The 144,179-nt window shown below is 40.7% G+C and overlaps 1 protein-coding gene across 1 annotated transcript; it reads right to left on the bottom strand.

The window, feature by feature from the left end:
• Positions 1 to 33,555: 33,555 nt before the first annotated feature.
• Positions 33,556 to 142,865, bottom strand: PLCL2 (phospholipase C like 2). The gene is made up of 7 exons (XM_087712826.1): positions 142,652 to 142,865; positions 141,480 to 141,998; positions 74,980 to 77,466; positions 72,971 to 73,174; positions 46,119 to 46,194; positions 40,130 to 40,239; positions 33,556 to 35,303 (listed from the first exon to the last, which is right to left on the bottom strand). The coding sequence occupies exons 2-7, from the start codon at positions 141,783 to 141,785 to the stop codon at positions 35,172 to 35,174; spliced, it is 3,315 nt and encodes a 1,104-aa protein (XP_087568952.1). The 5' UTR covers positions 141,786 to 141,998; positions 142,652 to 142,865; the 3' UTR covers positions 33,556 to 35,171.
• Between the last annotated feature and the right edge of the window lie 1,314 nt (positions 142,866 to 144,179).

The following is a 144,179-nucleotide window of genomic DNA, read 5'->3' as shown; positions in this document are numbered from 1 at the left end:
CACCCACGATCGCTCGCGCGGCTGCATTCTGGACCAGCTGAAGCCGCCAAATACTCTTCAAGGGCAGCCCCATGTAGAGCACATTGCAGTACTCCAGCCTAGAGGTCACAAGGGCACGAGTGACTGTTGTGAGAGCCTCCCGGTTCAGGTAGGGACACAACTGGTGCACCAGGCGAACCTGGGCAAATGCCCCCCTGGTCACAGCTGACAGATGATGTTCTAAAGTCAGCTGTGGGTCCAGGAGGACTCCCAAGTTGTGTACCCTATCTGAGGGGCGTAGTATTTGACCCCCCAGCCTGAGAGATGGAACACTTGGCCAATTAGTGGGAGGGAAGCACAGCAGCCACTCGGTCTTATCTGGATTGAGAACAAGCTTGTTAACCCCCATCCAGTCTCTAACAGCTTCAAGGCCCTGGCTCATCATGTCCATCGCTTCATTGAGTTGGCACGGGGCGGACAGATACAACTGTGTATCATCCACATACTGGTGGTATTTTATCCCGTGCCGTCGAATGATCTCGCCCAGCGGTTTCATGTAGATATTTAAAAGGGGGGACAGGACCGAACCCTGCGGCACCCCATATGTTAGGGGCCTAGGGGTCGATCTCTGCCCTCCGACTAACACCGACTGCGACCTCTCCGAGAGGTAAGAGAACCACCGTAAGACAGTGCCTCCCACCCCCACCTCCCGCAGTCGTCGCAGAAGGATACCATGGTCAATGGTATCGAAAGCCGCAGAGAGGTCAAGGAGTACCAGGATGGAGGCATGGCCTCCATCCCTGGCTCTCCAGAGATCATCGGTCAATGCGACCAAAGCGGTTTCTGTGCTGTAGCCAGGCCTGAAGCCTGACTGGAATGGATCAAGATAACTGGCTTCCTCCAAGGACCGCTGGAGCTGAAAGGCCACCACCTTCTCAACAACCTTTCCCACAAAGGGGAGGTTGGAGACTGGACGATAGTTGTTTAGAACGGCTGGATCCAAAGATGGTTTCTTCAGGAGGGGTCTCACCACCACCGCCTTTAAAGCGGGGGGAAAGACCCCCTCCCATAGGGAGGCGGCAACAACCGCCTGGATCCAGCCCCGTGTCACCTCCCTGCTGTTAACAACCAGCCAGGAGGGGCACGGGTCCAGCACGCATGGGGAGGCACCTACAGCTCTCATAGCCTTGTCCACGTCCTCAGGGGTAACAGCTTGAAAATCAATCCAGCGATGACCTACCAGATTATCCCTTAGTGCCTCGGCTGGTTCTGCAGGATTGGAGTCCAGGTCCGCCTGAAACCGAGCAATTTTATCCGCAAGGAATTGGACGTAATCCTCAGCCCTGCCCTGCAAAGGATCACCCGTATCCCTCCTATTTAGGAGGGATACGGGTGATCCTGAACAGGGCGGCTGGGTGCGACTCAGTGGAAGCAATCAGAGAGGCAATGTAAGTTCTTTTTGACGTCCTGATTGCCCGGATGTACTCTCTGATGCAGGATGTTAAAAGTGCTCGGTTCAATTCGGATTTACTGGACCTCCATTGGTGCTCTAGGCGTCTCCTTCGGCGCTTCATCTCCCGGAGTTCCTCAGTAAACCAAGGGGCCCTCCTGGATCCACTGCCTCGGAGCGGCCGTAAAGGCACAATCTGGTTAAGAGCCTCTGTCGCTGCTGAATTCCAAGCAGCAGCCAGAGTCTCCGCCGGACTGCGGGCGAGAATATCAGGAATAACCCCAAGCTCCGTCTGAAAACCCAATGGGTCCATAAGTCACCTGGGGCGGAACCACCTGATCGGTTCCTCCTCCCTACAGTGGGGGTTTGGTCTCCAAAAGTCAAACCTCAGTAGGTAGTGGTCTGACCATGACAGGGGTAAGATCTCACTACCCCTCAGACCAAGATCACAAGTCCACTGCTCCGAGAGAAATACGAGGTCGAGCATGTGACCCGCTGAGTGAGTTGAGCCCCGGATTACTTGGGTCAAGCCCATGGCTGTCATGGAAGCCATGAACTCCTGCGCTCCATCTGAGTGTTCACCGAGCGAAGGCAAATTGAAATCCCCCAGAACCATAAGCGTGGGGTACTCAATTGCCAGCTCGGCTACTGACTCGAGGAGCAAGGGGAGGGCTGCTGCAATGCTGTTGGGAGGCAGGTACGTTAACAGCAAGCCCACTTGACCCTTGGGGTCCAACTTCACCAGCAGGGACTCACACCCGACAAGCTCCGGAGCAGGGATCCTACGAGGCACTAGAGACTCTCGGATAACAATGGCCACACCCCCACCCCTTCCCTGAGCTCGCTTTTTCATGAACATGGGGCCGTTTTTTGCTTTAAAAAGGTCATGCATAGCCTTTAGGAGGCTTGAAGAGTGCACCTGGAGGCTGGGGGGTGATAAACGAGTAAAACATTGGTGTTTTTCACTTGTTTTTGCCCTCCCCAGCCCCCAGGAGAACTTTTGAGGCTTCCCAAACCCTCTGCACATCCATTTTTGTGAAGGGACGGGATTTCGGGAGGCCAAAAATGCTGTATTCAGTGTATCAGACACATCCAAATTTTCACCCTCTTTTTTGGGGGGAAAGGTACGTCTTATACTCTGAAAAATACGGTACATCTTTTTTTTTTTAAATATAATTTTTATTAAACATTATTACCTTTAAAAAACAGGGAGAAAAATACAGCGACATAAATACAACGACATAAGCAAAACAAATCATACATAACAATATAAAGTAAAACATACAGATACAAATGCCATTTTAAACATACAACCCCCCCTCCCCCCCGACAGTGACAGTCATTCACAGCCCAGTTTTTTCTTTCTTTCCTCATTATTAGGTCTCTAAGCCACATCTTCTCATTGCAAGATTCAGGGATCTATTACGGTACCTATGTTAACTTTCCCCATTTTAAGTCCCTGCTGTTCTCCTAGTCGCCCACATATACCATAGGTTCCAGCTAAGATAATGTTCTGTTTCTCCTTTGTCCCTCAGCCAACCCGTCATTCTGTCCATTTCTGCACATTCGTAGATCTTTTTAACTATTCCGACGGTATAGTGGTGGATTTCCAAAATTGTGCATAGGTTATTCTTGCGGCCACAATTATATGCAGGCTCAAATGCCATATTGAACTGCTTATGTTATCTGGTTTGATGCTTAGTAACAAGTTCTCAGGTCTCCATTCAATGTTTGCCCCGGTAACCTCTTTTAACCATTTTTTAATCCTTTTCCAATATTTCGTGGCCTCAGTACAGGACCACCAAATATGATAGAATGTGCCATCCTTTCTTCCACATTTCCAACACAATGGAGATAACCCAGGAAACATCTTGGCTAACCTCGTTGGGGGGAAGTGCCACCTATAAACCATCTTGTATATGTTTTCTTTGAATGCAGTAGATGTTGTAAGTTTAATGGTCTTACTCCATAGATCCCACCATTTGCCCATTTCAATTTCATAACCTAGGTTTCTCTCCCATACTATTAGAAGGCTTTTGTCCATCTCTTCATTAGTATCTTGGCAGGTCAAAAATTGGTAGATCTTCGATAACATTTTCTTGTCTCCACCAAACAAGATCTTATCTAGCCCCTGAGGGTTTGGGTAGATCCCGAAACGTGCCTTATCACTTTTAAACCTGTTTCTAACCTGTAAATATTCCCACCATTCCAAATTCCTTCCCTGTTGCTCTAATTCCATTTTTGTTTTCATGTTGCCATCTTCTGTCATGATATCTTTATATGTTATGTTTCTTGTCCAATTAAATAGACTCGGATGCGTTAAGGCCTCTAATGGTGCCAACCAACACGGAACCCTAAGATAATATTTTTTCCTCATTTTTTCCCAGACCCCCATCAAAATATTCCGAATATAATGTCCCATGAAGTACCTATGGGGGGTGTCTCTTTCTTGCCAGAGGGAGGCATGCCATCCCTGGGGGAGGTCATGTCCCTCTATAGCCAATAGGCGCCTTCTATTCAACATCACCCAATCTTTCACCCATGTCATGATTGCTGCGTTATAGTATGCTTCCCAGTTGGGTACTCTGAAGCCTCCCAGTTCTCTGCGTTTTTGCAAAATTTGGGCTTTGATTCGTGCTTTCTTGCCTTGCCATATAAACTGTGTCACTATTGTCTCCAAGGATTTAAAAAAAAAATTTGTCTAATTTAGTTGGTGCCGTTTGAAACAAAAACAAAATTTTTGGTAATACATATGTCTTGACTGTCGCAATCCTGCCCATCAGAGACAATTGTTTGCTACTCCAATTAGTCATATCTTTGGATACCTGTTGTAGCAATTTCATATAGTTATCTACCTTGATAGAGGAACATCTCTCCGTCAGCCAAATTCCCAAATATTGTACTTTGTGGACCATGTTGATCCCTAACAGGCTTTGTACTTCCCTTTTCTGGTTCAGAGTCATATTTTTAATTAACAGTTTTGTCTTCTCTTTGTTTATACGTAGCCCCGCTATCCTACCGTACTCCTCTATTTTACGTAAAAGTTGTATCCCAGACGCCATAGGGTCCTCCAGGATAAAAACAAGGTCATCGGCGAAAGCCTGGACCTTAAATTCCTGAGCTTTAGCTCGTAACCCTTTAATTTGTGTATCGCTTCTCACTATTCTAAGAAGGGGTTCTAATGTGAGGATAAACAGTAGGGGGGATAGCGGGCATCCTTGTCTTGTGCCTTTACCAATCACAATGTCACCCGCCTCTTCTCCGTTTACCAATATTGTCGCGGTTTGTCGTACATAAATTGCCCGAATTGCATTTAAGAAACTTTCTCCAAACTTCATGTTTTCTAGTTGTGACAACATAAAATTCCAATTTACCCGATCAAAAGCCTTTTGTGCGTCAAGAAACATAAAGGCCACTTGTTTATCTGGCCGAGCTTCATAATATTCTAAGGCATCCAAAATAATTCTGACATTGTCTTTCAAATGCCTTGACGGCAGGAAGCCGTTCTGATCAGGGTGTATAAATTTGTTAAGGAAAAATTTGAGTCTATCTGCCAATATAGCTGCAAAGATTTTATAATCCACATTCAAAAGTGAAATGGGCCTATAGTTTTTAATTTGGGTACGGTCAGCTCCAACTTTAGGCAAAAGGGTTATATAAGCCTCGGCCCATGATTTCGGTGCAATAGAATCCGTCAAGACAGCATTAAATATTGCTATCATCTCTTGTCCTAAAATTTCCAAAAAAGATTTATAGATTTCAACTGGCAAACCATCCATGCCAGGAGTTTTGTTGTTTCCCATATTTTTAACTGCCTTTTCTAGTTCCTCTAATGTTATCTTTTGGTTCAGTACCCCTTTTGCTTCATTTGAGATCTTGGGTAGATTTGCATTATCTAAAAATTCCTTAATTTGGACCTCAGAAACTTCTTCCCTACTATATAGTTGCTGAAAAAAGCCTTGGATAATTTCGTGTTTCTCCCCCTTGGTTTCTACTAATTCCCCTTTACTATTCTGCAGTTGAGCTATACGTCTGCTCTCTCTTTCTTTTCGAAGTCTATAAGAGAGCCAGCGACCCGGTTTGTTGGCATGCTCAAAAAAGTTTTGCTTAATCCCCCTAAGTTTTTGAGCGACATCCTCCTGGTCTAAAAGAGAGATCCCATGCTTAATTCTAGCCATTTCTTCTTTTTTCCTATCGTCTAGTGGGTTCTGTTGCAAGGCTTTTTCTACCACCTCCAGTTTAGTTACCCATTTTGCCCTCTCTTCTAATTTTTTCTTGTGGGTACCTATTGTATGTTTAATAGCTAGGCTTCTCATATAAGCCTTGGCCGTATCCCAAAGTATTTGTGGGGTTACTCCTTTCCTATTTTCTTCAAAAAAAAACCTCATTTCCCTTTTAAACATTTGCTGAAATTCTTGTTCTTTCACTATCTCTGTATTCATCATCCACCTTCTCTTCCTCCCCTGCCTTACTCCCTTCCACACCAATAAGAGTGGATTGTGATCGGCCCAGGTGTTGACCTCAATTGCTGCTTCTTTAATCAAGTCCCCAATTTCCGGTGTCAACCAGGCCATGTCGATCCTAGAACAGGATTGGTGTCTATGTGAAAAAAAGTAAATTGTTGTTTCTGTGGGTGGAGTTTACGCCATACATCCTTTAATTCATATTCCTCCCTCATGTCTTCAAAGGTTTTGGGGAGAACTCTCCTCCTTTCTCTTAATTTCCCCCCCTTTTGGATGTTTCCCGGGTTGTAATCCATTGTCCTATCTGCCACCGCATTATAGTCACCCACCACACAAATATGATCATAGCCTAACTCTGCAATTTTTAAATGCAACCTTCTAAAGAAGGTACTTTGGTTGTCATTCGGTGCGTATATGGCCACCAGCAAGATTTTATATCGACCAAATTTCAATTCGACCATTAAGATTCTACCCTCCCCATCCGTATACACCAATTTAGAATCGATATGGTCTTTAACATACAACACAATGCCCCTTTTCTTTTCATCTGCTAAGCTTGTATACATTATACCCAGCCGGGGGTAATACAACACATTTTGCTGGTGGTTCGCTATATGTACTTCTTGCAAGCATGTCAAATCACAATTCTTTTTCCGTAAAGCATTCAGTAATTTATTTCTCTTTCTTAGTGAATTCAAACCATTTATATTTAAGGAAATTAAGCGAAGTTCATCCGCCATGTTTATTTGTTTAAGGCTTTAGCTTTTGTTGTCTGCCTCGTTTGCGGTCTCTCATCTCTGCTTTGTTTCTCATTTCCCCCTTTCTCATCTCCCGGGACACTACTCTTTCGCTCTTCTCCTTGGCTCTTATTGTCCAGTTCTCCCTCGTTATTCTGAGTTCCCTTCTTCAACTGGCTTTCGATAAAGTCTTGCGCATCTTGCAATGATTCAATCCGAAACCTCTGGCCTTGCCAGAGAAAAGATAACCCTTCTGGGAAAAGCCACCTATACATCACCTGAAGTTTCCTCAGTTGTGTTGTTAGATCCTGATATTTCTGCCTCCTTTCCCTCACTCTTCTTGGTATCTGTTTTAGTACTATGACCATCTCCCCCGCATACATGGTATTCTGATCACGTGCCTTCTGGTAAATTTCTTCCCTCAGGGATCGCTTAGTAAACCTCACGTGCACTTCACATGGCAGTTTCTGTCTCCTAGTATAAGAAGTATAGACTCTATATACGTCATCGATGTCACTCTGTATCAACAATTTATCTCTCTGGTCGATCCCTGCTATCATCTCCACCATGATTTCTTTCAGTTTCTCCCCTCTTTCCTCTGGGATATTTTGAAATCTGAGAAAGAAGGCTGACTTTTCTAATTCCAACATAGCAATCTCATCCTCCAACCTTCTGTTAGTATGTAGCTGCCTCATTTCCCACCTCGCCATATTCTCTTCACTTTCCTTCATTTTTACTCCTAACTCTTGAATTTGACCCTCCTGTTTCTCCATTTTTGCCCAAATCTCCTTTTGCTGTAAATTCAACTGTTTCAGTTCACCCCTCATGTCTCCCATTTCATTTTTTATATCGGCCAGGGATTTTTCGGTGATCTCTTGATTCCTAGCAATACTATTTTGTATCGATAGCAAAGTTGTCTGTATATTTTGCAATGTGGGTGCCTTCTCTACCCCTGCCATATTGTCTAAAGTTCTGTGTGTTGTTGGAGGAGTTGAAGATGGGGACGGCTGAGTAGGTAATGTCGAGGTTTTTTTTCCCACCTTTGCCCAGCTCATATCAATTAAGTTAAGAATATCCCACTGCTTCATAAGCTATCTGCTACCAGTTTGAGCAATGTTCCAACTTATTTTGCTGCTATCTATACAGAAAAATATATATAAATATAGTCCCATAGAAAGGTCTAAAAAAGGTACAGGAAGGGGCTCATATCAGGAAGAGAGGAAGGAGGGGGAGGCAAATACATCAACACAAAAAGAAAAAAAAGAAAAAACAGACCTCAAAGAGAAGAGAATAAAAAAGAAAAAAGGTTCAAGTATCCAACGCCAGTTCCAAAAGGAGAAAAGAGAAAACAATGCACACGGTGGATATAATATTGACTGTCTCACGTGGAGCCTCAGCGCAAAAGTTTTCCAAAGGTCTTAGTAGCAAGCAGGGCAGGTTCGCTGGTTACTCAGCACAAAAGTTTTCCACAGGTCTTGATAGCAAGTTAAGCAGATTCACTGAGTACTGTCAGCTATGCCTCTGGGTAGAAAAAAAAAGCTTCCCTCTTCTCTGTTTCCACCAACCTAAGCCGCCTTCAACGACTCTTTATAATGTAAATCCGTCTTCAATTGTTAGTTCATTTACTCCTGTTTGTCTTAATTGCCGCTAAAAGTCCCATCAAAGAGGGGGAAAAAAAGATTGCCAGAGATGCAGTAACCAAATAGTAAGTCCAACTTACACTTCAGAAAAGTTAGGGCGTCCAGATTCGCTCCAAAAATCCTACGCCAGACAAAAATGCTGTATCATGGCTGGGACAGCTCACGCGTCCCTCTCCAGGAGTCTGGGATCAATGCAGAGCCTCTGTTTAGCCGAGGAGATTGCACTTCCCCCCACCTGCAGAGAAGCACCTCTATTCTTCGCTGAGTCCCCCCAAGACAGCGAACGGCAGCTCTCTATGCCGCCAGACCCCCTGATTGTCAGCAAGGCTTCGGAGCAATCTCCAAGCCTGCCGCCATAGCCAATGACGTCACCGGAAGCCTCAAAAATACGGTACATCTTGATAAACTAGAAAAATGTGGGAAAGACACCAAATGGATTTGTAAGATTCTGTCTTAGGCTCAGTACTCTTCAATATCTTCATAAATGACTTTGACGAGGGAATACAAGGTGAACTCATCAAATTTGCAGATGATACTAAGTTGGCCAAGAAGACAAGCTCAGGATCCAAAAAGATCTTGACAGACTTGAATAATGGGTCCAATCCAATAACATGAAATTTAATGTGGAGAAAAGTGAAGTTTTATACCTAGGCAGGAAAAACCAAAAGCACAAGTAGCCAAAACTGGACTCAAAACAATAACTGTGAGAGAGACCTTGGAGTTCTAATGAATGATCACTTAAATATCATACCATACCAGCAGGTGCAGTAGCAGCCAAAAAAAGCTAATGCCATCCTTGGTTGCATAAACAGAGGCATACAATCAAAATTGTGTGAAGTATTAGTACCACTGTATAAATCCTTAGTAAGACCACACCTGGAATACTGCATCCAGTTTTGGTCATCACATTACAAAAAAGATGTTGACATTTTGGAAAAAGTGCAAAGAGCAACTAAGATGATTAAGAGCCTGGAGACAAAAACATATGAAGAACAGTTGCAAGAATTGGATATGGCAAGTCCAAAGAAAAGAAGAACTAGGGGGGACATGATATCAGTACTCCAGTATTTGAGGGGCTGTCACAAAGAAGAGGCCAACTTATTGTCCAAAGCACCAGAAGGCAAGATAAGAAACAATACATGGAAAATACTCAAGGAAAGAAGCAACCTGGAATTAAGGAGAAACTTCCTAATAGTTAGGACAATTAACCAATGGAACAGCTTGCCTTCAGAGGTTATACATGCTTCATCACTGGAGGTTTTTAACAAAAAACTAGATGGCCACCTGTCTGAAATGGTACAGGTTCTCTTGCTTGAGCAGATGGTTGGACTAAGGTCCCTTTCCAAGAAGAGCAGCTGCTATGCTGTAGACAATACATTAAAATATTATTATACAGTTCTGACTACCCAATAAAACAGCAAACTCTCAATTTGGATGACCAATGAATAAAGCTTTTGATAGATGAGATGGAGTTTCTGTAAGCAGCAGCCACATTGTGAATCTGCCACCCAGCCGTAGCCCAAACCTATTGCAATACATGGCTGGGAGACACTAACCCACCCTTTCATAAACCTGGATGAATACCCTCTGCAATACATACCAGGAAGTGTGTTCATCCAGTCTACATAGGTGTCTGCCAATTGATCTGGTATTAAGAGCTTTGGGTTGAAGGAACTGCAGTAGTGGTGGGATTCATTTTTTTTTACTACCGGTTCTGTGGGTGTGGCTCTGTGGGCAGGGTGTAGTTTTGTGGGCATGACTTTGTGAGTGTGGCAGGGTAAGGATACTTCCCCATTCCCTCCCCACTCTACTAACCTGCTTTCCAGCTCCGTTCTCCTGTTCAGGGCAACAAAAGAAAGATCTGTTGGGAGGCTGAGAGGCAGTGGGGGCGGGGCCAGCCTATTTGCCGGTTCTCCAAACTACTCAAAATTTCTACTACCAATTCTCCAGAACCTGTCAGAACTGGCTGACTACCACCTCTGGTCTGCAGTTGTTGTTTTCTAGACCTCCTTGATCATCCTGCAGTGTGAAAGGGAATAAGGGCAACCAAAATTTTCTGCTCTACGATAATTTTGAATCAGCTCATAAACAAAGAGAAATGTGTCAGGATTTCAAGAAATTTCTCTGGGTTTTGAGAATATGTCATGTTTAAATTTTTCACCCAGGTTTTCTAGCCCAGGGATAAATGCAATGCAGAGAAGGAGGGTACAAATGAAAATTGTTTTTATCTTGCCTTTGTTCAGCAGCAGCAGTGATAATAAAACCCAGGATTTTATTTCCTGTTAGGAAATGGGGACTAGGGAAGAATAAAAGTAAAGTCTATAAATATTATTGTATAATTATATAGGGTTAGTATCTATATTAACCACAACAAAGTTCCAAAGCATTTTATGATAGTCATATGGAGTCATTAGTTACTAGAAATAGATGAGCTTTATATGAAAAGTAATAGTGCACCTAAATGCATAATTTGTTTATTTCTTTAAATGATTTTAAACAAAATGACTCTGGGCAGCATGTTATTGCAATAAAATCCAGAGTTTCCATAACACAGGTGGTCTAAAATCGAAAAAACATTAAAATATGGAATATTTTGGGCCATTTGGATGGAAAACTTAGAAGTCACCTGCAGTCATGGATTTGTTGGAGTGAATCAATAAAAATAGATAAACAAGCATGATTTGGATAAATGGAAATGAAAAGGAAACTCACATGGAAATTAAAGCAATTCAAACAAGTGAAAAACACAATAAACAAAATATCATAGAAGATACCTAAAACAATGTGTATATAAATAAAGTTAAAGGGTTTATCACATGTTGTTATGTTAATTTGGCCAATTGCCTTGAGGTCTGTTTAGTTTTTGAATATGCAATTTTATTGTACATCATACTGCTTTACAAACAATGCAGATGAGCTGGCCAGGAGACAAATTGATCAAGTAAGCACTATCATTACACAAAGTCAACATTACAGCAATGTTAAAATCAGCAGTTCTTCCAGTTCACTTGTAGCTTATACTTTCCAAAGCAAAATATGTACTAATTCCATGTCTCTTTGATTGCTAGCTGTGTGTTGACTATGTTGTTCTACTTATAATAAATAGTATATTGCATGAAATTGAGCGTAACAATTGCCTTGATGTGCTGCTTCAGTGCAAACCCATAGAGATGCCAATATAAATGTGCTTGCTTTCTGTGATATAGTTATTGATATTCACTAACTGGCATTTATTATTATTTATTAATAAAATTTATAGGCTGCCCAATCCCAAAGGACTCCAGGCGGCTTACAAAAAGAAGAGGAAAAAGAAATAATAAAAAAATAAAAAGACAGATTTAAAATCGCAACACATGCACTCGTTCTGATCAGGGCTGGACCTCAACAGTGAGGTCAACAGCCCCAGGCCTGCCGGAATAGCCAGGTTTTGACAGCTTTTCTGAAGGCCATGAGAGTGGGTAAGGTCCGGATCTCTGGGGGTAGCTCATTCCAAAGGGTCGGAGCAACCACAGAGAAGGCTCTCCTCCGGGGAGCCGCCAGCCGACATTGTCTGGCTGACGGCATCTGAAGGAGGCCCACCCTGTGGGATCTCACCAGCCGCTGGGAGGTATGTGGCAGTAGGCGGTCTCGCAGGTACATTAGTCCTAAGCCATGTAGGGCTTTAAAGGTAATAACCAACACCTTGAATTGCGTCCGGAGGCCAATAGGTAGCCAGTGCAGCTCGCGGAGGATAGTTGTAACCCAATATCACTCCCGTGGCTGCATTCTGGACTAGTTGCAGTCTCCGAACACTTTTCAAGGGTAGCCCCATGTAGAGCGCGTTGCAGTAATCCAGCCTTGAGGTGACAAGGGCGTGAGTAACGGTTTGAAGTGCCTCCCGATCCAAATAGGGCCGCAATTGATGCACCACGCGAATCTGGGCAAAGTTCCCCCTGGTCACAGCTGACAGATGGTGTTCCAGTGTCAGCTGTGGAGCCAGGAGGACCCCCAAATTGCGGGCCTTCTCTGAGGGGTGTAAGTTTTCATCCCCCAGGATTAAGGATGGACTGTCTGGGCTGTCCTTCGGAGGCAGCATCCACAGCCACTCAGTCTTGTCAGAATTTAGTGCAAGTTTGTTCACTCCCATCCAGATCCTGACAGCTTCCAGGCATCGGCACATCATGTCTGCCGCTACACTGAGCTGGCATGGGGCAGAGAGATACAATTGCGTATCATCCGCATATTGATGGTACTTAACCCCGTGCTGTTGAATGATCTCACCCAGAGGCTTCATGTAGATGTTAAATAGGAGGGGGGAAAAGACCGAACCCTGTGGCACACCACATTTAAGGGGCCTAGGGGTTGACCTTTGCCCCCCGACCAACACCGACTGTGACCTGTCAGAGAGGTAAGAGGAGAACCACTGTAAAACGGTGCCTCTCACTTCCACCTCTTCCAGCCGTCGCAGAAGGATACCATGGTCGATGGTATCAAAGGCCACTGAGAGGTCAAGAAGCACCAGGATAGAGGAATGTCCTCTATCCCTAGCCCGCCAGAGATCATCGGTCAGCGTGACCAAAGCAGTTTCCATGCTGTACCCAGACCTGAAACCAGACTGAAAGAAGTCTAGATAATCCGCTTCATTCAAGGTCCATCGGAGTTGAAGCACCACCACCTTCTCAACAACCTTCCCCAGAAAAGGAAGGTTGGAGACAGGACGATAGTTCTTGAGAATAGCTGGGTCCAGAGAAGGCTTCTTGAGGAGGGGTCTCACCACTGCTTCCTTTAATGGACGTGGGAAACACCCCTCCTGCAAAGATGCATTCGTAATCGTCTGGAGCCAGCCTCGTGTTACCTCTCTGCTAGTCGAAACCATCCAGGAGGGGCATGGGTCCAGTAAACAGGTGGAGGCACTCATCGCTCCAATGGCCTTCTCCACTTCCTCAGGGGTGACAAACTTGAACTCATCCCAGCAAATCTGACCAAGACTCTCCCTCGGCATCTCCGCTGGTACTGCCCAAGTGGAGTCCAGGTCTGCCTGAATCTGAGTGATTTTATCCAACAGAAACTGAACAAACTCCTCAGCTCTTCCCTGCAGGGGTTCCCCCGCCTCCTCACCTTTCAGGAGGGAGCGGGTCACCCTAAACAGGGTGGCTGGGTGAGATTCCGCGGACGCAATAAGAGCAGAAAAATGTATACATTTTGCCGCTCGTATCGCCACTAAATAAGTCCTGATAAAGGCTCTTAATAGTGCTCGGTCAGATTCAGAGTTACTAGCCCTCCAGCGTCGCTCTAGGCATCTCTTTTGGTGCTTCATCTCCCGGAGTTCCTCGGTAAACCAAGGTGCCCTCCTGGATCCACTGCCACGGAGAGGCCTCAAAGGCGCAATCCGATCCAGTGCCTCAGCCGCCGCAACATTCCAGGCAGCGACCAAGGACTCTTGTCGGATTGTGGACAAGGGAGTCAAGTATCTTTCCAAGCTCCGTCTGAAATCCCTCCGGGTCCATCAGGTGCCTGGGGCGGAACCACTTAATCAGCTCCACCTCCCTGCGATGGGCGAGTAGCATCCTAAAGTCAAGCCTCAGCAAGGAGTGATCTGACCATGACAAGGGCGAGGTCTCTATTCCCCTTAATTTAAGATCACGTCTCCACTGTCCCGAGAGAAATACAAGGTCGAGTGTGTGTCCCGCTCTATGAGTTGGACCCTGAACTACTTGGGTCAAGTCCATGGTTGTCATGGAAGCCATGAACTCCTGAGCCCCGTCAGAGTGTTCACCCAGAGATGGCAGATTGAAGTCCCCCAGTACCATTAGTCTGGGGAACTCCACCGCCAACCCAGCTACTGTCTCTAGGAGTGCAGGCAGGGCTGTTGTGACGCAGCTGGGAGGTAGGTACATCAAGAATAAGCCCAATTGAAACCCTAGGTCCAACTTCAAGAGGAGAGACTCACACCCCACAATCTCTGGGGCAGGGATCCTACGAGGACTGGGAGTACAGCCGGGTGCCTCCTCCACTGAGTGCTATTGCAGAAGTGATAGGGGGCCCATCCTAGAATCCCGTTCTAGAATGATTGAGACTGATAGCCTTCCGGAGAGAGCGGAGGCTTCAGGAGGGAAACGGGGTCTACGGTTGCGGGAGTGGGCCGGACCATTACGGTCACGAGGGGGAAGGGCAGGTATGGCGGGAACTTCAGGGCTAGCCATTACCGGGGAAGGAGGGTTCGCTACGTCGCAGCGATCCCTCCTTCTGGCCCTGTTAGTTCCACTCCAAGGCCAGATGGCAAGAGTGGTCAGGGCACTGATCTCAGGCTGTTGTTGCTAAATGCCAGGTCTGTGGTTCACAAGACTCCCCTCGTCCGGGACCTAATATTAGATTAGGGGGCAGACCTGGCATGTATTACTGAAACCTGGCTGGGCCCAGAGGGAGGAGTCCCCCTCACTGAAATGTGCCCAGAAGGATTTCAGGTGCTTCATCAGCCACGACCCCAGTAAAGGGGTGGGGGAGTGGCTATCATCATCCAAGGGTCATTAGTCCCTCGTAGGATCCCTGCTCCGGAGCTTGTCCGGTGTGAGTCCTTATTGGTGAAGTTGGACCTTGAGGGTCAAGTGGGCTTGTTGCTAACGTACCTTCCTCCCAACAGCGTTACAACAGTCCTCCCCTCGCTCCTCGAGTCAGTAGCCGAGCTAGCGGTAGAGTTCCCCAGGCTTATGGTCCTGGGGGACTTCAATCTGCCTTTGCTTGGGGGACACTCTAATGGGGTGCAGGAGTTCATGGCTTCCATGACAGCCATGGACTTGACCCAAGTAATCCATGGTCCGACTCACTCAGCGGGGCACACACTCGACCTCGTATTCCTCTCGGAGCAGTGGAGTCGTGATCTAGATTTGAGGGGCATTAAGATCTTGCCCTTGTCATGGTCTGATCACTTCCTACTGAGGCTTGACTTTCGGAGACCAATCCCCCACTGTAGGGAGGAGGAACCGATTAGGTGGTTCTGTCCCAGGCGCCTGATGGACCCTATGGGATTTCAGACGGCGCTTGGAGAAATACCTGACACTCTCGTCCACAATCCAATAGAGTCCTTAGTCGCTGCTTGGAATACAGCGGCGGCGGGGGCTCTAAACCGGATTGTACCTTTACGGCCTCTCCGAGGTAGTGGATCCAGGAGAACTCCTTGGTTCACTGAGGAACTCCGTGAGATGAAGCAGCAAAAGAGACACCTAGAGCACCGCTGGAGGGCCAGTAACTCCAAGTCAGACCGAGCACTGATGAGAGCCTTTATCAGGACCTATCTTGTGGCAATACGGGCAGCGAAATCTGCACATTTTGCTGCTCTTATTGCATCCACTGAATCGCGCCCAGCCTCCTTGTTTAGAATAGCCCGCTCCCTCTTGAAAGGGAGGAATGCAAAGTAGGGCTGAGGAATTTGTTCAGTTTCTAATGGATAAAGTTGCTCGGATTCAGACAGATCTGGACTCCAATTGCACGGTAACAGCCGAGGTACCGGGGAAGGTCTTGAGCGAATTTTATGGAGAGTTTCAACTTGTCACTCCTGAGGAAGTGGACAAGGCCATGGGAGCGGTGAGTGCCTCCACATGTATACTGGATCCGTGCCCCTCCTGGCTGGTCTCGACCAGCAGGGAGATGACACGTGGCTGGATCAAGATGATAGTTAACACCTCTCTCCGGGAGGGGTCCTTCTTGCACCTCCTAAAGGAAGCAGTGGTGAGACCCCTCCTGAAGAAACCTTCTCTGGACCCAGCCATTTTGAGCAACTATCGTCCAATCTCTAACCTTCCCTTTGTGGGGAAGGTTGTTGAAAAAGTGGTGGCCTTTCAACTCCGACGGTCCTTGGATGAAACCGATTATCTGGATCCCTTTCAGTCTGGTTTCAGGCCTGGTTACAGCACGGAAACTGCTTTGGTCGCGCTGATCGATGATCTCTGGCGAGCCAGGGATAGAGGTCACTCCTCTATCCTTGTGCTCCTTGACCTCTCAGCAGCCTTCGATACTATCGACCATGGTATCCTTCTGCAATGGTTGCGGGAGGTGGGAGTGGGAGGCACCGTTCTTCGGTGGTTCTCCTCCTACCTCTCAGACAGGTCGCAGTCGGTGTTGGTTGGAGGGCAGAGATCGACCCCCAGGCCCCTCAATTATGGGGTGCCACAGCGTTCGGTCCTGTCCCCCCTCCTATTTAACATCTACATGAAGCCGCTGGGTGAGATCATACACTGGCATGGGATTAAATATCACTAATATGCGGATGATATACAGCTGTTTCTGTCCGCCCCGTGCCAACTCATTGAAGCGGTAGAAGTGATGTGCCAGTGCCTGGAGGCTGACAGGGTCTGGATGGGAACGAACAAGCTGGCGCTCAATCCCGACAAGACCGAGTGGCTATTGATGCTCCCTCCCAAAGATGGTCCAGCTATTCCATCTCTCAGCCTGGGGGGTGAAATTATACGCCCCTCAGAGAGGGCCCACAATTTGGGAGTCCTCCTGGATCTGCAGCTGACTTTAGAATATCATTTGTCGGCTGTGACCAGGGGCACTTTTGCCCAGGTTCGCCTGGTGCAACAATTGCGGCCCTACCTCAACCGGGAGGCCCTTTGGATAGTCAGTCATGCCCTTGTCACCTCAAGACTGGCCTACTGTAACGCGCTCTACATGGGGCTGCCCTTGAAGAGTGTTCGAAGACTTCAGCTTGTCCAGAACGCAGCCGCACGAGCAATTGTGCATGCACCTCGGTACACCCACGTTACACCTATCCTCTGCGAGCTGCACTGGCTGCCCATTGGTCTCCGGACACGCTACAAGGTGCTAGTCATTACTTTTAAAGCCCTACATGGTATTGGACCTGGGTACTTGAGAGACCGCCTCCTGCCAGTCACCTCCCAAAGACCTATCAGATCCCACAGATTAGGCCTCCTCCGAATTCCATCTGCCGGCCAATGTCGGCTGGCGACTCCTCAGGGGAGGGCCTTCTCTGTGGCTGCTCCAGCCCTCTGGAACGATCTCCCTGTGGAGATCCGGACCCTCACTACCCTTCCGGCCTTCCACAAAGCAGTTAAGACCTGGCTGTTCCGGCAGGCCTGAGGCTGCTGAACTATCCAGCCCCATTCGAGGTTATGGCTGTTGTAGAATTTTAAATTGTTGTTTTTTATTTTTTGTATCACCTCCCTTTTTATTGTTAGCCGCCCTGAGTCTCTCAGGAATAGGGCGGCATACAAACTTAATAAATTGATAACTGATAAATTGATTGAGGAGCTAATGACCTTCGGTTAATAACTGCTACTCCCCCACCCCCTCTCTGATGTCGTGTTTGGTGGAGCACCTGGAACCCATCTGGGGACATTTCTGAGTGGGGGAGTCCTCCCTCTTGGCCCAGCCAGGTTTCAGTTATACATGCCAGGTCTGCCTCCTCGTCTAATATTAAGTCCCGGATGAGGGGAGCTTTATTTACCACAGACCTGGCCTTTAGCAACAGCAACCTGAGACCAGGGCCCTGATCTCTTCTGCCACCAGGTCCTTGAGTTGAGCCTGAGGGGCCAGAACAAGGAATTGCTGTGATGTAGCAAGTCCTTCTTCCTCAGTAATGGCTAGCCCTACAGCTCCAGTCGTATCTGCCCCTCCCAGTCATAACCGAAATGCTCTGACCCCACCCATCCCCATAGACCCTCCCCCCTCACCCATGGCCCCCATTCTTCCCGGCAGGCTGCGCGCACCATTCATTCCAGGACAGGAGGCGAATCTGGGCCCCCATCCACTTCTGCTTCTGCACTCAGTGGAGGGGGCTCCAGGTTGCACTCCCAGTCCTATCATATGGACCAAGCAGACACTCTCCTCATACACACCCCACAATAATCATTAAAATACAATACAATGATATAATAAATTAAATTAAGTTAAAAAGTGGGCACATTCTCTCTCCCATTCATACATTCATACACTCAGCAAACAGGCTAAAGACACAGTTCTTAAATCCGCAAGGGCGGTTGGTGCAAGTTCGAAGTGGCTGGGACCGGTAGCAGTTTGGGAGGGAGGGGTTCCTCGCTCTCACTCTCGCTCTTCTCTCCTGCGGGGCCCGGAAGAATATAAAAAGTCCGAAATTCTGGGGGGGTTGGGGAGGTTGGGGCCAGTTGGGGGGGGGCAGGTTCCCTGTCCACGTCTTCCTCATCCCGCGTCCTCTCCTTCTGCAAGGGCCGTGTGTCACAGGGCAAAATGCAATGCTACCGGCATGGCAAAAGATCTCCATGGCCACTGCAGCAGCCGGAGAGGCGAGCAAAGGAATCCCTCATGGCAGCATTGTCCGAGAGGTCAAAGTGGAGGAGAAGAAGAGGAAGAGGCCACGTCTGGAACAAGGAGCGGTGGTGGCGGAGGAAGACGGTCACTCGATCTCCGGGCACACCGGCTCCCCGCATACAAAGCTATGATTGGTTAACTGTAATCCTTAGTAAATAGAGGCTGAGGGAGAATCAGGAGAGAAAATAACCTTTGGTCAAAATGTCAAAATGGTGGTCACAATGGTGCAATTGAAATTCCAGCTAGTTGCACATGCAATATATATAAAAACCATCCACAGCTTCAACTGTTCCATTGTAGCTCCCATTTTGACTTTTTTGACCACTCTCTGCAGACCAATTATCCTGAGAGAATTGCCAAGATAACCACCTCTGAACTCTTTTAGAGCAGGCAGGTGTGTAGTTGGATGGCCAGTATTCAAAGCCTAACAAACTGAGGGGAGTGGAGATTGATGAGGAAAACCAAGCTGAAGATTAGAGGACCAAACATTGACCAACTCTTTACCCCACTGGGCAGGATGAAGAGCCAAAAGACCTCACCATATATCATGTATGGACTGAGAATAAAGGTTTGTTTGCATCACTACTCTTGACTTTGAAAGATCCCAGTAAAAGGATTTATGTATTCAGTTGACTTTTATTCACTGTGTTCCAAGAGTCATGTTGAAAAACCATAGCGCAACCTAAGCAATGTCAATTCTCCTTCAGCAAAAAGGAACCCCATTCTCTGATCAGCCATTGATTGTTCCCCTTGATTTAATCCCATTTTTAACTGTCAAAACATATTCACTCATTTATTCTGTGATTTGGATTGATAGTGTTAATCCAGTGTTATTCTTATAGAAATTAGAAGGAAATTGTATATAACTTGCAAATAATTTGCTAGATGATGGCAGCTGGAGTGGTAGTCATACTTTGTCTGTGCAGCATGATAACCTTGGAAAGAAGGTTGCAGTTATGGTCTGGTATAAGCAAACCTTTTGACTAAGTAAGATGAAGACATCATTTATGCATACTAAACCAGAAAGTGCATTGCTTAGATTTAATTTAGAACATTGTGGAAATGCTGTCACTATGGTTTGTAAACCATGATTTATGACAGGAGTCATGCAGAAAAGCCACAAGGAGTAAACCTTTGGGCCACTGGTCATATTCTACCTTAAGTTGCATATTGAATCAAAACGGCAACAATGAATTTAGCTGGTTGGTTGCATGATCTCCTTGGAAAAAGGTAATGGATATAATGTGGATTTATACATGGCAGGATCTAGATGAAGTATTTCCTATACTGAACATATGTATGTACAAGTACAGTGATTTATGGCAGCCTGGTCAAGGCTGAGTTAGAAAGGGACAGGAAATGGTAAGTTATGGTTCACAAGATGTTTGTCATTAGTGATAAAAAATAGCATTCTTCATGGCTTGCATTTAATTCATTAATATTTCAATATGCAAAAGGTCTCCATTGCTTGCAAATTTTTATTCCCCAATTAATTTTGCTTTTCTGGATGCTCTCCTAATAGAGGATGAATCTAAATTGAATCATACTATTAAATGGCATTTTAAAACTGTATTGAAATAGCACAGGGAGTTCATAAAGCCCCATTAACTTTATGCTATTTCTCAGAAAACACTCTGTCCCATTAATCCTTCCTTCCCCCACCCCATTCCACCAAGGCTCCTCATCCCGATTCTCTCAAATGTTCTATGACATTTAAGTGTCTCATATGGAAAGTTATTCCTTCCTCATATGATAACCTCCTTATCTGAGGTAAGAAGGAAAATCACGTTCAGAGAAACCAGGAATGAGAACACAAATATACATTAGCATTATTGTATTATACATTAATATACATTAGCATTATTGTATGAGGATAAGGCAATGGTTTTCCTTAATGACACCATAAAAGTATCAGCCATCCAATTGCAAGCACTTCCCCAATGCTACAATATTTATGCTATGAGGACCTTGATATTTGCTGTGCAAGTATTTCATGGTGAACTAATGCCTATAAATTTATTTATTCATTTATATTTCACCTTTATTTTTATAAATAATTCAAGGCAGTGCATATATCAATATTTCCTCTCCTATTTTTTCTACAGCAACCCTCTGGGCTGGGCTGGGCTGACTAAAAACGACTGGTTTAAAATCACCCAGCTGGCTTTCATGCTTAAGGGAGAACTAGAACTCAGTCTCCTAGTTTCTAATCTATATAGCCTTATTCACTGGGCACAAGTGGTTCACTATGGCATTTCATATCTATGATCTATTTTCCCTGTGTTCACATAAGTCTCCATGTTGACCTTGACTCTGAGTGGCTATATGGACATGTTTGTGTTTGCAACTGTATAACAGTCCCTTGCCGTGGTTTTCATTCAGAATTCAATATTTTATGTATGTATTATTATTCTTAATTTACAATTCTTAAATGTATACTGATTTTCCTTTTTTCAGGTAGCTCTCCAAATGAAAGCCTCAATCTGTTTTCAATCATTTGTGTTATGTTCTTAGATGCAATCTTAGAAAATCCCTCCCCAAAATAATGGAAAATTGATGGGGGGGGACTTTTGCTGAACACAGTGGTTGAATGTCTCTTTGTTAAAAGGACAAGTCCAGAAGTATTTCCCAGATTTGTGGAAACAGGATTAAGAAAAAAGGAACTTTGGAGACCAACGAAAATTGAAGAATGATCCAGCAGAGAAGGGACAAAGGTTTGGAAGGCAATCAATAGCAACTCAAGTTATAAAGGCAGAAAGAGACTTTATGATTTTGCAGAAACCCTAAACATGTGTTTATTATGTAGTTTATGCTCTCTCCTTAAATTGCATTCCAGTTTGACTCCCTGTTTGACCCTGAGCAAGCTATGAATAAAATACTATTAAAAAGGACCCAAGGATGACCTCTCAAGCTCAAGCTAGTTCCAAAATCCTCTCAGTCTCCTCTAAACAAGATAAAAAAGGTATTTGCATCAATTATTTTTGCCAAGTCCTTCTGACACTTAATAAGCAAATCCTTACATTTTCTGACTCCTCATTTGGGGCCAGAAGGAATGCCTTTCATGACACCAAACAGAGCACTAAAATATATTCTTTGCAATTCTACAATATAGCCTTTTTAATGTATAGTTGTTTTTGCATTTTTAGTTTAATGTTATGCATTCTTTCTTAAACGTAGTCTTTAAAAAACTTTTCACCATTCCCTCTTTTTCATTTGCTGTATCTTTCATAGCTTTCTTAAAACAAGATAATTGAAAGAATTAATAACAGAACTGATTGTATTTAAGTCAAGGAGGAACAGTTGTTGATCCTTTTTAATGAAACATACTTTTGGGCTGCAGCCTAAGTTTCTTAACTTCAATTTACTCCTTTGTGGATAATAATTAATATTTGACTATTGAATGATGAAAAGATGGAAAAACTTTCACCTACACAATTAATAATAAATGGAACTTATGTTGAGTAAAGATAGCCTGCTATAAAAATGGAGGCTCTTTAACACTTGTATTATTGCCAATATTGCTTGCTTAAAATCATAGATCTACAATCATAGTTCTATAACTGGAAAGAAAGGGTGATTGGTTAGCTAGAGAAATAGAAACAAGTCGATGAAACAAGATGATGCTATAAAGCAGGGGTGTCAAACTTGCATCATCATGGTGTCGTCATGAGACATATCCTCTTTTTCTCTTTTCTCCTCTAAACCGGGCATGGGTGTGGCCAATGCATGACACATCTGGCCTGTGGGCCTTGAGTTTGACACCCCTGCTTTAAAGAAAAGGCTAAATCCTGGAGCCTGTACACATGGGAATTGCATTGCTTGAATTTGTCATGGCCTGCTGCTTCAGAAATTTTCTATCTATGGCCAATTATTATATTCCAGAATCTCCTCCCTTCAACTCAGAAAAGCTATTTAATTTTTTCCCGTCTTCTGACACCTTACTGACACCCACTTCTCCAAGAGAGAATCTGAGATTGACTTCTTTTAATTTGCTAAATTCCCCTCAAAAATAAACAAAGAGACACTGAAACATTCAGAACAGAAGAGTTAAGAACTCTTCCCAAATGAGCATCTTCCCCCGTGCCATGTGCTCCTGTGACCTGAGGCTGCTCTGGGTTGCATGTGGCCTTATTATTATTTTTTGAAACATGCTCCATTTGTGTGCAATTTTTGCTACACAAGACACACCTTATTTTTGCTTGGCCTTCATAGACTCTGCAAGTTATGTGAGAACAAGGTATACTAGAATAGCTTTTGGGTGTTGGTGAATACTGCCATGTCACCCAAAATGTTGTGGCCTGTCATCTTGGATCATAGATCTACCATCACTAATCTAAACTCTGTATGCTCCATTCAAGTAATTATTTCATGAAATTGCCCCTTATTCTTGAAAAAGGCTTGCTGCCTTGTCTCTTTGAATTAATATCTCTGTAGAGTATTAATTGCTTCTTCTCTGATAACCTAGTGTTTTCGGTTTCTAATATTGTTCCAGAAATTATATTGATTGGTTAATTATTAGTGAATTATTGATTTATTGCTTTAATCCATTTATTATCATAACATAATGCTTAGATTTCTGGGACTCATGGTCCCTATTTAATGTTAAATAATCCATAGCAATGTTCCTCAACCTTAGCAACTTTAAGATATGTGGACTTCAATTCCCAAAATTCTCCAGCCAGCTTGGATTTGAAGATTGAAAAACACGGATCCATAGCATTAAAATTTTGATAGAACTGAGGCTATTAGGGTTTCCAAGATTATAATACGTTTATGTTTTAGGGTTCCATCCAGAACTTTGATACAGGGAGGAAAAAATTACAAGGCACATGGATGTATTTAAATAAATAGACTCATTCTCATGGGTATTTCCTCTGTTGTAAAACATATTCATAGAATTGCGGTATGCATGATGAACAATTGCTTTTTATTTATCATTCATCTAATTTGTTTAATTTGAAGCTGTCCCTATAAAGTGAAAAAGTCACAATCTATATTTCTATCCTAAGGACTATAATTTTACACAACCCAGTATCTATAATGCAGAAAATTGTTTAATTAAAACAGTTAGCTTATCCTTATTATAAAATCGTAGGATTAAAATAAGACTTTGGGGTTTACTACTCCAACTTTCTATTTAGTGCAGGAATCCTCATACCATTCTTGCAAATAGCTGTCCTGTCTTCTATTCATAACCTCCAATGATAGCGCACCAACAAGTTCAGAAATTTTTTCATTGCTTCATAGGTCTCATGTAAAAAAAATGTAGATGGTTCATCAGATTATATTAAACAATGCCCCTTATGTTCCATCTTGAGGAAGAAAAAGAGAAGAATTTGAAATAGCTATAGTTGTGCAAAATATATAAAACCTTTCTGAATCTCTGAACTATCAGAGATGTGACTCAGGTAAGGTATAACTTGAGGATATTTTAATGTATTAATTGTTTCAAATCAGACAAATCAAAACATACTGGAGGCTCCTTTAATTATGACTTATGAACTCCTTCCAGCAATATAATTACATGCTGCTGTTTTCTACCAAGTTTCCTCGAAAATACAACCTACTCCAAAAACAAGCTCTAGCCTGATTTTCCCCATTAACATTTTTATTGAGTTATAAAGTAAAGTAACATACAAAATACAAAGTAAATAGGAGAGCAGTGGGGGAGGGAAAGGGGAAGGATAGGTGAGGAAAGTTAACAGAAAAGAAAAAGAAGCATTGACGTCCGATTCTCACTGTTACAGTAAAATAAAACATTAACATCAAATCACAACTTTATGCTTTTTCATAATAATATAAACAAGACATTTCTATAAAGATCTATCAGTCGGATCAGTAAAACCCAAAATCAAAGTTTCATTCTTCTCCACTTCAAGTTCAGAAGAGGTCTCCATGTGGAAACAAAAGTACTTATGTTCTATTCTTAAATCAAAGTGGTCAATTGTGCCATTTCAGCCAACCCCATCCATTTCTTTAACCATTCATCCATAGTAGGAATCGAAGTGTCCTTCCATTTTTGTGCATACAATTAGTCTTGCTGCTGTCAACATTTACAGTAAAGAAGTTCCAATTTTTTTCCTCTAGTATTTTTTCCATTAAACTGAAAGGGAAAAGTTCTGGTTCCATTTGTATCTCCATTTTGAAAAAAAAGTATTAAAATATGAATCATACTCCAATATTTTTGTTTTATCACATGCCCACCATAGATAATAAAAGGTCCCCTTTTTAGTTTTACACTTCCAGCATTCATTTGACAAATCTTTACACACCTTAAATAATTTATCTGGTGTTACATACCAACGATGCATCATCTTTTTCTTTTTGATTGTAATTTAATGTGATTTTTAAACCCTTTATACACATATTTTCCCATTGTTCAAGCATCACCCTAATCCTAACCCTAGCCTGATTTTTATGCCTGCCCCTAATATAAATCCCAAAATAATCCCCACCCACCATCTGGTTATATGACGTGGGGCAAGGCACAGGCATAAAAATCAAGCTAGGACAGAGTTCAGGGATTGGAGCTGCCCCATGCCCCGCAACTGCTTACCTTAGGACCACCACAGCCAGATCTCATATGCCCCAATACCTGTTGCACCGCTGCCTGACAACTTCTGCAGCCGCTTTCAGCCATTCACCACCAGGCACCTCATGGCTTGTTGCACTAGTGATGCCACTTGTGGCAGAATGCCACAAGGCTCGTTGCATTGGTGCCACCATTTGTGGCAGGAGGTCACGTGGCATGTCAATGCAACTGCTTGCATATGCAATAACACATGCCACACAACCTCCTACTATGAGTGGTGGCACTGCCACAAGCTTCACAGCATCCTGCCGCGAGTGGTGGCACCAGTGTCAGAAGCCATGAGATGTCTGGCTGTGAGCAGCCATAAGGGACCACAGAAGTCAGGCAGCAACATGACAGGTCTCTGGGTGTGGGAGACATGGCTATGGTGGTCCTAGGTAAATGGGTAAGACATTATTTTGGGGCCGAAAATAAGACTGGTCTTATTTTCAGGGAAACATGGTAACCGGATGGCCTTGATGCAAATAATTATGGCAAATGATATCCTGATAAATTGATAGCTAACATCTTAACTGATTAAGTAAAATTGATTTTACTTCCATCTGATATATTAAACATATACGTAACACTTCAAATTAAGGAATTAGAACAGGTGTCCCCATTTTTTTTCATTCTGCAAATCGGCAGTGGAGGGCAATAGTTTCACACATGTAAACTTAATCCCACAATGCGCAAATGTAGCTTTGCATACTTACCCACTGGTTTGGTGGCCCGGTTCCCAACTGGCTGTGGCCCAAAAACAAGCTGTGACTCAAGGGTTCAGAACCCCTAAATTAAAAAGTAAATATTGCTAAATGGATGGTTACACCCAGATGATCTCAAACAGCTATGTGGTTGGGCGGAATGAGACCTTGTTAAAATTCAGAAGGGAGATCATTAGAATAATCAGGGCTGTACCAATCCAGGAAGTCAAAAATATTTTGGAAAAAAGCAAGAGCATACCACTTTTTTCCTATTATCAAGAAAATGGCAAAAGTCTTCTGGGAACTCACCAGCAGTTGACCTCAACTCCAAAACAGTTTGACCTTTTTAAGGAAGAGAAAAAAATATTTTTCTACAATCAAGGTGCATCTAATTGCCATCAAAAAACATATATGTAATGTTGCATGATGCAAAGCTGGAACAGAATATGAGATAGGGCCATTTCATTTTTTTCATAATGGTCTAGATATAAACTATTATTCAAAAGCAAGACCACCTGGAAAGGAAGAAAGCTGGGGTAGAAGTGGTGATGGACGCACTCTTACTGTGGTGTATCCTCCAGAGAAACCAAAACTGACCATTGGCACAGAAAGCCTGAGGGACTGAAATGTGTTTGAAAATTAGTAGGTCGGATTGGTAGTTAGGTTGTTGGTTTGAGCTCCGAGCTTGGCAATTTGGTTGCAAAGGTTTCGTTGCCATTCGATGAGACATCATCAGTGCGTTTTGAATTTTGCTTGCCTGTTAGCACAGAGGTTTTTAAATACCTTTTTATGAGATGCAAATTAATCTGAATGTTGTTTGTTTGGATATTTTTGATCATGGTCTGATTTTGGACTGTTTAATTGGCTGGCTCATGTTGCCGGACTGTAGTTAAATACCATCTTTGTGATGCAGATTAGGATTAGAGTTGTTATCTGGGTGCTTCCGAGTCATGGTCTGGTTTCGGCTTGTTTGATAGCTTGAGTGGCTGGCTGTTGTTACTGAGATGTGATCCGATTTCTTGTGAGTTGATGGGTTATAATTTTGTTATGGTGTAGTGGGGTGTCTGTTCATTTTAAGAATCGTGGTTGATGCAGTTTTTTCGTTCTCAGCGATTGGTAGACAGAGTTGATGTCAATGTGTCTGTTTATTAATTTATTGGTTGAAAACCAGGCTTCAAGGAATTCTCTTTCTCTCCTTGATTTCACCTGGGTTACAACTATGGTTCAGGGTAGATCAAATTTGTAATCTTCTGAATCTTCGTGGACTGACAGGAGGGATAGTGAGTCATGTATTTTGATAGCCAGAAAATGTTCATTCTGTCTGGTTGTCAGCTTTCTTCCTGTTTGTCCAATACAGTTCTTTTCGCAGCTGCTGCACTGAATTTGGTGTAGGGCGCCTGATCTTTGGTTTGTTTCTGTCTGCCCTTTCAATTTTGATAGGGTCTATCTGAGAGTTGAGGTTAGTTTGTGGGATACTATGAGGTCATGTTGGCATAGTACTCTTGCTGTCATTTCTGAAACATTCTGTATATAGAGGATTATGATTCGTCTGATTGTTGTTCTTCCTGTTATAGCTGTTGTATTACTTTGAGTATTTGTATTGTTTGTATGTAGGCATCTCTGGATGAAGTTTCATGGGTATCAGTTTCCTCAAAGACTTTGTATAGGTGTTTTTGTTCTGCTGATCTGACCTCCCTGGTATTACAATGAGATTCTGCTATCCCAAACAGTGTTCTGATGCAGCTTTGCTTATGGCATTTTGAGTTGTTGCTGTGGAAGTTGAGGATTTGATTTGTATGTGTTGCCCTCCTGTACACAGATGCTAGAAGTTGGACATTGGTGGTTCTGATTACAAGGATGCCCAGAAATGGTAGTTGTCATTCTCACTTTCTATTGTAAATTGGATATCTGTGAAGACATGATTATTTGGTAAGTTTAATTGATCTGATTGTGCTTGATTATCACAAAGGTTATAATCAAGCGCGATCAAGTCGATCAAACTTGCACTTGATTATCACAAAGGTAGGGGCTACGGTGGCTCACATGGTAAGATGCTGAGCTTGCACTTCACTGAATTTGGCAGTTCAGCAGTTTCCATGAGTGAATAAACCACGTATGGATAGGAAAGAAGCCTCCCTCGATTGTCTATGGCTTCCAGGCATCCCACAGGTAAAAATAACACCACTCGAAAAAAATCCTTTCACAAAGGCAGTCAGCCGCTTTGGTGATTCCTGGCTAACACATGCCATACGCTAAAAAAAAATCACAAAGGTGTCGTCAATGTAGTGTACCCATAGCTTGGGGTTTATCTGTGGAAGTACAATTTCTTTCATCTTTTGCATGATAACCTCTGTTACTAGCCAAGATATAGGAGAGCCCCTAGGCAATCCCTTCAGTTGTTCATAGATCTCTCTGTCAAATTTGAACTAGGTAATCAAGCATAGTTGGATGAATTTACATACACTTTTTGTTGTGAGTAGATCTCTTGGTGGCTATGCATTGTCCAGTAGTTTTTTGATTGGGTCAATTATTAGTTTCAGATCTACTGATTTGACCTTGTCCAGGAATTGTGTGGCATCGTTTATGGAGTATTGGGAATCACTGATGATGCAATTTATGCATTTCAAACATTACTTTTGCAAGATTTTAAGTGGGTGTGCCAGGGAGTGAGACAGTCAGTCTGAGTGGGGTGTTTTCTTTATGCACTTTTGGAGGTCCATAGAACTGAACTGTTTAAGTCAGTCGCTTTCATTCTCTGATATTCTTCTTTGGTGAATTGATTTGATTCTTGCAACTTTTTAAGAGTTTTGTTGATCTTTATTGGTCAGCTTCCCAGTTGGTTAAGCTGTCTATAGGTGGATGTATTGTGTGGACTTGCCTGGCCTTTTGTATGTAGTCAGCCTTGTCTAGTAAGACTGCCATACGATATTTGTCGACTGGTAGGATGACAATATTGTTATCAATTTTGATGGATTTCATTGCCTGTTGTTTCTGTTTTGTAAAGATGCTGGAGTTTTGTTTGCATCTCAGCATCGAGACAAAAGTTGACATATTTATTGTTGCACTTCTTCGCTGAGGTCTTTCAATTTTAAGGTGTTTTCGAGGCTTGCTAGGAATTCCGTGTTTGATGCATCTTTGTGGTTGAAGTTCAGTCTCTTTATCAGGACTTCTTGTTACATATCTTTGAGTTGTCAGTTGGATAGGTTCTTGATCCAGGTTTGTTCGTTGTGAATGTTGTTAGCCATTAGTCTGGATAGCTTACTTTGTGGGGCAGTGTGCTTCTTTTCTTTTGTATTTGTGTATTTGTATTTGTTCTGTGCTCGATTGCTGTGTTCAAACTTTGAATAAGTTGAGGGACCTTTGTTGAAGAATTTAAATTAAAAACATTTAAATGTATTTTAAATTTAAAGACAATAATCATGAGGTACGGGGTGTAATATGTTACAGAGTAAAGCTTCACTTTAATATCATCCCAATTTACCAGGATGACTTTGAATTCCATCTAGGACTCATGGATTTTCTTTACATGTAAAAGAGGCAAGAAGCTGTTCTGCTTGAAAATATCTCTTTCCTAGAAAAAAAAAGATACAAGTAAACCAAGAGCAGAAGTCATTCTGTTAAGGTTTAGAAAAGGGAAACAACCTGACCTAATTAACTTTGGGTACAGGGATGTTTTATGATTGGCCCAATCCAACCTGTGGCTGTTGTTTGATGAGTAAGCATACATCTAGAATCACACTCAGCAAATTGTACAATCCAGGGTGATTATATAAATTTCATAAAGCAGCATTGATTAAACCAGGGGTAGTCAACCTTTTTATACCTACCGCCCACTTTTGTATCTCTGTTAGTAGTAAAATTTTCTAACCGCCCACCGGTTCCACAGTAATAGTGATTTATAAAGTAGGGAAGTAACTTTACTTTATAAAATTTATAAAGCAGAGTTACAGCAAACCCCTACCGCCCATCATGAAAGCTGGAATGCCCACTAGTGGGCGGTAAGTACCAGGTTGACTACCACTGGATTAAACCATCAATGATTTAGCAATCTAACATGACATTTGCAAGATGGCATGTGAGCATGCTAAATTCACCAGACATGTTGGCATTTTGTAAGAAAAATAATTTTGAGGGAGAAACAGAAGTATTGTTTTGGAAGTGATCACACGTCTTAGCATTTGCATGCAGTATCACCGAGCCCTCATGCAGCAAAAGGACATATATTAGCTACGCAAATTATGTTATATTTGAACTTCTTAATATTTCTCTTAAATACCTTTATTACTAAACTTTTAAGGAAGGAAATAATAATTTATCTACATGGTCAATTAAGCAAATACCTAGGTATTTTCATAGGACTGCTAATGTTATTTACATTTTCTTATAACTAAAGACTTCTAATACCATGCTTCTAATTGTGGATATTGTTTCAGATGCAACTGCTTCATAGTTCAGAAAGAGCATTTCCTGGTGTTAATGAGTTGAGCCTCAAACAGCTTGAGAATACAGCAGACCTAACTTTTTGAAAAAGCGAGATCAGTTCCTTTGCTTTTCACATGATATCCCTTTTCAGGAAACTATTAGTATTCTACTTGCTTTCAGTAGAGAAACATGGTTATTTATCCCATATTGTGAAAACTAGGACTATAATGTCTTGTATTAATTAATCAAAAATTCTGCAGGACTCTGTTCAAAATCCATCCAGAATCTTGTAAGTTTACTTAAATGCTGGAGATATTTGCAGAAAATGTGGTTTTTGAGCTTTTGTTCTCATCATACAATGTGGCAGGTAGAGAATGCTCAGATACTGAATTATTCTGGATTATTTAGCTTTTTAGGGGTGCGTCTGGAGGAAATATAATTTAGTTGCTGGTCTGTGGCTTTTAAAGTAACTCTTGGGAAATCTCTGCTTTGCCATGCCTCCTCCCATTTTTACAATTGTTATGATGTCTGCACTTCCTTTGTTGTTGCAGCTATATCTCACTCCCATTTTCAGAGACCTTAACCTTCTAAAATTGTTTTTAATGGCTGCTTCGGCCAATGAAAAAAGGCTCAATAACATAAAGACTGCTACTATGCATTTTTTAGAATATTTTAAAGCTCTCTCAAAAGCCTTTGTGGTTATTCTCAACAATAGACTTTCAACTGCTGATCTACAAATATCATGTAATTCAAAAGGCCCTGCACTTGGAATTGCACCACTAAAGGAAATGATTACATTATATTCTTCACATGCTCTTAGCCAAGTAATTTCTGTCCTGAAGAAATCAAAACCAACTAAGTACTGGAGTTTTTTTGGTAGTGATATTCAGATTGGCTTAAGCTCTTCATAATTATTAAAAGAATCTGAAAAAGTATAGCATTACAAACAAAGTGCCATGCTTAAAAGGAAAAGTACAGGTAGCCCTCAAGTTATGACCATTTGCCCAATCATTGTTATGCTGATGCTGAACAAATGGTACTTATACATAGTCTCAAAATTGCAACTGTTCAGAACATCCCTTCCCCAGTCATGATAGAAAATGGCAACCCAATTAGACTTAGAAATGCAGGGGCACTTGAACTCATTTTGGATGAGTTCAAGTGCCCCTGGATCATGAGATGGGTGTATTATAAATTTGCTGAACAATTCTCCCATCTATTTTCCTTCCACGTCTGTCCTTTGGCCTTCCTGCACTGCAATGCCTCCATCATTGCCATGTTCTTGCTCCTACTGCTGACTAAGCATGCGCAGCATGGCCCTTAATGAGGCAGCTGTTGGTCACCCAAAATTTTCTGAGGTTACTCAGTTATTTCCTTACAAGACATGGGGAAGAAGACTTCACGTGGCCAGCAGTTGCATCATGAAAGGCCAGGCATAACTTATCAGCAGCAGGAATAAGAAGAGGCAAGTCAGATCGCCTGAAAGTGTAAGGCGGTGAGAGTGATTGCATCTGGGCTGCTTCACACTGCAGCTCAAAAGCTTCTTACAGTTCAACAGCATGGCAAGCGACCCCGGAGCCATGTACTTTTGGTGCTGCTTGCTTACCTATTAGGAAAGTGCAGGACCAAAAGGGTAGAATTTGGGGGAAGGGGAAGATAGAGAGTTTGGGAAGTTGAATATGAGGCAGTCCCTTTCCTTGGAAGAACTAAAGCTCAGAACTGGGAAAGAATAAGCTGTGAATTGCTTAGATTGGGGTGGGTCTTCAGCTAAAGACTGATGGGATTTGAATAATGACAGCAATAAGTCGTGTCAAGATTGCTATGTGCAATGTAGTCAAGCTTTATGATCACATCACTTAACAAACATTTCAATCAACATAATAATTTAAAGGCTACCTTTATAAAGCAATTTATTTAAAGCGACAGATTGGGTTGTCTCTACTGGAAATAAATATTGCATTTGCTTTAGCAGTAAATCAATATTGAAATAAACCCTTTTTTTTCACTGAAACTGAGTTGTAAAGAGCAGAATACTTTAATAGAAGGTGCCAGCTGATAAACCTACATACTGTATTTTTCGGACTATAAGACGCACCAGTGTATAAACGCACCAAGATTTCAAAGAGGTAAGTAAGAGAAAAGAGTTTTTTGTCCCCCACCCCCCAGCCCCCAGGAGCACTCTGCAGGCTTCACCCGGGCTTGGGGAGGGCAAAAATGTCTCATTTTTGCAAAGAATGGACCGTTTTTCACCAAAATGGGGGCATTTTTCCCTTCCTCCAACCCTGCTGAAGCCTGCAGAGTTCTTCTGGGGGGTAGGGGAAGGAAAAAACACCCCAATTTTTGCAAAAAATGGCCCGTTTTTCACAAAAAATGGGCTGCGGGGGTGGGGCTTTGGGGGGCCAAAAATGGCTGTACTCGGTGTACAAGACGCACCAACACTTCCATGCTCTTTTTCAGGAAGATGCATTTTATACTCCGAAAAATACGGTATAATGAATTACACTAAGATCATCTTTTACTTTGGTAGCTCCCAGTCATCTTTATATTATTTAGGACAGTAAAGCAGTCTAAAAAATAATAATGACCACCTCCATTTGCTGCTCCACTTAAGTTGACTTCTTGTTGTTTGAAGATTTTCATAGAACAAATGGATACTTGCACACTCATAAACAAATATCAGCATGTTCAAAGGGCCTCCCTGTATTACAGTTTAAATTTCCTGTCTTGTGCTGTGATTAGCTTAGGGAGTTAACAGCAACCTATATACAATTGGGGAAAATGTACGAAGCTCAATGGCTTTTCACTTATTCCATTTCTTTTTTGCGTCACCAAATCTTTGGATTACTTTGTATGAATTAAGTTTCAAAATCTCCTTTGTGGAAAAAGATAAAAACTTAGCTGAGGACATTCTTTCAGAAAATAATCTAGAGAATAGAAACCAACTGCATTTTCAACAAGTTCGACACTAGCAAGTATCCCATTCTCTTCTAGAGCCTGTGGTCTTTTTTTATAGTTTTCGAGAGAAACAACGTATAGTTTGGTTATAGTTTATGTCCAGAGATAGTAATAGGAATGTGTACAAGTAGATAACAATACACAATAGAATCAAACTTGATATTTAACACTAATTAATGGACTGCTTGTATGATTCCTTAATTAGTATACCTTTATTACCTACAATGACCTGTGAGGTAAGTTGGACTGAGAGTAAGTGATTAGCCCACCGTCATCCAGTAAGCTTTCATGGCTAAGATGGCTCTTGAACTCAGTTCTAGTTTTCTAGTCAGGCGCCTTAATCATTAAACCAAATGTTTTTTTCCACCTAGGGGCAAGCTAGAGGTACACTGATTGTGTAAAGAACAAAGGATTAATAGTTAAGATGTAGCATTATGAATAAGGAGTCTCTCTTATAAATAGGGATCAAAATGGTTGGGATAATGTCACGAAATTATACTAAGAGCCGCGGTGGTGCAGTGGTTAGAATGCTATTCTGCAGGCTACTTCTGCTGACTGATGGCTGCCTACAATTTGCCAGTTCAGATCTCACCGGGCTCAGGACTGACTCAGCCTTCCATTCTTCCAAAGTCGGTAAAATGAGGACCCAGATTGTTGGGGGCATTATGCTGACTCTGTAAATCACTTACAGAGGATTGTAAAGCACTGTGAAGCGGTAAGCAAGTCTAAGTGCTATAGTGCTATACTGTTTGAACAAAATGTTAAAAACTGTTTAAATCTCTAACATTTTAATTAAATGTGCTTCAATTAAATTGCAGTTTATTATTTTGAAGCACATATAATTGCTTATAGCATAAACTTTCAGAAGGCAGATCTTCGGTTTGTATCTTCATATTACATTGAGTATGAACTTCTTAAAATAAATCACAGCAATATGTTTGTGTTAAAAGTACTAAATAGCTATTCTAATGGACCCAGAGGTTAAAACTTTATTAAAACCCGAGACCAGCAAGGAATCAGATTAGGCAACTAATACGGGTACTGTATCATAAAACATTTTAATGTGAATACCTCACATCCACAAAATAATAAGAAAAACTATTTACAAAATTTTGTTTACAATTTGGTCACTTTTATATTAGCTTTAGACATCTACAGATGTTCTTGGGTGGAAACAGGTATGTGCCTTACTCGGGCATTTAATGGCAGATTAATTGCATGTTTTTATATGCAATGGCTCTCCCTTAGTGCACTATGCCGAAGTAAGCATGTTGTGTTTACATTCCCCTTTTATTTATGGCTCAACAACAAAAGAAACCCCAAACAATAGCACTTTCCTACCTGAACACTGCCAAGTTTCTTAATCACACAATTCTGTAAAATGTCTTCAGTTACACAATTCAGTAAAATGTGTACCCTTCCATAGTTTTCCTATCCAATTTTTAAAAATCATGTATCAGCAATGGTTTAATTGTCCAAACTACCCTAAACCAAGGAAAGTATATACAACATAACTAGATTTCACCCCCCCCCCCCCCCGGATCAAGGCACTTTTCTGAGCAATGACAAAAGTTCCTTTCCCTTGCCATTATAACAAATTTAGAAACCCAATTTGTTTCTCTTTTAATAACAATAGTATTTTCTGCATATAATTCTTGAATTATGGCATTTAACATGTATAAAGGATGCTTTAGCCAGCAATATTATTACCATGAAAAAAATTCAATTGCCTTCATCTATAGAGTTGCTACATACATTCACAGTTTTCAGAAATTGTAATTAGTTTCTCCAGTTGTGCTTTTAAAACTCTAGGATTCCTCCCTCCCCCTCCCACAAAAAATAGTAAGTGCAAAGAAAAATGTCTTGTGCAACTACAACAGTTACAGAGTTATAAACTCCAAAGGAATGAGAATTTTTGTCATTCTCAGTTTCTTTCTCTTATCTATTCAGGTGTTGCTTCTAAGCTTCGTCAAGGCTTTGAAGATTCAACATTTGCAGATGATACTGGTTTATTCAATCCACATGAAACAGCAGCATCGTGGATTTGCTTTAGGTTCTCCAATGCCTCATTTTTAGCATACTTGAGAAGATCAGCTTGGCCCTGTTAAGAACAAAAGGAGTTTCATTTATCAATATTAAGTCCACTCTTCAGCCTTGATTTATCCTACAATAGCCCCCCACCCCTTCACAAAGATGAAAAACAGATCACTTTCAGCTAAAACCCTTGAAGATAATACGGCTGGACTGCTCTGTATCCAAGTGGTCAAATACATATTTTAAAAAGACAAGAATCTTTCCCACCAAACAACTTTTGGCAAAAGCAAACTTTTGTATTTTGAGTGGAATCCAAGAACCCATGGAAACCATGAGAAATTTATTATTGCTCGTGATCCAGCAATTATAATTATCATACACTGTACATCTTGTTTTTTCAATGATGAAATTAAAACAATGTGTATTCAACTGAGAATTCCAAAGTGCCCAGAGTCATTTTTCAGAAACACAGACCTGGACAGTCACCCACCAAAGCATACCACACATCTGAAAGCTTTTGAATACTGTATTCTCAACTGTTCTGTCTAGAATCTCACATATCTCATATATTAGGGAAAATCTCATATATTGGGAAAATTCAGCTTGCATATCATATATATAATTAATGGACCAAAATCATACCTCTAAGAAAATAAATATATTTGAAGACTGGAATGATTGACTTTACTTAACAATTGCTAAAAATGATTAAGTTCTGCAAAGTTTCTGAAATGGAGAAGGTAGAAAATGTAACCTGTCTTGAGAGACACAGTTAGGACAATGTAATCAATCACAGAAACTCCTAAGAATAATAAAAACCAATGACATTTTGATCAATAGATATTTATAGAAATTTTTTAAAAATACTTTTTCCTGAGTCAAATAATTGGATAATTAAAATGGAAAAATCAGAATCACAGGAAGTTATATTTGGCAGTTTTAGTTTGTTATGTAAGAGATATTTATCAATAGAACTTTTACTTTAATTGCGTTCCTTAATTTGTCAAAATAAAACTGCTTTGTTTTATTTTCCCATAAAACAAAGAATGTTAATTTAAAACACTGTAAAATAAATAAATTATATACTTTATCAGAATCATTTCCATAAAATTCAGTAATGCATTATTTATTTATTTTACTTCATTGCTGCAGTCATAAATCAAATTTGCATTTGCTGAAATTAACCTGGTGAATTGCATTTTGAATTTAATCTGCAAAGCATTGCAATCTAACTATTAAATACAGTGAACAAAAACATCGTTATTCCATCTGAGACTTGTTCACTTCTATTATTAGTAAACCAAGTTATTTCAAAATGCTGGGGAATTAGCAAATAATTGGCTATACAATTTTAGATTGATATGGGACAACAGCTGGTAGCTCACTTTCAAAGCAGAATAATTTATCTTGACCAATAATATACCAAATATTGCCACAGTTCAGAAATATCTTGAAATAAGTGATGCCTAAAATTTGGACTATGGAAATAATATGTCATTCTGCTCCTTAAATTCTTTCATGTACCCATGATACAAATTCTCAGTAAGATTGAAAGATACTGGCTTTAACACAGAAGATGGAGATGGCTGCAACTGATAGTAATATTGGATTTGAAGATGCTAAATGGATATATGTTTTTTTTAAGACACAGCATTTTATCATTGTAGTAGCTCAGGAAAAACAACCAGTGACCCAGTGCATTGGTATGCATGCATATGCTGTATATTCATTCCTGATTCAATACAGAATAGCCGGTTGTAGTGAAGGAGTTTGCCTAAGAAGAAAGCAAGCATATTAGATAAACTGAGTTTGCACAAGTAAAATAAAAACCACTGCTTTTGGCACATAGGAAAAGATAGTCAGAGATAGACTTCTTGGTGAACTGGAAAGAGGAGATATGGTTAGGGGCTTCTATTTGTGCATTAGTCTGACTAGACTATGGCAAACTTCTTTCCAGATCAGAAAGAAATATTTTAAGTATTACATGATCCATGGTCACAAAGAAATATTTTACGTGTTACACAGTCCACGTTTGCTGGTAAACAATCTTTTTCTTTACCAAATTTCTTATAATTGTAGTTCCTGACACTCTTGCATAGGAGAATGAAATGTCCTACTTAGTCAATATAAGGAAGATCTTGTAGATCAGTTAAGAATATGAATCTAAATGTACCTTTCCATAGGTATTCTAGAGCATGCTACACACTATTATCAGCCAAGCCATTTTTTTCTTTTGAAGACACCAACATTAACAACTTTCATGTTTTACAATGCACTTTTCATAGACAAGTCTGCACTTGTGAATATTTTCTGCAAAAAATGATTTTGAAATTGCTCACAAGAGTTAAATCAAAACTCTTCAGAACTAGCCATAATCATGAATAGACTGTAAATATTAAATACATTACTTGTAGTTTAAGAACTACTAAATGAATCAATATATAAAAGTACAATTTATGATCTACCTATTCCCAGTAGTTTAACTTAATTTTAATAAATGTTAATACTAGTATTAATAAATTTTTAAATTATTTTTTAAATTCTATCACAGGTATGCAAAACCATAATTTTGTCTAATTTTATCTAACATTTCTAAGCAATTAGATTTGAATCATCGATAATTATGACACAAGCAGAACAAATTCTGTGTTGGTTTATACAGCTTCTATGGGCCTGTTTTGCTTTCAATTTCCAAATGAATGGCTTTCAGTTGTCTGTGTTGACCCAGCAAAACAAAAAGCTACCAGGAAAGAAAGAGTTCATTAATCAGTAAAATGACAAAATAAACCAAATTTCATCAATTATGTTTTGTTCCCTACAGGAAACAGAATCATATTCAGAATCTTTTAAAACACTATTTCTATGGGCTATGTTGGAACAAAATTCAAAACGTTAAGTGTTTCATTATAGGAAACAATGCTTCCTGCTCCTTCACTTTTTACAAAAATGGGAATTTCTGCAGAGTGCTCCCACTAGTTAATCTACAGAGAAAGTGACCAAGGAATGATTTAAATATTCTAAATTCCAATTGCAAGCAACAAAAGCAACAGCTAAGCAAACTTTTTGCAGTCTTCTGCAAAATCACATCACTCAATTAATAGCAATGTATTATTTTGAACAAAATTTATAAACAGCACAACTATAAAAATGCACTTTGCTAGTTACTAGCTTCTCTACAATTGGCAGCCTATCTACAAAGCTCAACAGACAAGCAAAAAGAATATAATTGTTTATTGACCAATGTATTTTCTAAATCTTAATGACCTGAAGGATATAACTGCACTGGAAGTTAATTGTGGAATACTAAAACACTCAAAATAATACTCCATTATTGTCCTAAAATCAAAACAAAATGCTTTATCATCAAATGTTTGAGCTTAGAACATTTCAAGCTCAGAACATTTTGCACATCCCTCCAATCCAAAAATTGAATACCACCATGTCTCTTTCAAATTGATCATATTGCAGTATCAATGAGCATGTGCTTATAAAACATGCAGCAATCTTAGAACTATTTAGGAAGTTCCCATTTCTACTTAGCAGATCCCATATTATAGGAAACAAAAACTTAAGTATAGATGGATTGTAAATATCGAGGAAAAATTATTCAAATTAAGCTAGTTTATCATTACAAACAATATAATATGTACAAAGTAAATTACGTGTACTAACCATTCTCAAAAGCTCTGCAACAGTAGCAGAATAATCTTGAAAAAAGGTTAAAATGGAAGTATTTTTTAAAAACTGAAATAAGGTTATATGGTGGAATAGAAAGATAAACAGCATGAAATGTTATATTTTAAAAATAGATTCCACTATTCAACGCATAGATGCCTTCGGAAACAAATGAAATTTTTGTCCATAAAAATATACTGAATTAGATGATAAATGCAGAGAAGCAGCTGCACTAATTTTGTCACACTTATTTCCTTTTGAGTGAATCAAAGTCACTCCAGATGACAAATGGGAACAATTTTGCATTATAATCGTATGTTTCAATTTTTATTTTAAAAAAGCTCACTTTACAGTATGATTTTATATTCAGCCAGAACTTACAAGGAAAAAAGTCCTATAGTTAAGCAGATAGAGAAGCATGAAGCAAGCATATTCCACCACTAAATAAGAAAATCTGTTAATATTTTAACTTCTGTGATTAAATCATTAAAATCTTTTGATGATTTTTGCTAAAGACTGAAAAAGTACTTAATTTCTCTCTTAACTCTGTTACTGTTAATGCAGCAGCTGTTACTTCTACTTTTTTAAATGTAAGATAGCTTTGCAGTACCTTATCACTTCTCAGAAAAGTTAGTCTTCATCCTTCCCGGCTTCTATTAAATGGAAGCTTTCATTATAAAGGGCTCCCTATTGAAATCACTTTGTATTTTTATTTATTTATTTTCTTTTTAATCCCATATTTATTACTTTATAAATAACACAAGGCAGCAAAGATGCATAATACTTCTTCCCCTTCCTATTTTCTTTCACAGCCCTGCAAGATGGGTTGGGCCAAGATAGCCACCTTTCAGAAATGCATGACTGAGGAGAATTGCTTCTCATCCCTCCTTGCAGGAATATATCACTTAAACAGGCAGATACTTTCCCATTATGTTAATTATGCTCAAGTCATTATTTCCTTTATCTCAATCCTTTTCTTCCTCAAAATATTTTCAAAAGTCACCTCAAATATTCAAAAAATATTCAATTGATGCTACTACACATACCACACCTACTGTTATTTACATAATAGTAATATTCTGTAAATTTCTGCATCAATTGTTCTTTTGAAACATCAAATTATCTCGATAGAATATTTGACATGCTATTCTTTTATTTTAGTAACAAATTAAAGGGAATAATTTATGATAGAAAAAAACTTCAATAAACAAATGTTACCTTTAAAATGGTAATATTCCAGGTAAAACTCTCCACTGCTTTTTGTAGTTTTCTCTCTTTCAATCCTTCCTTTGCTCCTATATTTTGTAAGTTCTCATGGAACTCCATTGCTGGGGAATAAGACATATTTAAACCTTCTTATTCAACTTTCAATGCTTTTACTATAAGATTTTTTTTTGTGCTAAAAAGGAAACACACTTATTAATTTCCTATCAATCGATGGCTTATCAAAATTAGAAAATATATTAAAAACAGGAATAAAATCAAATTATGCTATTATTCTAAATATACTAAAATAATTTGTTTTTAATGTTTTATATATAAAGGGATCTCAGCATGTTTTCTTAGTTCAGAAACTAGAAACACCGCAAAAGAATTCATATTCAGTTAATCCTTGGTTGACTACTACCTCAATCAGTGACCATTTGCAAAATCATTTTTGGAACATTGCAGTATTTACAACAAAATGTCTTGGCCTGAGAAGAAAAGCATTGGGCAGTTCTAATCAGTTTCTGATAGCAAGATGAGTAGTAGGAGGGTTCTAATCAATTAAGATCGCAGACCTCAGCTTGTGAATTTTCAGTTAGCACTGTTTAGGAAAGCATTCCACTGCAGAGGAAAGCAGCTCTGGAAGAGATGGTTTGTTTAACCAATATCTTTGCCCAGCAGCAACTAGTGACTTCATAATGTCTCCCTCTGTTATATGTTTGCGTAGCAATTATTTTGCTTAACATCAAAGTCCCTGGAAGGTATTACAGATTAAATGAGGAGAGGGTGTATACAGTTCTCTCCAGGAGGCTCTCCGACAAGACTACTTTTAAAGTAAAATGATAATATTTTATCTTTAATTGCATTTAAGGCATTGCGTCTTTGCATTGAAATTAGTGGCTCTATATTGGTAGTAGCCACAGGGCCCCATATCACTTAACTGGAGACCTCAGCCCCTGTTAACTTCTTAGCCAAATTTAGCCCAGTATGTGGATCTAGTTCTAGCTGCCCAGTATGATAAAGAACTATTCTTGGAGTCTCAAGAACTCCAAGTCAGCTTGAAATATTGAATTTGTGTCCGAAATCATACAGTAGTCTCTTCACCTGCAGAAAAAATACACACAATTCTCTGCCTGAGTTGCCCTTCTAAGAACAAAGAAGATAGATTGCTTAATACATACTGAAAAAAGTAACTGAGTTTCAGCTAAGAATGTTTTATTTGTATAGGCTATGTTGATGGAAGACAGAATTCTCAACGTATTGAGTATATGGTAGCAATAACAAAGTAATACAGAATAATAATACATCCAACTTGCCCCCTTATCCATTCTTCTATGACAAAAAAGTAAAATGTGATTTGATTTTATCATGCTATATTTTGAAATGCCAATCAATGTTGCTTATATTACTAAAGAAAACAATTGATACAAATCTTAAAAAAAATTTGCTTGTGCAAAGCAAAATGATAGTGAATATGCTTTCCATTTCAGCACCAGGCTATGTACAGAGCTCATATATATTTGGATTTTATAAGTTGAGAGCATCAAGAGAGAAAAACTAAATAAGTCTCCATCTTTTACAATACTACCATAGATCAGTTTATTAATGAAAATCATGTCTTAACCACAGCATAGAATCATCCTATAGCCTTAGCAATCTTTTTTATCTAAAAAAAGCATATATTAAATTAAAAAATAGTAATACCGCCAAATGAAATATAACTTTTAATACACAATAAAATGTGTTTTCTATAGAAACTATTCATTGTTATGCGATTTCATGTACATTCAGAAATAGGCAGATGGGCACACGCATGCAGGTCACATGTACAGGGCGGGGCATAACCTTTTCCTAGGGGGTCACAGCAAGATCGACAGCAGTTTACAACTTCCGCGACACCTCATTTTAAAGCCCATAAAAAACTGAATTGAATGAGCTATTAAATGTTAAATTTGCTTTAAGAATGGCTGGAAAATTCGATTCGGAAATGCAAATGCGACTCAGCAATTGTTAAAGGAAAACAATGTCGAATTTTGGGGCAATGACGTCTGGCCGGGAAATTCGCCAGATCTCAATCCGGCAGAGAACATTGGGGCCATAATTAAGGATTAAGGATGAAGTGGAAGCTCTGATGATTCAGGAGCAAGGTCAAAATCGATATTCGGTTGAAACTTTGAGAATGAATTTGGAAACTGTGTTGAAAAATCTGGAAAATCGAACGGAACTGTTTGAAGATTTGTTGTGTTCTTATCCACCTCGTTTGAATGCTGTTCGAAGGGCTAATGGTGGTCATACTGACTATTAAATCGTGTCAATAAACTCAGTTTTTGATGGGCTTTCGAATGGTGTATGAATTATTTGTGTTGTTATTACAAGTGTTGCTGTGACCCCCTAGGAAAAGGTTATGCCCCGCCCTGTATTTCTGGGGACAATCTTTACTATATGCATAGAAAGGTTGGGCAGCCTTTTGTCCAGCAAACAGTTAACCAGAGCCTTTACAAAAAACTGTTGTCATTTAGCTGTAGCTACTGAATGGAGGTTTTGAGTGATAACAAAAGTAAGTTCAGCAGCGATTGATATGTGTGAATTAATCCTTCAAATATGGAAAATGAAAATAGCATTCATTTGCCTCTTTTTCACTGACATATATGTGTCGACTGCTAGCAAAAACACAGAAATTCTTACTATACAATACAGAGTTATAATCTGTATTAGATTAAATATACTGTTGCAGAGTTAAATGTTTGGGTTAAATTAAATTTGGTATTACATAATTCTTAAAAAACTAGTAAAATTACATGTGTGTAATCATGCATGCTAAAATGTAGCCTGTTAAGAAATAAATACATCTCGACATGCAACCACAACAGAGCCCAAAATTTATGTTGCTAAACAAGACATTTATTAAGTGTTTTGCCCCATGATCTTTCTTGCCATAGTGGTTAAGTGAATCACTGCAGTTGTTAAGTTAATGATACAGTTGTTACTTGAATCTGGTTAACCCATTGATTTTCCTTATCAGAAAATCACAAAAGGTTATCACATGAACCTGGGACACTGCAAGTCATAAATATGACACAGTTGCCAACATTTGAATTTTGATTACGGAGATCCTACAATGGTCGTAAGTTACTTTTTTCAGTGATATTTTAATTTTGAACAGTCACTAAATGAACTGTTATAAGTCAAGGACTATCTGCACAAGAGAAAGTGAAAATAACAAAGGAATACTTAATTTATATTTTATCAATTAAATTTAAATCTTATAAAACCTGGTACAATTGAAAAACATGTTTATTTTTAATAATAGTTGCTGAAAGAGTATCAAGCTTCATGTTATTTACTTTTTTATTTGTGACATCCTATTTGTGGAACACTTCTATATAATTTGCTGTGTCAGGTTTCTATATTTCTTCTATTTTATCTAGATAGTTACATATTTAGTTATATTTATTTTACTGTAGTATTTATTCTGTATTGTAGTATTTTATTATTGTTTAACTGCTCTGATAATTGATTTCTAAGACATAGTTCAGAACCAATCAATCAATTAATCTATCAATCAATCAAAAGTAAGTTGTTTGGCTAATTGTTTGCTAATGAAATATGATTCATTTCAAAGTAGCATATCTGTAATTACCTTTACAAAGAAGTACTCAATGGTTCTTAAGGGGACCTTGGGCACAGCTATTATACTACAAGGAGATGTACAACTCTCAGAGTTCCCCTTGTATTTACTGTGGCAAAATATGCAAAGTGAGATAAATAACTACAAAGGTTCTTTCTAGAGGATTTCATGATACTTCTAAAATCAATTCATTGATTATTTTAATGTGCTTTTATCATAACTCCAAGGCATAATTATTATGTAAAACTAACCATTTATTTAAAATGGGAAGGATGTCTGGCATAATAAACAATATGTAGAAATATTTAAGATTCCAGTATGTTTTTACTACTTGGTTCAATGGCACAAACACACCAACCTGAAGCAATTAATGGCAAAGAGCAAAAATTACAAAAATTACATATGAAGAGAACACGTTTGCTTTCTTGCTGTTTTTACAAAAGAAAAATGTTATATTATAGTCAGAACAAGTGTAAATGAAGACTATAATTTAATAATCCGATTTGAAGTTCCCTTCCAAACAAAATTTAGTATTAAGGTCTAATTTAGATACAATATTTTGGTTTCAGATACCAAATAGAATAAACCATCATTAAGAATGCAGTATAAATGTTTAAACAAATTCCAAAGTTATTACATAACTTGAAACAGATGAGTCACAACATATGTGCTTAAAGAGGAAACATGAGTATTACAAATGTGTGAATTTTTTACTATGCACTATTGAAAATGCCTTTTCATAATGTAGCTGGCAAAGACCTAATGTCTTTATATATGACTCATTTTTTCTGTAATTTTGTATAATTACATACATATTCTCAGCTATGCCAGAAATAGGTTGAAAAAATATTTTTTCATTGAAGGGACACAATGGAACATAGAAAACATGTCCATACAACAAAATTTAACCAATGATCCAAAGAAAATGCATTTTCCTGATTATAAACATTGAAAAATAATTGCCATTTTACTTATTGTTTCTTATTAGTGGAATTCTATATGAGCTACAAAACTGGTAATTTATGCTGTTACTCACTGTAATGTTCTGCATACAAAAATAGCCAAAGAGCGAAGAGATACTTTCTTAAAGAAATATGATGTGTATATTAGTAGTGTTTATCCAACAACTATTTCAGAGTATCATCTACTGTCTTTCTCATACAACAAAAGGTTATTCAAATATTAGCATTATTTCTATAGCAGAAAATCCTACTACAACACAAACAGCAAAATGCCTTGATAGTTTACACAATTGTTGTCGTCCCCCCCAAGTTTGTGTAATTGTACAGTGACTTACTGTAAATCTGGGTTGCATATTAAGCTAGGCCCTAAAATGTTCTCACCTTCTTAAAATTATTTCTTATAAGAAAAAAGGAAAAACAAAAGCAAATGGTTAAAATGAAATCTAACAAACTTCAAAGTCATACTGCCAATTGCTTTTTTCCTGAATGAACCGTTCATCATTGTTTCTTACACATTAATGACTATTATCTATATCTTATGCAATTTCTTAATTGTGTATCACAAATCAATATTTCAAAGAAAATATCCCTTTCTTTTCTATAAATTTATCAATAGCAGTAATAAGACAATAACTTAAAGATAAACTACAGGTAGTCCTTCACTTGCAATCACAATTGAACCCAACATTTTGGTTGCTAAGTGAGACAGTTGTTAATTGAGTTTTGCCACATTGTACAACCTTTTTTGTCACAAATGTTAAGTGAATCACTGCAGTTTCTAAGTTAATAACACAATTAAGTGTATCTGGCTTCTTCACTGAGTCTGCTTGTCAGAAGTTTCACATGACTCCAGGTCACTGCAACATCATAAATAAAACTGTCAATTGCCAAGTGGCTAAATTTTGATCATGTAACCATGGCGATGCTGCAAATGTTGTAAATATGAAAACTGTTATAAGTCACTTTTTTCAATGCCATTGAAAATTTGAATAGTCACTAAATGAACTGTTGTAATCTGAGGACTATCTGTATGACCATATATGACAGCAAATATGGTGGAGAAATGTTACATAATGTTAAAGGATTAATATAAAAGAATGAATCTGGATTGTTCCAAGAGTTTCAACATTAAAGAATCTAACAAATGAGTGTATTGCTACAATATTCCATACAAATCATTCTTTCATATGAACCAAATTCATAGTTGAAAATATCATGATACATTGTGCAGTGTATACAAATTCTTTACACTGTACAGTTCTTCAGCTTAGTAGAATATATAACATAATAGAATATATAAACCACCCAGGGTAGCCCCACAGAGAGAAGGGTGGCTAATAAATTTAACAAAATAAAAATAAATAAAATATGTAGCAGAATAATTGCATGCAATGCAAAATAATATCCTTACCTGCTTTTTGGCACTGGACTATTTTATCATATACAGTATCTGCATTTTCTGTCAGAATCTTTATCATATTAATCATCTGCAAAAACAAAGTTAGAGTTTGTCAAAACTGAAGTGTAAATATAAAAATCGACATTAACCCATTAAAACCAGCCATTTTATCCCCCCTACTATTTAACATCTACATGAAACCGCTGGGTGAGATCATTCGGAGGCACGGGATAAAATACCACCAATATGCGGACGATACGCAATTGTATCTGTCCGCCCCGTGCCAACTCAATGAAGCGGTGGACGTGATGAACCAGGGTCTGGAGGCCGTTAAGAACTGGATGAGTGCTAACAAACTGGTACTCAACCCGGATAAGACCGAGTGGCTGTTGTGCTTCCCCCCCAATAATTTGGCTAATACACCAACGCTTAGGCTGGGGGGTCAAATTTTATACCCCTCAGATAGGGTCCGCAACTTAGGAGTCCTCCTGGATCCACAGCTGACTTTTGATCACCAGCTGTCAGCTGTGACCAGGGGGGCATTTGCCCAGGTTCGCCTGGTCCGCCAGTTGCGGCCCTACCTAGACCGGGGGGCTCTCACAACAGTCACTCGAGCCCTTGTGATCTCTAGACTGGAATACTGCAATGGGCTCTACATGGGGTTGCCCTTGAAGTGCATCCGGCGACTACAGCTAGTCCAAAATGCAGCCGCGCGAGTGATAGTGGGCGCACCGCGGTTCGCCCATGTTACATCTGTCCTCCGCGAGCTGCACTGGCTACCTGTTGGTCTCCGGGTGCGCTTCAGGATATTGATGACCACCTTTAAAGCACTCCATGGTAGTGGATCTGGGTACTTGAGAGACCGCCTTCTGCCGATTACCTCCCTAAATCGACCAATCAGATCGCACAGACTGGGCCTCCTCCGAATTCCATCTGCCAGTCACTGCCGACTGGCGACCACACGGAGGAGGGCCTTTTCTGTTGCTGCCCCGACCCTGTGGAACGAGCTCCCCATGGAGATCCGTACCCTCACCACTATCCAGACCTTCCGCGCAGCCCTCAAGATCTGGCTCTCCCAGCAGGCCTGGGGATAGGCTTCCAATTACCCGCCCGAGTGTTTGATTGCTGAATGAAAGTTGTGTTTTATCATTTTTTCTTTTGTTCACATATTGTTTTGTTTTGACCTTGCACCCCCCCTCCCCTGTGGTTGTAAGCCGCCCTGAGTCCCCTCAGGGAAAAGGGCGGCATATAAATCCCAATAAACCTTCAAACCTTGGCAACAGATCTCTAGCATATGTACAGCTAAAGATGCAAATATTAAATGTTGGTATATATAATGATACTGTATATGCCATTGAAAAACGACTGCACCTTAAACAGGTTTACATAGATTAAGGAGAGGAGGAAAGGATGAATTTGATTTTTTTAAATTCTTTGAAGTAGCTAATTTTATATAATTTGATTCTTTTTGCCCCATTTATCTTAAATCTAAAAAATGTTGATGTGCTTTTTTGTTTAAAACATTCATATATTCATTTCTATGTCCCAAAAATTGAAAATCCATATGATTCTATCATAATTAATATCATAACAAAAAGTGTTGTTTTATTTTTAATTATCTATAGTTATTTATTTTTTAGTATATCTGCTTGTGCAAAACATTGAGTTATGCCCCTTATATCACTGCCACAGATTCAATTAAAAAATTCAGGAAGCAACAAAAACACAGAAAAGTTTTTGAAATGTTTTAAAACATTTAATGAATGAAAGAAAAGTAAGTATCGAAAGAATCCTATATGTAATCAATTTTAACATAGACCTATTGAACCATCAGAGTTAACAACTAGTTTTGTGAATCAGCTCTAAAGATTCACTGTAGTAATAATCGTTATCAAAAAGTTACTACTAATATTTTGAACTTCAAATCTGAAAATAAATTACAACCACATTTTCTAAAATAACCCAAACTGAACTACTTAAAATAACTGTCGGCATTTTTCTCTTAAAATGTTGTATGTACATATTTTTCACAGTCTCATTTTCGAGGCTACTGGAGCAAAATAAAAGTGCTTTTTTTCTGAATGTTGTGCCCTTGGAATTAATTTTCTATTCATTTTCACTCTATCTAAGTTATCTTAACTGTCAGTATACGCAGGTTATATCTTTCACAAAAAAAATCTCTCAAGGTGTATGTATTTTTTGATATCAACAATTGGAATTTCAAAACTTGGTTTTAGCTGTGCGGGTATAACTTTCTGCACATTAGAAAAATATCCCATTTAAGAAGACTGTTCTTGAGTGGAGAATGACGTTGGCTTACTTGAACAATCATTCTCTAGGTGCTGCGGAAGAGTATAAGCATGGGTTAAATTCTGTCTATCTGTCTGAGTTGATTTTCTTAGATACGTTTCCTGCTCCTAATTGAGGTCTAGTTTAAAAATGAAGGTGTGATCCTGTAGAGGATGTGTCATGGTGTGACTTCCAGTAGCTTGTCGAACTCTGGACTGTGTTGCAGAACCCTGGGTGGGGTTGGACTCTTCCACAGTACCGAGAGAACAACCGTTCAGGTAAGCCAACGATAATTCTCCTGTGTGCTGCTTGGAGAGTTCAAGCATGAGACATATCCAAGCTATGATGCACCGGGGTGGGAAGGTCTGTCCAGGGTTTGTGGCTTGGCAACTACCCTTTGTAATACCCTTCTCCCAAACGAACCCTTGGCTGCAGCAAAGAATCAATCCTATAAAAGGGAGTTGGGGACGACCATGTCGCCGCCCTGCATATTTCTTTGATGGACACTTACTTTGCCCAGGCAGCTGTAGTTGCAGTGCTCCTGGTGGAATGTGCCATTATATGAGCAGGAGCTGCCCTTGCCCGATGTTCATAGGCCAGGTTGATACAGGTGCGCAACTAACACCCGATGATAGAGAAAGACACCTTTCAGCTCATGGATTCTGGTTGAAATGATACAAAGAAAAACACTGATCGTTGGAAGGAGGCCGTTCATTTTATGCAGCTGCATACTGTGCGACAGACATCTAATTTATGCCAAGACCTTTCTCTACGGATGAGAGCAAAAAATTGAAAGGATTACCTCCTCCTGCACGCTATGAAAATAGGAGTTGATTTTTGGAAGAAATGTGGGGTCTAAATGAAGGATGACCCGATCAGTGTGGAGGAGGCACAAATCTTATCTGACCGACAGTTCTGCAAGCTCCGATATTCTCCTTGCAGATGTAATAGTAATGAAGAAGGCAGTCTTTAATGTCAGGTGTCGAAGGCTAGCTGAAGGCTTGAAGGGAGCCGAAGTCAGGGCCTGTAATACAATGGTAATATCCCAAGTAAGGTATCGATGGAAGACAGGTAGATGGAGATTAGAGGCGCCCGTTAGAAACCTCCGAACCTGAACATTCTGGGCAAGGGAACTAGAGGAGTCTCTTGACAAGATGGTGGCAGGGCTGCGACAGGATGCAGAAGGGTATTGGGAGCTAATACCTTGTTCAGACCCTCTTGTAAGAAGTCCAAAAGATGTGGAATGGGCACTGAGGTGGCCTCGATGTTAGTCATCTGGCACCAGGAAGAGAAAGTGACCCAAGTAGCATTATATATTCGAATAGTCGAGGGGTTCCTGGACACTTGGATGGTTTGGATGACCTTGCCAGAGAAGCTGTTCTTCCTCAGGAAATACCCCTCAAGTGCCAGATGGCCAACTGGAGCCACTGGGAATCTGGATGAATGATGGTCCCCTAACTGAGAGAGATCTGGTCCTGAGGTATTCTCCAAGGCCTGCTCACAGAGATACTGACAAGATCCATGTACCAAGATCTCCTAGGCCAGTGAGTTGCCACCAGCAGTAGTTCCGCACCATCTGTCAGGAGCTTTTGGAGAACCTAAGGAATGAGAGGGAGGGGTAAGAAGGCATAAAGAAAGCCCAGGAAACAGTGGCATCGCAGGGTGTCAGTCCCTCCGCCCGTGGAGAGTGGTAGCGGGAGAAGAACCTTTGGAGCTGAGCGTTATCTAGACTGGCAAAGAGGTTGACTGCTGGAAGGCTGAACCTCCATGTCATCTGGCGGAAAATGGTCGGATGTAGATGCCACTCCAAGTTGTCTATGGTTGTCCAGGTCAACGAATCTGCTGTCATGTTGTCCACTTCTGAGATGTGATCCGCCTTTATTGACACCAGATGATGTTCTGCCCACCTCCCGAGTGACTCTGCCTCTGCCATGTGAGCCTTGGAACGAGTTCCGCCCTGGTGGTTGATGTGGGCTTTTGTCGCAATGTTGTCTATGAGCAACAAGACATGTTGGCCCACAATGTCCCTCCTGAAGTGGCAGAGGGCGAGACTGGTAGCCCTCAACTCCAGCCAGTTGATGTTGTGGCCGAGTTCCTCCAATGACCACTTAAGCTGTGTTACTTGTGCCTGTAGATGGGCACCCCAGCCATACAGGCTGGCACCTGATGTAATGACAAGGAGGTTGGGTTCCCTGAAGAGACAGCCTTTCATAATGGCTTGGGGCTGCCACCACCTGAGGGACCTTAGGACTTTCGGGGGGAAGCTTGACTTTCCTCATGGAGTTACTGACGTACCACCGCTAGATGAGTAGGAGGAACCACTGAAGTTCCCTTGCATGTAGCCATGCCCAGGGGACCATTTGGATACACAATATCATTTTTCTCAACAGTTGAAAAAGAGTCGCTATGGGAAGTGATATTGGGGTTCAGGCTTGTTGTATCAGGGCCCTGAGGCTGTGCAAGTGGTCTGGTGAGAGAAAGACTCTGCAACTCTCCATGTCAATGACTGGGCCGAGATGGAGGATCTTGGTGGTTGGCTCCAGGTGGCTCTTTTTAGATTTAGATTTAGATTTTATTAACATTTGTAGGCCGCCCTTTTCCCTGAGGGGACTCAGGGCGGCTCACATAAAATCAGGGAGGGGGAACACAAACAATGACATAGACACATATAATAAAAGTAATAAGCAACATACATTCATCATTCGGGAGGGGCGGCTATCCTTGTCCCCAGGCCTGACGGGCTAGCCAGTTCTTAAGGGCTATGCGGAAGGCCTGGACGGTGGAGAGGGTACGAATCTCCACGGGGAGCTCGTTCCAAAGGGTCGGGGCTACTACTGAGAAGGCCCTCCTCCTTGTAGTTGCCAGCCGGCACTGGCTGGCCGATGGAATACGGAGGAGGCCCAATCTATGAGATCGAATTGGTCGCAGGGAGGTAATTGGCAGAAGGCGGTCTCTCAAGTACCCAGATCCACTACCATGCAGGGCTTTATGGGTGACTAATAGCACCTCGAAGCGCATCCGGAGATCGACAGGTAGCCAGCGCAGCTCGCGGAGGATAGGTGTTATGTGGGTGAACCGAGGTGCACCCACAATCGCTCGCGCGGCCGCGTTCTGTACTAGCTGAAGTCGCCGGATGCTCTTCAAGGGCAGCCCCATGTAGAGCACATTGCAGTATTCCAGCCTAGAGGTCACAAGGGCCCGAGTGACTGTTGTGAGAGCCTCCCGATTCAGGTAGGGTCGCAACTGGCGCACCAGGCGAACCTGGGCGAATGCCCCCCTGGTCACAGCCGTCAGGTGGTGGTCAAACGATAGCTGTGGATCCAGGAGGACTCCCAAGTTGCGAACCCTCTCTGAGGGGTATAGAATTTGACCCCCCAGCCTGAGTGATGGAATATTGATCGAATCTTTGGGAGGAAAACACAACAGCCACTCGGTCTTTTCTGGGTTGAGCACAAGCTTGTTTACCCTCATCCAGTCCATAACGGCCTCAAGGCCTCGGTTCATCACGTCTGCCGCTTCATTGAGTTGGCACGGGGCGGACAGATACAACTGGGTATCGTCCGCATATTGATGGTATCTGATCCCGTGCCTGCGGATGATCTCTCCCAGCGGTTTCATGTAGATGTTGAATAGTAGGGGGGATAAGACCGAGCCCTGAGGCACCCCATATGTTAGGGGCCTAGGGGACGATCTCTGCCCCCCCACTAACACCGACTGCGACCTGTCCGAGAGGTAGGAGGAGAACCACCGCAACACGGTGCCTCCCACTCCCACCTCCCGCAGTCGTCGCAGAAGGATACCATGGTCGATGGTATCGAAAGCCGCTGAGAGGTCAAGGAGGACCAGGATGGAGGAATGTCCTCCATCTCTGGCTCTCCAGAGATCATCGGTCAATGCGACCAAAGCGGTTTCTGTGCTGTAACCGGGTCTGAAGCCTGACTGGAAGGGGTCGAGATAGTTTGCTTCCTCCAAGGACCGTTGGAGCTGGAAGGCCACCACCTTCTCAACAACCTTCCCAAGGAAGGGAAGGTTGGAGACTGGGCGATAGTTATTAAGAACAGCTGGATCCAGAGATGGCTTCTTTAGGAGGGGTCTCACCACCGCCGCTTTCAGTGCGGCGGGGAAGTTCCCCTCCCGAAGAGAGGCGGTAACAACCGCCTGGATCCAGCCTCGTGTCACCTCACTGCTGTTAGTAACCAGCCATGAGGGACACGGGTCCAGTACGCAGGTGGAGGCACTTACAGCCCTCATGGCCTTGTCCACATCCCCGGGGGTAACATCCTGAAACTCAACCCAGAGATGTTCTACTTGATCCTCCTGTGCCTCGGCTGGAACTGCGGGGATGGAGTCCAAGTCCGACCGAAACCGAGCAATTTTGTCCGCTAAGAATTGGGCATAGTCCTCAGCTCTGCCCTGCAAGTGTTCCCCCGCTTCCCTTTTATTCAGTAGGGAGCGGGTTATCTTAAACAGGGCGGCTGGGCGGGACTCAGCGGACGCAACCAAGGTGGCTATGTGAGATCTTTTCGCTGCCCTAAGTGCCCTGGTGTATTCCTTGGTGCAGGTGGTTACCATTGCTCGGTTTGATTCGGACTTATCGGACCTCCATCGGTGCTCTAGGCATCTCCTCCGGCGCTTCATCTCCCGGAGTTCCTCAGTGAACCAAGGAGGTCTCCGGGATCCGCCGCCTCGGAGGGGCCGTAGTGGCGCAATCCGGTCGAGGGCCTCCGATGCTGCCGAGTGCCAAGCAGCAACCAGAGTCTCTACCGGACTGTGGGCGAAAGTATCAGGAATGACCCCAAGCTCCGTCTGGAACCTTAACGGTTCCATAAGTCGCCTGGGGCGGAACCACCTGGTCGGTTCCTCCTCCCTACAGTGGGGGTTTGGTCTCCGGAAGTCGAGCCTCAGTAGGCAGTGGTCTGACCACGACAGGGGTATGATGTCGTTACCCCTCAGACCAAGATCACAAATCCACTGCTCCGAGAGGAATACGAGGTCGAGCATGTGACCCGCCGAATGGGTTGGGCCCCGAATTACTTGGGTCAAGCCCATGGCTGTCATGGAAGCCATGAACTCCTGCGCCCCATCAGAGTTTTCACCGAGCGACGGCAAATTAAAGTCCCCCAGGACCATCAACCTAGGGAACTCAATTGCCAGCTCGGCTACCGACTCGAGGAGCGAGGGGAGGGCTGCTGCAACGCTGTTGGGAGGCAGGTACGTTAACAGCAGACCCACTTGACCCTTGAGGTCCAACTTTATCAGCAGAGACTCACACCCGACAAGCTCCGGAGCAGGGACCCTACGAGGAACTAACGACTCCTGGATAACAGCGGCCACACCCCCACCCCTTCCCTGGGCTCTCGGCTGGTGTAGCACCTGAAATCCTTCTGGGCACAGCTCTACAAGGGGGACTCCTCCCTCTGGGCCCAGCCAGGTTTCAGTAATACATGCCAGGTCTGCCCTCTCGTCTAAAATTAAGTCCCGGACGAGAGGAGCTTTGTGTACCACAGACCTGGCATTTAGCGACAGCAGCCTGAGTCCAGGGTCCTGATTACTTGCGCCATCTGGTCTCGGAGTGGGACTCATAGGGCCGGAAGGAGGGATCTCTGTAATGTAGCGAACCCTCCTTCCCCGGTAATGGCCTGCCCTAAAGTCCCCGCCGTATCTGCCCCTCCCTGTTACGACCGTAATACCCCGACCCTCTCCCGTGTCTCTGGTCCCCTCAACCACCCCCATGGCCCCCGCATCTCCCGGCAGGTCCTCCGAATCATACATACCCATGCACTCCCCCAGACAATCCCCACGTAAGAGTTAAAAACACAAAAATTTACAACAATATAATAATAAAAAGTGGGACATTCATTCATCTCATACGTATCTCATGCATATCCCATACAAAGAGAGAAGAGAAAGATGAAAGAAAAGAAAGAAACTAAAATAGTTGCGCAGTGGATTAAAATTTCAGGTGCGAGCTCAGATGGCAAAATTGGCTCTTAATGTTCAGAGTTAAAGTGGCTAGGGACCAGTTATAGTTCAGATGGAATATACGGGGGAGTGTCTTATAGCCCCTCTCTTCTTTTGCAAATTTGTTGGTCAAAAGGTCCTGCGGGGGTTCAGTGCGAACATACAATACTGCCGTCGTCTGTCCACCCGCAGCCCAAGTCCAAAATTTCCTTCTGGGGGTAAAACCAGTATAATAGTGATGGTAACAGTCAGGGCTAAGAAAGACAGGATCACAGGCCCTAAATATATGGGTGAGGGAAGTCAGACAGTCAAAGTCCAGAGTGGCAGGAAACCAATGTTGGTAGAAAAGGTAGCGTTGAAACCAATGTTGATGGAAAAGGCAGCGTTGGAGAAGATGGTAAAGATGGTATAGATGGTATTGGGATAGAAGCTCCAAAGGGGCTAAGATGGAGTCTCTTAACAACAACGGGCGGCAATGATCGTACCAACCAGGACTAGATCGTGAGTCCAATGTCCAATGTCCAGTAGCCGTGAGTAAGGAACCATATGGTAAAGTCCCGTATAAGTAAGAGCGAACTGAAGGCCAGGGAGAAAAGGAGAGGCCGTGCTGTAAAAAAGGCCTAGGGGGTAGATTAAGGGGTTGTGGTAATGGCCGCAAGGCCAGCTGCCAGGTCTTATACCGCCCCATATCAAACCAACTACCCCTCTATAAAGTCAGCAACAGAGTCTAAAGAGATTCCAAGGAAAACAGGGCCAAAGATGTCGAAAAACGCCAAAAACATCCAGTAATATAATCCACCAGAGTAGAAAGGGAGAGGGGGCCCCTAAAGAGACTACAGCAGCCGGGAGAAAACCAGCTGCCTTGCCTCCTCCAGCATCGTTCGAATCACCCACCTCCTTTGAATAACAATAGTCCTCCGGAGACAACTAAGCGCCAGGGTCCTCCCAATCAGCAAAGGAAATAGGGCTAAAGCTAGGACCATAAAAGATCGTAAAACGCTGGTCCAAAGCTGCTTGTGGGTGACTAAAACGCCTAAGGCTTAAAAACGCAGAAGCAAAGCCTTTAGCGCAGCGCCGCCTTTCCGCCAGCCTAAACGAGCGCTGCAAAGCACACTCCGGGCTGCCGCGTGGGACAGAGGACGTTTGGGAGCGTCGACCCTCCGAAAGATTGTTTGTTCAGCTCCCCAGGATCTCGCTCCGTTGCAGGGACCCTGTTTTGTAAGGCTCCGATCCAGAACGGCGGTTTATTTCGGCCTTTTTTTTGCTCCACCGGACGGAGCAAAGGAAACCAGCGGCCATCCTGCCTCGCACATGCGCAAATTCCCTCCGGTTCACCGAGAACCCTTGGCATTGTAAGGTGATTTGGAAGTCTCGGTGAGCCTGGACTGTGGACAATGAGTGAATAAGTATGTTGTCCAGATAACATTGGAGTCTGATTGGATGAACATGAAGGTGGGCTGCTATGGCAGCTAGAAGCTTTCTGAAGGTCCTGGGTGTGGAGGAGAGACCAAAAGGAAGAGTCTTGTACTGGTAGTGCTTGCTGTCATAATGGAATCTGAGGTACCTCCTGTGTGACCAGCGGATGGGGACATGCAGGTACGCTTCTTTCAGATTTATTGATGTCAACAGATCTCTCTGTCTGATGCAGCCCAGGATCGTCTGGAGGGATTGCATTTTGAAGTGTTTGTAGGTCAGATGTAGATTGAGGTTTTTTAGATCTAAGATGGCCCTCCACTCCCCCCTGAGCTCTTTGAGACAAGAAATAGGATTAAGTAGAATCCCCTCCTTTCCTGCTCTACAGGAATGTTTATGGCGTTTGGGTCTAGCAGGTGTAGGATCTAGAGTCAGTCCCTGCCTGACCGTGTTGAGGACCCACAAGTCCGTGGTGATGATCTGCTCCCATTGGCTACCGTATAGCTGCAGACGCCCACCAATGGGAGGAATGCAACAGTGGGCATTTATTCCTTCAATAAGGTCGATTATTGCCCCCGCAAGTGCTGATGATTGGCTGGCTGCTGCCTACCCCGATCCCTGATTGACAACCTATCCTGGGCATGATCATTTGATGATCCTACCTGGGGGTAGGATCTCTGATAGGAGGACCCACTGGCCGGAGGGTCCGGTGCCCAAAAAGGCTACCTTTGGGAGAAGTTAGAGCTTTTCTGTTCGGGCCTTCTGTGGGTAAATGGCAGGACCTTACGCTTGTCCTTCATCTTGATCAGAACCTTATCTAAAGATTAGATAATTATCTAAGGATAATTATCTAAGGAACAGGAACCAGATCTTGAATAGTGGCCTTTTCTTGGAAGAGACCTTCCCTGGGATGCTGGGACCCAGTGTTACCCTGAGTTCCCTGGGCAGGTAGAGGCCCTGGCCTAGTGCAAGATGGATTTGAAAAGAGAGGGCTTGAACAGACCTGCAAATGCACGCTTGTCAGGAAGGAGGTCCTCATCCTCCGATAAATCCTGGTCCTCCAAGGCCTCCTCCTCCCAAACGGATTCTTCCATGGCTATGGATGTACCAGGAGACCTTGATCCTTGGGTTGCTCCCTGTTCTCGGGGACTTGAGTCTGGCAAGCCTGCGGTGGCCTGCATGGGCATCGCGCTCTATGCTGAATGCCTTCAGCAATGCCCTTGGATATCGCCTGGGCAATGACTTGGCACATTTTTGCGGATAAGTCTGGGCCCTGATCTTCCCTATGTCTGGCCCTTGCCTGTGCACACCTGTTCGTGTGTCGACAACACAGGCCACTCCTCTTCTGGGAGGGAGTAATCAAAAGGCTCCAAATCCTATGTATGGAGGAGCTTGGGGAAGGGGAATCTCATGAGGCATCTAGAGATAGGTCCAGTGACTCCTCCCCCCCAAGGGAAGGTATGGGGTCCCTGGGTAGGAAGGTTGGGGGGGATACTCAGAAACCTAAACAGGAGACTATCCTGGACTTGAGAGGTACTAGGTTGTTGGGCCTGCTGAGCAGAGATGGCCAGCCTTTGAGCTTTATTGAAGGCCTTGTCCAAGGCCTTTTGTCTCCTCTGCTCCTCCTTGTTTGGACCCTGAGCCTCCTTGATGCCCTGGGGATCTTTCCCCTTGGTGCCCTCCTTGCCTCCTTGCAAGGGGGATCTGGCCTGCTCCGCTTTGTGGGAGGCCCTGTCTGTTCTCCCTCCTCCACTAAGCCTCAATCTGCCGTAGTTGATGAACCTATGTGCCTCTCTGCAGTCGTTGAGCAGATGCTGGTACAGGGCAGTGAGGAGGTGTTAGTTATAGTGGTAGAAGAGCACATGGCACAGACTGACTAACCCCACTGTACCCATAGATCCGACTCCTTGGAGTATGACCCATGGGCCAAAAACTCTGAAGCCGCCTGCTGCTTAGTCTTGGTGATGGTTGGGGAGGCCTTGCCAGTGTCCCGAACAAAGCCCAACACCCTCCAGTGGTGATCTGCAGTGGAGAAGGCTGCAGCAGCAAGATCCGGTCCCGGAAAGAAAACATGCCAAAAAAAATGGCAACCAAAATGGCTGCTGCACACATTGGGACAATCAAGGGACTGTCGGGTGCAGGGGACCCTCCATGTGGCCTCCGGTGCTCGAGGAACAGTCTTTTGACAATTGCGGGAGAAGGAAGCCTCCTAGCTCCTCCAGTGCTCGCCAGCAGCCGCTGGGCGAACCCCCTGTGGAAACCTTCACTGCAAGCATTGCGGGAAGGCTCCAAGTCCTGACAGCCTTCTCTGACGGGAAAAAAAATGAAACTTTTTCTAAGAAGCTAGCTAACTAAAATAGTAAGGTAAATAACTAGACAAAAAAAAACAACCTTTGCTAATTATATGGAGAGTCCCAGTCTATTTGCTCAAGAACTGAGGAGCTTCCCAAAAACGATCCTTACTGGGTTAGACTGAGTTTTTAAACTGGATCTCAATGAGAAGCAGGACGCATGTCTAAGAAAATCAACTCAGTTCCTTGGGCAGATAGACTGAATTTAACCCATGCTTGGTATCTCCATGCAGCGCACAGGAAAATACTCTTTTTACCTGGATTTTGGATGGAAAAGAAGAGGATTTCCTTCTTCCCCAAAACCAAGCTTTCAAATTAATTATTTCAGTTTCCCCTTAATATCAGGAATCAAGCATTTGGAATGTTTGATGCTAGTACAATCAAAACACTTGAGTAATCAAGAATAGATTTTTTAAAATCATAAATAAAGTCAGCAAAGGAGGTATTTGGAGAAATTAACTAATTGAAGGAACAGGGTATCCATGCAATATGATGAGCCATGTAAACAGATTAGATAATCAGAATATTTGCAAGAATAAAGATGCAAAATGCTAGAAAGCAGCACAGAAAAGAAATAAATAAATAAAAGAAATTAATTGCCCGTAACGGCTATGCTCTTATCTTATGGGGTTCAGTTCTCTTTTGAGTTTTTGGCATTGAACAGAAACCTACTCCTAAAATGATTGTTTTTTAGGACTTCTAGACAATGACCAAAAGTTAATAGCCAGTCTTTTTAGTCCACTGTTTTTTCTTAAGAAAAAGAACTGCACATTAATCTTTCCACATTAATTGTGCAACACATGTATGACATGCCATTATGAAAGTTTCCTGTGCAAGCATGACATGGACTTTAATAATTCAAGGATAGACTTTCTTTATAATGCCAATTTTTATATGATGGCGCATTTCCCTGCAGTGATTTACAACATGAATCCATTATTTATATCAAAAAATATGATTGGTGGTATACTGTGATAGTTCAAAGATTTTCCTAAACTATTTAACTGCTATAGCAAATTATTTAAAATTGACCTTTTCCACCTTCTGTTAATTTTGGTAGAATTGTCTTACTCAAAAAATTATCTTGAGTACCAGTATCTCTGGTATTTTAAACATGCCACAGATTTTATTTCTCCCACTTAAAGGAGGAATCTGACAGATATATTCTTCTTATGTAAAAGAACAAGTTTTGAAAAATTCATAAAATACTGGCATTTAAAGATATTCATCTCTTTTACAATAGTTCCTGTACATTTCTTTGGCATCAAAATGTATGCCATTCAAGTTGTGATATTTTAGTAGCTAAATCTAATGTTCAAAACTGACTTTCTTTTGTCTCAACATACTCTTAATGTAGTTTTTGTTATGTAAATTCATTTACCTTAGAAAAAGGACCTGAATTCAACTACATTATTGCTTCTGTCACCAGGCTTATGCAGAACAGATTTGATTGTAACAAATTCATTTTAATTTTGCCTTGATTTTAATTTTAAATATAAAAAAATAAAAACTGCCAGTGAAATTCCTTTATTGCTGCAAGTCACCTTGAAAGTTGTATGGATAGAAAGCAAAGTTCAATCAATAACAACAAATCATAATTGAAAATAAATAAAAAGCTTTCAAGGTTATTGGTTTCTTTTTTTAATCTTATTTAAGTCATCTCTTCTTTATGTCTGGGTTGAATAATATTTTGAAGAATTTAAAGAAAAAAGAAAAAGCTTTTTATTTTTATATCCTATTGAATTCTTTGTGATTTCAATCCTAATTCAAACCAATTTTGATTCCGATTGTTTTCCATTTCAATTAATTTCTTCATTGTCCCCGTCTTTTCTGTTAAAATTGTCTTACATATTATATATGCAAGGGAAAAATAAGGACAAGATCGGGAAAACTAGAGATTAGTCTTTGATTGCAGTTAAAATAAACTACTGAGACAGAGAGAGTTCCACAAGACTAGTTATTAACAACATTAGATAGTGATAAGGATATGTATCAGAATCCCCACTGATATTAATATGTCCAGATACAATATGACAAACTGTCTGTCTTACCCAGCTAAATGTTATAAAAATTCTTTTTATCTTAATAGAAAATTCAAATACCGAAAACCAAAACATTACTTCAGATTTACTTCCAAATAACTATGGATGGCTAAAGCCTAAAGCTTTGCTTAGACCCATATTTTCAGGTAGGGGAAAAGATAAACGAGTATGATGGAGAGCAAGGTATAAAATTGACTGTACTATTGGAGCAGCCTGGCAAACAGTTATTTTGTTCACACCAATTACAGCAACCATTTTGAAGGCACAGTCATCCAGTGAATGTGAAAGCCACAACCAATTCCATGGCAGTCATTTTATGACAGAATTCATGAAACATGCTAAAATTCCAAAGGTGTTCAATGATTAAAAATAGCTGTCTGTCTCCCAAACACATTATCCCCAAAATGTGATGAATATATCCTTATGCAGGTTTATAATAGCAATCATCTATTCATTTTCTCCTGAAAAATCATTTTATTTTTACAATATCCTAATCAGTGGTGGGTTGCAGGCAGTATGCCCCAGTACGGGTGTACCGGTGCCTGCCTGGAGCACCGGGTTCCGTCCGGAGGGCCCACCCGCCCAATCTGTCTTTATATTCTTTGCTGCTTCTGCGCACAGTACGTACAGCACCTGTGCAATGCTCCATCCAGCAGCTGCAGCATTGTGGAGGCTCGTGGAGGCGTCACTGGACAGTAAGACACATGCGATCCGGAACCCACCACTGATCATAATGTAGCAGTATGTTCTGGGATTGGTAAAGGACAGGTCTCCTCTTAACAGTTAAAAGCTTTCAATATCAATTTTAGTACAGAGCAGAAGAAGAAAAAACAAAAATCAATAGTAACCTCATTACAAGACAGCTTAGATTAGGCCCAGACTGTCCAAGACAATTCATAATGAAGCAGAATCAATATCTCTATTGCTTTAAGTATTGTTCAAAATTGCCAATATTTCTGGATGTTATTTATACAGCACTAGTTGTGATTATACTACTGTTGGCAAAGATTAAAATAGTAAATTTATTGTAATTTTCACTTAATCTAAAATGTGTATCATTTAAAAAAACATGCATCACATCATATCATGAAAATGCTAATATAGTAAACCAGAACTTCAGAATTTATTTCAAGTACTAAAAATAACAAATAAATAATAAATGTGGGAAATAAAATTTAAAATAAAAATAAATGGTAAACTATAAGGTAATTAAGCTACATTTTCAGACAAATTATTGGGTTCTTAAGCCTAGGAACATTTACTGTTTGTATATTAAAGTTGACCCTCTGTTTCAGACAACTTTTTGTTCTTCCTTTAAAACCTCTTTTTGTTTGAAACAGACTTAGTCTGGACAGCTGTTTAAACAGTATTCAAACTTAGAACTGCCTCCAATCTTTCAAATAGAGGACTGTTTTCTATAAAGGAGGAACTGTCATTCCTAGACTACATAGAACTTGACACACTCAAAAATTCAGTGTTTAAAAAATATGCAAGTAAGTAGCAGAAATGTATAGAACTCATATGAGAACTAAAGTAATTATTTGAAGTATGTACAGTTCAAATGAAAATAAAAGCAGTTTTCCTTTTACGTTTTGTTACCACTTTTCAATTGCTATACCAAAAAATTAAAAAAACAGGTCAGGCATGCTGCAGTAACATAATTCAAACTATTTATCTTATAAAATTTGTACTAAAAACATAACACAATTTTTTCACAATTTCTACAAGTATATCAAATTACAGTAGTATTTCTTTTATGAAAGTTAATGGATTTTCAAGGTAATGCATTACTATAGATTGCAAAAAACAACATAACTGTGTTCCTCTATTAGCAGTTCTTTACTTATGACCACAATTGGAATGACCATTGGCTTACCTGAAGGGCCGTGGTAGTAGCGGCGCTGCTTGTAGAATGTGCGGTAATATGCCAAGGCACCGGTCTGGATTGCAGGATGTGAGTGGAGACAATGCAGACACGTAGCCAACGTCCGACGGAAGAGGAAGATACTTTGCAGCCTTGGGATACAGGTTGAAAAGACACGAATAGTGACTCAGAATGCCTGAATGCTGCAGTGCGCTTGATGTACCTACGCAACATTCGACGAACATTGAGCATGTGCCATCTCTTTCCCCTCGGATGTCTGGGATGCTGACAGAAATCTGGAAGCATAACCTCCTGGGCCCGGTGAAACCAGGAATTGATTTTGGGAATAAAAGCCGGATCCAGCCGGAGGACTCCCCTGTCAGGATGTATCAGACACAAGTCCTCCTGAACTGACAGGGCTGCCAACTCCCAGATACATTGTACAGAAGCGATGGCAATTAAGAAGACAGTCTTAAATATCATATGTTTCAGACTGGAAGACCGAAGAGGTTCAAACGGTGGTCCTATCAGAGCCTGTAACACGATCTCGAGGTCCCATGATCGGTATTGATGGATGACTGGAGGCCTCAGGTTGGTGGCACCCTGCAGGAAACTATGGATGATGGAATGATGGCCAAGTGATGAGTGACTGTCAGGTGTCAGGATCGTGGACAAGGCAGTTACCTGACACCTGAGAGTATTAGGCGCCAGGGTCCTGGTCCAGCCCATCCTGCAAATAGTCCCAAACCTGAGGAACAGTGGCCGCTGTCGGCATCACCTTGTGCACCATTTTTCAAAGGACCTCCAGGGTAGTCATATATCCTGGTTGTGGTAGATCATCTGGGTGTTTGAATGGTCTGGATGACCTTGGTGGAGAGTCGGCTCCTGCTCAAGAGGTCCCTCTTAAGTGCCAGACAGCTAGTTGCAGCCACTGGGGCTCCGGATGTTGTAGAGCCCCCTGGCTGAGAGAGACCTCCCGTTGGGGAATCCACCACGGTGGGTTGGTGGACAGACTCACCAGGTCATCGAACCAGGTCCTCCTGGGCCAGAAGAGAGCCATGAGAAGGACATCCACGCCCTCCGCCAGAATCTTCTGAATAACTCTGGGTAGAAGCGGAAGTGGAGGAAAGGCATACAGAAGTCCCTTCGGCCAGGGACAATGCAGGGCGTTGACCCCTTCTGCTTGCGGGGAGTGAAATCATGTGTAGAACCTGGGAAGGTGAATGTTCTCTGGGGTGGCAAATAGATTGACCAGAGGCCGGCTGAACTTCTGCGACAGCTGATGAAACAAGTCTGGAGGCAGGGACCACACTGAGTGATTGACAGTGGTGCAGCTCAACCAATCCGCTTGGATGTTGCTTACCCCAGAGATGTGCTCTGCTTGAATCAAGCACAGGTGTCTTTCTGCACACTTTCCCAGAGATACTGCCTCCGCCATCAGGGACTTGGACCGGGTGCCCCCTGGCGGTTTATGTGTGCCTTGGTAGCTATATTGTCCGTGAGAATCATCAGGTGATGGTCCTGAATACGGCTTCAAAAATGTCTGAGAGCCAGTCTTGCTGCCTGCAGCTCTAGCCAGTTGATGTTGTGTGTCAACTCTGTTGCCAACCACCTGCCTTGAGCTATTTGGTTGTGGCTGTGAGCCCCCCCCCCCTGCTGAAAAGGCTGGTATCCATCATGATGGTGAGACGGTCCGGCTCTTTGAAGAGGGTGCCCTTCGCCAGGACAGATGAGAGCCACCACTAGACTAAGCGACACACCCAAGGAGGGACCGGAATCAGCGCTGGAGAGTTGCTGTTGTTGGTACGCTGGGGTCGTAAGAGATGCCACTGGAGCTGCCAAGAATGATGCCTCGCCCATGGCACAATAGACAGACAGGAAATCTTCTTGCCTAGAAGCTGGGACAGCTGCACAATGGAGGTTTGACAAGATTGTCGTACCTGTGTCACTAGGGTCCAGATGCTCACCATCCAGTCCAGAGACAGGGAGACCTGACAGGACAGTGTCTATGATGGCGCTGAGATGATGCAATCTGGTGATCGGCTCGAGATGGCTTTTTTCCAAATTGACGGAGAACCGTGGTCTTGCAGAATTTCCATTGTGTACTGTAGGTTTTGCATCGCCTGTTGGTAGGACGGCAACTGGATGAGCACGTCGTCTAGGTAGGCTTGTAGTCTCGCCGGGTAGGTACAGCACCCTGTACTGGAGAGCTGGCCTGCGTAAAAGAACCTCAAAAAGTTGCAGTGAGCCTTGCAAATTGGGATGTGCCGGCATGCCTCCTTGAGATCTATGGAAGTTATTAGATCTCCTGGCCTGATGCAGCCTAGAACTGATTGGAGGGTCTGCATTTTGAACCTATTGTATGCTAGGTGGTAGTTTAGCTTTTTTACATCCAAAATGCCCCTCCTCCCGGAGTTCTTTGGGACAAGTAACAGGATGGAATAACCCTGTACCCTCCTCATCGGGCGGAACCGGTTCTATGTCCCTGATTTACCACACATGAAGGATCTCCTGTTCCATGAGAGCCTTCTTGACTGGGCGGGTGGGGCTTGTGCACTGGATGAAATGACCGGGAGGGGGCAAAATGAATTCTAGAGTCAGCCTCAGGCAGATCGTTTGCAGGACCCATTGGTCTGACATGATTCTCTCCCACTGGGCGTGGAACATTTGAAGACGCCCTCCAATGGGAACCGTCCGTTGATGGTCACTTATAACGCCGGAAAGGTCTGGAACCCAACCCCCCCGTGAAATGGGCACTTGTAGTTCTGTTGACGGCCTCTGTCCCGAAAGGACCGATGGTTGTGGGCCCTATCCGTACCCTGGGAATAGGGGTGCTGGGAGCCTGAGGTAAAAGGTTGTTTTGAGGAACGAAAGGACTGCCTCCTATAAAAATTGGAACCCTTACGCTCTGACTTCTTAATGACCGAAGGCATGACCTTTTTCTTGTTGTTCTCTACAAGGACAGGGCCCAAGGCCTCACCAAAGAGCTTGTCCCCCTTGAAGGGGGTAGAAGTGAGCTTCCACTTGAACCTCATGTCCACATTCTAGTGTCTAAGCCAAAGGAGGTGATGGATGGTGACATTGGAGGCCAAGGCCCTAGATCCAAACTTTGTGGCGTTCAACGTGGCATCAGCTGTGTATTCCTTAGCTGCAATGATCTTGTTGACCTCCTGTCTAAGCTTGGTGTCCCCAGCCGGAAGTTTGGTGAGTAATTGCCTCAGCCAGAGAAGAGAGGCTCTGGAGAGAAAGGAAGTTGAGGCGGACGTCTTAATCGTGTTTTGTGGAAGGCCTTCTCCGCCCTCTTGTCCTCCGCCTTGAGCCTTTCAAGGAGATCAGGGGGAAGGACAAGAGGACATGAGCGAAGTTGCTCATGGCAACTTCAAGAAGTCCTCCAAACTAGCAACCACAGTGTAAAGCTTCCCATCACTATCACTGGGGGTGGCAAGGGTGCCAGGCTGCACCCACTGCTTCTGCGCTACATTTAGGAACAATTTTGGAATGGGTACTATTTCATGCGGTTGAACTGCTCCTCAGAAAGGCCTCACTGAGTCTGTGGAATCTGAAACTGTCTATTTGGGGGCCAAAAAACCAAACCGAGTCGAGGCTTTAGCCTTACCCAAAATAGTCTTGAAATTGGCATGTTTCAACATGTCGGCAAACACGGGCTTGTCAGGGACTGTTCCCTTATCCCCTGAAAACTTGTATTCCTGACCTGGAAGAATGTCCTCTTCCCAATCCAATTCCCCCTTCTCCAGCAAGGAATGGGGAGACATTGGCCTCTGAGACTGGTCTGCCCTTCACAGGTCAGGTGGACCTGGGTTAGGCTGAGATCTCTGTGCTCGCTTGGCCTTGCGCTGCATGCCAGCCTCAATGCTTTGAGAGATGTCCCTGGCAATGATCTCCTGCATCTCTGTGGATATCTCGGGCCCCTGATCCTCCGCGGGGTGGGCCCTCTTTGGCGGTGGGGGTAAGGCCTGTTCAGGGGCTAAGGGACCCGCAGGAATGACCTCCTCCTCCACCTCTAGATGGCAACCAAAAAGGTCAGCATGCTCAATCACCAAGGCCCCGGGGGAACTGACTGTGACCAAGGAAGTCACAGGGGAAAACTCCTGTTCCTCATCCTCACTGTCTGAAATAGAAGAAGCATGCCTGGCCTGATCTACCAGAGAGACCTCCCTGGCTGGCTCCCGGGGGAGGCCTGTGGCTTGACTGTGGGCCCTGGAAATTTGTTTTTCTAGCACCTTAAGGCATCCCTGTCTTGAGCCAGGGCCTGCTTCCTGCCTTGCCTTGGAGATTGCTCGGTGGCCTTAAGGGCCTCCCTAGCTGCCCTGCCAGCCTGCCTGGTAGAGAGGCCCGGCTGCTCAGAGACCCTGGGATCTTGTTCAGCCATCTCTCTCTCAGATGGGGTCCTGCGAATGATTGGGTAGACTGGGGACTGAAGCACTCACCACCTGCTACCACAGCAAACAAGAGGCTGAAGTGCTCCCACAATGGAGACACTGAGACCACAGGTTTGGAGCAAGGTTGATAGACTGAAGACCAAAGGTAAGAAAAAAAAAAACAATGCGAGCGGAACTGCTCCCAGCACCAGTGCAGATGAAGATCTGAGGGGGTATGATAAGAGAGGCTAATCCCCCCTTTTGCCACTTGATCTATTAGTCCAGCTAAGGAGCAGACCAGCCGAAAGGATCCGGACAGGAAGACTCCCTGATGTAATATGCGCAGAGCAGGCTATCTATTACAAAAGCGTGCCAAACAATAAGAAAAAAATGGCTGCCGCTGCAAGAAAAAATGATTCCGAATCTCCTTTGTGCCAAAAAATGCTTCAAAATGTCCACGACACCAAATTCAAGATTCAAAATGGCCACTGGAAAAAAAGAGAGGCTCCAAAATGGCCGCCGGCAGTCCAGGAACTCAAAGAAACTCCAATGCTAGTTGCGAGAGGCTCTGAATTGCCACCGGCTGAGGCTGCCGCCTCAAAAACAGTTGATTCTGAATGCAGCGGAGCTGCAGCTATCGCGGGGGGCTCTGCAGACTGCCCGTGCGCTCCTTGCCTCTAATAGCCTGCCGGACAGTAGCAGGAGCCCAAGCAACCTCAGGACACTTGAAACCGTAGCGGTGAGATAAGGAAGAACAATAAACAAGGAAAAAACCTCACCAAGCCTGCTCTCTGGGGGAAGAAAAAAAGATAAAAGGTTACAGTAAAAAAACGAAAGAGAGTTCAAGCAATCTGCCTATAAAATGAAAATGCACCACTGGGCTTTGACTGAATTGAAAAAACTAGCAGTCAAGGCAATATCAGAGGCGTGGCTAAAGTTTCAATTCAGTCCTGGGCAGATTGGCTGAGTTTAACCCATGCTTGGACTCTCCAAGCAGCGTACAGGAAAATTGGAATTTCTATTATATGTCATTGTGGCAATAAATCATAATAAATTTCTGACAATTTTTATAGCAGTTGTTAAGCAAACCACAGAAATGTTAAGCAAATTGCAGAATTAAAGCAAATCCAGCTTTCTCATGGGCGCTTTTGATGGAAATTGGCAAATAAAAGATCACAAATCCCAATCATGTGGACTATGCATGCATAAAATGAATGAAATGCAGTGCCCAAATTGCTGGGTGATAAAACAATCGTATGAATTACAGGTCATAAATAACTTTTTCTGAGATGATTGTAACTTTGAATTGTTGTTAAACAAACATTTGTAATTCAAAGACTATTTGTAGTTTAATTTATATCTCACTTTCTTATCTAAAAAGACCTCAAGATAACATGATCAGTAACCAAAATCAGTCTGAACTTTTTATTACTAAAAACCAAGCACAAAATTGCATGCATATTTTGAGTAAGATATATTCTCAATTGCACATTGTTTATAAATGGATTATTTACACTTGATTGTTACCTCATTCCAAAATTTTCATCTATAAACCATATATGCATTTTAGAAATATAAATCTTCATTCTTTAAGAATGCTTTTTTCCCTCTAAACCAGGGGTGTCAAGACCTGTGATGAGGCCGAATCCGGCCCATGTAGCCATCCTGGTATAAGGGTCTGGCCCGCATCACTTTGGTACAGCCCATGCCATCTCGGCACACATGCCTACAGGCCTAGTTCTCCTTCGTCATATGCATAGTAACTAACGTAGTCTATGGGACTATGGTAAAAAAATAGTTCAGACCTTTCAATCTCGTAAGATCCATTTTTTTTCGTGAGTAGTTGGAAGGTCTGAACTATTTTTTTTACCGTAGTCCCAAAGACTACTTGTAGTTGCTTTGCACATGGTGGCGGCGAAAGGAGCTGGAAAGGTTAGTGAAGGGATGTAGCTGCCCTGGGGTGGCAGGGATGAGGGTTTGGCTTGCCTGCTTGAAGGGCCCTCGTGTAAGCCAGGGCGTAGTGGGGCAGCTCTGCGTCCCCTGCCTTGCTTCGTCCTCCACCTTGCTTTATTCTTCTCCACTTCATCTCCTTGCTCGCTGATGTAACCTAGCAGGAGGCTGAGCAACGCACTGTGCAGCAGCCATAAAGCAAGGCAATAGGGTGCAGAGCTGCCCCCATACCCACTTATCTGAGTGCCCCGCCAGCCAGGCACTGAAGCACCACAACTGTAGCCGCAGTGAGAGACAGAGAGAAAGAGTTCTACAACTTCTGTTTCTCTGTGTGTATGAGGGAGAGGGGGAAAGAGAGAGATCTGAGAGTTCAGCTGAGGTACTCAAGCTGCTGGCAAAGGCAGCAGGAACCACCAGAGCAGCCGCTTTTCTCCTTGTCCTCCCCACTTAAGCAGTGGCAGGCTCTGCAGGTCAGCAGGGCCTCTCTTCCATGGTGCGGCAAACTCCAGTTTCAATTGGGGCATTCAAGCTGATGGCAGTGGCAGTCACTTTGCAGCCATGACTGCCCCCTTCCCAACCTGCCAGCCACGCAGCCCGCCTGACTGCTTCCTGCTTGGCCAGCCGGCTGGCACAAAGCCTCACTGTTTTTCTCCTCGTTGTCACCTTCCTCACCCAAGTGGAAGCTGGCTCCATGAGGCAGGGTCTCATTCCTGCCCCGGCACAGCAAACTCCGGTGGGCTGGACTTCATTCAGTGTTCAAACAATGCCATCTGTGGCTCTGGTGTGCTGCTCGCTTGCATGTGCCAGCCTTTCTTCAGTGCCTGGATAGTGGGGCACTCAGGTAAGCTGGTGCAGGGTGTGGGGGAAGATCCGCAACCCCCACCACCTTGCTTCGTGCTCCCTTCCCCATCGCCTTGCTGCTCAGGTAGTTCCTGCCACCTGTGCCACTGCCTGCAGTTTGGGTGCCATGGCTGAAGTATGGAGATCTCTCTCTCTCCCTCTCTCTCTCTCTCTCTAACACACACACACACACACACACACACACATTGCATTGGATTGCCCTCTTGCTCTTTCTCTGTCTCACCCCATTGGCATGAAAGAATGCTCCGTGGGACAATGAGGTCTCATTAAGTGATTAAATGGAAAATAGGGAGGTTTTGTTGGGGGGGGGGGAGACAAACACTTTTTACCTTGAGAATGAAAGTTTCTGGGTCCCTGACTCTCTGCAGAAGAGGATGGGTGCCTGAATACCAATAGTGTCCATTCTCAGCACAAAAGCATTTCCAAGTCAACTCTCTTCTCCCTTCCTCAAAGGCAGAGAAACAAGGAGAGGAGACAGATTTTTGCAAGGTAAGTGAGTTCTTGTGGCAGGAAGGGAGGGAGAAACAGGAGGCATTTTAGTGGGACGGGGAGGTCTTGAGGACCTGTTCTATCACTAACCCCTCCCAATGGCCTTCCTCACCCTGAGATACATCATTTGCAGTTAACAAATGGCACATTGGTATTCTTGAATTGTTAAGTTTTTAGGAAACTATCCCCTCCTTGTGTGTTGCAAACAGGACAAAGCAAGTGGAGATAAATATTTTCCTTTCCTTCAGATTTACAGTCTGAATTAGACCATGGCAGAGTCCCTGCAGGAGAGCCCTTGTAAGGATTATGTATTAATAGAAAAGTAAGTAACTTACCTCTGTTCTTAAACGCTAAAGCTGTTGGACATAAAAAACAGGGGAGCTCTGATCAACTATCAGAGCCATCATTTTGCTGTACTGTTGTCTGCGGAGGCTCCCACAAAATGAAAGCACGGAATGAGCTGAGCCTATAAGTGGCCACAAACTACTAGCAAAAGTGGCATTTGATCATAAGATGAGGATGCATCAAGAAATGTTTGCCCTTTTGCATTTGAGCATCCAAGAAGGGCAGGAAAGAAAAAGAAAAAAAGAGGGGAATAAAGCAAGGAAGGAAAAAGAAGGGAAGGAAAGAAGTTATGAGAGAGAGTGAGGGTCTGAGGTAAATCATGCCTTAGCACTTGGCCACCAGCAGCTCTGCTGCCTTTTGCCATCCACTTTGACTCCTCCTTCTGACCTCTCCCATCCTATCACTGAGGATCCTTTTGTTACAAAGCCAGGTCTCCTCATAAGGAGATGGAGTGAGCTTCCCTCTGACCCGCACATTGCCTTCACACACACACCATGAGCACCTGGCCAAGGAGAGTGAGCACAGCAGCAGTGGGAGCTGGCCATGCATACCATGGCCACACCTAACAAAGCCACGTCCACCCAGCCCCCCCCCAAAGTAAACCACAATCCTGATGCAGCTGTCAATGAAATTGAGTTTGACATCCCTGCTCTACACCTTGTCTCTATCCATCTCATAGGGTTGTAGTGGTAAGACAAACAGTAGTGAACACTACATATGCAATTCTATTTGAAGATAGGATAGCAATCTAACAAATAAATAAAATACCCCAATGTAAATCCAATTGTTTGTTTCAATAATATATACAAAATTTGTAAGACAAATTCTATAACTCCCTGTAGAAAAATTAAGTAATATAATGCAATGTAATTCCATACCATCTAGAGATATTTTAATTAACTAAAATGTTCATAACTAGCAGTAATAATCTTTCATCCACCTTTCATCTACAATTCAACATGTATTTCCATTCTATTATTGCATAACTGCCTGTAGTATTTTTTAAAGTTATCATTGTTACATGATTTTTATTTTATTGTTTACTTAAAAGTCTTAAAAGATTTCTGAAATTGAGTTTTCTACTTACTCCCCCTTTAAAGATGTGGTAAGTCTAATGCTCACTTTATCCCTTGCAATTATTTGCTTTCATTTTTAGTGTGGTACTTTGATTAAAAAATGTTTAATATTTCTTTGTGTTCCACATTATGCCACTGCTTTATGAACTACACTAGTTACCAGTTTGCTTTCAGGTGCAATTCAAGGTGTTATCAACTTCAAATCTCTGCATGGCATGGGTCAGGCAACTTGAGGAACTCTCTCACCCTGATGGAATTGGCCCACCCTAGCCACGCTGGCAGAGGGTTCTATGCCAGATCCCATTAGTCATGGAATTTTGGCTCACAGTAACTGAAGAAGAGTCTTTTCTATCATGGCTTCAGAACTCTGATACACCTTATCCCCTGAGATGAGGTTGGCTCCTATTCTGACATTTTGTAAATGCCTTAAGACCTGGCTTAAGACCTGGTTGGCTTGGGGACCCAACAGGGAGCTTCATACTGGAGGTAGTTGACTAATTAAAACTTAACTACCCCTCTCCCAAAGTCAAATTCCCTCCTTGCCATCTTGTGGTTAATGATTTTATCTGCTGTAGATTGTTGTTTTTTATGATTGATGATTTTATCATATTCTAATATTTTTATGTTGTAAGCACACAGAGTTGTTGGACGAGTTTCATAATTTATGGTTTAAATTTCTACTCTCCCCAAAAAACAAACATTCTAAGCAACATACTTTAAAATTTTAATTTAAAGTTCTACTATTAAGTTTATAGTCATGAATGCTGGTAGTTATTCCTATATCTTTACAGAAAATGGGCATCAGATCAAATGGGGAATTCTGGGGGTCGAAGTCTACACATCTTAAAGTTGCCAAGATTTACAACATATTGAAATACAGTACAGAATCTTTCTTAATTACCCAGAGCCTACATATCTACACATCTGAAAAGTTGGAAAATGATCTTTATGCCCATCTTTAGTGCTTATAACTTGTTCAGTGGTTAATGGAATTATTCTGTAAATTTTACTTTTCACAAGAAATGGCAGTTGTGTGTCACAAACCGAGAAGGAAGCAAAACTTGAGAAATTGTAATTGGTGCTGTTTCTTTCTGATTTACTAAATAACAATTCTATTTAGACTCAATCACATTTACAGCACTTTTCTTACACTTAAGGCCACACTTATTTCAGCAATGATTTCAGTAAGTATGAAATGTTTACATAAAAAAACTCAACCATTTTAAAAAGTCATTTTTGTGGAAATTCTATTCTATTAATATAGAATGAATATAGATTTTAAAATATTTTTTAAACATGGAAAATATATTCTAATCTGTAAAAAGTTACTAGAAATGAAACTGAATTTTAGCTACAAATTTCAATATAGAATGTGATTTTTAGTTCAGAACTTATCATAACATATTAAAGTCTAAAAAGCAAATTAATTTTCCATTTGTTTATTGAACTACAAAATTATAATCAGTATTACATGAGTATAAATGGAGCAAAATTACTAAACCAAATCAACAGCCAATGCGCAGGTAAGATATATGTAAGCATGTATCCAATAAAGTTTGTTTAATTACAATAACAGGTTTACTTGAGATTACTATACTAATCTCAAACACCTAGACATGTTTAGCAAGAATCCAAATAATCATAGAGAGCACCAAAGAGAAATTTTGTGCCTTAATTAATCTCCAGAAATAATTCCTCCATGTTCACAGTGGTAATTTTCCAAACAGTAGATGGGGGTTGAAGAAGAATTACAGAACAGTAGACTTATATATTTGTATATCTATATATATGTAGACTTAAATATATAACTCTTTCAAACTGAGAAAAAATGGTAGATTACTTACTGTTTCATATGCTGTGATAATTTTTTTTAAAACTTCTGGAACAATCCCTTGCAATTCCATTGTGGGATACTGATCATTGAGATTTATCACAACCAAGGTTGTATTATCAGATTTCACTAAGCGGCTAGACACTGCCAGAATACATTGTATAAGATTTGCTACAGGAGCAAGCCCACACAACTCTTTGAATGAAACTACTGCATTCTATTTGGGAGAGAGAAGGGGGGGGGGGGAGAGAGAAAAATATGAAGTGATATTGTACTGGTCAATTAATAGTTTATAATGTAGAAGTTATAACAGTTAAAGTATTAAGTAATACATAGATAGGCCTAACTACTTTTCCTAGGCAAACAATGAGCTATGTGTATTTGTAGCATTTATAACAAATACTCGATATGATAAATACATTTTGAAATGTTGCCAAGAAACCAATTCTTTTCACTTGTAATTCACAAGAATAGCTTGCTTTCTTATGCAGAAAAATACTGAGGTATCCATGTTGTAATTTTACATTATGGCCACCATTTCAAAACCTTCTATGTTGAAAGTTTATAATATTTGTCATGCAACCTTTTTATTTTTGGAGGTTTAAATAACTGTGGGTCATTCACTTAATTACTGAGGTTTTCTTTTAAAAAGGTCAATAATTACTTATTTTGCCATGAAAAATTTGAGAGATGTTTTGATCTTGTTGAATCTCAGCTCCACTTCAAACTCTGATTTCTAATTAAAGACAGTAGTGAAATAATGATTGCTATTTTATTATATAACTGAATTTAAAAACATTAAAACTTAAGCTAAGGCAGCTAAATTAGCCTTTGTCTAAACATAGGCTAAACATGCTCAACATCCTCTCCACAAGTAATTTTCCACCAAATATAACATCTAAGTTCTTCCAAGCATTTCATTAATGTATGTTTTTGTATAGGTGGATGGGTAATTAAGGGAAGGAAATGCAATGATACAAATGCAAGAAAAGTGAAGGAAGAAAATGACTCCCACAGTACTATTTAGTACTAAACACAACTCCTGATATTTATATACATTGCAAATCATTGCTAAAAATAGAAAACTGCCATTTAATAAAGAAGCCTTTAAAGAAAAACAATCCATCATTTTAGACTTGAAATTACTGTACTAAACAGACTGCTGACATAAGGAAATAGGTTCATTTACTTGATTGACATAAGTTTACATGGTGTTTGGATTCATCAGCTATTTTAATTGCCTGTGCCAGTTTTCTTTAGGAAAATTGCCCAAGGATACTATCTGGCAACAATTTTTATACTGAAGGACTGACATTTAATTATTGACTGAATGTTAAGTTACAATCAAAAGCTTGTTCTCACCACTATGTATTCCAAGTTTAGTTAAGTGCTATTGAAGAGGCACTTATTTTTATCCACATAAAAATATTCAATCTTAAAATAAAAATAACCTGCCCACATTTAATTTTCTTGTGTATGCTATTTATTTGATTTTTATTCCACCTGTATAAAATACTTATTATTTTATAAGTAATTAACATGATGAATATACCTAATACTCCTTATTCCTATTTTCTTCACAACTACAACTGTGAGGTGGGTTGATCTGAAAAAATATTGCCTGGCCCAAAGTTATCCTATCAAGAAATTTATCAGGTAAAACCTAAATATTCCTTTATAAACTATTATTATTTCTAGAAACTAATATTCGGTTTAGATTCTGGATTCATAATTAATTAAGTATATATGCAAAAATATTGTCTATGAGCCTTGGGGGCACAATGGAGTGTAGTACTGCAGACTACTTCTGCTGACTACCAGCTGACTCCAATTTGGTAGTTCAAATCTCACCAAGATCAAAGTTGACTCAGCCTTCCATCCGAGGTGGGTAAAATAAGAACCCAAATTGTTGGGAGCAATATACTGACTCTCTAAACTGCTTAGAGGGAGTTGTAAAGCACTGTAAAATGGTATATAAGTCTAAGAGCTATTGCTTTTGCTATGAAAGATGCAAAGTCATACCTGCATATTTTCTCTCAAATCTGTGGCATCACGTATGGGCTGAAGAGCATTCTTGAAAACTTCATCAATACTTTTAATCCACAAAGTCCTCATAGAAGCATATTCTCTGGATTTCTTGCTTTTTCTAACAGAAAGTCCCCGTTTATGAGGTTTCCCTCCACCTCTTCGATTAGTAATAGCAACATGAACAAACAAGAAAGCATATGCTAGAGCATCTCCTGTTAGAGACTGAAGTGGGACATGACGATAACCTGGTTGTAAACATTCAAAAGGAATTGTGTATTGCCCAATGAATTCATCTCCAATGTAATCATCATCTAACACAACAAAGCGTACCATAGCAAGTTCAGGTAGGTTAATCTGAAATTCAAAACTCTCATCAAAAATAGGATTGTCTCCATTTTGGTGGATGGTTTTTGTTCTTTGTTCTGCACAATCTGCTGGAATCCCATGGATTTCTACATACACATAAGGATCTACTACATCACCTTTGGCACCTGAACATTTTGGCTTTGGAAAATTTTGCCCACTAATAATCTTAACATGAAGAAGCTGAGGTGATACACCAGGCACTGAGTCCTTTGTATTTGCGCTAAAGAAAGAAACTTCCTCCCGCATGATAGCAGGTCGCAACACATAGCCACAATTGCCATTTTGTCGAAACCAGCCAATGTTAAGATCCATCATTAATCCAGGTGTCTGAAAGTTCATTGCCACAATTTGACAGCCGCATTTCCAAAAATCCTGTGGGTTCATATTACTAGAATCAATCCTCATAGGGCTTGGGAAAACCCTTGCAAGAAAGCGTTTATTATAATTCACAAAGTCTCCAGGATGTTCATTGGCATATTTGGTAGCGAGCACTTCATTAAAAGAACAAAATTCCCAGTACTTCTGAAGTTGAAATGAAACTTGAAAATCTTTGAACTGAACTGATTTACATATGCTTACCAGTTCTGATAGTTCTTTACAAAGCTGAAACCGTTTCACTGGCACAACATTCTGTGTTTCCACTGCATCTTTTCCCATTCTCTGTGACATTTCTGCGCCTTCATCTTCATCTGTAACATCTCCCTCTAGCCCAGAGCAATTAGATGATAACTTCTTGGCTTTAATTAGTATTTTTCCTTTAAGATATTCAGGAGATGGCAGGTAAGATTCCTCTGTATTCGGAGGATTCGTATACAGTTTATCCTCCAGGATTTTCTTCATATGCTGGACCATCACATTCTGTTGCTTGAGAGAACAATGATTTTCCAAACATAAAATAAGAGGATATTCGGAAGCGAAAAATGCATATGTGTTAATTATGTCAATTACACTTCGGAAAACAATTTGTGAAGTCATTGTGTGACCTGTATAAATTACAGGCTCATTGTCAGGACCGTCCCACACATCCAACTCAACACTGCGGCATCCCATTTTTAGAGCACGAATATAACCGCTGATATCAGATGGTCCTCGAAACTGATCTTCTATTAAGTATGTGTTATGAGAAGAATTTATGAAATAATGAGATAAAGGCTGTTTCATGTCCTGGCACACCTTTTTATGCTCTGGATCAAATATATGACATTCTGGGGAAGTAAGATAATTTGTAAAACCATCTATGGAGAGCCAGCCTCTTTCTTGACCTTCTTTAGATGGTTCGTATTTGTGAATAATATCAAGGCTAGTCTTATCTGTGACATGAGGCATACCCTGTTCTGCTTCTAAAAACATCATAAGGTCTTTTGTATCAAGAAATTCTTTATTACTAGAAAACTGAACTAGTAAGAAATATATTTCAGGACGAGTGCAAAGCTCATGGAAAACTTCAATAAATTCATTTTTCGTGATTTCTGTATCAGATTTGTCTTTTGAACGCTGCAGTTCTTTGAATTTTAATTCAATTTTATTTGTTTTTAAACCAGGATTTAAATTTTTTATAAACTGCACAGCTTTGTCCAAGGATATCCACCCGACATGATCTATATCTGTTTCACTAAACATTTTGGAGACCCATGAGGTGCGCATTTTATCTTGCCTACTTTCTAGCATGTCCAGTGTATGTTTTCCATAAGATATCAAGTACCTTAGGCCAGTAACCCAAATATTTGCAACATCTGCAGTGTTTGCAACTAGATCCAGAGATTCATAATTGTCTCCATAAATAATAGAAAATGCACAATCTTCTGAAATTTGGTCAGAAATTCCATTGCTACGAAAAATGTCTGTATTTTTCCCTATTCTCACTTCTTTGACTGATTTGATATCAATTTTTGCTTTTTCAGAATCCTTCTTTGAAGGTTCCCATCTTAGTGACTGCATATCTGCATCTAAAAGAAAATATCGATGGTATATCCTAGAGTTGGACCGAACTTTTCTGAGTTCTGAACCTTCAACCATAGCATTGATACAGTCACTTGCACTACTTATTTTCTTCTCAGTAGGCATGCTGCTAAATGAGACAGTTTTTTTCCGTTCCCTTTTTTGTTTTGTGCCATCCTGGAAATAGAGAAGAAAAAAATATAAAATTACATGGTATGGGAAGATTATAGAATAAGGGGACAACCTACAGTAGGGTAGATGAATTCAATTACAGTAGCAATTAGGACACTATTGGAAGATTCAAAAGATCAGGTTACAGATAGATAATAACAACTTGATGGCATGTAATCAATCAATCAATCAAACAAACAATCAAAATAGTATTATCCATGGATAATCAAATCAGCAACATCTTCCCATATGCTAAATCAGGTAAAATGTCCTACTAATATCCTACTAATGTAATGTCCTAAAATGATAATAGAATGAAGAAAGAGTAATTATAATCTTCAAGAGTAAAAATAATTTCTGGTAATGGAACTGAAAATAGGTGTTCTTCTCAAGTTGCAAATAAGACAGAAGTAAAAAGAGGTTAAAAAAACCCTACGTAATAAAATGGAGCAATTTCCTGACCTTTCCCGAGAGCAAATATGGAAACAAGACAGAGAAGCCTTGTGTAAGTTTGAGCTAATCACTGTATAGCAGTACAAGTATATCACAGTGTACCACTATGCATACCAATATAATAATTGAGAGTCAGTTTGGTGTAATGCTATCCTAGAAACCAGGAAACTGAGTTCTTAGCCTGACCATAGGCTTGAAGGTGAATTGAGTAACTTTGGGTCAATTACTGTCTTTAAACTCAATCTACCTCAAAATGCTATTGTGGGGCATACAGGAGATAGGACTATTAGGCATGTCCACCAACTTCAGTTGACCAAATTTATAAAAAAGGCAGGAAAAACCTTCTTCATCAACCTATGAAGAAATAGTGAGTATATATTAAAAATGCATTGTAGAGACAGTTTTGTGTGGTGATTAAAATGTCAGATTAGTAACAAGGAGATTGTGACTCGGATCCTCCTTGAAACAACAAAGTTGTTTGTGTGACCTGTCACTCAGTCTCAGCCCAACCCACTTCCGAATTTTGTCTCATATAGACAATAACATTAAAAACTGTTTCAAGCTACAAAAATAAAGAAGAGTAGAACTGTTTATGAAGTAAATATTACATTTGGATATCCTGGTGTACAAAGAACATGGGAAAATGAGTTATTCTGGAAAAAGTGAGACTAGAGAAACAGGATAATAAAATAGTAAATTCAGTTGACAAACAGACTAAAATCTGTTTCCATTCTGAACCCCCAGTAATATATCTTATCTTATCTTATCTACCTACCTACCTACCTACCTAACCTAATTACCTACCTATTGTACAGCTGTTCATATCACAAAACAATAGTAATGCTTAGTAAGATGCATGTTTACATATTACATGTTTTACAAGAAAATTAAGATGAATAGTATTACTATTTCAAGAAATATTTTTCCACTCTTATTTATACTTTAATATTAAGCACTACATTTATAGAATAATAATTGTTACTCAATAATAATTGTTCAAAGACATTCATGGAAGTAATTCTCAACAACAAAACCACACAAGGATTAAGAAGAATATGATTTGAAATGACAACATAGTACAAATGACAATAAGAGATGTAGAATATCAGACTAAATATTTGAAACAATAACAAATAGAATTGTTGTTGGTCTTACCTGAGACACCCGTTCTCTGGGCAGGTGGAGATAGAATCCAGGAATGGGTTAACTCCATCTGTTATCCTATCAGACTGAGTCTGCAAACTTTCCTGCCTCCTTTGGTAGCTCCACCCAGTTTTTGACGAAGGCGTTGCTGCAGATTGACATGTGCTGAGTGAAAAGTCTCTCCTTGCTGACACCAGACTGGACCTCCTGGGGGTGGGGGCTGGATGCTATCTCCACCTGCCCAGACAATCAGGTAAGACCAACGCCTATTCTCCATTGTTGGTGGAGATAGAATCCAGGAATGGGACATACCAAAGTCTGTCCTGTCCTCATGAATGAGTCATAGTCCGGACCGAAGTCTCCTGGCGCATGTGAACCTGTTGTAAAACCTGCCTGCCAAATGTCATGTCTGCCAACGTGTAGCTGTCTATATTGTAATGGCAGATAAATGGGGACGGAGAGGCCCAGGTAGTGGCCTAACAAAACTCTTCCAGCAAAGCCTACGTTACCCATGCCACTGAAATGGCTGCACTCCTGGTGAAGTGAGCCATGATACGCCTTGGAGACGACTGAGACTGCAGTTCAAAGGTTTTTGCAATGCAGCCCGTATCCAATACCCCAAAGAGGAAGGAATTGCTTTGTGTCCCATGGACGCTGGCTGAAAGGAAACGAAGAGTGCTTCTGTGCAATGCAATGAAGATGTCTGACTGATGTGGATGCAAATCGCCCTTCTGACATCTAATGTTTGCCACTGTCATTCGAGGTAATGAAACGGTGCCAGGTAAAAGTTTGGTAGTATCAACTCTTGGGCCTGGTGCAACCTGGTGTTGACACCTTTAGAACAAATAAAGGGTCAAGTCGTAAGACAACTCTGTCAGAATGGAACACGCACAAATCCTGCCTTACCGACAAGGCTGCCAATTTTGATACCTGCCTGGCTGATGTGATTGCCACCAAGAATGCCACTTTCAGAGAAAAGTAGCGGAGCCAGGTGGCCGTCAAGGATTTGAAAGTGGCCTCTGTGAGGGAATACAGTACTTTGGTCAAGTACCATGTTGGATATTGGTGAATGATCGGAGGTTGGAGATTGGTGGTCCCTCTCAGTAATCGTTGAATCAAAGGATAGTGTGAGTGATTTGTAGGTGAGAACTGAAGAGAGGGCTGCTACCTGTCTCCAGAGGGTGTTAGGAGACAGGCCGCTGTCCAGGCCCTCTTGCAGGAATTTCAACCTGATGGATGGGGGCCTTCAAAGGAATAATGTTCTTGTCTGTGCACCAGCGGCAAAAGGCCCTCCAGGTAGCATCGTAAATGCGGTTAGTCGGTGGGTGCTTCAACACCTGTATTGTCCCGATGACACTAGGGGATTGTCTGTCCACACTCAGGACCTGCCACGCAATCTCCAGGCAATAAATATGAGCCACTTAGGGTCCAGGTGGAAAAAGGGACTCTTAGCCAAGTGAAATTCGGAAGACACGGATCCTCCAGTGGGATGCTACTCATTATATCCACAAACCAGGGCTGATAAATAAGGTGCCAGAAGCTGAAATTCCCTCCTCCAGCATCCTCCGGATGACTCACTGAATTAGAGGAAGAGGAGGGAACACATACCAAAGCCCAGCGGGCCACAGGCAGTTTAGCACATCTGTTCCTTCTGCACTTGGAACTGTGTACCTTGAGACGAAGTATGGTACCTATCTGTTGTCCTTGGTGGCAAAGAGATCACTGGCATTCCATACCACTGGTAAGTTCCCAGAAGAGGTCCGGGTGCAGTGTCCAGTCCACGTGGTCTGAGTGCAGTTGAGCCAGTCATCCAGAATGTTCCTCACCCCTGAATTGTTTAGCCTTATGGACAGTAGGTGGGCTTCTGCCAAGAGGCTGAGAAGCTCTGCTTCCCGCATGAGGGACCTGGAGTGAGATCCCCCCTGGCAGTTGATATGGGCCTTCGCGGTCATGTTATATGTGAGGACCAGGATGTGCCTGTTGGTTACGCCCTTCTTGGAAATGCACCAGAGCCAGCCGGACAGCCTGTAGTCCCAGCCAGTTGATGTGCTTGAGATCTGACAGGGACCACTGGTCCTCAGCCATCCCTGACTGAAGGTGGGCGCCCCAGCTGAACAGACTGCCATCCATGGTCAATGTTAGGCGGTCTGGCTCTCTGAACCGTGAGTCCTTGGAGATGGCCGGGGACAACCACCACCTCAGGGACTTGGTTACCTCTGGAGGTACCTGCACAGTGGTCAATGAACAGCTCCTGCCAGTCTTATGGTGTGGAAGCAGAAACCACTGGAGAGTCCAGTTGTGTAGATGGGCCCAAAGAATGATTGCGAAGCAGGACACCATCTTCCCCAACAGAATACAATAAGCTGGACTCAGTGTCGAAATCTCATATGGCCGGCCAAGGTTTGGAAACTGTCCTGGCACTCCTGGGAAAGGTAAAACCTGCCCTCCGTGTTGTCTATGATAGTTCCCAGGTGGAAGAGGCAAGTCGAGGGGCAGAGATGGTTTTGTCTAGGTTTATGGAAAATTTGTGATTCTCCAGGGCCTGAACTGTGATATCTACATCTCTTTCTGCTTGACTTGTTGATCTGGACAGTAGAAGGATGACATACAAATAGCACTGGATTCTAACTTGTCTGACCCAGAGATGAACCGCTACTGTGGCTAGGAGTTTAGTGAACAAATGATCACTATGGGGAGGGGCAGGTACGACGGAAACTTCAGGACTAGCCATTACCGGGGAAGGAGGGTTCACTACATCACAGAGATCCCTCCTTCCGGCCCTGTTAGTTCCACTCCAGGGCCAGGTGGCGAGAACTGTCAGGGCCCTGGTCTCAGGCTGTTGTTGCTAAATGCCAGGTCTGTGGTTCACAAAGCTCCCCTTGTCCAGGACCTAATTTTAGACGAGGGGGCAGACCTGGCATGTATTACTGAAACCTGGCTGGACCCGGAGGGAGGAGTCCCCCTCACTGAAATGTGCCCAGAAGGATTTCAGGTGCTTCATCAGCCACGACCCCAGAGAATGGGTGGGGGAGTGGCTGTCATCGTCCGAAGGTCTTTAGTTCCTCGTAGGATCCCTGCTCCGGAGCTTGTCGGATGTGAGTCCCTGTTGATGAAGTTGGACCTTGGTGGTCAAGTGGGTTTGTTGCTAACGTACCTACCTCCCAACAGTGTTGCAACAGCCCTCCCCTCGCTCGTGGAGTCAGTAGCCGAGTTAGCGGTAGAGTTCCCCAGGCTTATGGTTCTGGGGGATTTCAACCTGCCTACACTTGGTGAACGCTCTGATGGGGCGCAGAAGTTAATGGCTTCCATGACAGCCATGGACTTGACCCAAGTAATTCGGGGTTCGACTCATTCAGCTGGTCACACGCTTGACCTCGTATTTCTTTCGGAGCAGTGGAGATGTGATCTAGAGTTGAAGGGCATTAAAACCTTGCCCTTGTCTGATCACTTCCTACTGAGGCTTGACTTTCGGAAACCAATCCCCCACTGTAGGGAGGGGGAACTGATTAGGTGGTTCCGCCCCAGGCGCCTGATGGACCCTATGAGATTTCAGACGGCGCTTGGAGAAATACCTGACACTATCGTCCACAATCCGGTGGAGTCCTTAGTCGCTGCCTGGAATACAGCGGCGGCGGGGGCTCTAAACCGGATTGCGCCTTTGCGACCTCTCCGAGGCAGTGGATCCAGGAGGGCTCCTTGGTTTACCGAGGAACTCCGGGAGATGAAGCGCCAAAAGAGACGCCTAGAGCGCCGCTGGAGAGCCAGTAAATCTGAGTCAGACCGAGCACTGATGAGAGCCTTTATCAGAGCCTATCTCGTGGCAATACGGGCGGCGAAATGTTCGCATTTTGCCGCCCTTATTGCATCCACTGAATCGCGCCCAGCCTCCTTGTTTAGAATAACCCGCTCCCTCTTGAAAGGGAGGGACGCGGATGACCCTTTACAAGGAAGAGCTGAGGAATTTGTTCAGTATTTAACGGATAAAGTCACTCGGATTCGGACAGAGCTGGACTCCAATTGCACGATACCAGCTGAGGTACCGGGGGAAGGTCTTGAGCATACTTTATGGATTGAGTTTCAACGTGCTTCTCCTGAGGAAGTGGACAAGACCATGGGAGCGGTGAGTGCCTCCACCTGTATACTGGACCCGTGCCCCTCCTGGTTGGTCTCGACCAGCAGGGAGGTGACACGCGGCTGGATCCGGACGATAGTTAACACCTCTTTCCAGGAGGGAATCTTCCCGCCCCTCCTAAAGGATGCGGTGGTGAGACCCCTCCTGAAGAAACCGTCTCTGGACCCAGCCATTTTGAGCAACTATCGTCCAGTCTCCAACCTTCCCTTTGTTGGGAAGGTTGTTGAGAAGGTGGTGGCCTCTCAACTCCGACGGTCCTTGGATGAAGCCGATTACCTAGACTCCTTTCAGTCGGGCTTCAGGCCTGGTTACAGCACGGAAACTGCTTTGGTCGCGCTGATCGATGATCTCTGGCGGGCCAGGGATAGGGGTCACGCCTCTATCCTTGTGCTCCTTGACTTCTCAGCGGCCTTTGATACCATTGACCATGGTATCCTTCTGCGACAGTTGCGAGAGGTGGGAGTGTCCTACCTCTCGGACAGGTCGCAGTCGGTGTTGGTCGGAGGGCAGAGATTGACCCCAAGGCCCCTCAACTACAGGGTGCCGCAGGGTTCGGTCCTGTCCCCCCTCCTATTTAACATCTACATGAAGCCGCTGGGTGAGATCATACGCCGGCACGGGATTAAGTACCATCAATACACAGATGACACACAGTTGTATCTGTCTGCCCCGTGCCAACTCAGGGAAGCAGTAGAAGTGATGTGCCAGTGCCTGGAGGCTGTTATGGTCTGGATAGGAGCAAACAAGTTGGCACTCAATCCAGACAAGACCGAGTGGCTTCTGATGTTCCCTCCCAAAGATTGGCCAATTATTCCATCTCTCAGGCTGGGGGGTGAAATTATACACCCCTCAGAGAGGGTTCGCAATTTGGGAGTCCTCCTGGATCCACAGCTGACTTTAGAACACTATTTGTCGGCTGTGACCAGGGGGACCTTTGCCCAGGTTCGCCTGGTGCACCAATTGCAACCCTACCTGGATCGGGAGGCCCTTCAGACAGTCACTCACGCCCTTGTGACCTCAAGACTGGATTATTGTAATGCGCTCTACATGGGGCTGCCCTTGAAGAGTGTTCGAAGACTTCAGTTAGTCCAGAACGCAGCCGCGCGAGCGATTGTGGGTGCACCCAGGTACACCCACGTCACACCTATCCTCCGCGAGCTGCACTGGCTACCCATTAGTCTCCGAATTTGCTTCAAGGTGCTGGTCGCTACCTATAAAGCCCTACATGGCATCGGACCTGGGTACCTGAGAGACTGCCTCCTGCCGATTACCTCCCATAGACCGATTAGATCTCACAGGTTAGGTCTCCTCTGGATTCCATCCGCCAGCCAATGTCGGCTGGCGACCCCCCGGTGGAGAGCCTTCTCTTTTGCAGCTCCAGCCCTCTGGAATGATCTCCCCGTCGAGATCCGGACCCTTACTACCCTCCCGGCCTTCCGCAAAGCCACCAAGTCCTGGCTGCTCCAGCAGGCCGGGGGGCTTGTGAAACATCCAGCCCCACGGAAATTGTGAATGTTGCGGTTTTTGTTTTTAAAGTGTTGTCTTTGTCCAGTTTTCCCCTTCCCTTGTCTATTGTGAGCCGCCCGGAGTCCTTTGGGAGTGGGCAGCATACAAGACAAATAAATACAAATACAAATACAAACTGGGGGCTGACGAGAACCCAAAGGGGAGGGCCCTGTACTGAAAATGCCTCCCCTGATAAAAGAATTGTGGGTACTGCCTGTGATCCAGGAGGATTGGGACATGGAAGAATGCCTCCGTGAGGTCCACTGAGGTGAGATAATTGTCCCTTAGGATGATCTCTAAAATGGTCAGAAGGGAATGCATTTTGAACTGCCGGTAGACAATATGGTGTTTCAGGCATTTTAGATTGAGTAACACCCTCCAATACCCCAAGAATTTTGGGATGATAAATAAGAGGGAATAGAACCCCTGATCTCGTGATACGAGACAGCTGATAAAATACCTCAGGGGAGGGAGAAGAGAAAAACTCTAGGGAGCGGCCGAATTTTACCGTCTCCCTGACCCAGGCGTCCATAGTTATCTCCTCCCATCGTTTGGCAAAGGCCACTTGACTCCTGATGAGAAGATTCTCTAGGCAGTCACTTTTGATGCCATAAATGATGGCCTCCTCCACCCCTGAAGGACTTCTTCGGTGGAAAACGTTGACCACTCCTGCTTACCCTGTCCTGTTGTTGACCCTCTCTGGAAGGGAACTATCTGCAGATGCGGAGGGTAAATCCCATATGAACCATGAAAAGGCAAATGGCGAAAATAGGGGGAGGAACGGTTCTCAGACCTCCTAGAGGGAAGGCAAAATCTTGTGCTTGGCTCTGTAATGAGTGGTTTCAAAGGAGCAACGGATAGTTGTTCCCCCGAAAAGGGAGCAGAAGTGGAAGCCAGCTGCCACTTGTTTCTGGCATCACCTTGCCACTGTCTAAGCCAGAGAAGGCACCTGGTTACCACCAAGGAGGCCATGGACTTAGAAGCGTACCTAACCACATTTAGGGAGGCATCTGCTGAAAATTCCATTGTGGTCTTCAGTTTATTAAAATCATGGTGGACCTGGTGTCACTAGCGGTAGCCCTGCCTTGCAACGGCTTGTCATAGTAGGGAAGCCCTGTTAAAGAAGCAGGAAGCCGTGGAGGCTTGCACTCCCCACTTCCTTGCAGGTCTTGATCCCAAGGGTCCTATGACTAGCTTTCCCTGCGGGAAGGGGGAGTCTTGAGGATCATTTACAGTGCCCAATGTGGCCACCAAAATGGTGTCCTCTATGCCTGGAAACCATGTGGCAAGCTCACCTCCCGATGTTTCTGCTGCCCAAGCTTGTCTGGAGAGAAGGGCAGCCGTGTGGTTGTGCTGATAAGCCCCGTGGCTAAGGCTTGCCTAGGTCTGCGCCGCTGAGATCAATTCCCTGGTGTCCAGTGGTCCCAAAATGGGGGCTGCATCTTTGAGCCCTTTTAAAATGTTGCCTGTCCTTCTCGGAGCGAATTCAAAATGGCAGTCAGCGTTCTGGGGTAGAAACTTGTGATGCTGCCCTGCAATGCTTGCGGCCCTCAGCAATCCAGGAATGTACCCTGGGCACTGGCTGGAGAGGCAGCTCTACCCCGATTGAATATTAAAGGGAGTAAGCCTCAATTTTAGGATAAAAGTTATTTGGAGAACTCTTGAAGAGCAGAGAAATGAAACATGCCCAGTCCTAATGGCAGACTGAGTCTAAAAGCTAGGTGGAGCTACCAGAGGAGGCAGGATATTAAAGTTTGCAGGCAAAGTCTGATAGGATAACAGATGGAGTTAACCCATTGCTGGATGCTACCTCCATCAACAATGGAGAACAAAGATATGATAAAAACAATCAATCTAAAGATCTTATATCCTACTAAAAGCCAGGAACATTATCTTCGGAGTGTAAACCAAACTTTCCAATAAATATTGATGGTATCTAACATAAAATTAATTTTGGTGGCGTGCTGATCTGCCATTGCCTTTTTTCCTTTTAATTTTTTTTTAAATTTTACTTTTAAAATATTTTTTTATTAAAAATATTTTATCATAATGTTAATTACAGTGTGTCCTTTTTACACTAACCTATGCTTTATCATCATACTTGTGGCTGTGAACAGATGTTCTTTTTGTCCTGAGTAGTCTTATTTGTTCCTCCTACTAGAAAAGTCACCAAATTACTTTCAGCTGTCATTGCCAGTGAAGAGGTGACCTTGATGGAAAGGAAGATCAGTTACCAAGGCAATGAGCAGGTAAACAATGCAGAAACCCAGGTGAGGGAGGGACTAGTGTGAAAACATTTCAGACAGGGACACACTTTACATGAAGATAGAAGAGGGAGGAGGAGGAGCACATTCAGACCTGCAAAGCTCTGATGATATTGTTAATCTTAATAAAAATAGTTACACCACATATGTATTGTCTGTTCTTGAGGTAGTCTATTTTGTGCAGCTAATATAGTCTTAAACAAAAACTACTTTAACTTTCTGATTCTATTAATGAATAATTGTATTCCATTATTTAAAATCTCTTATACTGCACCTAGGTCACATCTTTGTTATTATAGTAAATGTGTCACAAAGTAAATTTTTACTAATTTACATTTGTATTCATATATAACTCTTTTCTATATTCACTCATATTTAAAAGATAAATTTCAGAATTTTACATTTCTTTTATTAAAGTTTAGTTTGCCATTTTGCTTTTAACATCCAAGTTTATTTATTGCTACTCACTAGATTGCAGAAAATTGTAAGAATTTTTATTGATATTTTAGAAATGAGTTATTACACAAATTACATTTGTCCCTTATTAGGAGCAAAATTTGATGAACAAATAATTTTATAGTTACATAATAAGCCATAAATAAGAACCATTGGGTGCATGTAAAAATGTTATGGGTTTAAATTCTATGTTGGCCTTGAATATGGCAGGAGCAAAATGACCATTGGCTTACCTGAATGGTCGTTCTCTAGGCGCTGCCTAGAAAAGTGCCGGGAGTGTCCAAGCACGGGTTAACTTCAGCTTGCTGCCCAAGGACTGAGTTTAAAGATTGTGTAGCTCTGCCTCTTGCTCGACTCAGAGGCTCAGTTTTCAAAAACGAAGAGAAGTCCCAAGTGACCTGTATATGATGATGATCCATGCCCCAAAAGGTGTACATGTCCCTGTGGGCACACATTTAGGGTGGGGTTGGACACTACCGCAGCACCTAGAGAACGACCATTTAGGTAAGCCAACGGTCATTCTCCTAGGCGCTGCTTGGAGTGTCCAAGCACGGGACATGCCAAAACTATGCCATCCCAGGAAGGAAGAATTGTCCAAGCCCGCGGGTGTCGCAATGACTTGTTGCAGAACTCTTTTCCCAAATGAGGCTTCAGCAGAGGCAAAAACATCAAGTCTGTAATTTCTCACAAATGGAGATGGGCTCGACCACGTAGCAGCCCGACATATCTCTTCAATAGGTGCTTGTGTGGCCCACGCAGCCGAAGTCGTGGCACTCCTTGTTGAGTGAGCTGTAATGCGAGGAGGGACCAGTCTAGCTTGTTGTTTGTAAGCCAGCTTGATACATGCCCTTATCCAGCACCCTATGGTGGAAGATGTGACCTTCTCGCCCATGGAGACGGATTGGAAGGACACGAAGAACCCCTCCAACTTGCGGAAAGCAGCAGTTCATTTCATGTAGACCCGGACAGCCCGACGAACATCAAGCTTATGCCACGTGTGCTCCCTTCGGTGTTTGGGACATGGGCAAGTCCGGGAGAACCGCCTCCTATGTTCTGTGGAAGACACTGTTGACCTTCAGCCCAAAGGCCAGGTCCAGTCTAAGGATTTCCCCAGCAATTGGGAAAGAGAGACGACAGACGCTGATCCCGTCGCACGGATGGTTCTCATGAGGGATCTGATGCTGTCCACTCTCTCCCGTGTGAGGAAGACCTTGCAGTCCCTTGAGTCAATCACCGTGCCGAGATGTTGGATTCTGCAGGTTGGGATCAGGTGGCTCTTGGCGAGGTTGACTGAGAACCTGTGGCATTGCAGAACTTGGATGGTGACATCGAGATCCCTCTGGGCCTGCCCCTTGGATGACGAATGGATGAGGATGTCGTCCAGGTAGCATTCCAGTCTTACTGGGAGAGATCGGAGATGCGCAGTGGTGGCGGCTAGTAGTTTGGTGAATGTTCGCGGGGCTGACGAGAGGCCGAAGGGAAGGGCCATGTACTGGAAGTGTCGGTTGGCAAACTGGAACCTCAGGAACTTGCGATGCACTAGATGGATTGGAACATGCAGGTACGCCTCCTTCAGGTCTACAGAGGTCAAGAGATCGTCCTGCCTGATGCAGCCCAGAATGGATGGAAGGGACTGCATCTTGAAACCCTTGTACGCCAGATGGATGTCGAGTTTCTTGAGCTCCAGTATTGCCCTTATTCCCCCTGAGGATTTGGGGACCAGAAACAGGATGGAGTAGAAGCCCCTGCCTTCCTGGCCTCTGGGAACCCTTTCTATAGCCACTATCTCTAGTAAATGATCTATCTCTGCCCTCATGAGCTGGAACTTGTGGGCCGATTTGGGAGTGGGACAATGGACAAAGGTCCTTGGGGGAAAGGAGAGGAATTCCAGGGTCAACGGACTGTATTCAGAATCCAAATGTCCGTCGTGGTCTCCTCCCATTGAGCAGCATAAAGTTGGAGGCAGCTGCCTATGAGAGGGTCCCGGTGCCAGTCACTTTGACTTCCAAAAGGGGCGGTTGGAATACCCCCTGCGGAATGGTCTACGGTTGCCCTGTTGTCTGCGGTGTTCCCTATAGGAGCATTTGTCCTGGGGACAATCTTGGGATTGAAAGTAAGGTCGACTGAATCCCCCAGAAGAGATGGAAGGCTCTGAACTCCGAAAGGACTGTCTGCGAAAGGGCTAGCCCTTATGGTCAGATTTTTTGGTGACCGCAGGCAAGATCTTACGTTTGTCCTTGGATTCGATTAAAAAGTGGTCCAAGGCATCCCCAAACAGCTTTCCCCCTTTGAAGGGAGTGGAAGCAAGCTTCCGCTTCGCCTTCACGTCCGCCTGCCAGTGGAGTAGCCACAACAGGCGGCGCAAAGTTACATTAGAGGCAAGGGCTCTGGAGAATTTTGTGGCAATGAGCGAGGCGTCAGCCAAGTACTCGACGGCCGCTATTATTTTATTTACATCCTGCCTCACCCTGGTGTCCCCTGCTGGCAAGCTGGACAACAGGTTGCGGAGCCAGAATAATGCTGCCACACTAAAGTACAAAGAAGAGAAGGAAGCCCTCATAGCCCATGCAGCGGCCAGGTGAGTTTTGTGGGAGGCTTTCTCCGCCTTCTTCTCTGGTTTTAAGACTTCCAGTAAGTCTGCTGGGAGTGCCGAATTAGAAGTGAGAGAAACAAGGGGGTCATCCACCTGAGGGAGCTTCAACAGCTCCTCTAGGGGACTCTCCATGGTGTAAAGTTACAGCCCATTGGCGCTGTATGATGTCAGAAACAGCTGTGGAGCTGGAACCAGAACAGGGGGGGGCTTCCTTAAACAGTCCCGCACCTGGATCTTGCGATCCAAAGGCCTCCTTGGCACCTGATCAGAGGGGGGCTTATCTATAGGTGCTGGGAGACCCATTTGGGTGGCAGAGGCTCGAACTTTGGTAAGGATAGGCCTGAACATGGAGGGCCTGAAGAGGCCTGAGGCTGCAGGCGTCTCAGGTGTGGGATTTTCGTCCTCTGAGAGGTCCGGAGCATCCTGCTCCACCTCCTCTCCATCGGATACTTCACTGATCCCAGTGGGAGTCGGCGAGGCCTCCCTAGCCAGAGGTTCTTGAGATCTTACAGTTCGACTCTTGTTGGGATTAGCAGTGGCAATAGGCAATTTAGAGGCAAATTTCTGGATGGCATCAGAAATGCCTTGTGAGATCGCATGTGCGACCACCTCCTGCATTGTCTTTGACAACTGAGGCTCCTGAGCCCTAGGAAAGGCTGGGCCCATCTCAGAAGGAGCCAGAGAATCCTCCCCTGCAAAGGAATCCATATCATTAAGGGAATCCTCAGCCAGGGAATGACAGGGGGAACCTAGAGAAGCCCTGGATGGATTGGGTGAGAAACCGAAATCCTCCTCAGCTGGTAGACAGGGGGATCCTTCTTGCTGGGGGGGGGATAGGGAAGGGCCTGCCTCCTCCTCCCTGGATGGGGGGGGCTACTGGTTGCTGTTGCTGTGCCTTTTGGAACTATTTTTCAAGGGCCTTTTGGCATCTTTCAGCCATTCTTTCAGCTGCCTTAGAGGTCTTTTTAATTTTGGAGTGTTTCGCTTTAGGTGGGCACCCCACCCCATCACCTTTGGCAACAGGATTGGGCCTGCTGTGCTTACTGATGGTGGAACCAGCCTGAGGATCCACTTCAGTTTCCACTACACTGGCCATAATGAAAACAGGCACAGGAATAGGAGTGGCTGTGATGGCTGGCAGGCGCAGTTGTGGCAGAGGCAGTGGAGAAGGCCTTCGGTGGTGGTAAAGTCGCAGCTCAAGGCCTTCAACAGCACAATGCAAGTGGGCTGGAAAATGGTGTCGGTTGAATTAATCTGGGCGCCTGCAGATCTGCGCTGACAGATAACAGAGGAAAACAGCCTGACAATGGCCAAATTCCCTGTGGCCACCTAGGAAAGATCCGGTGGGAAAGGGAGGCCTGCCTGGAAGCCCGGAGCGAGGCCCGAAGTTAAGAATCCCCTCCGTGGCGATCTGCGGATGAATACAGGCTGCGCAGCAATGGTAGGGCTTCAGGAGAAAAGCGCTCCAATTTGCAAATTCATAATGGCCGCCACGCGCCTGGAGCGGCACCAGGGGTAGCCTGAGGAGCCTAATGCTCCCTTTATTCCCTTTTGGGGACCCTAACTGCCTACCTGTCCCCAGAAGCTCGTTAGCAGCTGCTAAACGAGCCCCCCACAGTGTGGCTGTAATGGCAATCGGCGAGAGCCAGCCACGCTCCAGGCGTGATGGAATATAATTGAAAGAAGAACAGGAGCCAAAAACAACAAATCTGCAAAGTTAAGCTAACTAATACTCAGGAAAAAAATAAAGAGCTACACTACACTATCTAGAGAGTCCAGCTTGCTGCACAAGGACTGGATCTCCCCAAAAAGCATCCTGTAGGGTGACTGAGTTTTTTAAAACTGAGCCTCTGAGGGGAGCAAGAGGCGGAGCTACATGATCTTTAAACTCAGTCCTTGGGCAGCAAGCTGAAGTTAACCCGTGCTTGGACACTCCAAGCAGTGCCTAGGAGAAATGGTTCAAAACAAAATATAAATCAATTATTCTCCATATTATAAAAACAAATATGAATGGAAGCCACATAATAATGCAAGAGGCTAAATAGGACATTTGTCCCTTCTACTGAAGCACAACTGAATAAAAAAATATTATAATAGTCATATTAATTGATGCTATTGATAGGGGGGAAAACATTTTTGAAAGCTAGCACAATCTAGTAAAAGTTAAACAAGGGAGACCTAGGATCTAGTTATTCCACCATTAGGAACAGAAGCCATCTAGGTGACCTTAGGCAGTCAATTTCTCAGTCCAAATCAGTATCACAGCCTTTGAAAAGCCATCTGAAAGTCAGGTCCCTTGTTGCATCATGTATTGATAGTTTGTTTAAGAACAGGATGAGTTTAGCACAAAATAAACATAATTTGCAAGTAAGCAGGTAATATACAGAAATAAAATACTGCTACAAAATATTTGCTCATTAAATTTATCAGGCAAGTTTATATCATTCCTTTCCTCCAGGAGCTTGAAAGAGCAAACAAAGCATTTCAATACAGATAACATATGCAGTTTACTCCCACAATCCATGAGATCCTGTGACATTATCCATGGGATCCCCACTCTCTGGACTCAAAACAGATTATACATACAACCAAAAGTATAGATCCAGTATGTAGGTAAAACTTTCATTATGTTAAAAAAAGGAATTAAAAACAAATGAAACAATCAACATCTTCAAACAGACAACCAGACAGAAGACAGCAGAGCACATTCCATGATTGTACAGTAGCTTCAAAGATGGCTAAGTACCTTTTTAAAAAGCCATTGTACCTTCAATCCGTCATTAAACATCCCAGTCCTTAAGCAAGATTACTTGTATTGTATAAAAAGATTAGATGCTTTAACTGTTTTCATCTCATGTAATAGTTTTAAGAAAGAAAACTATTATAAGACTTAAGTAATAATTTATAATGACATTTGCTCTATTTGTGTTAAGTAGGCTATTTTTGTATTTAAACTACTAAATTTATAACACAAGAGAAATATCCCTTTGAGTTTGTAGCCAATAACATGGCAAATCTTTTTCGTCTTGGGTGCCAAAAGCATGTGCGCGCATTCCCAACCCCATAATTAAATGCCCTGCCTGCGCTGTGTCCTCTGTGCATGTGCGCATAACTAACCCCCCACTGCCCTGCATATGTGCACACAGCTTTCTTGAAGCCTGAGGAGGGCGAAAACTGCCTCCCTTGCCCCCTGGAGGCCTTCTGAAAACAGACTGTTTTCCAACTTCTGGTGGGCCCGGTAGGTCTGTTTTTCGCCCTCCCCAGGGTCCAAAAGCTTTCTAGGAGCCTGGGGAAGACAAATAACGGCCTAACACACAAAGCGAAATTCGGGAAAGACTTCCAGGTTTCCCATTGGACTGTTTTTCACCCTCCGGAGGGAGAAAACAGCTGAAAATCAAGGCTGAAAATCAGCTGGTACGGTGGAGCTGACAGGGCAACGCCTCGCATGATCTCAGAAAAGGCTCCGCATGACACAGGTTCGCCATCATGGGCCTATAAATTTTCCTGTCCCAAAAATGGCAATTATCTGGTATATTCAGTTGGATCTGACTAGGAAACCAAATGCTCCTATTTTCAAAAAGAAAAGAAAAAAATCCATTAAACTACAGACCTAGTCATCTGATAATGATATCTGGACAGATTCTTGAGTTAACAATGTGCTATATAGACTTCCATGTTTTTGGTGGCCAATCCTGACCTACACACAGCAGAACAATAACTGGAAATAGGGTAGCAGCGTCCTATTTCTGCCACGACTATGAATTATCCTTAGTTTAAATGCAGTGCTGCAGCTAGTGGGGAGACTAAGGAACAGTTGCATTCGTAGCACTAATAAAGTTCATTTCTTATTATGATAAAGTTCAGTAAGGGTGGGGTGGATGCAGGGGGAGGCATTTCCAATTTTCCTGCTATCAATCATCTTAACACTCCCTTCTGGTGCCTTCTCCCTGCCTGCCCTAGCTCCATATATAAGATGAGGATAGGGATGTTAGGGACTCTGAATTCCAGCCATTCACTGAGATTCAAGAGAATAGTCACTTATGGAAAGGAAGGGAAAAGTGAGAAGCAACAGCAGTGATGGGATCTTTCAGTAAATCCTTGTGAAGTTGTCTAGCAGGAGTGTGTGCCTGTTGTTATAAAAGAACCCAAAGAGCAAGAATGCACTCCTGATGCCATCTGCACTTTGCAATTTGAGGCTAAAGTCAAGAACCTGTAGGCCTCTCACTCCTAGGCTCGTTTTCTAGCATTATCCAGATGAGCAGTCCCATTATGGCACTGGCCTATCATGTTCATGGCAGGACCCAGTTTAGGCTCCAGTTTATGCAAGAGTTCCATGAGTCAATGCAATATTGAAAGCCACAAATCTCCACACTTCTCTGTTAATTAAATAGGTAATCACCAAGTGCCAACTGCATTTTTTCCTCTGACAGAATGCATTTATACCATTTTTAGTTTTTTTTTTTCCCATTAAAAGTAATCTCAGGTTTCTTTTTCCCCCAGGTATTTGTTACTTGGTGTATCTGGAAATAATTCTGGGATGAAAGGAAGGAATGCTCATCAAATTTGCAAGTGGCACACAAGGGATAGCTAATATCCCTAATATATTAGAGAAAAGAATTGAAATTAATAAAATGAAAATTGATGGAGATATAAAGTTAATTTAGAAAACAAAATTTAAATGATGCAAATATGGCAGGCTTGATTACATTACTGGTTAAAAGGTTTTGGAATAAAAGATGACCACAAGCTGAATATGAGCCAGTGGAATGCTGATGCTGCAAATAGAAGACAAGCAGAAAGCATCAACAAAAAATCCTATTGAGGAGGAAATTCACCAAATGCCATATTTTTGGAGTATAAGACGCACTGGAGCATAAGACGCATCAAGGTTTTGAAGAGGCAATAAAAAAGTTTTTGCACTGTGCAAACTTCCCAAAAATGGCCTGTTTTTCAGTGAAAACGGGCCCATATTTTTTTAAAAAGGGGGCATGAATAGCCCTTAGGAAGCTTGTAGATTGTTCCTGGGGGTGGGGGTGGGGTTTAGGGAGCCAAAAATGAGCAAAAAACAAAACGGGCCTGGTTTTTGTACAAAAAAAGAGCATTGGGAAGCTTATAGAGTGCTCCTGGGGGCTGCCGGGGGGGGGGGCAAAACTGAGCAAAAAAACAACAATAGCTCATTCAGAGAGCCCCCAGGAGCTCTCTGAAAGCTTCCTACAAGCTATGCACAGCCATTTTGGTGAAAGGGCGGGGTTTCAGGAGGAAAAAAAATGCTGTATTCAGTGTATAAGATGCACCCAGATTTTCAGTCTCCTTTTTGAGGGAAAAAGGTGCATCTTATACTCCGAAAAATATGGTACACGAAGACACTCAGAAGAAGTTTCTTGTTCCCAAAGTTACTAGAAAGTAGGCTCCAAATAAATGCTGGAAAGCAATTACCTAGTGAAACATTATGCTTATATTCAGCTGGAGACTAGACTGCCATTTGTATGGCACATATAAATTGGGATTCTGCCCAAAATGTAGAGAGGTGAAACTCAGTGGATTAAATTGTATCTTCCTTTTTTAAAAAAAACTTTTTATTTTGTTTATACAAACTTCACATCTTTGCACCCATTACATTTTTTTACATATCTGTGATTCTTTTACCTATACAAATAAATCTTTCATAACTATAGTGTATATATATATAATGTATGAAATAATATAAATGCGCGCACACACATAAATAAATGCACGCGCATTTATATTATTTCATACATTTTTCTTCGTTCTATATAATATTCTATATATTCTATGCATAACAGCCTTTCCTACATTTGAGTCATTTTGTATAATATTTATTTGCTATAATCTATCTCATATTTCTATCTTTTAATCATTTTCCGGTTTTATAATTGTTTATTAATTTGTTGATCTTCCTTCATTTCTTTTTCTGCCCCCCCCCCCCTTCCTCTAGCCAATTATACCATAAATCCCATACGGTGTCATATTCAGTTTCTTATTTCTCTTTTAGTTCTTTCGTGAGCCTATCCATCTCTGCACATTCCAATAGTTTTTTTATTACATTTTCTTCTGTTGGTGTATAATTATTTTTCCAGTTTTGTGCAAATGTAATTCTCGCTGCCGTGATTATGTGTAGAATTAAGCATCTAATATTTTTTTCATAATTTCCTGTTATAATTCCTAACAAAAAATAATTCAGGTTTTAGTGCAATTTGGTGTGTAGTAATCTTCTCTAGCCAATCTTTTATTTTTTCCAATATTTTTTCGCAGCTGTGCACATCCATCACATATGGTAGTATGTCCCATGTTGTTGGTTGAATTTCCAACAGATAGGTGAACACTCCAGGAACATTTTCGCAATTCTCGCTGGTGGGAGATGCCATCTGTAGAACATCTTGTACATGTTCTCTCTATATGCCGTTGCCATCGTTAATTTGTAATTTTTTCCCCCAATTTTTTCCCATTCCGCCAATTCTATACTATACCCAAAATTTATTGCCCATGTTATCATCGTTTCTTTCATAGTTTCTTCTTCCGTTTTAAAATTTAATAAATAATGATATATTTTTTAATCAATTTTTCTTTGGTTCCCTGTAGAATTTTATCTAGCTCTTGCGGCTCCTTATAAAATCTATCTCTTTCCCTGTCTTTTTTATACCTTGCCTGTATTTGTAAATAGGGCCACCAGCCAAGATGGCGCAGTGGTTAAATGCAGCACTGCAGGCTACTTCAGCTGACTGCAGTTCTGCAGTTTGGCTGTTCAAATCTCACCGGCTCAGGGTTGACTCAGCCTTCCATCCTTCTGAGGTGGGTAAAATGAGGACCCGGATTGTTGGGGGCAATATGCTGACTCTGTAAACCGCTTAGAGAGGGCTGAAAGCCCTATGAAGCGGTATATAAGTCTTATTGCTATTGCTATATCTATTCCCTCACCTTTCAATTCTTGCCTTGTTTTTAATTTTTCTTGGTTGTCTAATATGTCTTTATATCTTATTATCTTATTTATGTCCAATATGTTTGGGTATATCAGAGTTTGCGTGGTGGATAGCCAGATTGGGATTTTGTTGTAGTGTTTTGTTTGGATTTTTAACCATATTTGAAGTAGAGCTTTTCTAATTAAATGTTTTTTTGAAATAGCTATGAATTTTGTCTTTCCCATCACAGATAAAGGTGTGCCAACCCAGTTCCAAATTATATCCTTCTATTGTTAGTAATCTTGTTTTTTAGATTGATCCAGTCCCTTCTCTAGGTGAGTACTGCTGCTTGTTAATAAAGCTCCCAATCAGGAAGTCCAAATTCTCCTTTTTCTCTACTATCCTGTAACAATTAATTGCAATTAATTTGTTTAAATCTATGAAAAAGATTTTCCCTAGGCTAACTGGTACCCCTTGAAATAAGAATAAAAATTTTGGTAGTATATTCATTTTAATGATGGCAATTCTTTTCATTAGTGATATTTGTAGTTTCCTCCAATTTTCCAAATCTTTTTTAATTTTCTGAATCATTTTATCATAATTATATTCCTTAATTATTGAGCATTGACTTGTCAGTGAAATTCCTAAATATTTTACCTTTTTTACTATTTGCATTCCCATGTTTTCCTCTAATTCTTGCTCTTGTTTTTTGGTGAAATTCTTCATAACGATCTTTGTTTTGTTCTTATTAATTTTAAGTCCCGCTACCTTACTGAATTCCTCTATTTTTTTGATTAATTTAATTCCTGGTTTTAATGGCTCTTCTAATATAAATACCATATCATCCGCGAATGCCTGTGTTTTATATTCCTCTTTTAATTTTTGATCCCTTTATTTCTTGATTGTTTCTAATTTCTGTTAATAGAACTTCCAGTGCTAATATAAATAATAAAGGTGATAATGGACATCCTTGTCTCAGTCCTTTCCATATTTTAATTCTTCTGTAGTGTCACTATTCATTATTACTTTTGCTGTCTGAGCTGAATATATTGATTTTATCATTTTTATAAATTGTTCTCCAAATCTCATCATTTTTAACTGTGTAATAATGAAATGCCAATTCAAATTATCAAAGGCCTTTTGGGCGTCTAAAAAGGCCAGTGCAACTTGTTTTCCTGAATTCTCTTCATAATATTCTAGTGTGTATAATTATCCTCATATTGTTTTTTAACTGGCGTTTTGGTAAGAAGCCATTTTGATTTGTGTGAATGATTTCATTTAATATTTTTTAAATTTGCTCTGCCATTATTGATGTAAAGATTTTATAGTCTGCGTTTAGTAAAGAAATTGGTCTATTATTTTTTTTTGTTGATGGTCCGAATCTTCTTTGGGTATCAATGTTATATATGCTTCTCTCCATGGTTTTGGTAGCTTTGCTTCTATAAGTGCTTCATTAAATAAATCTAAAATCACTGCTACTGTCTGTTCTTGCGTGGCTTTATAAAATTCTACAGGTATACCGTCTGGGCCCGGTGTTTTATTATTTTTTTCTCTCTTCAATGCTTGCATTATTTCCATCATTGTGATTTTTTTGTTTAGCATTACTCTTCTCTCTTCCTCAATTTTATGTAGATTCTTTTTATTTAAGCATTGTTCAATATTGTAATATTTTTTTCTTTGCTGTATAGTTTCTCAAAAAATTTCTGTACTATATCCCCCCCCCCTCTTTCCGGTATTGTATGTTTCCTTTTTCATCTTGTAAGTGATGTATAATTCTTTTTTTTCTTTTTTCAATTTGTGTGCTAACCATTTTCCCGGTTTATTCACATTTTCAAAATCGTTTTGTTTTGCAAATTTGATTTTTTAGGCCATCTCTTCTTGTGTCATCAAATTTAATTTGTGTTTTATTAGTTCTTTTTTCTCCTTTATTTTTGCTTGTGGATTTTTTTGCAGGTCCATTTCTAATTTTTTAAGTTCTTTCTCTAATGTTTCTTGTTTTTGTCTTTTCCTTGTTTTTTCTTCCCAAATATGCTATTGTCAACCCTCTAGTAAAAGCTTTTGTAGTGTCCCATAGGTTTTGTAATGATGTTTTTTCTTTCTTATTTACTTTGTAGAAAACTTTCAATTCCCTTTTCATCATTTTTATATATTCTTTATCTTTTAATATTCTTTGATTCATTGTCCATCATTTTCTTTTTTTGTCCTTTCCATGTTATTTTTATTGGGTTGTGATCTGCCCAGGTGTTTGTCATTATTTCAATCTCTTCTGTATCTTTTCTCAATTCTTGGGTCGACCAAATCATTTCTATTCTTGACCATGATTTGTGGGGATTTGAATAATATCAAAATTATTTGTTTCCTATGTTCCTTTCTCTCCATATATCTTTCAGGCTCAGTTACTGCACCATTTCAAAAATTTCTTATTTCTTTTGTTACTCTTGTAGTCATCATTGATATTGTTATAGTATTGAAATCACCAATTAGACATATATCCTCAGATTCTATTTCTGTTATTTTTTGGTGGATCTTCTTGTAAAATTCTTTTTGGTTTTTATTTGGGGCGTACATTGCTATGAGGAGAATTTTTCTTTCTTCTGCTTCTAGTTCTATCATTAAAAAATCCTCCCCTCTTCATCTGCATATATTTTTTAAATTGTATCTTCCAATTCTATATTCTATTGTGGTAATTTACTATTTCAAAAATAACATAAAGCATGATGCATATCAAACATTTTAGTAGCTCTAGAAAAAACAGATAATAGAAGAAACTATGGATATTTCTGTTCATTGGGCTTTGTTCTAAAATAATAACATATTTTCTACCCATTTGAAATAATTAATAATTTATTAATAGATCTTAAAACAACTAGCAACGCTTTTGTGGGGAAAGGGGGGGATTTTATGACAAGTGACTGTAAAGTTATTTAACATTAAATATGTTGGCCTGCAACGGGCTGGGGAAGGCCTGCAGAGGACCGAGGGTCAGAAGGATGGATCCGCACCTCAGAAGCTCCATTTCAGCCAGCAACTTGTCATTTGAAGCCTGTGGAGACCCCAATGGAACTACAGAGGAGTACAAGTGGCCGAGAGGCTGGAAATGAGACTTCTTTTTAGATCTTCACACGGTAGGATGGAGGAGGAAAGCAATTGTGAGCATGAGGTATTTCAGTGGGTCACAGCAGCTTTTAGTTGTCTTAGTCAGGTGACCTGTTCCATCAGTAGCTCCCCTGTGGCCTTCCCCACCCTGAAATACCTCATGTGCACTTAACAAACCTCACATTGGATTAGCAAATGTGTGGGCAAAAGGAGTGATCCCGTTCAAGATACAAGATTCACTCTCACAAATCCTCAGCTTACGAATGGAATCCATTACATTCATAACTCGAGACTACCTGTACTCTCCATATCCAAGTCATATTGAAAATCCCAGTTGTATTTAGGATGCAAGTTCTAAGTTTAATTGTGTTTAAGAATACCTTTGAATAGGAAGTCATTCATAAAAAGACTTAAATTTTAACCAGCAGAAACCAAAATCGCATACCAAATATGCAAAGACAGATCTCAGAAGTCAAATCAACCTAAACAATGGGCAGCATTTTTTCCTGTCATGTGTGTATACATTCATAACCATACATATTTAATAATATTTCTAGCAGTCAAGTTGCAGGTTTTTTTAACCTACCCATATGTAATGCATTTTTCCAATAGCAATCTACAAAAAAACAGCAGTAGCTCACCTTTCAGGTTATCAGGGAGTGGCAATAGAAAGCATCTTCTGTTTCTGCCTAGTTTATGATATTTATTAATAACTAACCTTCATACTGCATTAATATATGCCATAGTTCATGTGGTCTCAGAGCAAGGGCAGTTTGATCTAGCTGGTCAGATACCAGCAAAATTGTCACAAATCTTGTGTGAAAGATGAGTCATGGCAGTGGAATTGAGATCTATGTGATGTTGAATGAATCCCATTTTTAACTAGATAAAATGTGGCCACCTAAAAAAACGGTAACTGCTTCTGGGTTCATGCCACCCAGAAAAAGACAGGAGGAGAAAATAGCTTGCCCTCCTTTCTTAATTTTCAAAATATAAATGAGGAAAATTTGGGGCCTTGTGGATTGGGGAAAAAGGCCCCAATACAAGGGGGGATATATAGGGGAGAAATGCGTAGGTAGAGGGCCTATTGCAGCATCCCTATGGTTGATCTTAAGAGCCAACTGTGGAGTGCTCCAGTGGGTGTAACTTTGGAACCAGGACATAAGTAGTTTATAATCAACCACTCATAAATCAAGGACTACCTGAATTTTATTGCAATGTTGGTGGATTCTTCTGTTTTCATTATTAACTTTTTGCTTTCCTTCATACGTATAAAAGTCAGGGCGTGTCTTTTAGATTTCAGTAATCTACAACTTCATTTGGAACAAAAATAAAAAAATGCCATAAAATAAATTCGCTCAATAAAATGTATAATTAATGTCTAAATAATTATGTCTTAAAAGAGTGCAAAGAATTAAATATAAGTGATAAGAAATGTTCTTCAATGTTCCAGCTGCAGTAATTTTTTTTCTCATTGCTTCAGTTTCTAGAACTTTGTCATTTCTACTGAAAAATGGTTTAAAAATTAAATGATTAAAATGTGTTTTTAGCTTGCAGTTTAAATTGGAAGAGTATGCTAATGAACTGTGACACAATTCCAAATAAATTGGATTGAAAAATGTGAAAAGATCTGTTGGATAATTTCTGGCTAAGTAAAAAGCTTTATGATAAATCTGTTGTCATTGCTTGAATTATAGAATTAATTATTGTTATTTATGTATCCTATTTTTGACACACATGCAAAATAGTTTTGTTGCCATTATTGAAGTATATATTTTGAAAGATCATAAAATTATTTTTTAAATCACCATCCAGAAAATGCTTAATTTGTGATAAGAGTTAGAATACTGTGTAAAGAAAATTCAGAATTTTCCAATTTTCCACATTCTCCCAAAGGCTAGATTAATAAAACATTATGGCAAAACATTCACAAAATGAAAACAATTAAAAATCTTGACTATCCTTTCACTACTCAACAGTATCTAAATTTACAGTCTTCCATGTTTTATGTTTCTCCCAGTTCTTTTTTCAGTATTCTTACTTACACATTAATTTTTACACAGAAATGCAATATGCAATTATACTTTTAATAAAATAGTGAAATTAAATAAATGTCAAACACATTAGGATGCTTCTTTGTAAGTTTCATTTTAAAGCTTCCAGAACATTAAGAGAATATCTACTCTTAAGTAATTCTTAAATGAATGTGTACCTCTGACATGGGGCTTTGGCAACTTTTCTGTCTAGCTAGTATTAATAATTTTCAAATTTTATAGCAATAGGAGACATGGTTCCAGAAGGGTGAAATTGAATGCCAAGAGCTCTTTCTCTCATTATGCTTGCATACTACTGAGAGGAACACATTACTTGTAACTTAATCATCAACTAAATCTGTAAGAATTAAATGGAGAAAATACTATGATACATGATGAAATAATACATTCTTAATTTTAACATCATGTAAGTTCCATACAACTTTTTGTGTTATTTTATCCACTATGCTAATTTCTTCATCATCAAACAGCAATCATAATATAGCATGAAAGGAAAGAATTAGCAATATTTGGCTCTTCCTTTCATTATGTTTTCATTAAGCTGCTTATTATAAGAGCTTTGTGAGAGAAACAGTGCCTGTTTAGTCTTCCATCTCTCAATTCTTTTTTGTTTGGATTATGTCCTTGTGAACTAGGTATATCCTTTATTCTCAATCTATGCATCCCTCTAGTAACAGAGTAAAAATACTCCAAATAATTAGCAAGTTAATTATTTTATTGTTTACATATACAATGTTCTAGTCTGTTGGAATGCCAGCTAGAATTGGCAAAAAAAAAGTTTAGCAACAACTTGTATGTTATGACAACCCACCAGAGAGAATAGTTAGAGTTTTGTGGTATGACAACAAAGACATATTTTATTAAATATGGAATATTTTCTCTAAATACTCTAAATACTTTTATCCCAAGAAGATAATTCACTAGTGTATTTGTAATTGTTAAATGTTCAGTCTGCTTTTAGAAAATAAAACACAATTGTTAGCTAATTTGTGGCCACATCTCTTCAAAAGTATTGCCAACAATATGGAAAAGCTTTGTATTACTTTCTCCTGAGATAGGAATATACTATGGATCGTCCAGTAGCCTTCCATCTATCAGATCTGACCTCGCTTAGCTGCCTGACAAGACCTATTTGGTTCAAAGTAACAACAGATGCCTACATAAAGTAAGTAATTTTTGTCCCAAAAAACTTTTAACCTGGCAATTTATCTGATAGACTTTTTCTTTTCCGAAAATATCTCTTTCCTTGAAAAGGGATAATTAGCCACTGGAAAGTCTATAAACAGGATTAATAATTTGATTTTTTTTAAAAAACCAATCTTTCTTAATCTGAATGCCTCTGAATGAGTATAATGATTTCTTTTTCTCTTTGTTAAACCATGAATCTATATATCGGCTATGTACAATTTTTCTTGATTCCAGAAGCAATATACACGCCACTTACTCTCTGTAATTGATGAGAACAGCACTATGGATGTTAAAATTATTCTTAGGTAATTTATTTTGTGTTTCTACAATCGTTTTTGCCAACCATCGGGTAGATTTTAAACCAGATACAGCATAATATTCAAACATATAGACAATTTTGTATTGCTATCATTTTCTGTTAAGATTTAATACTATTAGAAACTTATAGAAATGAATAACAGAATGTGGACTTAGAAAAACCATGAAAGCATTCTAAGACCTGTTTATTAAAAATAAGTTTAAAATATACAAGAGGTACTCATAGAATATTTTAGCTCAGGACTGAATTGCGGTTCTTGGTGTTTTCTGATCTTGGTTGTTTTCTTGCAGACATTTCCTTACCAAACTAAGTAACATCATATGTATTTCATCATAAAAACTTAATTATTTATTTTTGGCCTTCTAATCTGTGTTACACTCCTGATATACCTGAAGTAGTCTCTCTAAATTTCTTGGAAAGATATTTAAGGTGATTTACCATTATCTTCTTCTTAGGACTATAGAGTGTAACCGGATCCAAATCACCCAGGTGTACCTAAGTGGGTCTAGAACTAATATTTTTCCCTATTTCAAACATCATGCCTTGACCACTATTCCAAACTGGATCTTTTTACTTCTTTAAGTCAGCCAGAAATATGTCTTGGGATAGAAAATAAAGGGGGGGGGGGCAGCCTATCTATATAAAATATCATCCTTATCAAAGCAAATCTAGTAAGAACTTACTATGCCTACCCAACAATATAAGAAGCACAGTGAGTGGAAAGGAATATGTTTCTGAAATAACCTTATATAATACACTGGTCCTCTTCCCAATATAGAAGAAAATTGATTGAGTTTATAGTGTATCTGCAAGAGCAGATATATAAAATCATTGATTTTATATATACAGTATTGCACTTATATATACAGTATTGCACTTTCTGGACAAATTAAATGCCATGTATATTATACATTAATATGATTACATTAGTTCTTAGAAAAGCTAAATTGGACTTTAAATATCCTAGTGAGTTTCTAAAATATCCTTAGCTCCTCCCCTTTACAATTAACAAGAAGCAAGTTAAAAAAATCTATAAAGTTTTTTCTGCAAAGTTCATACTGACTTAATTTCTCTGTATTGACAGAGATAGACACTTAACCTGTTGAAATTGGGAAATTAGGAAAAATAAATAACAGCATTTATCTCAGTTATCACAGAGAAAGTACTTACAAAATTCAAAAAAGATACTTGTTATAATTGTTAGTCATCCAATAACAATTAAGAAATAACGAGTTTATCAACATGTATTGCTGTTCTAATCTGTATGGGTTGAACAACTCTGAAAAAGCCAGTATTAACAAGTAAAATGTTCAAAAGCAGAAACTTAATATCTCCTTCATTCTCAAGAACTGATAGGTCTCATCCTTCTAACTCAGGAAAAAATACATTCTATTTGTAGAGGAAAGAAAATAACCATGTATTTCCAAAAGTTCCTCAGAATACAGTAATAATGCATTTTAAAGTATATTGCATGAAATCTGTGTAGTGAGAATCCATTTGGGGTCAATCATACAACATAATCAAAGGTTCATTTTCTTTTGATCATAAATCAAAAGATGTAAAGAAATTTATAACTGTTTAATTAGAATTGTAATCAATTTAAGTGCCCTCTAATGAGATCCGAGGATTCTGTTGGGTTTAAGAAACATATAACGCAAATACTTTTTATAACACAATTAACTTTTATCTATAAATGTTTTAATAATTAGGATTATTACACAAACAATTAGATCAGAATTCCTGATTAATTATAAACATATAATTGTAATTGCTTCAATAAAAATCAATAATTTATATCTATAAATATGTTATATTTGTAAAGCACTATATAAAATAAAAACAATTTATGTATTCATTTATTTAAAAGATTGACCCTAAAATGTAGACCCTAAAAGAATGACCCTAAAAAGTATTTGTGTTATAAATATATATAGTCCCTGTCTACATTTATATATTTTCGTAGATTTTCATGGGTGTAGGTATGCTGGTCTCGTTGTATTTGGGTCTTTTCCTGTGTAAGATTGAGATTGTCTTGGCAACGTTTCAGAGAGGTCTCACTCGCCATCTTCAGGCTGGGTTTTGGGCTTAAAGTGTGATCGGAGCTGCCAACTTTCTATAAATTTTGGTGGGGGTGTGTGGAGCACTGGTTTTGTTTCAGTAAGTGGAATGATAGGTTGTGTGGTTGTGTGGTTGTATCATGATTGGTAGATTGGTGTTGATTGGTGCTGGCTGTGTATCTATTGTTGTTTCATATTGTAACGGCCTGGATGGTGGGTGGGGCTCGTTTGTTGACTAGGGCTGGTTTCCAGATGTCTGGTAGGCAGGAGGTATCGTCATGTTTATTCATGTTGTGGGGGTGTTTCTCTATTTCAATACCTTCAATAATTATTCTCTTGTTGAAGTGTTCTGTTTTGGAGATTAACCTGGTTCCTTCAAAATTAATTTCATGTCCTGTGGCTTTAAGGTGCTGGAAAAGGGAGGAAGTTTTTTTTTCTTCTTCTTACTGCGTTCTTGTGTTCTGCGATGCGTGCATTTATTCTCCTGTCCGTTTGTCCTATGTATGTTGCAGGGCAGATTTTGCATGGCATTTTGTAGACTCCTTGGTTTTCTAGCTGGATTTTGTCTTTGGGGTTTCTTACGATGTTGGTTATTTTTTGGTCAGTATTGAAGGCTGTCTTGATATTGTGTTTGTGGAGAATTTTGCTGATTTTATCTGTGGTGCCTTTGATGTAAGGGAGGAGGGTGATGCCATTGCCAGAACTAATCAACCAATCATGATACAACCACACAACCAATAATTCCACTTACTGAAACAAAGCCAGCACTCCACACACACACACCAAGATTTATAGAAAGACGGCAGCTCCGATCACACCTTAAGCCCAAAACCCAGCCTGAAGATGGCAAGTGAGACCTCGCTGAAACGTTGCCAAGACAATCTCAATCTTACACGGGGAAAGACCCAAATACAACAAGACCAGCATATATATATGCTTGACCTATATATGCTTGACCAAGCAAGGCATGAGAATACCGATGTCTCAGCTGTCCTGCTGATTCATGAAAATCAATGTTCAGGTAAACCAAGGTATGTTCTCTTCAAAAATTATGTTACCCATTCTCCTGCATTATTATATCTGAATTTCCTATTGGAGACATTATAGGATATTGAGAAAAAGAAATTAGGAGCCTACAAACTATAGATAAGGATAGTTACCAAGATTATCATAAAGTAGAAGAATAAAGATTGACTATTCTCCTGAAGTAGTATTCATCAAGCAGAAATTAATATACTTAGTTGAGTGCAAGTGGGTGTTAGGAAAAAAAATGTTTTACATTGCAAATTCTCAGGAAATGGAAAAAGGGAATGATAATGGATAGCTACTTGGATGTATAAGATTATATTTTATATTTTCCAATAGGATTCTGGAAATATTCTTGGGAGAACTGTAAAGTTTTTTTTTATTAATAAAGTCAGTCAAAATAGCAAGTATTTGCTTATACAAAAGTTAATCCAAAAGTTCAATCTTGATAGTACTTTATAAACAAGATATTTCCAGATTAAAAGAAAAAATAAAATTATGTTGTTACATATTGTTAAATTATTTTATTGATTTTAAGTTTTTAATTCTTCCTTTTTTTGCTGCATTTTCAACACAAATTATCCTTTTTAAGAAACCATGCTAATAAATATAGTTCTATAAAGGATTCTTCTGGAGTGTCTACTTTTGTTGCATAAACATTATGCAATATGTCTTATGAAATCTATCATAATTGAAGTAAATTATTTTCAAAATTGAAGAACTAAATTACATAATTACTAATTATTATTTAACATCACTGTTTGAAGAGCTGAAAAATCTAATTAAAACTTTAAGATATAAAAATGTTTATACCTACTACTGAGCTTCATAGATCTAGTTATTTTAATATTAGATGAATATTGGCTCCTAAAACACTTAATTATTCCTATAATATTAATTTTATTTTCAATCAATTGAAATAACAAATCAAGTCCCTGTAACAGGATAAACAGATGGATGGATGGATAGTTATAAAAGGAGTTGCCTGAATGTCAGTAAGAAAAATATATGCATCAACTGAATTATCATATAATATTTTCCCAAGATTTACTTTAATAATAATGACTATGAAAATATTAAGCAATGGATATGACTTATTCAAATGATATTTTAATATTCCCAAAATCATAATTGCAAAAGCAGCAACAAACTTTATTAATTATTTCTGTCCAGCAATGTCTAGGTCCAAACGCCACTATCCAGTCAGAGTTGAAGAAGTTTCTTGGATGAGAAGTAAAACGTCTTCAAAGAAAAACCAGAAAGTCTAGTTGCCTCTTGAAAAAGGATCGCCATCAGACACACCTTTTAGTCTTTCTCTGAAAATGACTTGTACATCCACTCCTTACACATGATTTTATGTAAGATATTTGCTTTGCAGAAAATCTTTTTTATCATGTCTTTGTCTTAATTTCAGATTCTATTCATGGATTTCAAAAAAACTGCTTTTGTGTATATATTTAACATAAAACGTGTATAATTTTAGGATGATAAAAAGAGGCAACACGTATGCATTCATAAAGCTTGTTGCCAAGTTATGATTAGCCAAGAGTCAATTTTACATCTGCTCTAAGATAAAATATTTAATATATTAGTACTTTATCCAGAAATATGACACGTGTTATAGGACTAATTTTCAACAAATTTCATCAATAATCCTGGGTCAAGGCACCAAGAACATTTGGAGAGGAAACTGCAATTACTGCAGCTAAATTGTGATAAAAATTTGTATTAAACATTTTATGAGACAGTATGTTGTCCAACTCTCATATATCTGAGAATATTATATGTCTGACTATCTACACCATTTTAAATTTCTCTCTGATGTTGAAATCATTTCTTTTTTCTTATAATAGCAATAGCTCTTAGATTTATATACTGCTTCACAGTGCTTTCCAGCACTCTCTAAGCAGTTTACAGAGTCAGCATATTGCCCCCAACAATTTGGGTACTCATTTTACCCACCTTGGAAGGATGGAACGCTGAGTCAATCTTGAGCTTGGTGAATTTGATCTGCCATAATACTGATTTATTCAGGCAGTCCCATATATAGTACAGATCTACTTTAAATAAGAGCAAACTTCTTTGCAAATATTAGTTGAATGAGGGAAAGTAAAAAAGTAATTTTAAATTTGCCTCTTACTTTGCTCATTTAATGCTTTCCTCTTCTTTCACTTTCTATTTTATGGTTTTTTCTTAACCCACTTCCTCCATCCACACTCACCACCCCCCCCACAAGTTTTCTATTGCAAGTAGAAGTTACTAAAATGAAATCTTCAGTAGATTTCCTTGAGATTTCATCAGGAAGTAAATATTGTGATCATTTTAACTTTTTAGCCCAGGTTTTTAACATTGATACATGTAATTTCCCGGACTTGCACATTTCAGGTAACTAGCAGGCTTATAGTAAGCCATTTCTACATTAATTTTGAAATATTTGCCTCGGCCATGAAAGGCTAGAAAAGTAGAAGTTATATTCTAATTAATTTAATTACCAAGCCAATTGAGGATTAATCCTTCCAGGTCAGCTGCAATCTTTTACTTAAATAATAGGCCTGAAAAAATATTCAGTTTTGTATTCCAGTTTGCATATTATATAGTAGTAAGTTAGATACAGACAGTTCAATTTACTATTTTGGTTCTATAGATTATACTATGGCAAAATCTAGCTTTTTAATAAAACCTTTTTAACCTCTTTTGATAATATAATATGGTTTGGTACCTTTTTTCTGCTAAGGTTAACACATACACATACTCTCAATCACCTTTGTTCTGTTTTTTGTGTAGTTTTCTTAAAAATTAACTATCCATAGCCTCTAGTAGTTGTGCAGCATATAAATGTAGAAATTATAAAGCTTTCTTTCCATATGAATGATATCTAAGTTGTATTCCATGGAGGCAATTCTGCCTCTATTTCCTCCATGTGGACACTCTGATTGCTTCAATGGATTTAGCCCCAGAAGTATGAAGAATCATTACTTGTTTGCTTTTTCATTTGACTCTATCCCAACTTTTATTTTATGGAAATCAAGAGAAAATGTTTTCTTTCTGATTTTATCTGTAGAAGATATAGACAAGAAATATCAAATACAATTCCATATAGGCTAATACAGGTAGTCTTTGACTTTTCTTGGTGATAGTTTGAAATTAAAAGGCACTGAAAAGTGACTTATGACCACTTTGTATATGACTGTTGCAGCAACCCCATGGTCATATGATCAAAATTTGGACATGTATGTAAATGTATGGAATATATTTATGATAGTTGCAGCCGCCTGGGTCATGTCGGGACCTTCTGACAAGCAGTCAATGGGGAATCCAGATTCACTTAACAACCATATTACTAATTTAACTGCAGTGATTCCCCTAACAACTGTGGAAAGAAAGATTGTAAAGTGGGCCAAAATTCAATAACTGTCTTACTTGGAAATTTTGGGATGAATTGTGGTTGTAACTTAACATGAAAGTTTTCATAAAGTGGCCTGTGTTTCAGCTAACCATCACTCAAAAACACCTGCTATTTGAAATACTTTACTTATTAACTTTAGGAGACATGGTTATTCAAACATTAACTTTTATATATAACAAACTAGTAATGTGAAATCCATCAGTTAAAAAAATAGATTTGTACTAGAAATAATGCTGATAACAAGTTAGATGTAATTACTACCACTGTTCCCCTTTCCACAAATAATCTGATGTTCACAAAAAAATACGATTTTTATCTTTGCCAAAGTGTTTTGCTCTGAGCCTTATGCTTTGCAGTATTTTGTTCTTAATAACAGCATAACATTCTTAAGACAGACTGATTTGTGCCTGTATCATTGGATATAATTTGAAAGCACTTTTATAAGAATGAGATTTACCACAACATGGTATGCATTATTTAGACAGTACACTAATCCAACCCATAAACAAATCCATCATGCTCTTAAGTTTTCATTCAATGCTTTCCATATTATTATTGGAACTTTTTCATTTTAACTTTTGGACATTTCTTGTATCTTTCCACTTACACTCTTTCTCATAATATTCCCCAGAAGAGAATCAATATATGAAATGTTAGGATATTAAGACATTAGAATATTGAAATTTTATTATTATGGCTTGCTTGTTTGACTGTAGGAATAAAAACAATTCACGTATTATACAAAATTAAACTATAAGATTGAAATAAATTGTTATAGTCCAATAATCAACTATAGTGTCTTTAGAGAATTCAAATCACACCATAAAAATATGATTGGTTGAAAACGTACATTGTCTCACATGAACGTTGATTCTCATGGAACAGCAGGATGGTCATAGCCTGATTGGTCGAGAGACTGAGTCAATAATTCAGAAGCCACGCCTATGACTCTCCTCATCCTTGGCCCAGTTTAACGAGGTCATAGCTTTCAGGATCTGAAACAAATAAGGGAAGACAAACAAGGGAGCCCTGTCTCCTCTCACACTAGCTAATAGCCAGCTGCAACTACTGGGGGGGGCGGGGGAACCTGAGCCATCCTGCTGTTCCATGAGAATCAACGTTCAGGTAAGTCAACGTATGTTCCCTATGAATACAACGGGATGGTTCAGGAATGGGATGTACCAGAGTTAACGTGGGCCACTAAGACTGTTCTTCCATCTAGGTGAGTCTACGACTTGTTGAAGCACTCTGTGGCCGAAAGATGCATCAGCGGACGCAAAAGCGTCCAGCTGATAGTGTTGAATACAAGGAGACGGCGAGGACAAGGCTGCCGCTCTGCAGATGTCCTCTATAGGTGCACTAATGCTCCAGGCTGCAGAGATAGCTGCACTTCTCGTGGAATGTGCAGTAATTCCTTCTGGGACTGGTAGATGTTACGTCTCGTAGGTCTTTACAATAGCCCCTATCCCGATCGTGGCAGGGGACACTCTAGCACCCCTGGAGGAAGGCTGAAAGGAAATGAAGAGAGCCTCCAACCTATGGAAGGGGGCTGTCCTCTTTAGGTAGATCCGTAGGTTCCTACGAACATCCAATCTATGCCATTGACACTCTCACTCCCCTGATGGCCCAGGACAGAAGTCTGGGATGACCACCTCCTGTGATCTGTGGAAGAGAGAGTTGACCTTTGGGAGAAAGGTTGGGTCTAATCGAAGGACCACTCTGTTTTTGTTAAAGGTGCATAGGTCAGCATGAGATGACAGAGCTCCGAGTTCCAAAATGTGCCTGGTGGAGGTAACCGCCACATTAGGAACTGGAGAGAGACGGTCCTAATTGGCTTAAATGGTTCGCCCACTAGGACCGGGAGAGCTGTGGGAAGATCCCATGAGGGAAAACTGTGAACCACTGGGGGCCCCAGGTTGCAGGCCTGTTTAAGAAAATGCTGGGTGATCGGCTGGTGGGCTAAGATAGGGTAATGACGATCCCCCAGGGCCATGGAAATGGCAGCCACCTGACACCTTAGGTTATTGTGTGCTAAGCCTCGTTCCAAGTGTTCTGGAGGAACTCTAGGACCTGCGGTGGAATACCCATACGGGATCGATGATCTTTGCCCTGCACCAACTAGCAAACGCCAACAAGGTCGCACTGTAGATACGCGTTGTTGAGGGTCTGGATGCCTTAATGGTCCCAATTACCCTGTCTGAGATGTTGGCCATCCCCAGGATCCGCCTTTCAAGTGCCTCTGCTCCATGGGAATCGGGAAACAAATCACGGAAGCTGGATGTTTGCCGGTGTGGCAAAAAGGTCGACCACTGGCGTCCTGAAGCGATGCCAAATCTTCTGGAACAGTTCGGGTTGCAACTGCCACTCCCCATGGTCCATGGTGGCCCTGCTTAGCCAATCGGCCTGCATGTTCCCCGTTCCCAAGATGTGCTCTGCCACAATTGATCCCAGGAGTCTCTCTGCCCACATGCCTAGTCTGAGGGCCTCGACTCTTAGGAACTTTGTGTGCTCCCTTGCTGGTTTACATGGGCTTTTGCCGCCACGTTGTCTGTGAGTAGGAGCACATGTTGGCCCTTGAGCCGGGTTTTGAAATGGAGTAGTGCTAGGCAAGCCACCTTGAGCTCTTTCCAATTTATGTTGTGAAGGAGGTCGGCCTCTGTCCACTGTCCCTGCGCTAGCTGGTTCTCTAGCATGCTCCCAACCTAAAGGCTGGAATCTGTGGTTAGTGTTAGATGGGATGGCTCCCAAATCTTGGATCCCACTTAGGGACAGAAGAACCTGCGGAGAAACACGGACCAATGCCGCCTATATGCTGGTGCCGTCACTGTAATGGAATCAGGGTCCATTGCAATGTACCAGAGTGCAAGTAGCCCAGGGCATGATGCCTATGCAGGAAATTATTTTTACTAAAAGGCTGGATAACGTGAATATGGACACAAACGAGCCCGACATACCTGATGTATTAGTTGAACAAGGCTGTCTCGGCAGTCCGGTGATAAGAAGATAAGTCCCTGGACTGTGTCGATGACACCCCCACCCCAGGTGCTGAAGTCTCATGATGGGTTGTAGGTGGCTTTTTTAAAAGTTCACTGAGAACCCCAAAGTTTGCATTGTCTGTATTGTCAGCTGCAGGTCGTGTTGTGCCCAGGCTGGCATTGATGCTTGGATGTGGACATTGTCGAGATACCACCACTCCCAACACCTTTGTGACGGTCCGGGGCGCCGATGCTAAAATAAAAGGGAGTGCTCTGTATTGGTAATGTATACCTGCATACAAAAATCTAAGAAATTTCTTGAGTTTTGCGAAGATCAAAATATGCAGGTATGGCTCGATTAAATCAATGGAGGCAAGGCAGTCACACTCTTTGATGCCTGCTAAAGTCAATTTCAATGATGACATCTTGAATCTGTGATACACCAGGTGGCAGTTGAGGGATTTCGGGTCTAGTATAGTCCTCCAGCCCCCTTATGCTTTAGGGAGCACAGAGGTTAGAGTAAAACCCCAACCCCTTCTCCGTTTCTGGGACCAGTTCTATTGCCTGAATGTCAAAGAGATGAGTGATGGCCTTTCTCATAAGTTTATGCTTTTCCCTGACATTGGACATGGAGAAGCAATTGGGGGAGAGAACTCGAGCCTGAGCCCCTCACATACTGTGCTAAGTACCCATGCATCTGTGGTGACAGCCTCCCAGGCCTCCGCAAAGATGGTGAGGTGACCGCCAATGGGATGATCCCCTGAGGAACCACTTCTCTCTGCGGAAAGAACGACCGTCTCCCCCTCGAAAGGGCCTCCTGCCCTGGGATTGATAATGGTTTTGGTACTGGGGCTGAAATCTCTGCCTGTCCCTGTTAAAACCTCCTATCTGCCTGTCTATCCGGGCGAGGCTGATAGTACTTGTGAGATGGTGTCTCGTGGTCTGTAGGTCTGTAGGCCAGTCTGATATAATAAGGTGCCAGCCATTGTTCTGCGTGCTTGGTGACAGATATGAGGAGGACTTTCTTTTCATCTTTGTTCTTGACCAATATTGGGTCAAGAGATTCTCCAAATAAGGAACCCTCAGAATAAGGTGCAGCTGCTCGCTTCCACTTGGAGTTAGCATCCGCCTGCCAATTGTGCAACCAGACCAGACATGTGGTGGCAACTGACTATGACAAGGCCCGGGAAGCGAACTTCACCGCTGTGAGGGTGATGTCCCCTGAGAACTGGGTGGCAGCCAGCAGTTTATTAAAGTCCTGCTGGAGGCGTGTCTCTTGAGGGGAAATTTGTTCTTGAACCTGTTGTAGCCACAAGGATGTTCTATTGAAGAACAAGGCAGCTGAGGCAGCTTTAATTGCCCAGGCAGCTGCCTGAAAGTTTTTGTGGAGGGTGTGCTCTGCCTTCCTGTCCTCAGGTTTGAGGTTGTCAGCAATATCCCCACTAGGGTGGAAGATGTAGCCAGGGCCGCCACTGGCGCATCAACAATTGTAACCTGAAGAATGTTAGTGAATGCTTGATCCATGTTATAGAATTGTCAGTCAGTACCTCTGGGTTGGAGAATGCCCCTGGACAGGCCCACTGATTTTTAATTACTTCAGAAAATAACTGTGGGGCAGGTTATCTCCTCCTTGTCTGGTTGGGGCTGAGAAAATAGGATACTTTTCTTGGTGGCTGGGGCTGAGCTGTAGGAGTTTGGGTAGGAGGAACCTGAGCAGGTAACTCCAAATCAGCTGTAGCCCTGGCCTTGTGAAGGTGTGACTTAAACAGTGAAGGAGGAAAACAATTAGAAAAGGCCGGAGGGTCTGGTTACATGATTCCTCATCTTCAGATAAGTCTAGGTTCCTCTGGGGCTCCTCTCTCTCCCACCGAGGGTGAGGCAGGTCTGACCTCCATAGGAATCATGGTCTCCCTGCTGTGAATGGAGCTAGGCCCCTTATCTACATCCCTAGGATTAGATGATCCTTGTGGAGACAAAGAGGTATGAGAGATCATGCTGGACACCAAGCAAGCAAAAGGATCCCCCTGAAGTGCTCCCATATCTCTACCAGACAAAGGAGGGGACAACGAAACTTCTCTTCCCATTCTTGAACGTTGGGGAAAAGTAGAAATAGAATGGATGGCCCTTTCCCTGTCAATAGATTTGGATCTGTAAGCAGGTGGACTGACACTGTGGCTGCAGAAGCTAGCTGTTTCTCTTCTCTGGTTACCCTCTTTTCTAAGTGTTTCTGCCTGCGTTGTTCATCCCTCTCCACTGCCCTGGATTGGCATTGGACAGCAGGTGCCCTGCCTCCCTTGGATTTGGCCTTGGCTTTCCTGAGGGGGGCTATCCTGGCTTTGGGCCCTGGAAGTGCCAGGCTGCCTAATGGGGCTATGTTGGCCATGGCTATGCCAGGCTTTCACTCATGGCCCTTAGAATAGCTCCTAAGACATTTCCAGAGTTGGGAGACTTCTGAGGCTTTTTTTCCTTTGCCTCTTGCTTCTCCACATAATGGCACTTAAAATGGCTACTGCAATGAGACCTTGCTGTTGGAGGTTTCAAAATGGCCACCGTGTCTTGCTACGAGGCTCTGGAGGCTTCACTGCTCGTCGATGTCTCTGAAAGTCCAGCAACTGAATTTAAGGGAGCCACGCAACCTCCGAGTCCAGAGGATTCCTCTGCTCCCTGAGACTAGCCCTGTCAGGGGATTTTCCTTGAGGGGTAAGACACTCCCACAGATCAGTATGTTGTTGGACAGTCCAATATGTTGGACATGTGGACAACATGAAAGGCCACTTTATTATGCCTGGTAGACTCATAAACGACTCAAAATTTCTGGATTCAAATATGTATAATAAATACATATAATTATACAAAGAATTTTAAAAGTCAACATTCAACTAAAACAGAAACTTTTCTTGTCAAGATTGATGGCTAGTTGATTAGAAGGAAGATTGTTCCTATATATGATTATTGTTGCAAAACTAATATTTTGGGGGGAAATTTAATATTAAATAGCCACAAAGGGTGTTGAAGATGCTTGGTGAAAATGACCTAACCAGCAGAAAAGGCAAAAACAACTTGTTTGAATAAAGAATATCAATTAACTGCAAGTACCAGTGAATGGAAACCCTTTATGAACATTTTTCTGAAAACAGAAAAATAAACTTGTGATTTATGATTTGAAGATTAGAAAAACTAGCTTTGGGAGGAAAATATGATGCACTCTCAGAGAGAGATAGTGTCATATTTATAACTACCATGAAAAAGTTCAGAAGCTTTTTTCTTTTCTATTTTCTATTTTCTTTGTTCTTTCTTATTTTCATTGTTTTATTTCTAATATTTATATTATCTTATTAAACATTTCTCCAATAAAGAAAAAAGAAAAAGGAACTTCTCATCCTTGTACTTGATACATATAGGAAATTTTATAGAACCTCAATAAGATAATAGGTGTAAAGGTGTAAGTTTTCCTTAGAATATATATGGAAGAGGTAACTGAGGTGGGTTGAAATTTGAAATAAGGTTGTATGGAAAACAATAGTGATAGCACTTAGATTTATATACTGTTTCAAGTTATTTACAGAGTCAGCCTAATGCCACCAACAATCTGAATCCTCATTTTACTAACCTCAGAAGGATGGAAGGCTGAGTCAACATTGAGCAGGTCAGGATCTAACTCCTGAGGTGAGCAGTGAGTTAGCCCTGGAGTACTGCATTCTAACCACTGAGCCACCAATGGGGGGGGGGGGTAAGAGTTCATTCAAAAGTATGAGCTGAAATTAGATTGTTGACATTTTTAAACATCAGACCTCTAACGTGTTCATTCCCTGCTATACTTGTCTAGTTTTATAGTTGTCGCCACTTATCTCCCAGAGGCTTCCAACTTTCAATCTCCCTCATCTAGTGTATGAGAAATAGGATTCTCATACTGTACCACCTTTCTGGTAATTAAAGCATAAAAATATAAAATGTTAGATCATATTAAAATGTATTACATGTATTTTTATTTATTTGTTAAACTGATTTGCTGTGTTATCTTGTCATGGAGCTACTCTAGGCAGTTTACAATAATAAAAAATAAAAGGCATGTAAATAGAAAAATAATAATAAATGAACAATATAAACAAATACACTAATAGAAACACATGTGATTAAATGACTAGAACATGTAATGTTTCAGGCATACTGTAAAATAGTGCAGATTTATTACAAATAAGTATGTTTAGTGCAGGGGTGGGTTTCTCGCCCCGTTCCAACTGGTTCGGTTGGAACGGGGCCGCCGGCGTCCTCGTGCACGGGCGCGGTGCACGCATGCGTACTAGCGTCTGTGTGAGGCTCCAGTTGCTCCTGGAGGATCGCGCAGGCGCTGTATGCGTCCTGCGCATGCGTGGAAGCACAGAACTTGTCAAAACCGGGTAAGGAGCGCGGGCGGGCGGGTGGGCCCTTTGCCGTTCCCAGAAGTTACTTACTTCCGGGTTCGCCGACCAACCGGTTCGCAGGGACCGCCACGAACCGGTTGAAACCCACCCCTGGTTTAGTGCCAAGTATATAAAACAGGGAAATATTTACCAGTAGATGTTTCAGATTAATATTGTATGAACATTATAGAGAAAATTACAAATCTTCACATTCTGTTTAACAAATGGAAAAAAAGACTGAAGTTACCCATTCACTTTCATAATTTGTAGCAAAATTAAGAATTAATCATTTAATTAAGAGATTAAGAATGTTTGAATGGACAAAAAAAATCAAGAACCTAAAGCAAGTTCTGGCTATGCTTTTATTAGTTCTACTAGAATTGCAATACCTCAAGCATTTCTTTCTCTGCCTCAATTTTCCTTTCTTGGAAATTTCCAATTAATCAGGGTCTAAGGAAATGATGATAGTTACATGTATTTCCCAGCCTCAGTTCACATCTTCATCCTTATCCTACTCCATCTTAAAATAAACAGTCCATTTATTTTAGCAGAAGAGGAGATACTTGGGTAATCTGACTGTACATGACCTTGTCTCATTGAGGAAATGTATGTTGAAAATATCTTCAATATTTATGCAGGGATCTGTATCTTTTCCAACTGGCAGAGGAATCACATTCATAAGAACCCCAGATAGTAATTCTTCAGCTCTTATCCAAATAACATGCTACTGAACTTACTGCCAAAACATACAGGAGTGGCTTACGGTTTTAAGATTTTAAATCTATTTACTGAAATAGATGATGGATGGATGGATGGATGGATGGATGGATGGCATTTAATTTCATTTTAGATTTAAAATTAAAATTAAATTAATAATCATGTATTTTATTAAAAATTATAATTTGGTTTCAGTTTCTCCAAATATTGGGATCTCAGATTGTGCAAAAATGCTTTAAATGAGGTTTGATGAAGTTAGCAAAAAATCATTTACAGTTTTCCTTATGCACTTTCATTTTTTACCAAAGAACAAAGAATCCTCCATTTTAATTTAAATAGACCCATTTGGATTTCAGTTTAATAATTTGCTAAATATGATCAATAATTATGTTTCCATGCAAGGTTTTCACTTAATGATGATAAGTTTTAAGTCTGAAAAACTTGGTTGTAAGTTATTGTAGTTAAGTGAGTTATCCTGTGACCTGATTCAATTTTACAATGATTGTTATGATGGACAAATTAACAAAGTAAGCTAAACATATTGTTTTAAATATGATTTTCTGGCTGGAAACAGGCAAAAACATCACAAATCATAGTCAGATGATCATGTGCCATGACAACTGTTCAAAAATGCAATCCAGTTTTTTTTTCCATGAAATTAATGCTGAAAATAAGGTAATAGAACCTTTTACTTTAATAGCTAATATAATGTGTGAAATTTCACCTAAAACCTTCTAAAGGTAAAGACCAATAGTTTAAAATGCACATGAAAGCAAACTGGCAACAAATGCAGCTTGGGCGTTATGTGCCAGCATCAGTCTCTTCCTAATTGCCCATACTGCTATATTCCGTACCAGTTGTAGCTTCCAAATACTGTTCTGGGTTAACTCCATCTGGAGGCTTTGCAGTAAGTGAGATAAACAGGGCATAAGTAACTGTTTTAAGTACCAAATACATAGTAATTTCATGTGTGTCCAATCACACTTGGCCAATAAAGAATTTTATTTCTATTCTATGAGTACTATGATGAAATGAGGGGATCAAATAAGTCAGTAATATAATGAGATTTCAGTACTCTATAGCATATAAAGATTAGCTCTTCAGAGTTTTCTTTTAGAAAAGATAATAGATCCAATTTAAAAGATACCTAGATGAACCATTCCTCAGTTCTCTATCAATTTATCAATCTGTTTTATAATTAATATAAGGTTCTTGACTTCGCCTAAAATCTTTTCCATAGTCTGGTACCATTATATTCAATTTTTCAAATTGGAACTTGCTGTAAACCTAATGTTGTGGCCAGCCAGGTGCCAGCAGAGTTGGTGGCAGACTCGGGACAATGAGAAGGTTGGGGATGAACTGGAGTCTGGGGAAGGCTCTGATGGATGCTCTGTGTCGGACACAGAGCTAGAGCCAGGGCGATCCAGAATTTCCCAATCACCAGAGAGACAGCTGCCTTTGGAGGCTGAGATAAGTGGGGAGGAAGAAAAGCTAGGGCCTGTTCCAGATGTGCGTATGCACAGAGCTGTTAGGAGAGGAGAACTACTGAGGACAAGGAGTCGACACACATGGATGCTCAATGGCCCCGCCCTGGCTGGGGAATAAATAGAAGGAAAGGGGAGTGGTGGTCATAGGAGACAACAGTTCGGATTTCTGAAGATTTGGATCATTGTTTCATGCCTCAGAGACTGCTTGCCAGAAATAAATTTGCAGCTGGGAACTCACAGCCTGGAAATTATTGCAAGGAACTGATAGGGTCTATTACTGCAGTTAACTCTTTGAAGAACTTTTCGGTGTGTGAATGCCATTAATTCACAGGAGATAAATAAAGAGGGGTGGGGTTTCTGACAAGGAATCTGTTTCTTGTTTCTGCTAAGGCTGGGTCAGAACACCTAAATAGCTCCTGAAACCCAAGGTTCCAATCACAGATTTCACCAAGTAATTTTCAGGTCATAGCATCTTTGCTTCCACTTCTGGTTTACATTTCTTTCTTTCAACTAATTCTCATCTTAACTATATACTCTTTTTAAGTCTGAAATTTGTTTTGAAATTTGGGGTCTTTTTCTTTTCTACTTCCACAAACAACATGAGTATGTGTCTAAGTATGCCGTTATCATCTATTTCTCCCAGTTACTAGAAATCACATTGTTATTATAGAGCTAAATGACTTTGCTCTAATAACAGCTTACATATAGTTCCTAAGGTTTCTTATACAACTTTTTATTGTTTAGATTTTTTTAAATTCTGCTTTTGTTATTTCTATAAATAAGGTGAAGATATCTAATACTCCTTCTTCCTCCTGTTTTCCCCACAACAACACCTTGGTGAGTGAGCTGAGAGACAGTGACTGGCCCAAAATCATCCATTTGGCTTTCATGCCTAAGGCAAGACAGAATTTATAGTTATTTCTAGCCTGGTACAATTAGATCAAATTGGCTCTTTACAAATAACTCTTCTATAAATGCAGAAGACTGTATCTTTACAGTTTTAGTAGTTAAGATTATTTTCTGCCTCTTATCTATTAGCATGGAACAGATGCTAGGAAAAGTATCTGGCAAGCTGGAGATTCAGTTTAGATCCAATTTAAATAAACAGTTATGCCATATATTCAATCACTTACTCCATGGCCAAGCAAAGACAACTGTCTTAATCTCCATTCTTTTTACAGAAACATCAAAGTAGCTCTGAGAATTAAAGTCTTTAATGTTTATAAAAGAATTTTTCTAAGGATTCTGCTGGGACTCTACTTCAATTCTCAGGGAAATGAATCCACAGAAATAGTGAGAGAAGCTGGCCTTCAGTCTTACTCAATAACAACGTAAATTGCTTATTAAAAATTAGTTGTCTAAGCACTCTGTTTTGACATTCCATTCTTTCAACCTTTTTAACAGTATTCACCTATACACAAATCTTTCACTGTTTTTCTTCTCTGTAATTAACAGTATTTTAAACTTTTAAAACATTTTTACATTGTTTCAATTATCTATGATATCGAAAACAAACACACACACTGGAGAAAAAAAAACGATAGGCAGAATGTTGGTATACAATACATTACCCTCTCCATTGATCAAATACAACAGTGGTTTGGAGACCCCAGGAATTTTAAAGGACATATAAGACAAAGTTTCTTAAAGATTTCCCTTATTTTAAAAGCAAGAATAAGACTAGCAAATTCATCATCAAACACTTTTTAGTTCAAGGATAATTACACAGAAATAGTTCTATATATACCAATGAAGTAAAGAATTAACATGGTTAATATATTTGCACATAGCTACAAAAAAAAGTAATCTAAAAAAAAGCAAAGACTTTTGAGAAAAACATGCAGAATTTGAAAATTCTTATATAAAATCATGTATTAGGATCATGCTGACACATATTAGAGAAAAACAATTTAAACAATTTAAAACTATAAAGTTATTGGATGCAAAAGGATGCAAAATTTAGAAGACATAATTACAACAGATCAACAGGAAAGGCAATGAAAAATCAATAAAATTTGCCCATGCCACAATTTAAGGTAGCGATGGCAAACCTTTTTGGCTTGCGTGCCATAAGTGGGGGGAGCACAGGGGAGAGTCATGTGCGGACATGCCGCACCCATAATGCAATGTGTGGCCCCCACCCAGTGCGCATGCGCGCACTAGCATTTTTTGCATGCTTTTTTCGCCCTCCCCAGGCTCCAGAGGCTTTATAGGAGCCTGGGGAGGACAAAAACAGCCTCCCCTGCCCTCCCGGAAGCCCTTCGGAGGCTTCAGGGACCTTCAGGAGGCTTCCCTGAAGCCTCCAGAGCAGTCAAAATGACCCTCCGAGCAAAGCAGAAGTCACTTCCAGTTTGCTCGGAGGGTTGTTTTAAGCGCTCCGAAGGCTTCAGGGACCTTCAAGAGGCTTCCCTGAAGCCTTTGGAGCAGTCAAAACGACTCTCCGAGCAAACCAGAAATCCGTTCCTGAACTTACGGTTTGCCCGTAGGGCCGTTTTTTTGCCGGGGGAGCTCTTTTCACCCTCCCCAGGCTTCTATAAAGCCTCTGGAGCCTGGGGAGGGCGAAAAATGGCTTTTAAAAAGGGTGAACTCGCAGCACCTCGCGTGCCCTGACAAATGGCTCCGTGTGCCACTTTTGGCACGTGTGCCATAGGTTCACCATCACTGATCTAAGGGAAGTGTTTTGTCTATGGTTTACAGATGGTAAATAATTCTGATTGCCAACTTAGGTAAATACATACAATGTATTTAAATATAAATGAAAAACATAATTTATTAAATTCATGTTGAAAGCAACCAGAAGAAACCTTACAGAGCATTTGAAAAGAAATACTTTGTCTGCAATACCAGATTGGGATGCCAAAATGGGAAAATAAGTTGCAAAGACAAAACTGACTATATCTATAACAGATGTCTAATATGTTAAGTAGGATTAGCATCTTTGTGTACAGTACAGCATACAGCAAGGCAAAATATGTTAGTTAGGGCTTAAATAGAAATTAACAATTACTAGTCTTTAATATAAAAATTAAACATGATTAGTGATTGGGGAATATAGCCAAAAGTAGATAATATATTAGCAGAAAATATTTTTCTTTATTTTAAATCTAAATGTAGTATTTAATTTTTCCTTCTTTTGTAGTTTAATATTTCAACAATAAAACATATGAATTATATTTTAAAAATAATACTGAATATCTTTTAGTCTATCTAAAGGCACTGAGGATATGCATTTGTTAAAACAATATTGGTGACAAAGTGTTTATTTTTATAAAAGGAAAATTGAGCAAGAGAATATTAGTTGTTGCTTTCAAAACTCTCCCAATCACGGACAAAAAGACTTCATAAAATAGATTTGGTATAGAGAATTTGATACTGGGTAGAAATTTAAACAGAAAGGTTGGCATACTAGGGAAAAGGGACAGACAAAAATCCAAGACAACATTCATTGTGTAAAAATGCAAGCTCAAAGGTTAACTGGTACATGCAACCACAATTAAATGGATTTATGTATTACTTAAACATTGATTTGACTCAAGAATTGATTATATATATGGCTTCTAAATTTTTAATGAAGCAGACTCAGCAAACAGAAATTGACTCTATCTATATAATTAGACAATGTAACATTGACTTTAGTTAAAATTGAACAACAATATGCCCTGCCCTTATTTCTGCTATTTGAATCAATACCTAGCCAAGTAGCAGAACAAACTATATCATCCATCTTAATAACTATTTTATAGAAAATGAAAGAAAGCACCAGCAACAAGAGAATTAAAAAAAAACCCTATAAACTAATGCTAGTGTTAATTTAAAATGGAAAAGAGTAATATATGTTGTAGAACAGATGCAAGGTAGCATCCTTTTTATAATTTTTCCCTTTGGAATTTAGGAGAGAAAACAGAGCATTCCACTTCAGGGAATTCAGCAAATGAGGTGTTTGTCAAATCTGGAACAGCAAAGAGAAAGGAGCTGAATTTTTAAGCTTTCTACTGAACAAATTCTGCAATCTCACCCTCACCCTTAGTTTAAAAAACTAAATAATATGTTTTTACTTAGAATATTTTAAATTACAAAATGTAAATGACACTTTTAAGCTTAATATGCAGGAATTAACACAAAGTTTTAAAAATTGTTTAAAAATAATCAGCAGTAGTAATCATTTTCAAAAACTCAACCTCTCTTTAAATTACACAAATTCTGGAGTCTATGATTATTTATAAATCAAAATTGATTTTTTAAAAATTATATTCTCTTTATTGTGCACACAAGGCTATGGTTCAAAAAAATGACAACTGTTTAAACCAGAGAAAATAATATATCTACTTTAGCTTTTACTTGAAAACTGTTTCTACCCTCTGTTGGAAACAGAAAAAAAATGAAATCTTGACTTTTGAGATATGTTGATTAGATTAGCTTGTTGTTATAGAAATGGCTAATATTACTAAATATTTAAAAGTAAAGATTTGAGGCTGTAAATTTTGCATTCTACTGTACTGGAAAAAGTTGGAATTCACTGCATATTTTTGTTTTCCCTTCTGGTGCGGCTGGAGAGATGGCAGCCTGGGTTCGAGATTCAAGTGCGATGTGATCAGTTAAGCTCCCATCCTCACCCCATCTCCTACCAAGATAATATTTTGAAAACATGCAAATGCAAATAGATAAATAGGTAACATAAATGAGCAGCTTCAGGGATTGGGACATGGCAGCCAATCAACAAGGGTCAACAATAGTTCAACCCGATGAGACAAAGGAAGCAAGCTCCTCACTGACTGGCTACCAAAGCTGTCCTGAAACAGGACCCCTTTTCTACTACCAAAGCCTGAAATATTTTATTCAGAAGCTTGCAAAAATGTTTTCCTTAGATTTCACATTCTTATAGCTCCGCCATCATCTGAATAAAACACTTTGGCTTCTCTTCTCTTCTGGAAATCTTCAAAAAGTAATCCAGGGGATGCTAGCAAAGCAGAACCAGTCTTTGGTGACCCGGTGGGACAGGATGGAGGGAAGCAATTGTGGGGACCCCAGGGGAGCATAAGGTATCTCACTGGATTGGGAGAGGCCTTGGATGGCCTGTTGCCGCACTGGGCCCCACATGCTTTTCCCCACTCTGAGATACCTCATGTACATTTCATGATCTACACATTCGATTAACAAATGTATTGGGAAAAGCAGGGAGTGATGATGTTCATTTAATGTGATGCAAACAAACAAATCCTTGGGTTATGAATGCAATTGGCAGCCTCTATTACATTTGTAACTCAAGAATTTCCTGTATGAGAGTGAGGGAGAATCTCAGGGAAGTTTTGTCTTAGCACTTTTTGGGGGGCAAAACAAAATGTTGCTGTTTACAAGTCACTACTGTGGAACCTAAGAACAAAGTGCTCCATTTTACTGCCTTAAAGAAGTCTGTACAGTGCTACAAAAGTTTCTAACAGCTTCAGAAAGCCACTGGAAACATGATGGCTCTTTCCAGAATCATGCTATGTAACCATGGGATCTAGTCCTCTGGAAAGTCTCAGAACCCTTCAAAAGATAAATGGTATTTGGCTTGGTGGACTGGAAAAGGTCTATGGAGATCTAAACAGTGGAAAACAGATCACAGAACCTTTCAAGAGGATGGGAAAGGCCTTGGAAGAACCAGGGCAGGCAGGTCTGGACCTGTGCTAGGCCTCCAAGGGCCTCTCCCACTCCAACGTATGACATGCATGTTCATTTAATGATTCATTGGGGAGAGCTGGGAGGGAAGGGTTGTTAATTGAGTGTCTCCCGGTTGCCGCTCACCCGCCCACCACTTTCAGTCTCTGCTTTCCACTATCCCAGTCTGCTTCCCCGTGTGAAGGCAGGCAAACGGAAGGCCGCAGGGCTGCGGGGAAGGGAGTAGGTTGCCACACAGCCTTCCGCTTGCCTGCCTTCGCAAGCTGGTCATGGGGACACTGGGAAGGCTGCATGGAAGGCAGGCAAGCATGGCAGGGATGCGGGAAAGGGAGTAGGCTGCTAGCTCTCCTCCCCGTGGCCGGCCAGCCTCAACATGCTTGCCTGCCTTCCGCTTGCCTGCCTTCACAAGCTGGCCCGGAGCAGCAATGGGGACAGAGCTTGCCCGGGCTCTCTGCCATCCCGGAACTGCACTACCCCAGGGAGAGCAGTGGAGGCGGCAGAGCACATCCTGAGAGGAGGAGCAAAGAAAGAGAAAGAGAGAGAGAGAGAGAAGAAAGAGAAAGAAGGAAAGAGAAAGAGGAGAGAAAGAAAAGAAAAAGAAAAAAGGAAGAGGGGAGAGAGAGAGAGAGACAAGAAAAAGAAAGAAAGAGCAAGGGGGGGAGAGGGGGAGAGAGAAGAAAGAAAGAAAGAATTTATGACCACAATTGAGGCCAAAATTTTAGTTGCTAAGCAAGAGCATTGTTAATTGAGTTTCACCACATTTTACAAGTTGGCTATGCTCACCTGGCCACCAAGCCAAGCAGAGATAGATAGATGATAGATAGATGATAGATAGATAGATAGATAGATAGATAGATAGATAGATAGATAGATAGATAGATAGATAGATAGATAGATAGATAGATAGATAGATAGATATGATAGATAGATACAGACAGATGATAGATAGATAGATAGATAGATAGATAGATAGATAGATAGATAGATAGATAGATAGATAGATAGATAGATAAACATGCTCTGATACTAAGGCGTTAATTATATTACCCCTCCCCACCTGAAAAACATTGTGATGCTAAGGAGGGAGAGAAGGGGATAAGATAGGCAAGGCCTCTGTGGTGCAAGCCTGAGGGAACGAAGGAGATGCCTCTGTGGGGCCAGCCTGAGGGAGAGAAGGGAGATGAGATAAGAGAGATTTCTGTGGAGCAAGCCTGAGGGAGATAAGGGATGAGATAGGAGAGGCCTCTGTAGGGTCAGCCTGAGGGAGAAGGGGATAAGATAGCAGAGGCCTCTATGAGGCAAGCCCAAGGAAGTGAAGAGGATCAATGGGGACAGCCTGGGAAGCAAAGGGGAGAGGAGAGGCCGATCATAACTACTCATTTATTTTCAATATGTAAGTCTTGATTTATCAAGCCTGATCACATAGTTTTGTAGCAGAGCTAGTAAATATATATATTTAAAAAGCTATTTGTTGCAAACCCACATACAAACAAAGAAATATAAATTAAAAGGTATGATTTGGTTTTAACTGCTTGTACTTAGAAAAATTAAGAAAACCAGTAGAGAATGCCAGGATATTAAGTGGTAGTACACATGAGACTGAGCATTTTTTGTTACTGTCAATATAAACTTGAAAAACAGCAAAAAAAATAATAATAATAAGTGCAAGAAATGAAAGTAAAAGTAGAACTATAGGAAAATTGATCCTGTAAGAAAAAGATAAGACAACGATGTTTCAGCCTAATGAATGGATTGTAGAAATAAGGAAAAAGAAGAGAAAGCTTTCTAATAATACTTACAAATACTGTGGCTGTTTTGCATTGAGGCAATTAAAGCATGCCAAAAAACAATGCATGCCTAGTTAATATATTTGTATGTTTTTAGCCAGATTGTTGATTGTAATCATATATATATAAAGTATGTACACATAAGAAATGTATGTAATAGAAGCAAAGCATGAGTGGGAATATATTGAATGTTTACCAAATCATTGAACAGGGAGCAAATAAAGATGTAAATTTGTTGATTAATGTATTTATGGATTAATGTATAAAAGAATATTTACAGTGATGACAGAAGTGTCTTCAGGATGAAAGATTTTTGTAAAGAATATTGGACAGATTTATTTTATTGATACTTATATGCTGCTCTATTATCAACTCTCAAGACACTGCATTGAAAGCTAAGATAATTGTGTTTCACAGGAAAAACTAAAAAAATGATTGCAAGACACATATAAATTGGTGACAAACTAGAGCGAATACATTTGTGAGTATATCTTTGTAGAATATTTCCTGAAGGTGGAAAAACCAATGAATTTTTTTTAATAGTTCTCAACTTACAACAATTTGATTAGTCACCATTCAAAGTTACAATGACATTGGAATATGTGACTTATGACTATTTCTCAGTTATGGCCTTTGCAACATCCCCATGATCATGTGATCAACATTCAGATGCTTGGCAACCAACTCATATTTATGACGGTTGCAGTATGCAGGACATGTGACCATATTTATTTAACCTTCTGACACGCAAAGTCAATGGGGAAGCCAGATTCACTTAACAACTGGGTAACTAACATTAACTGCGGTGACTTACCTAACAACTGTGGCAAAAAAGGTTATTAAATGAGAAAAAAATTACTTAACACTCACAACAAAAAAATGAGCTCAATTGTGGTCATAAGTTGAGGACTACTTGTATGTGTAAATATTGACAGAAATATAATGAACAATATGATTCCTTGTGAGGAATAAACAAACCAATATTGAAATCAGTGTATATGACTATGTAAAGGTATCCTGATGATTTTGAAAAGTTATTATATGAGTGATAATCAGTTTCTTAAAAAGAGATGGAGAGAAAAATAGACATTGAATGAACATAGATGAATACCAAAGGGATTAGAGTGTCAATTTAGTGTATGGTTTAAGCCTTTAAAACACAGGTGTCATCATGTGATGTTTCAAGATGTTTTTTCCCTTCACGGAGCTGGGGTGGGCATGGCCATTTCGTGGGTTGCCAGTTTGACACCCATTTTAAGGCATCAAGCTAGAAACCAGAGACTAGGAATTCTGGTTCCACCTTGGGCATAGAGCCAGTTGGATGATTTTATTTTCTCCAAGACTAGGAAGGAGATAATGACAAACACTTCTGAAAAAGCTTGCCAAGAAAACTGCAGGAATTTGCCCAAGCAATCTCCACAAATTACACACAATATAAGAAAAGAAAAATCTATTCTGATAGTATGTTGAAGTAGTTTGAAAATCAAACTAAGGTATGTCTATGCATATGTGTGTGTTTGTATATGTATGAATGTAAATGGATGGACAGTATTGAGAAAGCTATGGCTAAGTTGACTTGATAAGATGTATGAAAAGAAACAAAAAGTTTAAAGCATAGCTATCCACATTTGGCTTGCCTGGGCAGCACTCACTGAGTGAAGAGGAATTGTCTTGGACCACATCTAATAAAGTAGTCAATGTATATAAATCACATAATTTTAAAAGTTTACAATCGTGTGAAGCCACTTTACTAGCTGTTCAGAACCACACGTCCACAGGCTATGGATTGAATGCCTGATTTAAAGAGTAAAAAGCAATATAAGAAGCAATATATGGACATGGAAACAATGATAGTTTGCAAGGCTAGTAAGTTACACATAGGTAAAGTAATAGTGGTGGAATAGACTAGATTTGCTATATAATACTATTATTTTTCTTCCTATCTCATGTCTTTAATTTCTTTGAGTAGCTTTTTCTTACTTCCTCTATGCAATGCAGACGGTTGCTTATCATAAAAGGAAAAAGCATGACAACATAAATTTGTTGATTTTATATAACAAATACATTTTATAATAAAATACTGGAAGCACACATGGAGCTATTTACAGCAGGATGTGCCTGCTTATGTTAGGCTTCAGTCTAAAGTTGAAGTTCTAAAAACATTCTTTTTAATTAAGAGCAAATATACAGCCTGTTTTCTTTGGAATTCCAAACTGAAATGCAACATTACAAGAAATGATACCGATGCTACTTCAGTAGGAAAAAGTAGAATTCAACCACAGAATATTAAAACAATAAAAATTTTGTATGTTTAAAGATGCATTTTTCACTAGCCATTCTTGGGCAAGTACTTATACATGGTGTCATAACTTTGAACGATCACTAAATGAACTGTTGTAAGTCAAGGATTTCTTATAATTATGCATATAAATTTACCCATCCATAGCAAAAAACTGAATTTGTTCTTCAGAAAATTCTCTTGATAGAAGTATTGAGAAATATTATAAAAAACTTTTTCTTAGAATGTCAACAAGCATTTTCTAAAACACCAAGTCTTTACAACAAGTCTTTCAAGGCTATAAGTATATGCCACTTTAGTGCCACAATACCAGAACTAAAATTTATAATCATAATTGTAAGCAAATTCTGCCTTGTCATTTAGTAATGGAAAAAACCCTTTACATTATAAAAAGAGGAAGTCCATAACTGTCTTATATAGAATGATTATGATTCTCCCAGCAGACAAAGGCAACACCATAGTGGTGATGAACACGTCTGACTACCAAGCCAAACTATCCAACCTACTCCAAGACCCTGCTTACAAACCTCTAAACACAGATCCCACCACCTACCTGGAAAAAACCACCAAATCCAAAATAAAAGCCACTCCCATCAGTGAAGAGATCCAGCAAAGAATCATCCCCAGTGAGAAATCATCCAGATGCCCCAAGCTCGATGGCCTCCTCAAGATACACAAAGAAGGAACATCACTCAGCTCCATAGGCTCACCTCTATAGAATCTTGCCAAATTCCTTGCCAAACAACTTTAACCCTACACAGAACCCATCACCTCACATGTACAAAATCACCCCACTTCATAGAAACAATAAAGAAACAAAACCTACAACCCAGAAACCTATTCATGAGCTTTGATGTCATATCCCTCTTCACCCAAGTGCCTATAAAAGAAGCCTTGACAGCTATCCAGAACAAGCACAACCCCCCTAAACACATCCTGGACCTGACCAACCACTGCATAATCAACACATACTTCATCTATAATGAACAAGGATACAAACAGATAGAAGGAGCATCCATGGGATCACCCCTCTCATCCATCATCGCAAACTTACACATGGAACATTTTGAAACTAAAGCCTTAGATAAATCTGAACACAAACCCAAACTCTGGCTTAGATATGTTGATAATACTTTCGTGATTTGGCACACAGGAAAGAAAAACTGGACAACTTTCTCACACATCTCAACAGCCTACACCCCAAAATACAATTTACTTTGGAAATAGAAGCAAACAACCAACTTCCCTTTCTGGATGTCCTAATCTACAAAAAACCCAATGGCTCCCTAGGATACACCATCTACTGGAAAAAAAAACACACCAACCGCTATTTAAATGTACAATCCCATCACCACCCTGTTCAGATCAACTCTGTAGCCAAGATCCTCAAGAACCAAATGCCTAGCCGACAAAGACCACCTGAAAACTGAATTACACACTCTCACAAACGTATTAATCTCCAACGGATTCCAAAGAAAAACAATTACCAACCTAATCCAAAGGGAGACTTCCCCCCAAGAACCGAGACACAGAACAGGACAATGACATCGCCCTCCTCCCTTACATCAAAGGCACCACAAATAAAATCAGCAAAATTCTCCACAAGTACAATATCAAGACAGCCTTCAGCACTGACCAAAAAATAGCCAACATCTTAAGAAACCCCAAAGACAAGGAGGCTACAAAATACCATGCAAAATCTGCCCTGCCACATACATTGGACAAACTAATAGGAGAATAAATGCACACATCACAGAACACAAGAACGCAGTCAGAAAAAAAAAATATTCCTCCCTTTTCCAGCACCTTAAAGCAACAGGACATGAAATTGATTTTGAAGGAACCAAATTAATCTCCAAAACAGAACACTTCAACAAGAGAATAATTATGGAAGTCAGCGAAATAGAGAAACACCCCCACAACATGAATAAACGTGATGATACCTCCCGCCTACCAGACATCTGGAAACCAGCCCTAGTCAACAAACAAACCCACCCACCACCCAGGTCGTTACAACACAAAAGAACAATGGACACACAGCCAGCACCTCACCCACACAGGATGATACGAAACAGCCGATTAATCTACAAACATCAACTCCATCTACCAATCAGGATGCAACTGCACACCCAATCAACCCTCTTACAGCAACAATGCCAGCACTCCACACACCCTCACCAAGATTTATAGAAAGACGACAGCTCCGACCACGCCTTACTCACACAAGCATGAAGCAGAAAACACCAGCCTGAAGATGGCAAGTGGGACCTCGCCGAAACATTCCTAAGACAATGTCAATATTACACAGGAAAAGACCCAACACTATATCTAGTGTCACAACCCCTGGTATGCCCAAATATGGGAGGGAGCATACTGCTTCTCTTTTCTATCGACTCACCCTAGGAATCATCCAGGCAGAAAGCCATTTTTTTATGTTACCTTGTTACATTGTGTTGCATTTGTGCTGATAAATAAAGGGAGATTAGTATAGATCTATTTCAAGCTATTTAGCACTCATCAGCTAGCCATATCTTTATACCCTTACTGGGAATTGAACCTGGGCTGTATTACATATTAGGCAGTTGTATTAGCCACTAATGAGCCTGTGGCTTAGTGCTAATATTTGGGCATACCAGGGGTTGTGACACAATACATACCTATTTCCCTGGCTTAGCTGATAAAGGAGGAGAGCCTGTGGCTTGGTGGCTAATACAACTGCCTACTAGGTAATACAGGCCAGGTTCAATTTCCAGTAAAGGTATGGCTAGCTGATGAGAGCTAAATAGCTTGAAATAGATCTATACTAGTCTCCCTTTATCAGCACAAATGCAACATACATACATACATACATACATACATACATACATACATATATATATATATATACACACACATATATATACACACACACACATACATATATATACATACATACACCGTGTGTGTGAATGCACGTGTGTGTGTGTGTGTATGTGTATGTATGTATGTATGTGCATGTGTATGTGTATATTGTGTATATATATATATATATATATGTCTTGGCAATGTTTCGGCGAGGTCTCACTCACCATCTTCAGGCTGGTGTTTGAGACCTCGCCGAAAGTACCTTTTCAGTTTAATCTTTGTTTGTTTTACGTGGCGTATCAATTGTTACCTTCCTTATATTTCAAATATTTTACAGATCATTTTACAGTTCCCCAAAATCCAGGGTTAACTGATCAATCAAAATCTAATGAAGTATTTCTTTTGTCTTTGTGTTAAAATCTATCTAAAAGCCTATCAAATATATCAGCTGGAAAAAACAAGCTTTGATTTATAAATGTAAGTTTTACTTCAGAAAACATGTTTCAGAAATCTAATGTTTTATGTATTCAGAGCATTCAGCATTCTTGTTTTTGTGAATTTAAAACCTGCTGTCAAATAAAGTACTTTTTTATTTGATATAGAGATGATTTCACATTTTCAAAATTCTGCACATTGGGGAACATTTTTCTGTCTTTTGTAGTTTAGATAGCTATGTATAATAAACAAGAAACTGCAGGGGGAAAAACCTACACTGAAAGTCAAAGCCAGTCTAAACAGAACCCGGCAGCTGACTTGAACAATTCCTGTTCAGTTTCAAAATTATATTTTATACATAGGGTAAACAATTCTTCTTAAAATAAATGAATACAAATGAGTTTCTGTTACCTGTCTTCTATAGTGCTGCAACAAAACATTTCTATAAATTGTAGTAACTGATTTTGCAACTTTTTAAAATATTAAAGAGTCAATAAAAAATTCTAAAAATTATAGGCAATTAAGAGCAAGAAAAATAACTCTTAACAATACAATAGCAGAATTGGAAGGGACCTTGGAGGTCTTCTCGTCCAACCCCCTGCCTAGGCAGGAAATCCTATAACGTTTCAGACAAATGGGTATCCAATATCTTTTTAAAGACTTCCAGTGCTGAGGCATTCACAACTTCTGGAGGCAAGCTGTTCCACTAATTAATTGTTCTGTCAGGAAAGTTCTCAGTTCTAAGTTGCTTCTCTCTTTGATTAGTTTCCACCCATTGCTTCTTGTTCTACCCTCAGGTGGCTTGGAGAATAGTTTGACTCCCTCTTCTTTGTGGCAACCCTGAGATATTGGAACACTGCTATCATGTCTCCCCTAGTCCTTCTTTTCATTCAATTAGACATACCTAATTCCTGCAATAAGAACAACATATTACTTGCTCCAGGAATTTTTTAAATGAACTTTATTTCTGCAAACATAAAAGAATGAAATCATATTTTTGCTTACGAATTATATTTTTCAAATGCTGTTAGTTCATCTTTAGCCATTTTTAACTATATTTTACAATAAAGAACAGTTCTTTTATTCTGAAAAGTATATTGATCTCTTCTGGTATTGTAGATATTAAAAATAGGAAATTCCAATTTATGTTATCTTATTATCATGCTAATTATACATACAGTAGAATCATTTGTAGAATATATTTGTATTATATTATTGTAATACAATAAGGCAATAGCATTCATTTCTTAATATCTTAATCAGTGGCCCTTAAGAGGATTAACATTCCTTGGCTTCTTAAAATAGACTTAAATATTAGAACATATACATTATTTTACCCTGTTAGTCGTAAGATTTTTAAAAGCGTTGAATGAAAACTAATGCCTCCAATGTCATTAGCTGCCAACAGATAGCAGTAGTGACATGGTACAAACTTGGATTTAGTATCTGTTCTTTCACTTCAGTTGATAGAAAGTTGCTGTGCGAAAAGGGTGAATTGCTATGAATTGGAAGCCTGCAATAAATACTAGTCAATGAATTTTATGCAATGCATCATGTCTGAATTTTTTTTACCACTGAAGGAGTCTTTCCAACTGATATTCAGTGCTAAATGCAGGCTGTTTATATAATGGCTCTGTTGATGCAAGTACTGTGCATAATTGGGCCAAAAATGTACAGATAGTTAACCAGAAACCACTGATTTGTGTGATCAACCATGTAGTGTATAATCTATCACAGCAATCAACAAGAAACATTAAACTGGTAAAGGACAAACAGTGGATCAATCAAAGGGGAACTGTTGTTAAGCTCAGCATTTCACAGGAAAGTATAGGCTATATTATTGGAAGAGTTTGCAAGATAGATTTACTGCATGTGACAGCAGAGATGAAAGCTTTAAGAAATGAAATTTGTCAGTAATCATGCTACGGAAATAAAAATGTGGAATTTCTTGACAACATTGTAACAACCAAAGATGATGGCTCCATCATCATGGACCCATCATTATGACTCAAAAATGAAGTGTCAGTTTATCAAATATGATTACAAATCTTCAACTGCAGGAAAAAATAATCAAATCCCAGGGCCTAGTTTTTAAAAAAACTTTGTAAAGTTTGGGGGGATACACATTATTCACATGGACTTCCTTTAATCTGGCAACAACTCAGTGTTTCACTGCCACATTAACAAATATAAACTTTGTTTATATGTGAAAGCACAAGAAAGAAATTTTGCTACAACAACAGAGTGCTAGGCCTCATACCTCAGGACTCAATTAATAGACACAACAAAATTGAATATCTTGGTCTTACCTGTCCCTAAATATCTTCCAGACCTACTACTATGTAGCTTCCAATCTTCCTCAAAATTGAAGGAATACTTTGTAAACAAAAGAAGTAGTAACTGAAGAATCAAATAAAAAGGAAGAGCCAGTTTATTCTAACAATTAAGTCACCAGACTACAAATCAGGTGATTGTGCTTTTGACTCCTGGCCGAGAAACAAAAGGCAGCTGGGCGACTTAGTGCTAATCACTCTCTCAGCCCAATTCACCTCACAGCACTGTTGTTGAGGTAAAATATGAATATGAAAAAATATTAGGTATGTTTGCTACTTTGGATTATTTATAAAAGTAATAAAGGTGAGGTAAAAAAACATTTAAAAAATCTTAAAAGTGAAAAAAACTATCAATACCAAAATCTTTGTGGAAGGCTTTACAATATTTTCCCATCATTTACACAAGTATGCAGATAATAGTTTGTAAAAGGGATTTGATTTCTTTGGATATTGATATTTACATCTTTCCACATCTCAGGCATCTTTCTTTCACTATGATAAAAGTTCATCTTTTGCAAAATTTACAAATATTCACTTCCAAAACATTCACTGATTAGAGGCTTCATGTTATTCCAGCTCTTTTCTGGTTTAATCTTTTTTATAATTTCAGAAACCTTTCATTGTTTTAGGTCAGTGACGGCTAACCTTTTTGGCCCAAAGTGCCCAAGCATGCAAAGTGTGCATATGCACTGGAAACCCAAAAAGCAGATGATTTCCAGTTTCAGCCATGTGGATGCGCACCAGCCACCTGCTCTCCGGTGCGGCGCATCTGCCGGCTCCACCTGGCCTTTCGGGGATCCTCACACCTCCCTGCCAGTCACCCTGCCCCGTCAGGATGGCAGGAAATCCCACCAACCACCTGGTTCCTCAGCCCCAAACAGGAAGAGAAAGTTGGGTTGCTTCCCTTTGTTGGAAAGCTGGAGCCCCTTCTCAGCCTCAGAGGTAAGGGGCATCAGTATTCCTGGTGTTCGGGTTGTGGGGCCAGCAGGCAAGAGAGATGGTCGGGATGAAGCACCACCCACCCAGCCCGCCACCAAGAAGAAGCCAGCGCAGCCCGTCCCCTTCCTGGCCAGTGAGCCTCTTACCTCTCAGTGGCGTCTTCATGCTGCGCTCTCCTCCAGCCCTATTGGGGCAGCTCGCCTCCCCAACAGCATCTCTTCCTACTTCAGCATCCCGACTGGAACAGCACAGCAATAACCACCATTGCCCCCTTGCTCCAGCAGGTGTAGTGGGTGAGGTGGGTAGGCGGGTGCCCAGCCAGCAAACCCTGCCCCGTCCCCAAGCTGGCCAGGTAATCGGACGTGGACACATGGCAGTATGGGGAGGGAGAAAAGCCCGCCCCACCCATCCTGGCTGGCAGCTCTGCTCCCCTTGTGGGTTCTGGCGCGTGCACACGCACTAGCCAGCTGCTCTTTGCACATGCATGTGTGCCGGAAACTGGAAGATCATCTTCCCGGCACACACATGTGCACCGGTGGCTACTCTTTTGGTTTCTGGCGCTCTGGCGCAAGTGAACACCAGCTGGAACCCGAAAGAGCAACGGGCAATGGCTCCGTGTCTAGAGAGATAGATGCCACTTCCAGCCCACGTGCCATAGGCTTTTCATCACGGTTATGGGTCCAATCATAACTGGTGTTTGCTTCGCGGCATTCTTTGGTAACTTTTTAAAAAAACCTAATTTGCACATGGAAATCATATCCTTTGTACAAATTAGAATAGCTGATGAAATGCTTTTTGTACTGTCATATTATTCCTTAGTATAGTAACTTTGAAATTCTTGAAGTTTCAATTCTTTTTTAATTTATATGTCAACCATTTCCCTGGTTTATTCACAAATTCATGTGTTTATTTTTTTTAAAGAACACATTTTCTTTTTATATCACTATTCTTTTTTCTGTAATATTACTATTTCAATAATATTATTTCATTTAGTCTCCATTGAAAAGTAATAGCTTTCTTTTTCTAAACCAAACTCATCGGGTTATATAGTCTGATAAGATCTTTACTTTAGAAATCTTAACAGAATAAAAAGAGCTAATTTTAAGGATTTTTCTGCTTCATCTGCTTCAACTAAAGTTACGGAGCTGGAGACTTTTCATTCAATCTTGATAGATGGTGCACAAAATAAACAGCTGAAGGAGTAGAACAGGAATAGTCAATTCGATACTCTCCAGGAACTTTAAATCTGATCCCCTATTAGCCTGACCAAATGAGTTGCATTGTAGATACTTAATCCTAAATTACGATAGTTAGAGGAGAACCAGAGACACTCAAGGTCTGAAAGTTCTTAGACTTCAAGCTTACAACATAACAGAAAACTTACTTTTCAATCTAATTTACTTCACAGAATTATCTTCATAAAAGGATGAAAGAAGAATAGATCATCTCCTGAGCAACTTAAATGAAATAAAAATTATTGGTTCCCCTAAAGACAGAAGAATCATAAATCTTTTTTTACTTCCTCATTAACATTCTGAGAAATAGCCAGCAATGTCTACGTTAATTCAGTTCATGAAATATACCTTCTCCTAGTTCTCCTCTGCCTTATATTTCACTTGCATAGTACACAACTGTAAATTTATCATTGAAATGCACGAAGTGCTATTTCTCAAACTGAGACATATAAACTGAAATTTTAAATGCATTTAAGTTAAATAACCAAATGTATCCATTCATTTCCTTTTGGGACACTCAAAAAATCCACTATGTTTAGGAAGGAAAAAATACTAAAACAATAAAGCCTTTTCAATAACAATTTTTAGATGGGGGTAGGGGAGAATTTGCCTTTATCATATTCTCTATGAGTTTAAAAGAACAATTTTAAGAATAAATTGTTTTAGAAATAAAGCAGCTTAGCTGCAGTGGCCCAGTGGTTATAGTGCAGTACTACAGGCTACTTCTGCTGCTTGCCAGCTGCCAGCAGTTTGGCAGATTAAATCTCACCAGGCTCAAGGTTGACTCAGCCTTATATCCTTCCAAGGTGGATAAAATGAGGAGCCAAATTGTTGGAAGCAATATACTGACTCTATAAATCGCTTAGAGAGTGCTGTAAAGCACTGTGAAGCGGTATAGAAGTCTAAGTGCTATTACTATTGCTATATGCATTTCTAAAAAATTGTTTATTAATAATATGAACTCAATGCAGATATATTACTTGCATTATGTAGCAGACTATTCTGACCAACATGGGTACCAATATTACTGGAAAGAAGATAATGTTTGCAATACAAACGAAAGATATAGTTTTAAACTTATAGAGAAATTGAAACTGAAAAAATCTTTATAAAAAAAGTACAAAAAAGTACATATAAAGTACTATCTGTAATATATGTATTTACAAACACTAAAGTTACTACAACTTTCCCACTCTGAAACACATGCAAAAACCAGATTCATTACCTTATACTGTTTCCTATAAAAAAGCAAAGTGTAAAATGCAAAAAGTAACAATGCATTTAAACCATATTTTAAAAGAAAAGAATGGGAGGAAGAAAAGCAGTGTAAAACAAAAACCATTATTCCAAACTCATACAGAATTTCAGGGGAGAGAGAATTCCAGAATGTTAGCCTATAAGCAATTACAGGATGACATTTTATAAGTCTATCCCCAGACAATAGGATCTATCCAGATGAACTCAGATATAAACTATATAATAGTCAATTGGTCCTGAGCATGTTAAGGCTTATATACTATAAGTAAAACCTTGGTTATGGACTTGGATCAAGTATTTGCATCCTTGCAGCTACAGCAACATCCTAAAAAGAACCAGAGCTTGACTATGTAGTCTTACAATATTTTTCATTTATCTTTGTCTACTGCACTGAAGACTTTGTTGTAATCAGGATGTAACAAATGGTACACAACCACATGAGGTTACAAATGAGACATGGAGAATTGCAACACAGGTGAGGCCTACCACAGAAAACTAACACAGAGACTAGATAGCAGGAACTATCTTTACTATAAGACCTACAAGGGCCCGTCAGAAATACTATCTAGCCTAAGGCAGGATTTTAAACATGCAACTAAAATTAACAATAGTCAGGTTTTAAAGCTAGCTGAAAAGAGACAAAATACTCATCTTGCAACTTGGACTATTTTTGCCAAATCTTAAATTCAGCTACAAAGGCAAAATAAATTGTAGTGAAGCCTTTGGACAAAATGAAATTTAAGAATAGAGCAACAGTAGGAAACAAGATAGCAAGAAAAATGTATTTATCAGTCAAAAAGATAACAAATGCTTTTAAAAATACATTATATACAGAAAAGTAACAGCATCATGTATTATTACATAAATATGGGTTAATACCTTATTTCAATATCAATGTTTATCATATAATTTGGGGAAATTATATAGAATCAAATGATAGGCAGACCCATTTTAAAAATATGTACCCATTACATTTGTTAAATCTATTCATTTTATTAATAGATTTCTGCATTAGCCACCATATATATTGAAAATAATATTACATACTACATGAAATATATATTACTGACTTTAATTTGGAAAACTGTTTTACAGTTAATATGTTTTTCTGTTCTGTAGCCATGCATGTATATTAAGTGTAATAATCCTGAATATAGATATCAATAAACAGCACATTAAGAAAGAAAATGCAGCTTTTTGCATAGATATTTATATACCATGTATATGATTATGAAATTCCAAGATATGGCTCAAGTAACATTCATATAGCTTTAATGCTGATAGCATTTACATGGAAGTAAGCTCCACTGAATCTAGTTGGGCTAGCTTCCAAGTAAACATATATAGGATTTGGCTCTAAAGAACGACACTCCAGTCCAAAATAAGAATGAGCCAATGCACCTAAAATAGCACTGAAAGTCAGACCACATGAAGTAATGACAACTACTATACAGATAATACAAAAATAACCTTATATAATACACAGAAATTGTCAAGCAATTTTGTCCTAAAAATATTAAAGAAAATATGCAGTTTTGCATTGACTGCTAGATAAGTGAGTAATTTAATGTCAACAATTACAGAGAAGGCAAAGTTCATTTTTGTATACCACAGTGTGGATCCTTAGCTTATTTCCAAATAAGTTATAGTTTGAGTTAAAACAATGTTTCAAATAAAAATTAATATTTAAAAAATACATTTAATAAACAATGCAACATAGCACAAATTACAAAATCCCCGTTTAAAGATATCTGGAATATTTGAATCTGGACTTGGGCATTCTTAACTAAGATCAGATTATACTTATACACAAACATAAACTACTGTGTATGTGTAGAAAAGCATACTGTTTTGTGTGTAGAAACTTAGCATTGTAGAAAAACTTTACTATAGATTGTCACAAACACTGTTGTGGGTTATTAACTGTCCGCAAAGCCACTCTCTAAAGAAAGGGTAGACACAAATTTTTGACAAATGCATTATGGTAATGCCTGTCCTTGAGTTCTTCCCTTGAATCTCAAACAAGATTTTGAAATATATTTAAGACTACCCAAAACATTTACTCCCAGAAAACTAGAGAAATAACACTGATTGCAGTACTGATATATATGTCACTCCATACAGAATCCTATTTTATGTAATTTTTGATGCAGCTCATTTCTGCACCAAACAGCCAGGATGGAATATATGCAAATAGGCTGTTTTAGCTGGGAATTATTATTTTTTTGTATACTTTCGCTATATTTAAACAAAGGACATATAAACATTTTATTTTTGCTCTATATATGATACTCCTATTGTCTCATCTCTAACACTGTCAATATCCTGAATGATATGCTGTCACCTTCAAGAAAGCGTTCTGTATTTTTCTCTTACCCACATCATTAATCCCTCATATTCATGACTTGCTGTAAATCAGTCAGCAAGAGGAAAAACTGTTCTGCACAGGTGAATCTAATAGCCCCTACGATAAGCAAAAAACTGTTTAATCTATAATCTTTGTAAGTTGAATTGATTTCATACATTACTGGGGTGGAATACCCTACCATTCATTCTGAGAATACAATTTATTTGCCAAGAACCTTTTACAGATAGACTTTATATAAATTAAGAAACATGCAACGTATTAACAAAACTTGTTATTGGAATTTTGACATATTTCCTAGCCTGCACAGGTGCAATTACTACCAATCATAAGTCAGACTGCTTATAACGCTAAGACTAGTGATCAGGATAACCTCACTCGCACAGGGTCACTTGCGCAAGGTCATTCTGTATCCCCAGCAATATTTACCTTTAGTTCCATCAGCTAATTTGTCAAGAACCTTTTACAGAGATAATGTTTCTTAATTTATATAAACAAAACTTGTTATTGGGACTGTGACGTCTTTCCTGGCCTGTACAGTTGCGGCTTCTGCCTATCAGCAATCAGACTGCCTATGACGCTGAGTGATCAGGACAACCTGACTTGTACAGGGTCATTTTGTATCCCCAGCAAGTTATATTCTCCGAGTTAATTAAAGCTAAAAATATATTGTCTTACCTTGATAATGCTGGCTTTCTTGGGAATACCAGATTTGCCTTCTGGGTGCAGATTGGAACATCCTCTCTCTACAGCAGGACTGCCTGGTTGAGGAGTGTCTATGTGTTCTCTGTTTCCTACTAGAGCACAATCCCCATTGGAGACCCCATTACGAGCACTGTCCAAGTGGATTCTTGCAATACCACTGCCCCCTCCTCCTCCTTCCCCATCACCTGCTTTAAAAGCCACCTTTCCATGTGCCAAATTTGGGGAGGACGTTGCTCTCCCCCCACTAGTGTCTCCCCCTCTGCTGCCAAATTCCGCCATCTGATTCTAAAGAAGCAATACAGTATTGTGATTTTCCTGCTTTCCTTTTCTTCTCCACCTCCTGCAGCAGCTCAGTGAGGATGATTGCGCTTCTCTTTCCGCTTTTTTATCCCTGACACAAAAGATCTGAAGAGATGAGTGGCCAAAGGCTCCCTTCTCCTTTTGTAGTTTAAATTGCAAAGTGCTGGAGACACCTCTGAGATCTACACACACCTGGGGAAAGCAAGAAAAAGGAGAATATGGCAGGTCAATCTGTTCTTAAATGAGGTTCCCAGAAATAGTCATAACTTAAAATATTACGCACCACATGCATGAAAGATGAGGAAGGAGGAAGCGATGAAATTCAACAATCAAACGCTTTAGCAGCACACAAAGGTTAAGGCTACAAGCCCTTCCCGCTACAACAAAGACGATTTCTCCAAAGAGAGGGAAATGTAGAAAAACAATCGCAATCCTTTCCCCCAAAAAATCTAGAGGCGCCCGTGTGCGATGTACGAGGCGCAGCACTCCTGCCAAAGGTAAACGCTGCTACTAGCAGTTCGCGTTTGCAAGTTCTAAGGAAAGGAAATTAGTATTTTTTGCACCGTCTGCAATGGAATAGCCAAAGGAATATAGTTAAGATTGAAAATGATAAGCATCGGCGTTTCCCTCCCAACCATCAACAAGCATACCGCACGGCTACATTCTGTGATTTCCAGTTCCCCTATCTCAGTCCGGATACACTGTGAGCAAAGGACCAAGCCCTGTCCCTTTATACCCGCTATCAATCCACACCCGCCGCATGTTAGCCTTGAAATGCAATTCCCGCCCCTACTCATTATCTAGGCGTCCGAGGAGCAAAGGGCGCGCGGGAACAACATACACACCTCCATCCAGAAAGAGAGCTGCGTCGACTGCCCCGAAGGAGCGGACGGATCCACTTCTGAAATTCAACGCGGACAAACATCTCTTCCGACAACAGTAACTGAGCCTGCAAGCCCCGGCACAGATCCTTCTTCCGGCAACAGGGCGCCCACGTGCACAATTTGCCTGCGTTACTCTGAGCTTGCACTTCCCCACGTCCTGCGCTTTCGGCCCACTGCTCCGGGCAACTCTTGTGCCTGTACGGTGTCCTCAAATCCCGCCCACGCAACACCCCCCCCCCCAGCACCGTCCAATGCTATCCTTTATGCTACTTCTCACTTTTACTGCCGCCCAATTCTTTGTCACCCGCCCAAAATAACACACCTCCACAAGGTGAGAGAAGTCACTACTGCTGGCTTGGCTGCTCTTCCTCTGGCCTCAATAACAGCAGCAGCAATCGCGGCTTCCCCTCCCTTCCCGCCTCTGCCTGAAGCCGGATACGCACAGTGATAGATTCACGGCGCCGCCGACTGGCTAGGAAACTAGCGGGTGGAGAGCGAGACACCCTTAGGCAAGGCAAGCGGGGTCCACCCACGCAGCAACAGCAGCAACCTCGGCTTCTGGCTCTTGCACCGCGGCGGGCCTAACCCAGTTGTCAATCATTCGAAAGCGCACTAGTCAGATTGGGCAATCACCCAGGACCCCTTTCGGCAGGCCAAACACACTACGGTGGAGTGGACGCAGGGAGAAGCCCAAGTCCCCGACCGATGCTACCCTGAAGGAGAAAAAGGCCACTTTATCACAACCCTGCCCCCCTTTGATTTTAATTAAACAAACATCAGAATTAGTACTGAATTGTTTTTAAGCATCTGATGCCTTTTTCCCAGTCATTCCCTTACCGCATTTGCTTAAATTTACTTATTTCTTAAGCGGCATTTTTTTCATGGAGGCGCTTGCCTGTAAAGAGAATGCCTTTGTGAAAGCAAACATGCTTTCACAAAGGCATGTTTGACAGCTTTTCATTTTCTATCTGGGTTGTAAATAAAACCTAATCTGACTAACTTGTGGATTCCATTAAAAACAGGTGCCCTCCACATTAATGATGATCATTAGTTTTTCATCCTGAGCATTATCACTGACTTCACTTGTGAAAATATCCCAGGACTATCAACGTTCATCAGATCAGATGGATTGGATTAGAGCAGAGTCTAATTCAACTCTGACCATAAATCGCTCACAAAGTGTAAACCAAACTGAAACGAAGGCATTGCATAGTATATACTCAAGGATATGCAGATGACCCTTCCAAAAAGAAAGAATGATGGGAAGTAAAGGTGCTGCCCAAAAAATATGCAAAGGAATATCTCTTGCAAATATTTTCCAACATACGATCCAGATCATGATACCCAAAAGCCTTCTCCTAGTGGGTTCCCTAGTGTACAATCCACCAGGAAAATAACACTTACAAATGCTGTATGCTTGCATTTCATAAGTTTAAATGTTATGTAATAAATTAGTAAGAATTATATGTTTGCACATGCTATACAAATG

This window comes from Thamnophis sirtalis, unplaced genomic scaffold, assembly GCF_051295495.1.
Source record: "Thamnophis sirtalis isolate CommonGarterSnake01/CBP01778 unplaced genomic scaffold, rThaSir2_p1.2 scaffold_4, whole genome shotgun sequence".
Lineage (NCBI taxonomy): Eukaryota > Metazoa > Chordata > Lepidosauria > Squamata > Natricidae > Thamnophis > Thamnophis sirtalis.
Note: the sequence above shows the minus strand (reverse complement) of the source record. Positions and strands in the feature narration are given on the sequence as shown.

Bases quoted from the DNA above. Each gene is read 5' to 3' on its own strand.
- PLCL2 (XM_087712826.1), bottom strand. From the start codon at position 141,785: ATGGCGGAATTTGGCAGCAGAGGGGGAGACACTAGTGGGGGGAGAGCA. The intron at 73,175-74,979 runs GTATGACTTTGC...TCTCCCAAATAG, and splicing joins ATTTGAGAGAAAATATGCAG to AATGCAGTAGTTTCATTCAA. The intron at 40,240-46,118 runs GTAAGGATATTA...CTTATTCCCCAG, and splicing joins AGTCCAGTGCCAAAAAGCAG to CAATGGAGTTCCATGAGAAC.